Raw genomic sequence first — 144179 nt, forward strand, 5'->3', positions numbered from 1 at the left:
GCAACACTATCTTTAACTGAGCTGATCGGGGGTGGGTGGGGAGTAAACCTGACTAATGCACTCAATAAACTACATTTTGAAACAAAATTTTCCAATTTTGGTAATCGTGGAAAAAAATATTGGTACCAAAAATACGCCTCCCTTTCTCGTCCGCGCACTACGAAATGTACAACCCAGATAGGTGGCGCCCATCCGCACCTCCACACTCTTACATCGCTTAGCCCTGTACAGACTTCCGGATATGGGGCGACGGTGCAGCCGCCTTCCCGCGCCTAGCCCACACGCTGCGCAGCGTTGGCGGGAGGAGGGGTTGGGCCGCAATAGAACGCCGCAAACTGCTCAGCCTGGAACCGTTATTTCACTACGCGAGCGGGGAGATGGGGAACGGCGAAGCCGATCAGGGACCTAAGCTCTCTCTCTACCGTCTCCACCTACAACGCTCACTTGGGCGCCTTTTGGCCCGCCAACGGGTACAGTTTTCAGCGCATGCGCAGCATCTTGCCGCAGTAGTATCTTCGTGACGGTAAATGTGAGGGCGACTGAGGTGAAACAAAAGGGGGTGGGAGAAGGGGCTGGGAATGATTAAAAAAGAAAGGCAGGGGCGGTAAAGGCTGTGTTCTTGCACTCCGTGGAAGGTGCAGCAGGGGTGGTGGTGGTATGAAGGGCAAAAAATGGGGAATCCCTCAGGAAACGACAACCGAGCGCCAGCCAACCTTTGCCCTTTTTAAATTAGTTGAACTTCCTATTAGTCCTGTGTCTACCTAGCCGGTGGCTCTGAAATGTAGGTGGACCCGCTGTATGAACTTTTGTAGGGGCTACATACACGTGGATTCAGAATTGGAGGTTGGTGTTTAAGGGGAAAGGGGACATTTCCCGAAATCATGATCATCCTCCTCCAGTGACAATGCCGTATTTCATTTATTTATTTTACTAACAAGAATAGTTATAACCCCCAACTCATAAACATATGACATCATCAAAACAACATAAAGTACAGAACAAATGACCAAAACTGAATCAAATTAACTCTCTAAACACACACACTCCCTCTTACATACAAATACACCCACACTTTGCCTAGACGCTCACCTCAAGAGTGAGAGACTTAACAGCACAATTATATTTATGTGCTTACTCAGACGTAAGCTGTGGCCCATGTAATGGTGCTCATAGGTTGATGCTGGGAAGGGTGTGCCTTTAGCACAGTGATTCTCAAACGGTGCGCTAAGAGGTGGCTAGGTGTGCCTCAAATATTCTGAAAGTATATTTTAAAAATGAGAAGAAACCCATTTGTATAGGGTAAGTAATAGTTTTCTATAGTTTATTTTTATTCATAGTTTAAAATATATTAATATATTTTTAATTTTGTACACAAAGTGCACCAGAAAATTTTTATATGCTTTACAGTGCGCCACGGAACAAAAAGGTTTGAGAATCACTGCTTTAGCAGATGATCTCTGGCTAGAGGGTTGCACTGGCCTTTTGTTGCAGCATTTTAGTAGCTGCAACGGTCTATTTAGTGAAAACATTTATATACCACCTTTCCTCAACAGAGTTCACAAGGTGGCTAACAAAACACAAATGAACAACTTAAGCCACATTATTATCTTACCAATGTGAGGTATATCAGTGAGGAAGCTGTGGCACTCTGCTGTGGAAAGCAACAATAAATAAGAGTCTTCTGACATCTTAAAGCTCACGAATATCTAGCGGTGTAAGCTTCTTCCCAGATGCATAAAGTGCTCTTCTCAGTGGACAGATTTATATATCCTGAATATTATATATATATATATATATATATACATAGAACGAGAAGAAATACATTTATGTATTTATTTTTTGTTGGCAAAGCCTTAATATAGATCTGGAGGGAATTTTATTGGGCACGGGGAGTACAAAATTTGCTGCAGTGAGGACAAGGAAGAGGACATTCTCTCAGACACAGACATGTCTGTGTTCAGGCATATCTAAGAAGAACATTGCTGGATTAGACTATCCAGCCTGGCACCCTGTTTTCAACAGTAGGCATGCAGCCAGATAGTTCTGGGAAGCCCGCAAACAGGGCATGAAGGTTATAGCCATTCCCTGCTGGTTGCCCCCATTGCCAGCCACTGGCATTTGGAGGAATGAAGCCTTTCAGATCAAAAAGCTGGAGTGTCTATTTCAAAGGAAACATAATCATGTTTCCCAGTTATTGGGGAATCATTGTCCCAAATAATTTCCTTCACTGTGGGAGATAAGGAAGAGTCCTATTGCACTTAGGTCCTACTTTCATGCTCCTTTGAGAGGAAGGGCAGGATAGAAATTCAATTAATAATAAATAGTAATATGCATCTGGTTGTTCACTGGGAGAACAGAATGCTGGACTAGATGGGCCATTGGCCTGATCTAGCAGGCTCTTCTTAGGTTCTTATTTTCTTGTAGTTTGAATTTTCATAAGCAAGAGCACAAGGCTAATAGCCAACCTGGTACCCTCCATATGTTGTGGAATCCAGCTTCCATACATCCCAGTCAGCATTACCAAAGATTAAGGATGAAGGGAGAAGGGAGCCCAGTAACATGTGGGAGGCCACCACATTGGCCATGCCTGGATCAGATGCATTAAGGTGTTGGATGTGTATCTAGTATGTGTGAGAGGTGGAATTTGTATTACAAGGCAAGTTTTAAAGAAAAAAGGTACATATCTGAAATAATCATACATACAAGTATGTATCACCGTATAAAATGAAGCTCACCCACCTTTAATGTCCATGTCATGCATCTGATAAAGTTGGTTGTAGGTCAGGAATGGGAACCTGCAGCCCTCCCAAAGTTGTTTGACTTAGCTCCCATCATCCCTGACTGCTGGCCATGCTCGCTGGGACTGATGGGAGTTGGAGTCAAACAATGTCTGGATAGTCATGGTTTCCCCATTTCTGTTCTAGGAAAGTTTTAAAGAAAAAGGTACATATCTGAAATAATCATACATACAAGTATGTATCACCGTATAAAATGAAGCTCACCCACCTTTAATGTCCATGTCATGCATCTGATAAAGTTGGTTGCAGGTCAGGAATGGGAACCTGCAGCCCTCCCAATGTTGTTTGACTTAGCTCCCATCATCCCTGACTGCTGGCCATGCTCGCTGGGACTGATGGGAATTGGAGTCAAACAATGTCTGGATAGTCATGGTTTCCCCATTTCTGTTCTAGGAAACCTGACACTACAACAAATTTGCTGCTCACAATGCATCACTTTTTAAAATTACAAAATTTAAAAACAAAATAAAACATTGAAAGAGCAGCTATCAATAAATTCAGCAGAAAATGAGCATCAGGTCAGGAGCCATAGCAAAGGCATACAGAAAGGCAAGCAGTGATGGGACCATGTGGACACCCCTCAGGGCAGAGTGTTCCATATCCTCGGAACCACCTTCCACCACCCCTCACCCCTCAGAGTAAGGGGATGCAATGCATGGCCTCTGACATTGACCGCAGCATTTGAATGGGTACTTATTGCGTATGTCAGGGTTCCCAAACTGTGGCCCACAGACCACCAGCAGTACATGAGTTTCATTCAGGTGGTCTGCAATGTTTCTGGATTTGTGGTTGAAGATGGGAGACATCACGTCCATTGCATTAAATATTCGTATCGATTTTAATTGCATTTTTATTGCTGCGTTTGAATTCAAATTGCCATATAATAAAATAGAATATATAAGAAATGCAAAAGAAATAGAAACAATCAAAAATCATACAGCATCTAGCACAGTGCATTAGAATTGCTACAACAGGCAGAAAAAATCATTAAGTGGTCCCCTAAGGCCCCCTGTAGTTTTCAAGTGGTCTGTGGGGAAAAAAGATTGGGAAGCACGGTCATAAGTGAAACAAATGAAGCCCATACAAACTTAGGGTTGCCATATTCCAGTTCCACAAATCCGGGCAGGCTAATTTGCATGTTATGCAAATTATTTGCATATTATGCACATTATTTGCATATTATGCACATTATTTGCATATTAATATTTGAATTGTCCAGTTGTTTTGCTTTTGTGCCTAGGAATTACCACCAAAAACTGGGGAAAGATATGAAAAAGCAACATTTTCAGCCTTAAATGCCTAGACTCTAGTTTCCAACACTATGGAATATTTATTGATTGATTAAGAGGATTTATATCCTTCCCTTCTGTTAAAAACAGAGCTCAGCACAGCGTACAAATATAATAAAAACAATAAAAATACACAATCAATATAAAAACATAATAAAAACACAAAATAGCAACAAACATAAAGTAAGCCAGGGCAGCAGTACAGTTAACCATTACATATACAATATATTTCAGAGATGTGGTGGGTGGAGAAAAACAAGAAGCCAAAATGTTAGGAAAAGGAGTCTTTCACACCACATGCTCAGTTCTAAATACTGTTGCAGCAAGTTTTACAAGTTCCTCCAGTATTCCACTGGTGCAGGCACTCAGACATTCAAAGTATCTGTATGTTTCTTAGGTTTTATAAAAGTAGAGCTTTGCTTAACTCAAAATTTCTTCTCCCTTTGATCAACCACATCTACACAGGATCCACCTCCATACTCAAAATGAAACTGGGCCTGGAAGTGTGCAACAACTGCACACATACCTTGCTAATTAGATTACCAATGCCAGGATGTCTGTCTTATTGACTACTCTCCTGCTCCCCCCCCCCCCGGGCATCATGAAAGACCTAGTCCTCGGCTCAGAAAGAAAATAAATATCTGGTTCTCTTCAAAGTACTCATAAGCCTCTTGTTTTAATTAAAATAATAATTATAAATTCTTGCTCTTATCACTAATGGGAGTTAATTATCTTGCATATGCTGCTGTTGCTTCTATGGCTGTAACGGAGTGAGGTTAAAGATAAGTGAAATCAAATAGGAAAAACAACAACACAAAAGGCAGTAACACTTTCCTAAATGTAATACCATACCAACCACAACAAGATTCCTATGAGTAAGGCAAAAAACTCAGCATCCCACAACCAGTTAGGATTCATAACCAAAAACCCAAACTGAAAAAATCCTAGCAGCCAGTCAGCCAAGGTCACAGAAATTCCCATGCAGCACAACCTGACCTGGAGACTGCAGTTAATGCAGAATGCTGCAGCACAATTGCTAACATGAGTGAAATCCTATCAGCACATTATACCTCTGCTCTGAAATCTGCATTGGTTGCTGATTTGCTACCAGGCCAAGTTCAAGCTGTGCTTTCCATGTTATGGGTGCCACATAGTACTTGTTCTGCTCTTGTAAAAAATCAGTCCTGTAAAGTGGCAGCACCTACACTTTGGAACTCTTTGCCTATTGACATTAGGCAGATGCCTCTTTTTAGCACCTGCTAAAATCAATTTTCTTGAGGCAAGCCTCTCCAGGCATGTGGAAGCTATTGTGTTTTTAAATCTGTTTTTAACTCGTTGGTTTTATTATTTTGAATGTTTTTAAGTGTCTGTCCTTAACGCTTTTGCCAATAATTTTATTGTTTTAATTCTTTCTGTAAACCGCTTTGAGATTTTTTACAATAAAGCGGTATATAAATGTTGTAAATAAAAATAAATAAATGTTGGAGTCACTGTGGCCCTTGAGTCTCTTCCCACTTTTAGGAACCAAGGAATCTGCCTTATACTGATTCAGGCCATTTCGTACCATGATTTCTTAAATGCAATACCATACCAACCACAACAAGATTCCTATGAGTAAGGCAGAAAACTAAGCATCTCACAACCAGTCAGGATTCCTAACCAAAAACCAAAAATATGATAAATGAAGAAATATTTATATAAGCATGACTATCAAATATATTTATTATTTACACAAACTGTAAAGATATTTATAGTGTAATCCTAGGTTTATTTATTCAGAAGCAAATCCCAGTGTATTCAGTGGAGCTTACTCAAACAGGGACAGAAATGCAACCTCAAGTGATAAGCAACTTCATTCACACAACCCAAAATTCCGAATCATGCCACTTTACGCTGTTTTGCAACTGTTTATACTTGTTTTTATTGTTATTGGATTTTAAATGGCTTTATTTCTTGTTGTGAGCTGCCTTGGTTTCCAACCCTACCTCTCAGGGTTGTTGGAAAGACTCCATACACGCATGCGCACACACTGCAGATGTATAAATACATACAACTCATATAATAGTTTATTGTCAAACCAGTTGGTCATTGCAGAAAAATCAGTATTAGTTTTAAAAAAATCAGTATTAGTTTTAAAAAAATCAGTATTGGTTTCCTACAGAAGGAAAACTGTAATACCTAAGTAAGCCCTGCCTACTTGCTTTAAAATAGGACTGGAGGAGGGGGGGGACAGAAAGAGTTAGAACACAAACACAATTCTTTTTTACATTCACTCCAAAGTCCCATTGATTTCCAGCACATAATCATGTCTACTCAATGGGATTTACTCTGGGCATATGGGATTGGCATTGCTTGTACAAAAGCAAGTATTGGGAAGGTTTTCAAAACACTGCCCAGGATCTGACTCCTGCACACAAGAGGAAAAAATCTGAAATGTATATACTTACCCAATTTATGAGATTTTCAGATAAATGGGGGGGAAACTACCATTTTCTGGCATTGCAATGTTTCCTAGACACTGCCTCAAACTGAAACACAACCCTGGCTTCACTGATTGGCTGCAATCCTGAATGGGCGGGGTTAAAGCTATGAAGTGCTATACAGTAATGTTTAAAGAAAGATTTAACAGTCGGGGCGGCTGACGTTTTTATGTATATCTCGAGAACTGGATCACCTAGAAACTTAATTTTTAAAAAAATTAAAGCTGAGAATCTGGGTCACCTAAGGGGCTAAACGGGCGCCGGGTGGCATGCAAAGAATCCAGGTGAAACCCGGCTAACCGGGCAATATGGCAACCCTATACAAACTAGAATGTGGGGCATCCATTATGTTTAATAGAGTGTTCGTGTTCTGGATAGAAATGATATTTCATAAATGTAAATAGCAGAGTGTTCTAGCTCACACAAACACATGCAAAAATCTACATCCACATATGATTTGCATATTTATATCCTAATCTGTCCTGTGGCAGAGTTTTTCAAAACAAAAACGGGCTGTAGAAATTTCCAAAGGGCTCTCGCAATCAAATGAATGTAAAGTGTTTGAGGAAACAAAAGAAGGCAACTCGTAATAATGATAAAAAGAGGAAGAAAAATGTGCAGCAACAGTGAAAAAATAAATTTCCTTTATGTTTAGGTTGATTTATTTGGACCATTGTTTTTTCCTTGTGTTAATGGTTCTTCATTACATGTATATTTAATAAAGTTCAAAAAATATAATGCTCCCCTCCACCCCATTCTATGCTTTTTAGGAACTGGAGAATCAATGAATAGTATCATAATACCTTTAAATAAACTGGTAGTCTGACCACATCTGGAATTCTTTGTACCATTCTGGTTGCTCCATCTCAAAACACACATCAACAGAGGTAGAAACACAATCATTCGTTTGGAATAATATTTGTTCCTCTCATGAACAGTCTGTGTATGATTCCCCCCCCCTTAAGTTGTTGAATTGAAATCATAAGATTTTATAGCCAGTGGCACATATAGACATGATTTTTCTTTCATTTTGCTGTGCGATAAAGTCACATTTTAGTGACTTTAGTTTGGCACGTGATGACAATATAGGCCAGGTTTAGCCTTCAGGCTCATATAATAGACGAGCAGGCTGCCCATTTCACCTTCCCCAAGTAGATAACATTACATCATGAGGCAGAAAAACAGATCAAAACACCGTATTTTATAAGAAATGAAAGGATAGATACAAGAAAGATATGGATTGTGGCTAACGTGTGCACCACTTCCCAAATCAACAGTGGGAGCAGACTGGATGCAGAGTGTACACAGACAGAGTAAAACAGAGATGCGGGAATGCCTCATTGGGGATCTGATGGGAACTACAGAACAATACTTAAGGTGTTTGTAAATTAAACAAATATTACAGATATTAATATTACAAATATCACAGAAACACCTTAAGCCCCCAATGATTTCTCTAACCAAATTTAGGAAGTCAAAAATTGGTGGAGAAGAAAGTATAGTAGAATACTGAATTAGAAAACTTTGATGTTTTGCCATGTCTATATTTCCTTTAGATTGCCTTAGTAAATATAGGATTGCTGGTGGTGGTAGAATTTGGTTCACATTATACTTTTGTTACTTGTTGCTACAGATCTCTTGTTTATTAAGAGCCTACAGTGACTTTTCCCAATCTTTCTTTTTAAAAAAATACAATTTCTTTTTTTAAAAATACAAATAGCAGCTTCCTCACCAAAATGAAACAGTTTGAGAAACACTTAAACATATATGACTCAGAAAGTTTAGGTTTCCTACGGAAGAAGAAAGCCATTGATACAGACACCCTGTTCCTTGAAGGAAGCACAATGAGCTTTCACCACATCAACTACCACACGAAAATGAAGACTGGCTACTTTGGCTTTCGAAAACATGTTCAAAAACAAATTTTGTTAGATGTCAGGTAAGTCTAATTGCTATTGTTTGCTGATTTGGGGTGCAAACCTGCTTGTTCCATGTGCAGACAGCAGGGTGTAGAATGGCTTCATTGTAGGGCAGGGATAGAAACCTATGGCCTGCAAGTCAAACTCCCCATTTAGCCCACCAGGCCATTTTGGTGAAGCCACACCCACGCCCTCACCTGACATCATACATGATGTCAGGTGTGGGGCAGGTAAGGGTGGGGCTTCAAAGGAACAATCAGGAGCTTAAAGTGGACTCCTGAGTGTTCCTTTGCTGGAGCAAGGCGCACTCCGAACCGCCCAGATGGATGGATGGAAGGAGCATGCGCCTTGCTCAATGAGAGAAGTGGTTTCTATTCAATGGAAACAGCTTTTCCCTCCCACATAGTAGGTGGAAAGGAATTGCGTGAAGAGGCTTGCAAAGTCCTTTGTGACCCTCCCAACTCTTCTCTTTTGCACCTCCAACTTCGGGGTGCAAAGAAGAAAGGGGAAGGTTCGCAAAAGGCTTTGTGATCTCCCCATGCTTCTTTGTAGCTCTGACATTGGAGGTGTAAGGGAGAAGCATGGGAAGGATGGCAGAGCCCACCCGTACTACCCCTTTCAACCTCCGATGTCACAGGTTGAAAGGATCTGTGCGGGGTTGGATTTACAAATCTTCCAGCACTCCCTCTTTCAACGTCTGATGGGATTTTGACAGGTGGGCAGGGCAACCCTTCTGTCAATCATGTGTTGCCCCACCCACCTGTCAAAGCTGGCCCATAGGGTGGGGCCATATAAAGATTCACCACTCATGCTGGAGGGCAAGGTGCTATAGCTCAGTGGTGGAACGTGTGCTTTGCTGCAGAAGTCCAAGGTCCAATACCTGGCATCTCCAGGTAGGGCTGGGAAATATTCCCTGTCTGAAATCCTGAAGAGCTACTTCTCGTTAGTGTAGACTGGGGGTTGCCAACACTGCCTACAAAGGTGCCCCCAGCAGGTAGCCCAGAATGTGCTAGAGGCACCAGTTACAAAATGGCCACCATGGAGGTTTGGCATAACAGCATGGCTGCCACAAGGGCAAAGCACAACAGAGAGTAGTCATGGTAAAGCCTTTCCCATAATTGTATTTCTATACTAGGAAAGGCTTGCCCTGTTGAATTTCTGCCAGCCATACAACCGTTAAAGGCACAAGAATCCTGTTTTCCCCCAATGCCAACCCTAAACCAAAGCCTAGGCTGCCATCCTGCACCCACTTACCTGTAAGTAAGCCCCATTAAACACAAATAGACTGACTTCTGAGTTGACATGTATACCATTGTATACTGTAAATTTACAGTGAATTCTTGATGAGTGCCTGGTCTTTAGCTCCTGCAAAACAAAAGACACACGTAAGCCTCTTTGTAAAGTTTTCACACTTGCCTTTTGGGGGGAAGAGGATTCTTTTAACATTCACCCACACTTATTCTGTAGTACCATTTGCAGAAAATAACCTCTAGGTACTACTTGATCTCAGACGAAAGATGCATCCTGATTGCTAGGGAAAAAGGAATGGGAACCTATGGAGATTCCAAGGACGGGGGGAAAAGGCAGAAGTAGAAAACATGCACTAAAACCTCCTCCAGCAGGAGCCCATCCATTTGCAAGAGGGACGCTTTGGATGTAACCCATACAGAGAAACTAAATCCAACCTAAGATGAATATTTTCAGTGTATAACCCCTTAACTTACAGAAAAGGGGTGGTTAATCATGTTGCTTGACTACAACTCCCATCATCCCTAAATACTGTTTTTAACTACATGTAGTTTTATTTGTAAGCCGCCCTGAGTTCCAGTTTGGAAAAAGGGCGGGGTAAAAATAAAGTTTCAATTCAATTCAATATTGGCTGTGCTGGATGAGGTTGATGAGGTTTTTGCAGTCCGACAACATCTGGAAGGCCACGGACTCCCCAACCCTATTGAAGGAAAAAGAAATAAAATGTCAAGTTATTAGAATGGATATACAGATTAAACCACTGACACACTGATTTTATTTTACAGTGGTATCATGAAACCTGGTCTCAATGCAATTTTAGGACCCACGGGTTCTGGCAAATCTTCGTAAGTGTTAACATATTGGAAATGGCTAGTTTTGTTGTCATTATTAAAGTTCACATTGTTACAAGTTTTTCACGTTCATAATCTGTAAGTGACGTCTTACAATGAAAGTGTGTGCATATATTTAATATGAACAAAACCTGTAAACTGCAAGACACATTTTCAAAATAGCTTCAATCAGAACAAAAAATGTGCAAGATAAAAATGTTCAGCATGGTGTGCAGAAAGTAGACAGAGAAAAGTGTTTCTCAGGCTTAATGCCAGCAGGCAGCCTGAGGACCCCTGGGATGGTGGAGCTCTCCCTTCGCAATTGCATTGGGGCATGGGGCGTTATTTGTGGCACACGTCAGCCCCTTTCCCCAGGCTTCAAATCACGCCCCGCAACCTGACTTGAATAGCTTTAAAAGGCGATTAGGCAAAGTCAAGATAAAGCTGTGCTAGTCTACTAGTCATGATGACTGTGTACTACCTCCAGTATTGGGGGCGGTATGCCCTTGGATGCCAGTTGCTAGGGAGAGTGCTGTTGTGCTCATGTCCTGCTTGTGGGCTTCCAACAGGCATCTGGTTGGCCACCACGAGACCAGGATGCAAGACTAAATGTTCCTTTGGTCTGATCCAGCAGGTTTTTTATCGATATACTGTTCAGATGTTGGCATAAATAACTTTTCTTGAGTCAGTTTGATTTTTCTTATAGGCTGTTGGACATTTTAGCTACAAGGAAAAATCCTAAAGGCCTGTCAGGAGACATTTTGATCAATGGTTTTCCTTTGCCTCCAAATTTTAAATGTATTTCCGGATATGTAGTACAGGTAAATAAAGTCTGTAGCTGCTGTGTATAGGCAAATGATTTTTATGGCATTCATTCATTGGCGAGCACTCGTGGCCGAGTAAGATTGTCTTCCAGGGTAAGGTCTTTAACAGTGGGCCATGTGTTAACTGGCTTACCAATATAGTACATGTGTGACAGCTATTACAGTATTCAGACAAAGGATTTTTATGATACAACATGTGTTAATTGGCTAACCAATACAGGATGCTTGTGCTATCAATGATTGGTTTTTGTACACTGAAATAAAATGGACTGCCTTCAAGTCTATTCCGACTTATGGCAACCCTATGAATAGGGTTTTCATGGTAAGCGGTATTCAGAGGGGGTTTACCGTTGCCTTCCTCTGAGGCTGAGGGGCAGTGACTGGCCCAAGGTCACCCAGTGAGCTTTAAGGCTGTGTGGGGATTCAAACCCTGGTCTCCCAGGTCATAGTCCAACACCTTAACCACTACACCACGCTGGCTCTCACTGTTAATTATGTAACTGTCACTTTTCCACATTTCATTTCCTACTGACCTGCCTGCTTATTCCCACCACCACCATGATGTGTATATATACCTGCAACTCAGTATAATACACTATGAAGCTTATGCCATAAAACATTTGTTAGTCTTTAAGGTGCCACAAAATTATTTGTAGTTACGGGCTGTATACCACCAGAGTGTTAATGTGCACATGGGTTGCACAGATCCAATTTTTACATGTGTGCTTTTGTCCACACATGAGCTCTTTCAATTAAACTCTCTATTGGTATTTGCTGTCTACACTAGTAGGTGGGACATATTTGCACTGTGTGTTGTTGGTTCCTCCTCTCAATTAATACTTCCCCACCCTCTATGAGTTCCAGAAACCTGAGGTCCATTGTGGGCATGCATACGGGACTTTGTTTACCTGTATGCATGAACATTTTTTTAAAAAAAATTGAGATACAAGTTTTCCAACATACCAGACTTGCACAAAACAGTGGGTTAACAAAAATACCTATGCCCACTAATAGTTCACCAAGGAGCATCTCCCCAATGAAATTAAGGGGTATGGTAATAAATCCCAGCAAAACATCACCACACACACCAAAGCACCCACACAGTGCATTTCAGTACATCCACATGTTGGACTTCTTTTCTTACTGCATTATCCGCAGATGGGAAAAATCCAAATTAAATGGGGGAAACTGCAGGCTGCCACTTGGATGAGAACAATGTCATGTGGATGATGCAAAAAGTATGCACGCAGATAATACATCAAATCCATTTATACTGCTGTGTATATATAACTGTGTATATAGTTAGTAACTCTTATTTTCTCCCATTAGTCACCAAGGCAGTCCTGTACCCAGCCTTCCTTATTAGGTGGGGCAGCCACATTCCTAGGTGGGGTGGCTCATAGCACCAACCGTTCCTCCCCCTTCCATTAATTGGTGGAGAAGATGCGAGGGCCAGGCCAGGGAAAGGGAAAGGCAGTGACCTCCTGCCTCACTCCTCCTCCATGCAGAGTGTGTGTTAATTTACATAATGGGCTATGTAAAGGTCAAGTTAACAGAAAATTTAGTATGGACACCAAGAATTAAATGTCTGGCATATTTTTTGTTTCATAAGAAGAAAGGATGTTAAGGATACAGTGAACAAGGGGATACCAAAAGGTGTTACCTCCTCCATGAGGGTCCCTCCTTCTAGTCTTGTTAGATTTCCCTTCCTGTTGGACAATCAAGGTTAAACATTTTAACTGTTTGCAATATAGAGGACTAATTAAGTGATTGGAAACTAATAGTGGAAAGCAATTGCATTTTTTTAATTGGTTGCTGGATTGATTTTTCTGTCAAGAAATCCTGAAAAGGCCTCATGCTGAGCTGCACACATTGGGAAAATCAGAAATTAGGCCTGAGTTATAGCCTACGTGGACAGCCAGCTAAATGTAGTGTGCACAGCAGTGTTTCTATTCTTCTAGGGCTGTTTTCTTCCTTTTCCATCAAACACTCAACCATTTTTTTTAAAAAAATAGCCGTTATGGTTGTGAGTATAGTGATTGCATTAAAAGTGCAAAAATGTAACTTTTTCAGATCACTGTAAGATATCTTTTTATTTCACCCTTTAGCAATAAGCACCCAATCCTGCTCTACTCATCATAACTGCAGAATAAACAAACTTTTACTTCTTACTGCAGGCAAGCCAACATGCTTCTTTATTACTGGCTGGGTAGAGAACACAACTGAAACTGACAAGTAGAGCAAAGAAAAGTGTAATGGATGGCGTTTAACTGTAGCTCATAATACAAAGTTCTAACTCTTTAAGGGTCATGTCACTACACAGGCTGTTTTTTTCAGGATCACTTAAGTAATTATAGAGTGACTGTAATCATGAAAATATCTACCCTCTGTCAGGGAAAGTCTTGAGTGAGCAGACTTTTGGGGGCTCTTGCAAATGCGGCTTTTTTTGGTGCACTTTTTGCCTTGTTCACTGAATTTTTCAGAGGGTCCTATTCTTAAATTGCTCCTCTACTGAAAACAAGCTGTCATGGTTTAAATGGAAGCTGTCATTATCTGTCATGTCACAAATAAAAACAAAATTTTCCCAAAAAAATCTGAGGGGAGGGGAAGCACAGCTGGGTGGTGGTGCACCCAGAATTAATTATAGGGCTGCACCAAGGTGATTCACATGTTGCTGTTGTTCACCAACCCCCAACCACACACATGCCACATGCATACACAAATTTCTCTCTCTCTCTCTCTCTCTCTCACACACACACACACACACACACACACACAAACACTCTCACACACACTCTCTCACTCTCTCTCTCTCTCTCTCTCTCTCTCTCACACACACACACACACACACACACACACAGAGCGCCCAGGCTCTCCTAAACACACAGGGACTCTCCTCCCCCGCCCTCTCACACACAGCACTCCCCTCTCCCAGGCACTCACAGGCCTTTTACCTGCTCAGACGGCCACTGTCACTGTCCTGCTTTGGCCACTTACCAGTCTTCTGCCCCCCCCCCAGCCTGGAGCAAAGCTGCTTCCCGCTTAAGCTGCTTACTGACCTCTCACTGAGGCTGCTGTTGCCACCACCGTCGTGTGAGCCACTTACCAGGCTCCCCCCTGCCTTGAGCCCAGCATTGCTTGGCCTTGCTTTCTTCACTACTTCCTCCCCTGCTGCCAGGCTTGAGCCCAGCGTGGTTCCAGTTCACCTGCCTTGCCGATGATGCTGCCACCACAGTGGTGAGCAACTGAAGCATTCATGCTGCAGTTTGCTTGCTTCACCTTCCCCCCTCGCCTGCCCACTCCACTTGCTGTGAATGCTTCAGCAGCTGCCGCACATGCCTGCACTGAAATGTTCATGGCGAGTGTGATCCGTACAGATATATATATATTTATATAGATATATATCTCCTGCTTGTCTTACATTCTGGAATACATGGGGATTCTTAGGACAGTCTCCCATCTAGGCACTGACCAGTTCCACAGCTGCTTAGCTTCAAGCAAGCTGCTGCATCGTGTGCCTTCAGATCATGTCCTTGGATTTTCACAATACATACTGATGTCAAAGCTGATAACTTGGATTAGAGCATAGTTTGGTGTTCCTTCTTTGGGAATGAACTTTTACTGTTTCATCCAACATGTTATTTTGATTCTTAGTCTACTTGTGATCACCTTTAATGACTGAGCAGAATTCCCCTTTCAACTTCCAGAGGGATAGTCTGTTGTAGCAAAACGACAACTAAAGTGAGAGTTTTGTGGCACATTAACTAACAAGCATGTTATGGCATAAGATTTTGTGGACTAGAGCCCAGTTCATCAAATGTCTGAAATACTATCCTAAGTTGGCAGATATATGTACTGTTATGTGCTCCCCAATCTCTGAGCAGTAAGAGATCCCAGGGGCCTCAGCACATACCTTGGATTTGGTCTCGTAGGAAGGTACGTCACTGGAGTCTTGTAATATATGGCTTATTTATATTATACAGGATGAGCATAAGATAGAAGGTTCATAGCATTAACGTTCCCAAAGATCTTGCTCTCCCATTAGGTTTGGGTGGGAGGGAACCAAAGCCATAGCTTTAGATTCAGCACAGAGACCCAAAGGCCTCTTTCCAGCTCCAGTCCCAAACCAGACTGGCCCCCGGTCTATTGTTCTCTTATACACACTGATGACATCACTTCCAGTTAGGAGAGGGGGAAGACCTGGCCCCTTTAGCTCACCTTCTGGAAGCATCTCCAGCTATTTAGTGTCCATAGCAACACACTTGTACTCAGCCAGCTCTTTAGTTATGCAAAGAGATACTGGCCAGGCTGGAGCAATTTACTTAACAAAGCAATTGATTTGACCTCTTATAGCTGTTTCTCTATCGTAGGATCCAATCTTAGTTTTTTTCAGCCAGCTACAAAGCTAATTTTTTCTCTTGAACAGACTATTTTTTTTATTTTGTACCTGAACATATGGGGTGGGCCATAGCTATTAGCCGGCAGTCATTAATGCTCATTAAATAATATTCTAGCCAGCAAAAGCCATCTAGCAGGCAACTTCAGCTAGCTCTGGTTACAACTGACCATCAGTGCCTTTTAGCAAGGAATCAAGCTATAAACTAAAAACACTAACCTCTTCAGTTGACACAACACAATGGCATTTCTACTGCAATGTCAATGCATACTAACAGTCAGCAATGATATAACCTGGTATAATGTTCAAATGAAAACTTTTTTTTAATTAATAAGGATGATGTAGTGATGGGAACCCTGACAGTCAGAGAAAATTTAGAGTTCTCAGCAGCCCTTCGGCTACCTTTGTCTATGAGCATAAAGGAAAAGGATGAGAGAGTTAATACAGTCATCAAGGAATTGGACTTGTCTAAAGTTGCAGACTCCAAGGTATGTATGTAGTGGCATTTAATATTACCAAACATCAGTTTTTCATATCAGAACTGGTTCTATAAATACTAGAAGTTAAACAGATTAAGCAATCTCTTACCGGCCTCTTTGGGGGGGGGATTCCAGGTGCCTGTGGTTTGCCATCCCTTCCTGTTTCAGGCCCCTTCTTATGATATGCTGGTGGCGTGGGAGCTGTAGCATCACATCTCCCTTCTGTGTCACTGGAGTAAAATGAAAAGACCTGGGCCTGGGGAGAGGTTGCCCAGTTTCTGGGAACAGCAATATTGCCACGGTCTGGAGCAGCAGCACGGGCTTCTCGCAGCTGGTCCAGGGCTTCTTGCATTACCCTGTTAGGATGGGAAGAATCCAGACTGTACGTCAGGCCCAATGGCTAAATCCAGCCCCTCAGCCCTCTCTATCTGGTTTCTGGGACTCTCCTAAGCCATGCCCCCTCTCCTGGCCACACCCTCTTCCCAGGCCACACCTCTCACTGGCCCTGCTGCATGCCCTCCTCCAGTGCTTTTGCCTGGCTGGAATGTGTCCTTGAACTGTGATAATGCCTCTTTGCTTGCCTAGATGAAGGACAGAGAAATAAGTGTGTGTAGAAAATGTTGGACTTGGAAGGTAGCCTACTGTACAAAGGTAAAAGTCACATCTGTTGCACTGCCCACTTTTTCCTCTGACCCCGCCCACTTTTTGCCTTAGTCACCACCAGTTCAGACCCCATATAGTGTATTTGTGGTTAGGGGTTTTTTGTGCCAATGTGCATCACTTTATACTTGCTTACATTGAATTGCATTTGACATTTTATTGTCCATTCAACCATTTTTTTTACCATCAGCATACCTGGCCACCTTACTGCTAACCGCCTAACTCCACATCATTTATGAACTAGTTAAAAAGCATTGGTCCCAGTACATGTCCTTAGGAGAACCCCTTCTACTCAGAGCTTGGAAAAAATACTTTTTTGAACTACAGCTCCCATCAGCCCAATCCAGTGGCCATGCTGGCTGGGGCTGATGGGAGCTGTAGTTCAAAAAAGTAACTTTTCAAAGCTCTGCTTCTATTGTGAGAACTGTTCATGTATTCCTGCTCTCTACTTCCTGTTCTTTGACCAGTTACTGACATATCCTCTTAATCCATGACTGCTAAGCTTAGTTAAGAGTATGGATGGGGGAAGAAATCTGATTTTGTTCTTGTTGAAATGGAAACCTACATAATTTGCCCTTTCTGAAACAATATATGAACCAAAACACAGCCATCTTTTGAAATTTGTATTTCTCCAAATTTTGCAATTTATTTATTTTATTATTATTTCAATTTATATACCACCCTTAGCAGAATAGCTCTCAGGGCGGTGAACAAACAAGATAAAATACAATATATCATAGTAAAAAATCACAAAAACATGTACAAACAAACAACAGAAAGCACAACAAAAACGAAATACAACACAAATTAAGAAGGATACATGTTAAAAGTAGAAAGATTAAGAAAATTAAAAGATTAAAATGCCTGGGAGCATAAAAAGGTCTTTACCTGGCGCCGGAAAGATAGAAGTGTAGGCGCCAGGCGTACATCTTCGGGGAGGCTGTTCCACAAATCAGGGGCCACCACAGAAAAGGCCCTAGATCTAGTAACCATCCTCCGGGCTTCCCGATGAGCTGGTACCCGGAGGAGGGCCTTAGATTCTGAACGAAGTGAACGGGTAGGTTCATAGTGAGAGAGGCGTTCCACAAGGTATTGAGGTCCCACACCGTGTAAGGCTTTATAGGTCAAAACCAGCACCTTGAATCTCGCCCGGAAGCAAATAGGGAGCCAGTGCAGACGCGCCAGAATAGGTGTTATATGTGAAGACCGACTGGTCCTCGTCAATAGTCTGGCAGCCGCGTTCTGCACCAGCTGAAGCTTCCGAACTGTCTTCAAGGGCAGCCCTACGTAGAGCGCATTACAGTAATCCAATCTTGAAGTTACCAGAGCATGAACAACGGAGGCGAGGTCGTCCCTGTCCAGATAGGGGCGTAGTTGGGCTACCAGACGAAGATGGTAAAATGCATTCCGTGCCACCGAGGCCACTTGGGCCTCGAGAGACAAGGAAGAATCGAAAAGAACCCCCAAACTACGTACCTGTTCTTTCAGGGGGAGTGTAACCCCATCCAGAACAGGGTGAACATCCACCATCTGAGCAGGGAAGGCGTTCACCAGCAGTGTCTCGGTCTTGTCTGGATTGAGTCTCAGTTTATTAGCTCTCATCCAGTCCATTATCGCGGTCAGGCAATGGTTCAGCACATCAACAGACTCACCTGAAGAAGATGAAAAGGAGAAATAGAGCTGCGTGTCATCAGCATATTGATGGCAACGCACTCCAAAACTCCTGATGACTGCACCCAGCGGCTGCATGTAGATGTTGAAAAGCATGGGGGACAAGACCGACCCCTGAGGGACTCCACAATGGAGAGTCCAGGGTGTCGAGTGATGTTCCCCAAGCACTACCTTCTGGTGATGGTCTGCGAAGTAGGAGCGGAACCACTGCCAAGCAGTGCCCCCGACACCCAACTCTGCGAGTCTCCCCAGAAGGATACCATGGTCGATGGTATCAAACGCCGCTGAGAGATCAAGGAGAATCAACAGAGTCACACTCCCCCTGTCCCTCTCCCGACAAAGGTCATCATACAGGGCGACCAAGGCTGTTTCGGTGCCAAAACCGGGCCTAAAACCAGATTGAAACGGATCTAGATAATCGGTTTCGTCCAAGAGCGCCTGGAGCTGGCAGGCAACCACCTGTTCCAAAACCTTGCCCAAAAAAGGGACATTCGCCACCGGTCTATAGTTGTTCAAGTTATCTGGGTCCAAGGAGGGTTTCTTTAAAAGAGGTCTCACTACTGCCTCCTTGAGGCTACCAGGGACTACTCCCTCCCTCAAGGAGGCATTAACCACTTCCTTGGCCCAACCGGTGGTCCCAGCCCTGCTAGCTTTCACTAGCCAAGATGGGCAAGGATCCAGAACAGACGTGGTTGCCCGAACCATTCCAAGCACCTTGTCCACTTCCTCGAGCTGCACCAACTGAAACTCATCCAATAATGAAGGACAAGGCCGTGCTCCGGACACTTCAATGGATTCATCTGTCGCAACATTGGAGTCAAGATCCCTGCGGATACATGCGATCTTATCTTGAAAGTGTCCAGCAATTTCGTTGCAGTGGGCTTCCAATGTTTCCGTAGTATCGTGGGGGCCAGAGTGTAAGAGCCCACGCACGACTTTAAAAAGCTCCGCTGGGCGGCATAGGGATGATCTAATAGAGGCAGCAAAATAAAGCTTCTTTGCTGTCCTTACCGCTTTTGTATACAACTTATTGGTGGCACTTACCAAGGCATGATTGTATCCACTGGGAGTTTTCCTCCATCTGCACTCCAGCCTCCTCCTCTCATGTTTCATCGCTCTCAGCTCCGGGGTATACCACGGAGCTGTATGAGCTCTACAGCGGAGGGGGCGCGCGGGAGCGATCGTGTCAATAGCCCGGGTCATTTCCGTATTCCACAGTGCGACCAGGGCCTCGACAGGAGCACCAGTCCTATCAGCCGGAAAATCTCCCAGAGCCCTCTGAAAACCTGCGGGATCCATCCGGCTCCAGGAGCGGATCAACTTAATAGATCCTCCACCTTTGCAGAGGGAAAGAGCCGCTGTGAGTCTAAATCTCAACAAGCGGTGATCTGTCCATGACAATGGGGTAGATGAAAAACACCCCACCGCCAGATCACCATCTCCATGTCCAGTGGCGAAGATCAAATCGAGAGTATGTCCTGACACATGTGTTGGGCCAGTAGAAAATTGAGACAGCCCCATTGTTGTCATGGAGGCAATGAAGTCCTGAGCTGCGCCAGATAAGACAGCCTCGGCATGGACGTTGAAATCCCCCAGTACCAAAAGTCTAGGGGATCTCAAGAGCACCTCCGAGACTATCTCTGTCAGCTCAGCTAAGGAAGCTGTTGGGCAGCAAGGTGGACGGTACACCAACGGTATTCCTAGTCTGTCTCCCTGGCCCAATACAAGGTGGAGACATTCCAGACCAGTCGCCATCTGGACAGGGTGCTTGGTGAGAGGGAAAGAACTCCTAAAACTGCCGGATGGTCTTCTACTTCTTCCAGCTTCTGCCAGATTTAGTTTAAGATGTAACGGGCGCCTGTAGATGGTATCTCTCCTCATAGTTGTTCTTGTAATCTATAGGTGTCCGTCACTCGCAGGGCCCAGATCTGCAACAGTCAATGAGCATCCGCCAAAGCAGGAAAGTGCAGATACCCCACAGAGTGTCACAGATGCAACTCAGCTAAACACTAGCCGCCACAACACCACAACGTTATTCAATATCAGCTCTCCTGTTGGGCTATATTCAATCAGCATCCTCCTCCACTCAAGACTGCTGAAACATAGATAACAAAGCATGGCCTACAGAGGCCTCTCACAAACATTCATCAGCAGTATTCACCCAACAGGGTGGAACCAGCTCAACAGTCAAAGTAGATGATAAACTTAAAATATATTTTTGTCTTTTTCTTCTTAGTTCCACAGTGATTTAGTTATAGTGTGGGTTAACTCCTATGATGTTCCTTTCTGAGTTGTTTTCAGTTGCTCTCAATAGCAACCCCGGCTCTGAGCTGCTCTAAGCTGCTGTAGACGACCAACAGACCAGTGCAGCTCTCCAGCCAAGTAATGTGTACGAAAGCATACACTGGGGCAGTGTGGCATAGAAATTCATATATTAGTCAAAATATACAAAAATGCATTATATTAGGGGAAACTGCTTTGCAAAAATAGGTATGCAGAAAAAATACATGCAAAAATGTGTATATTAAGAGAAATGTATTTTTGTTATTTTAACTGGATGGCAGAAATGGTGAGGCTGCTCTTATTTTACTTTATTGTGTTATGATGATGATTGTTAAGTGCTGGATATTTTTAAGGGTTCTGGATTTTTGTAATATATATTGTGTTCTGGTATTGTTCTTTGGTTGTTGCTGAGCTTGTCTCCCACTTCATGAGGATACGGTCTTAAAAAGTGGGATATAAATTTATTAAATGAATAAATTCTGTTCACATACCACCACAGGTTCTATTTTAATTTTTTTAAAACATAGAGATGCTTTAAATGGTATCTTGTAATTAACATATCTAGTTTGGCCTTGAGATGTCTTCACTGTGTGAACTGAGAGTGTGAAAGCCTTATGTGCTTTTGCTGCAGATCTTGAATCCAGAAATAGCGTGAAGGATGCACAGGAAGATACATGGCCCAAAAGAGAATGATGGGAAATAAGGGGGGTGAGGTTGAGAAATGTAGCACAGAGGGACAGATGGGAAGGGACTAATAGCTGGGCATGCAGATACGTCTGTGATGGTGCAGAAACAACATCATGATGTGGAGGGGGAAAAGGAATAGGATGAGGCGTGGTGAGACCTGTGAGCTGAGTAAAAAGGAACAGTGAGGGTAACAGACTGGGACAGTGTGCACCATATATTTAAAACACATTTAAAGCATGTGTCGTTTCCCATCCCCCCTTGTGGGAACAGAGCTACAATTCCCAGCACCCTTAACAAACTACAATTCCCAATATTATTTGGGGGTGGAGTAGGGAATGTGGTTTGAATGTATGGTGTATATGCAACTTGGGACACAGAGAGATCTCTGATGGTGTAGGGAGAGAGAGACAGACTGACAGAGACAGAGAACTATTATTATTTTAAAAAATTCTTATCTGCTCTTCATTGCCAGAGCAATCACAGAGCAGATTACATGAAAATCAAATGCATAATACCAGAGATGGCTGGTCTGTAAGAGGGGAAGTGACCCATTAACAGCACCCAGTCCCCCCTCCATAACCCCAATTTGATCAGGGGTGAAGAGAGGGGGAAAAGGAGGGTGATAGAGATGGTGTTCCAGAGAGACCTGTGGCTTGGGAAATGGAAGTGCAGTAAGAGGGGCAACTGAAAGATGGGGGTGCTGGCTCAAAGGTGGATAGAGATAAAAGTGAGCTTCAGACATCTCCCCTGTGTGCTATGTTTTTATAGTTTCAAAGAATTTTGCTCCTCGCTTTGAAACTTCCTTTCCTGTACTAGGTTGGCACCTATTTTATCCGTGGAGTTTCTGGGGGAGAGCGAAAAAGGACCTGCATTGGACTAGAGCTCATTACGCACCCCACAGTATTATTCTTAGATGAACCAACAACTGGATTGGATGCCAGCACAGCCAATGCCGTCCTGCTGCTCTTAAAAAAGTAAATTGCACCTGACCCTTGGAGGCTCCACATTTTGTATAAAGATTGATTGACGAAGGAAAAAAGAAAAAGAAGAGTACTACACCATGACCAGAATATTCACAGACTAATGTTTTCTGGCTTCATTTGTGTTTGAACAAGGGAGTTGTTTTTAAAGATAGCATTCCTTATTCGGTTCTCCATCTTGGCTTTTACATGTACTTTCTTGTGCAATAAGCACAGTCCATCCACTCCCACCCCATTTCTGGTGCAGGGCCCAAGTGTCTTCCCTCAAGGTAGCACCTCTATTATGGAGGTGTTGTGTGCATGTGTGTGTGTGTTTTTATAGCCTTCAAAATAAAATATTTGAGCCTCAGGCCTGGTACCTATCTTTTCAAAAATTGAACACTCACCCTGACTTCCCTTAGTAGCGTTCTGAGAGCACAGGATTTTTTTATTATTATTTAAGACTTTTAAGGCAGCAATCCTGTACTCTAAGGGTGGCTAACCCCAATTTCAAGGGCCTGTTGTGGCTCTCCAAGCAATTTTTCTACCTCTCCTCAAGACCTCCTCAATTTTGGCAACAGCAGCAATGAAAAAGAAAAGTAGAGGCAGTGCTGGACAATAACTCCCTCCTCGGTTAATCTGCACGTGTCCTGTGTGTGCGCTAGGGATGTCGGAGAACTCAGGCGAAAACAGAAATGGGAGGGGAAATTGCCAATATTCATTTACTTGTCTCATGTCTGGAACTGAAATCCATCCAGCAAATATGATTGGTATCTGTTGGTGGTCTTGTTCTGAGTCAACAAATGACACATAATTGATTATGGCCCCACCCACTTGCATTGTGTTTCCTTTGCATTGAAGGAATGGGGTGGAATAATGTAATGACAACATAATTTACATAAGGAATTAAGTTATAGTTTCATCACAGTGGACAGCAAGACAAATAATGTCATTTTTGGCGGAAGATAAATCGCAAGAACGGAAACAGTGCTGCATACGACAAATATAGGACAGAATGGAAAACGATACCTCCTCACCTCCCTAGGGTGTGCATACAACTCTCTCTCTCTGTGTGTGTGTATGCGTTTGAAGTAAATTCTCATCCAAATAAAGAAAAATAATTTCCCATAAAATAAAATCTAGGATTTTTTAATCTGAATAAGAATAAAATAAGGTTTTCAAGGTCAGAGGTGAAAATAAGCAGGAACTTATCAACATAAGTGTTGGTGGTGGGAGCACCATCATAAGCTAGGAGCATTAATAGCAATCCTAGGCATGTCTGCACAGAAGTAAGTCATATTGAGTTCAATTGGACTTACTCCCAGGTAAGTGCACACATGACTACAGTCTTAAAGGGTCTCAAAGAATAGGGAAAAAATAATCTTGTGCTCTCAGAATGCTGTCAAAGGAGGCAGGGTGGGTGTTTAATTTTAAAAAAGAAAAAAGATAGGGCTGAGGTCCATGTGGAAGTCTGGCTCGCTACTTTGGAAAGAAGCCCTGTTTTTTAATTCTAAGTGTGCAGATAGGGACAGGCTGCAATTTCTCAGTAATGAGGGAAATCCACTCTGAGTTACTTATCCTGGGAAAGCAGAAGCCATGTGTGGGTCAGAAAGGTGCAAAGCCAGTGAGCTGCCCAGGACAGGAGAGGAGAGGTAGAAAAGAGGCTGGAGGGTTTGGCCAAATGAAGTTCCCTGAAAACAAGAGTGATTGGTGACCAGTTTTCAAGAGGCCCTATACACAGCCTGAGAAACAGAGGACTGTTCTGTATGCTTCCTGAGCCTGATTGACTGCTCCTCTGAGACTCCACATCCTTGCTGAGGAGTGCAGAGCCTTAAAGGGGCAGCCCTCAGCCTGGAGCCAAGCATGCCTGTTGTCTCTCCATGAACTCATGTTCAACATGCTGACTGTCAGATGAGAATGCTAGCCCCTTGGCATCAGGCTGGGAGGGGGTGGGGTTTGCCCTCTTTGGGGGTCCTCCAGGCTCAGGGCTATTGGGCTTGAAATCTGGGGGCATCTTGGGAGCTTGTGTTTGGTGGTGGGGCTCAGATCTATTGCCTCCTGAAGTCGGCATGATTGACTGCTGACCTCTTGCGTCTGTGTCCAGATCACTGCTGGACTTTGGTGTATGACAGTAATCTTCTTTATTGTGTGATATTATTTCATATCTGTTTCTTTAAAGAAGGGACATAGCCAAAGGTGAGAGACAGCAATGCTAAATGGATATGGCATAATGAAGAGGGGTGGAGTTATAAGACCATCAGTGCTGGCAAGAATTTTGCTTACAGTGCTGCTTAAGACAAGAGTCTACTGTTATTATTTAAAGTTATATTAATGCACATTATTGATGGTTTGGAGCTAGGGTTGCCAAGCTCAGGGCCTGAGACTGATCCTGTATCTTTAGGAGAAGAGAAAGTGAGCCAAGTGCAGGTGTTCTTGCATCACTGTAAGGGGAAAAACCACAAGGTGGAATTCTCCCTTCCCCCTGCACAACTTTTAAAGATACAGAAGACTTCTTGGTTACCAGGCCCGGCCTCCAAGAGGTCTTCTGTATCTTTAAAAGTTGTGCAGGGGGAAGAGAGAATTCCACCTTGTGGTTTTTCCCATTACTGTGTTGCAAGAACACCTGCACTTGGCTCACTTTCTCTTCTCCTAAAGATACAGGATCAGTTTCAGGCCCTGAACCTGGCAACCCTATTTGGAGCACTAAAAACAACAGGTGATTTCAGCAGCTAATAGTTGTTCATGTGTTGTATTCAGGATGTCAGAACAAGGAAGAACAATAATTTTCTCAATCCATCAGCCCCGGTACTCTATTTACAAGCTGTTTGACAGCCTGACGCTACTTGCAGCTGGAAGACTTCTGTATCATGGCCCATGTGAAAATGCTCTTCCGTACTTCAAGACTCTTGGTGAGTTTTCATGTGATACATTAACTTTAGACACAGCAGTAAGCATTTTCTGGAACACTTCAGTACATTGTTAAAAAAAATGACATTTTGAGCAATGTTTTGTTATTCAAAAATAACTTATAGAAACACTTGATTTGTATTAAGATCCAAAAATACATGACATATGCTGCATGATTTCCGTCTGCAAACCTATGGGACTCTTGTCATTCTTAGTGGCTTGTATCAAAAGAGCCAGTTTAGACATGTTGCCAGTATCTGAGCAGGGCATTTAGCCATTTCCTTGGCATTTGCCTACAACATATTGGACCCTTTCCAAATTCCAGAATCTCCCTGTATGTGTTAATCTGAACTTGTAAGTTTCTAGTTCAGATGAGAGCTGTAATTTAGGCTTTCTAAGAGTGCTTGCAAACACAGCAAGAGAAGTCACACTGTTGTGGAACTTAATGAGGCACACAATCTTCCTTGCAGAATCAGTCTCAGGAGAAAATGCTAGTTTTCAGCAGAACCTGACTCTGTACATTGCTGATTGGCTGGACCTTCTAACATCACCATGAACCCACTTTCCACCCCTTATGCCAGGAATAGTTTTCCAGTTAAAAAAATCCCTGAATTTATGCCTGCATATGTTTTAAAAATAAGGTACCTTACAGTCATTTATTGCAGGGGTCCTAGTTTGGGGAGGGAACATGGGGGCATTTCTGGAAATCTAAGAAAGTGTTGTAGGCACCATAAAGTACCCATTTCACCAGGGCCGGTTCTAAAGGGCTGCCAGGTTGGGCACTGGCCCGAGGGCCCCAGAGCTACAGGAGCTCCTGAGGGCCCCCTGGGGGCCCCTCTGCTCCCCTTCTGCAATCCGCACCCCCCATGCCCCCCACTTACCTGTCAGCCGGCTTTTTAGCATTGCCCTTAATGAAGATGGCGACCGCAGCTTCCCTAAGGTACTGAAGCCACTGCCGCCATCTTAGTTGATGGCAGAGATGTGCACGCGTAGCATGCACGTGTGCCATCAACAAAGATGGCGGCAGAGGCTTCATTCCCCTTAGGGAAACCGCAGCCGCCATCTTCATTAAGGGCAATAGTAAAGACTAGACAGGTAGGGGGGCCATGGGGGGCGCGCAGGGGGGCATGCGTGCGCATGCACACGTGCGCGCACCCACACACACACCGGGGGCAGGGCAAGCTGATGCCCAAGGGCCCCCGCTGTTGGCATTAGGCCGTACTGCCTAAGGATATTTTCATCAGGTCTGGAAAGTTACAAGCATGTGTTTTGAGAAGCAGTCTTATCTGCCATGTCTGGCCTGAGAGAGCAGACTTGAAGGTCAGACAGGTTGTCATGGTAACGGAAGATAACAGCTGGGAAAGTTGTAACAGAGTCTATGTGAGTTGTTGCTCTTCTGAATTATGCCTCTGAGCTGAGAGGCTGTCTTTTGTGTTCATCTATGGAGAGAGATGTACCAGAAGGGGGGTGACTGAAGAATCTCTACATGTATTTACTCTTAAGCCTCTGGCCTTAATGTCTTAATAAAGACTCTTAACATGCTCTGAAGACGTTTTCTTGCTCAACTTAACTCCAACGTAATGTATGCTGTTTCACACAACAACACACAAGCCAAACACCCGCATGCCTGGAGCCGGCCCTGCATTTCACAAAAGAAAAACGGACAATGCTCATAACCAGTGGTGGCTGGAGCCCTCTAAAAGTGGGTGGGCTGCTATGAGGTCACAGGGACGTGACCAATTAGGTCATGGGGGTGTGGCCAAGGTCTGGTTTTCTTCCCATCCTCTTGCATTGAAAGATTCTGTGCATGCTTAAAACATTACAGTTTTACAAATAGAACCTAAAGAAACTGATAAGTGCCTTACTTTGGCTTAGCAGGGGTCCACAAAAGACAATAAAATTATTGATAAAACAAATTGAGCATTTATATGTGTATAAATACAATGGTTAGAGCATTGGACTAGGATCCGGAAGATCCCCACTCAGCCATGAACAACACTAGAAACTCTTTTAAACAATTCTCTCCTTCTGCCTGCCTACACACACACACACACACACACACAAACACAGTGGCCACTTGTTTCTTTCAAGCTACATCTTGTTAGATGCAATACATCAGCCCCTCCCCACACACAGAGCGATCCATTTGGGTCCTGCTTTTTCCTCCTCCTTCTCCTCTTCTCCCTCCCCCTCCAATAGTTAGCAAGGGCCTACCCCCTCCACTACCATCCTCCTCCTCTCCAACAGTCAGCAAAAGGCCCATCAGGGCCAACTCCTACTCTCCCCACCGCTGTCATCTTCTTCCTCCCCCTCTCCCCCAACAGTCAGCAAAAGGCCCATCAGGACAAAAGCATACCCCCCACCCCACTCTGCAGTTTTTTACCTTGCTCCCTATCTAACAACATCCCCCGCCCACCTACTCTGCACAATCAAATACTGAACTTAACTCGCACAGAAATTTTGCTGCTGCTTTCAAAGTCTGGGTATAGAGAAAGAAGTGTGCTTCCTACTGCTTTAGCCTGCTGGTTGCAAAGCAAGAGAATTGCAACACAAACTCAGAGAGGAACCAATGCAGATTGCAAATCCATGCATCACATTGGCTCAGATTGCTATGCATTGGGAAGGCTCTTCATAGTCCTGCCCTAGTGCTATAGAACTTCCAGTGCATTTCTGAGGGACTCCTCCTGATTGATTAGAGCTTATTCTATGGGAAATAAAATCAGAATGGAGGTAGTGAGGGAACCCCTGCCCTCCTTAAGCCACTCCTACTAGAATTTTACTCCTGGAGACGGGTGGGACCATAGCAATGATTGTGATTGGCTGTGGTAACCAGAGAAGATTGGCCAGAACAGAAGATGGACACAAACAAGTCTCTAAATGTGAGGTATTGTATGGAATATGAATGTAAGGAACAGAGAAGGGACTGGGCTATAGGTTTGGTGGTTTGGGATGGTTAGAGTGAGCAGTTCCCCGCCTGTCCTTACTGAGGGCCTCCACTGCTCATAACCCTTCCTCCGAAACAGATACCTCCAGCCAGCCAGCCAACCGACCAACTTCTTTTTTAAATTAGGAGGGGTAGGAGGCCTTGGCAGATGCCAAGGGGTGTCTGAAGGTGCCACAGTGTCTACAGGTACCATGTTGGGGACCCCAGATTTAATAAGAGAAACTTTCAAGGCACTCGCTTTTTTTTTTAAAGTCAGATTGAACGCATGGGTGTGGAGAAAGATTTGCAAAGAAGAAGAAGAAGAAATTGGTACTGCATGGAAAGTATGTGTGTTGTTTGGTGAGAGGAGGCAAAGGAAGCTGACCTCACCTCACAGCAAAATAAAGCACATGGGCTCCTCTTTGCAGGCTGTGCTTTCTAATGACAGTGACAAGATTCTGTGCCAGTGGTTCCCAAACGTTTGTTCCCCACAGACCCTTTAAAAATTGCTGAGGGTCTTGGCAAACACTTTTTCTGCCTGTTGAAGCAATAGTAATACATTGTGGTAGAAGCTGTGTGATTTTTGTTCTCTTTATTGCTTCTTTTATTTCTTAAATTGGATTGTATTATACTATATTACAATTTGAATTCCATAGAATTCCCATTGTAAGTATTCTTCACAGGCATAACATGGACCACCTGAATAAAGCTTGCAGACAAGTGGTGGTCCATGGACCACAGTTTGGGAACCTCTGTTCTATGATACCTGTAGATGTGTTTTCTTTAAGGTTGCCTCAGTTGCAGGCTGTGTAAAAATAAACAGTCTTTTCTTCACAGGTTATGTGTGCGAACCATATAACAACCCCGCTGATTTTTTTTTGGACGTCATTAATGGAGATTCAACTGCTGTCGGAATGAGTAAACTTACCGTTCTTACGGGTATGGATGCTGAAAGTCTTCCGGCTAGAGTTACCTTGTTGCATCTGTCCCAAAACAAATCTGTATGTGTGTTTTTTAAAAAGTACTTACCCATTTGGCTCTAAAGTGGGGGTAGGGGTTTCTACTTTCTAGCAGTCCCACCTCGCTGTGCTGGATGAGAAGTGAACTGGCCTGGGGAAAACAGCTTAAAACATCCTAACAGTAGCAGATGGTGTGCTGGAGCAGTCGTCTAACCTCCCAGCAGCTGAATCACTGCTGCTTTCCAGGAAAGAGAGGGAAAGGGAGGGGTGAGGTGGATGGGAGGTCAGTGTGGTGCAAACCGGCAGGAGGTTAGCAGCTGCTGCTTATCTGATGGGAAGTCAGGTGAGTGCCACTGCCCCACCACACCACATCCACCACAGCATCCCAGCACACAGTGCCTGCTCCAGGGGTTTGGGGGGCAAGATACCACCCCTTGGGCCCTTCTTCCTCAGCAAGGTACCAGCTGATGCTATTTCTCTTCCTCATCATTGCTGTCACCTATTTGCTTGCCAGGGAGACAGACAGGGTAAAAGCAACCAGTGGCATCTACTGCTCCTCTGTTTCACTATCACTGTTGTCTGGGACAGAGTAAAAGGCAGTTTGTTGCTATGGGGAAAATGAGGAGCAGGTCCAGGAGGCTGTTATCAATGGGCACCTGATGAAGTGTGGACCCACAGCAGATGGGCCATGAATACTGACCCTTTGATGCCGGCCCTGCCAGCACAGCAAGGTGCAGTAGGAGAATGGCTCAGATTTTGCTCCCTTCCCCTACACATTCAGTTTGATATCAAGATTAGACTATCCTTACTGCTTCAGAGCCAAACAGGCAAACACATGTTTGTTGGTTTGTTTTTATTATTTATTAGATTTCTTACTCATCCTTGGAACATAAGGTTCCAAGGTGGGTTACATCATTATAAAAATACGAGATTAAAATATTTATTTATTTATTTATTAAATTTATATCCTACTCTTTCTCCAAGTAAGAGCCCAGGGCGGCAAGTTAAATACAATTTACAATCAGAAGAATAGGGTGGGCCCTAAAATATCTATCTCAGTCATCAAAGGCCAGGATAAAGAGGTATGTTTTTAGCGTACAATGAAATATATGTAATGAAGGGGCCAGACACACCTCTGTGGGTAGGGAATTCACAGCTTAGGGGCTGCCACAGAAAATGCCGTCTTCTGGGCCACAACCCGCCATTCCTACCCCAAACGTCCAAGGGTGGTGTTAACTGATCTTAAGGGTCTGCAGGAAAGGAGGCAGTCTTTCAGATATTTGGGACTTGAGTCTTTTCATAGCATGTACACACTTGGTTTGGTTCTCAGCTTACATAACAATCAGAACAAGTAGCAATGCGTGTTTGTCTTGAGGCAGACGCAATTCTAACTTGGATGAAGGAGTAATCTATATATGCAGCAGAATCTAAAGGGAATGACGTGGTAAAGTCATGAGGTCATAGAATGGACTCTACCACTTCAGCCTGCTGCTGAGGGGGGCACATTTTTAATGCTCCCCTACACAAGCAACTCTCTCCAAGTAGAAATCTAGTGTATTGGGAAGAAAGGTTCTAGCCTCACATTCTTTCTGATATATATGAAACATGGAATGTGTAGTTCCATTCTGAGCAGAGAGACACTATGCAGTCATTTCTCTGACTGTGTATTTTGGGCTTTGTTTGAACCAAACATTTGTTCCATGAAACTTGGAAGCATGTCAAACATCTTATTAAATTCAGGAAGTTTGCATCCTGCTCAGTTTAACATTTCCTCCATGCATTGTTGATTGTTTCTCTGGAGTTGACAGAAGATACTCCTTACCCCAACCACCACCATGCCAGCGATAGTAGCTTTGTAACTGCATAGAATCTATACAAATCTATACTGCAGAATCCAGCTTTTCCCAGCATTTGGGTCCCCAGATATTGTTGGATTACAATTCCCATCATTCCTGACCATTGGCCATTCTGGGTGGGGCTGACAGGAACTGTAGCCTGACAACATCTGGGGACCCAAAGGTTGGGAAAGGCTGCTACATGCAAGGGGTGGGTAGGTTCACTGTGGTGGTGGTGTTACTGCTGGTAGTGAAGTTTATTCCCTCTGTTTCTCTTACTGCAGCCATTTCCCTGGAGTCCTAGGCAAGGCAAAGTTACTAGCCCAGCTTCAAGCAGCTTCTGGTCTAATCAATTACAATCTTAAGAGAACCTTAGAGAGCAGTCCTAGCTTCCCAGATCTGTTGGCTGGAGTGATTTAAGTTGGGGCAGAGGTGCCTTTCAACCTGTGTAGAAGAGCTCCACTAGCAAGAGAGAGGGACACAGTTATGTCCATAGAAAGATCTCTGGACACTGGGCAGATCTACCACCAGCAGTGTTTTGTGGGTAGTTGACCATGAAATGGAGCATTTCAGGGACAGCTCAGAGGTGGCTTTGGATCCACTAGAATCAAGGGCCCTTCATTCCCCTGAAAGGCCCAGCCCCAGGATCAAACCCCTCAGGTACACCAGCCTGGAGCTGTTATATTGGGGGGGGGAATAAAAACAATAAAGACCCACTAGGAGAAAAAGAAAAGCCCCCCCCCAAGCTGGCATGAACCACTAGAGTTCTGGAAGGGGTGGATCGTACACTTTACTCCACCTCCCCATCTAGGTCGGATTGCTCTGACTATGCTTTAAAATAAAAAATGGTGATGTGAATAATCAAAAATGATCCCATGTTTTCCTCTGGTCATGGGAGCTGGGGTGGGAGAGCATGCCACTTGCCTTTGGCATTGTCCAAGAACTGTCTGTGACAAGACATCATCCAAATCTACCCCTGTTGCCTCTTGAAAACAGTCCCAGATACGCTTCTGCTGGCTTCTTTCAGGTTTTTCCGGAGTGCTACATTGAAGCATAGTGAAAACGTGCAAAGTTCACCAATTCCTCTTGCAATCTCTGCAAAGATACCAATTTGAATATTACCTAAGTCAGTTCAGAGTACACAAACTATGAGCTAATTTGTGTCTATTGCTTACTTGCAACGTAATAATCTCAATTTTCATTGTCATCCAAAGAAACAGTTGATGAGACTGGCAAAGAGTATGAGTCCATTGCAGCAGGATTAGCTGAACGCTTTTCCAGATATGGAAACTACAAAGCACTGAGAGCAGAGCTTGATGCAATGTCTTCAGATGATACAAAAAAGGCAACAATTTATAAAGAAATTCCATACTCCACTCCCTTTTTTCATCAGCTCAAATGGGCGTCCAAACGCACGTTCAAAAATTTGATAGGCAATCCACAAAATTCCACAGCTCAGGTAACCCAAATTAACCTTTGGGAGAAAAAATCAAAGTTGTTAAGAAGCTATGCAGCCTACTTCTGTTTCAAAATGAACTGCATTTAAATACAAAGATCTATGGAAATAGTAATGTTTGATATACTGTGGGACAAACAGTATTGCTGTGTACACATTACCAGCTTAAAATGCAGCTAGGTTGTTCTTTTTCTCAATTCGGATCAAAGCTGGTTGGAGGAAAAATGCATCAAAACACGGTAGTTCATAAGAAACAACAGGATAGATACAGGATAGATATGGAATGTGGCTAATATTGGGTAGAAACACACTCGCTGTTCTGCCAGTTCCAGTGCGTTGCCACGTCTCACTTCTGAAAATGGTGGCACACAACACTAGTCAAACCCTGTCTCTTTTTACTATAAAACCTGGTGGGAGCAGCTTGAGTGTATTAAATCAGCTTCAAAGAGATATCGCAGCTGATTGGCAGATCAATCTGTTCCCCTTCCAGGTGTGGCTAATGGAAACACTTTGATCTGGCAACTAGTGTGCCTGTAGGCCTTGTCTGTACAGTGCTTCTCAAACCAGTGCTGGGAGTGCACTGGGTGCACAGTAAATGGGAGTGTGTACGCAGCGTCTGTCCTTTTCTTCCTTTGGGAACTGTATTTGGGGCATGTCTACGCTAGAAATGTAAGCCTGGTTAAATTTTATGTTTAGGGTGTATAAAATAACAATAAAAATCATTTATAAAAATCATTTTAAAAAAAAGGAAATGTAAGCCTGTTTCAAACACGTTACTCTCACACCAGTCTCAGTCAAGGACCCTGGGAATTCTAGGGAGATTCTTAACTGTTACAAAATTGTTCTCAGCACTCAGTAACTACAATTTCTGAAGACTGTTTAAGGGAAACTCTAGTATTAGTTTCAAACTGGAATAAGTGTGTAGTGTAGGCACCCCTGTAAAGTGGAGAGGAGGGCTGTATAATTAACCCAAGCTACAGGTTTAGTTAACTACTTGTTCTTCAGTTAGTGTGCTGGGAGCCACTGCTGAGTTGCGGTTTGAGCTAAGGTGAATCACAACAGCAGCACCATGTAAATATATGGTAGTCAAATTTAAAAAGTGGGTCCCCTAATGCATGTTTGAACTAAAGGTAGGTCCTGGAAAGACTGAAGATCACAGAGACTAACGAAAGAGTTGAGACTCAAAAGCCCTCCTTGAGCATTACAATCCAGTGTTCAGAAAACATGTGAGGATGGGTGCACTACTTCCGCCCCCTTTATGGTCACTTCTGGTGCCCTCAGCTCACAGAGGGAGACTGTGTGAAGGGGTGAACCTCCTGTATGCTTGTAGATTCCTTGTGACTTTTGGATCCTCAGGAATACCTGTTTCATACAGTCACTCTCCACAAGATGAATGTGAAAGAAATGATGGTGCCTCGGGGGGGGCAGAGCTAAAATTCTGGGCCCTGCTGCCCTCCTCAAATATTTTCTGATCACTGGATAATAATGCCTGACGAGGGCTGTAGAGTGCAGCAGACACTCACACAAACAATGATGTCTTGCTGTTCAAGCAGACATTCTGTCTGAAAGGTTTTTGGTGTTTTACTCTCAGACAGTGCATCTATTCCTTTTTCTGTGACCCCTGCTTCCAGTGAGCCATCTTCAAGAATTGTGCAGCAGTTTTAAAAAAAAACCATAGTGATTGTTAATAATCTATTCAGAGTCCATGAAGTTAAAAGCTTTGTGTGTGTATGTTGACATTATGGGGATCTCTACTAATTGCTTTGTAAAAGCTTGACCCTGTGATGAGAATTACAATTTTAAGAGCTTATAATCTTCCAGGGTTAATGGGCCTGACTTTTTTCTCACAATCATTTCTATCTCCATAACCTCATTAGGGATAGATTTTGAATACATTCTTAAAATGACTCCACATTTCAATAAGGCTTTTTTGTAATCTTCTTAAATTGGTCTTGATTTCCAACTTCAGCTGGCTGAGCTGTAGAATTATCCCTGACATCTGGTCCTTTTAGCAAGGTCTTAATACTTTGGTACCATGTATCAAGTACACTTTTAGGGTTCAGGCAATCCCTCCTTCTTAAACACGACTGAACAGGCTGTTACCATTATCTTGGCTGAGATTTTCATCACTTCCACTTAAGAAAGCATAGCATAGTTTTTAATCAGTTTGATCATCATCATCCAATCTTGTATGTGTGTGTATGTTATCTATGTCTATATCTATAATTGTTGTTATATGCCTTCAAGTCAGTTACGACTTATGGCAACCCTATGAATCTTTTTTTTATATATTCATAGGGTTTTCATGGTAAGAGATATTCAGAGGTGGTTTACCATTGCCTTCCCCTAAGCCTACGGCAACTGGTATTCATTCCTGTGTATAAATGTGTTGAATAATACCTGGTTTGTTCTGAAATCTGGCAAAATTATTTTATTATTATTCATTTCATTTATTTTATTTATTTATTTATTTTGTTGCATTTATATACCGCCCATAGCAAGTAGCTCTCAGGGCGGTAAACAGCATAGGATAACATACATACATCGTAATAATAAAATCACAAAACATATATGACATAAAGAAAAAACAAAGATACAATTAAACAAAATATATATATATAAAAAATAAATAAAAAGATTAGTATACAAGATTAAAAAGCTAAAAAGATTAGAATGATTAAAACGATTAAAACGCCTGGGAGCATAAGAAGGTCTTTACCTGGCACCGAAAAGATAATAGTGTAGGCGCCAGGTGTACCTCTTCGGGGAGGCTATTCCACAACTCGGGGGCTGCCACAGAAAAGGCCCTAGATCTAGTAACCACCCTCCAGGCTTCACAATGAATTGGTACCCGGAGGAGGACCTTAGATGACGAATGAAGTGAGCGGGTAGGTTCATAGTGGGAGAGGCATTCCACCAGGTATTGCGGTCCCACGCCATGTGTTAGACTCCTAATGCTAAGTGGTCTGTGGGCAACTTACAACACATTTTAAAAACATACACAAATTTAAAACAAGAATTGTAGATAAAAACACACAATCATTAAAATATAAAACTCTTCAATACAGTAAAAGCCAACACAGATAGACAAAATAGCCAATAAACACTTAGAAACCCACCAAATAACAAGAATAATTGGGACAGCACACATTAAGGGACAAAGGCTTGAGTGAAGAGGAAGGCCTTTGCCTGGCAACTAAAGATGGCTAGTGATGGTGCCAGGCGCATCTCCCTGGGGAGAGAATTCCACAGTTGGAGGGCCACCACTGAAAAGGCCCATTTTTGTGTTGCCACCCTCCAAGCCTACCTTGTAGGGGGTGTAAGAAACGTGGTTTTCCTGAAGGGAAAAAACCCTTATGAGAGACCCCAAAAAGGTCCCCTGTGGAAGACCCACGACAAAGACAATTGTGAAGCAGTTTCAAAGCTTTATTTTGTTCTTGCAAGAGCGGGTGTCTACCAGAAGGTAGGCACACCCAACCTGACATCGGTACAAACTTTTATCCCCTAGCCCGACGCTATGGTTCCCTCCCCTGCCTCCTCATTGGACAGAGTACTACAGGGTTCACAACCTATCCGAGACGCCTAATCATGTCACATGAAACTCCTCCCCTGTTTACATCTCCCATTCCTCAAGTTTAGGCTACCCCATACTCTTATTTATTATTCTCCATATAAGGTATATTGCTCCCCTCCCCTCCTCATTAACTAAGCATAAAAACTCCCTTTACATCAAGCAAAGCAATGAAGGACTAAAAACATCAGCTGAATTAGTCAAGTGTAAATCCCCTTTCTATTTTGAAGTGGAACTTGACCACAAACTGTCTGTTCTGGCTGCTTTTATTTGAACTTCAGACAGATGTCCTATTCTAAGAAAAAGCCCCTTTTTTCTACTTATGTTAACTCTAGTCTCTTTAGAATATGTATTACAAGCAGTCTATCAATTTATTAACCACTTATTCTTAACAATAAAATCACATATTTTATTTATCCTTAGAATATTCTGAAAAAGCAACACAATATATACACTTCTCACAGGGGCACCCAAAGAAAGGCATCTGATGATGAACACAAGTTCTGGATTGGTTCATAAGGGGAGACGTGGTCCTTGAGGTATTGAGGTCCTGAGCCACAGAAGGCTTTAAAACTAAACATTTTCCTGTTGTAATTTACCTTGCAAACATTTAGTTGAATGTTTTCAAACTCAAGTTCAACAGTTCAAAAGTAGGTTTTATTTTAAGATTTTAAAGTGATTGTTTTATGAAGGACAAAAAGGTTGTAGAAGGTCATGTCCTCACTATACATTTAAAGCATTAGAACACTTTAAACAGTCATGGCTTCCTCAAAAGAATCTTGGGAACAGTAGTTTGTTAAGGGTGCTGAGAGTTGTGTGGAGACCTCTCTTCCCCTCACACAGCTACAGTTCCCAGAGTGGTTTAAAAACCAGGGAACAATATGAATTGTAGCTCTGTGTGGGGAATAGGGGTTTCCTAACAACTCTCAGCATCCTTAATAAACTACTATTCCCAGGATTCTTTGGGGGAAGGCTTGACTGTTTAAAGTGGTATGATACTGCTTTAAATGTATAGTGCAGATGGGGCCAAAGTGATTTTATTTTATGCCAGGAGTGAGGAACCCTTTTTTCCTGGTTAGGGCCATATTTCCTCAAGGGAAAGCTGTCAGGGGCTACATGCTAGTGGTGAGTACAGCCCAAGACAAAAGTAGGTGGATAACCTCTTTCTCCTCTCTCTCTTTCTGCCACCCTCTCTTTTCTCCCTGCTTATCACCAGCATGGAACTAGGCCTAGGACCACTTTCAGATTCCAGGATGACCACCCTGTTTTAGAGGGTTCTATACGTTAGTGAAGGACCAAACACCATTTCTACAAGTTACCTGGAGTGGTGTGGTTGCTGCTGCTTCTGTGGCTTCTCCTGTGCCTATCTGTGTTTTCGGACTATGCCAGGGCAGTGGCCATATGAGAATATGTTCTCTTTTCTAGGAAACCTGAGATCAGGAACAGAGTATAGATAATGTTGGAGCTCTCTGACTGGAACTCACAACAACAGAATTTTCTTCTTCAAAAAGCAGCCACAAAGAGGGCAGGAGGGGAGGTGGTAATTTGGATCAATGCTGTGACCAGGATGAGGTGTAGTGGTGTTCCGTTCTTTCTCTTGTGGATTACAGAGGTCTCCAAGCAGGTAGTGTAGCTCTCCCTACAGCTCAGAGACAGGAAACACTTCAGCAAATACTTTTGCCCCTCCCCTCTTGTTGAGGCTCAGTTCGTTTCCCATCTTAGCTTGGAGTACATCCTATTTGGTGATCTCTCTCATCTCTTTATCCTCGCTGAGTTCTTTATCTGTCTCTCTTTCCTGCCCCTCATACTTACCTGTTTGTCTTTCATTAAAAAAAAAAAAGAGCCACCTTCAACTTCTTTTGCGAATTAGTGATGGAGAAAAGTAAGGGGCAATTATCAAAGAAAAGGTATTTTAAGAAACTCGGCTAGTGCAGACTTCCGGGAAGGGTGACTTAGCCTGTGCCTGCTCTTGAGACGGGCTCCTGCCTCAAAAGAAGCTTATTCAGATATATCAGTCAGATTTTTTCTTTTTTTGACTGATTAAACTTCTCCCGGGTAGGGAGAAACGAAGAGATTAACCTCAAAGCCTATTTTTGTTGGGACGACCAGATCTCATTAATTTATGGGACGAGGTCCAGCCGACGAAGGTGGGACGGATTTTTAACAACAAGCTCTATCTGGAAAAGCGAACGTTCATCTTATCTTCTAAGAGAGAACGCACTAACAGGCAAGCACCCTTCTTTCTATATTTTTCTTTTACTTGACTTAAATTGTTGCTGTTTAAAAGAGATTTGCCAGATTGATCGGTTTTTGACATCTCACTGGGGAGCCATAACTTCTCTCTGCTACTCATTAATTAATAGCTTATCTCTGTTTTTGTTGCAAAAAGCTGTCCTGGATTTGCATCCTAAAGATATACACAGAAGAGGGATTTCTATTCCAGATTTTTATTTTGAAGAATATTATATTGTCTGAGACTACTCTCTTTTTGGTCTATTTTATTTTGACGAATCTGTTTTCTGACGACCGCCATTAATTGTTTCGATCCTGGGAACTGCATTTTGTTTACTTAAACATGGAGAGATAAGGCTGTCTGCTCTGTTTATACTGTGATGTCACCAAGTTTGGAGTATTAACCCAATTGTTGCTGAAATAAGAAGTGGTTTTCCTATATTTTTCTTTTAAAATGGCAATTAAGAAAGTGGCTGAGAAGCTGGAAATAACTATGTTTCAGAAAATAATGGATGAGATTGAGATAACGAAACAAAACCTGCGACAGGGTTGTAAGGAGCTGAAAATTGAATTGAGTAAAATGAAGCAGGAGATTAAAGATATAGGGGTCCCTGTGAGAGAGGTGACCCTGGAAGGGGTCCCTGTGAGAGAGGAGACCCCGGAGATTGGAACAAACGTGGAACAGGAAAAAGATTTGGAGTCTATGGACTTTAGAAACAAAATTTATTGTTTGGAGACACAGGAGATTAAAGACATAGGGGTCCTTGTGAGAGAGGAGACCCTGGAGACTGGAACAGGGGTCCCTGTGAGAGAGGAGACCCTGGAGACTGGAACAGGGGTCCCTGTGAGAGAGGAGATCCCGGAGATTGGAACAAACGTGGAACAGGAACAAGATTTGGAGTCTATGGACTTTAGAAATAAAATCTATTGTTTGGAACTCAATGTTATCTCTGAAGAAATTAATGAAGATTCTAGAGATAAAGTTATCAATGGCATGGATAATATTCTGGACTGGAATGATGTGATGGAGCCCAATATAGAGAAAATCTATGGAATTAACTGCAGCCATGTGACAATGGAAAAACTTTCAAGAGATGACCCAGTGTATTTTGAAAAAAAGAACAGAGATATGATTTTACAGCAGTATTTCAGCAACCTATTCAGAATGGATGGCAAGAAAATATTTGGGATAGAGGTAATTCCCATCAGACTCTTACTATATGACTATGGCTTTGACAGCAAGATTATTATGGAATACTGATAATGGAAGATTGGATACTGAAATTACTGGACTTAACAAGACTACTGAAGATGGAAGATGGAAAATGGAACTAATAGGGATAATAGAACAATGGCTACTGAAATTACTGAACCTAACAGATTCTGATGTGATGGATTAATTGAAATGTTTATTTTGACTATGGTTATGACAACAAGATTATCATAATTAGTAATGAGATGGATTAATCGATATGCTTATCTGGAAAAAAAAAATTGATAGATATATTTCTTAAAGAATTGAAACCTCTCTTTGACTTTTTGTGGAAAGAATAAAGTAATGTTTATGAGATTTGATGATTAAGTAAGATAACTACTGGAGGAAAGTGATTTTATAATATGACTTAAGAGACAGGATTGTTATATATTATAGACTTATAACTGATTTGATCTTTGACAAATGGGAAGTCAATATTTTACTCTTTATTTTTTATTTTTGTTTTTTTTTTCTTTTTTTTCTTTTTGTTTAACTATTTTTGATTTTGTTTTTTGTCTTTGAATGTTTTATGATTTTGTCTTGTATGTTTTATGAAAACCTGAATAAAAATTATTGAAAAAAAAAAAAAGAAACTCGGCTAGTGCTCAGTAGTAGCCACGGCCAGTGCCCAGCCACAACAGCTTCCCACCGTTTTTGGCGCAGATTATCCTGTTGAGGGAACTTCATCCAGATCTTGTTTCCTCAGTCAGTCCAAGCTCACAAGGAATTACCAGGGCTCTGATGTTTCTCCAGTCAATGAGTCCACAGAGGTGGCCCAAATACCAGCGTGTATGAGGGAAGCAGTAGCGCCGGCCATGGAAAGGAGTGGAGCAGCAGCGCCCGCCATTTTTGATCACAGCAGACAGCGCCCACCATTTTGGAACACAGCAGAGTGGCAATGTCCGCCATTTTGGGTCACAGCAGAGCAACAGTGCCTGCAGTGTTGGATCATAGAGGAGTGGTGGCACCCGCCATTTTGGAGCACAGCAGAGTGGTAGCGCCTGCTAATTTGCACATTATTGCCCTAACAGCTGCACAGCAGGCACGGTCCCCAGACCCTCCATAGCTACTACTAAGTATGGATAGGGAGTGAGAGCCACTGTCCTCATATGAGGAAGTATTGGTATTGGTGCCTAGTCAGTCAAGTCATATTACAGAGCAGCAGTATGTTAGCAGGTCAGGAGAGTTGCAACAGACTGCCTTCCCCTACCTCATCCCTAGCACAGCAACAACCACTTCAGGTCCTGCTGTCCAACCTTTTTTTGCCTGACGTGCTCCAACAGCTTAAATATGCTATGATTGGTGATCTTGCAGCTGAACTGGCAAAGGAATCAAAATGAATCCTACCTCCTTATCAGAGTGATACTGAAACTGTTCCCCCTCAGTTAAAGAGACACCCAGGGTGCAGCATCAAGAATTATTGTCATAGCCCACTCCTTTCAGAACTGCTAGAGGGAAAGCTCTACTATAGGGGCTAGACAGCAGTTGCATGCCGCGTATGAGACACAACCTGATGCTGAAGGTGAGGATGTGACAGAGGAAGGAGAATGGAGTTATGGTTCAGGACTAGATGAGTTGATTTCAACAAGACAATTCATAGACATATATTATTCTCCTTTATTTTGCAAGGCAGCTGCTCTGAATTTATCTCCAACACAACACAGCAGCAGCAGCAGCAGCTGGAACCAGTTTCCAAAAGTGCCCTAGTAGTGCCTGTTTAAAAAATGCCAAGTAGGTGTATACCATTGCCAGCTCCATTAAAGGCAATAATGAAGTCAACATGGGATTCACCACTTCAGTGTAAGAAGGGAATTAACTATGCAAATAAGTTCTGTGTTTTAGATGCTGATATCATGGAGCAGCTTTGGACTCCTGCAGTGGATGGTCCTGTTTCTGCTCTGCTTTCCCATGCTCTTCTGCCCCAAGATGGAGATGTGCAGCTGAAAGATTCCAATGAACACAGGTCACATGTAGCCCTCAAACGCTCTCATGATGCTAATGCCCTGTCAATACATGCCTCTGTATCAGCCTCTGTCTTTGCTAGAGCAGGGTGGAAGATCCATTGGACAATACCAATCAGGATCCTGCTAGAGTTAGGAAGACTGTACTAAAAGTTTCCAGATCCCTAACCTTCATAGTGGATGCTAGTAAGGACTCCACCCAGTTTTCCTGCAGGGCCATGGCAGCAGCAGTAGTCACCTGTAGCTTACTCATTGGGATGTGGATGCTTCCTCATGTTCTAATCTGGCTTCTTTTCCCTTCTCTGGGTAAAAGTCATTTGGTGATGTGTCACTAAAAGATGTCCTGGTGGAGACTAAGTACAAAAAGAAGATGATGCTATCTCAGAAACGGGATGATAGATGTTTCTACAGGTGTCCTTCCTCATCCTATCAGTCCTTTCATGGGTCCATATCTGCAGGACGAGGCCATGACTTCAGAAGCGGCCGCCCCTCGTGGAATGCACTGAGATTCCAGCAGAAACCTCAAGTTTCTTATTCCTGGAATTCATCTAATCAAGCATGCCAGGGACATCAGCTCCAATGGTTCTGACTCAATTCTGTTGCCACTGGTGGGGGGAAGACTAAGCAAGTTTTTCCATCGATCGCTAGCCACCACTCAAGACAAATGGGTTCTAAAGGTAGTCAAGGATGGGTACAAGATAGAAATGAAGGAGTACCCACCTGCCAGGTTTCTTCCTTCTCCTGTTTCCAAATCCATCATGAAACAACAAGTGGTCTCAAATAACATTCATCATTTATTAGGCATTTCTGCAACTGAGGAGGTTCCTTCAGAAGGGTTTTTCTCAGGGCTCTACTCAGTCTTCTTCTTGGTGGGGAAGAAGGACAGAATCTAGTGCGTGATACTCTATCTCAAATTCCTGAACCAGTTTGTCACTTGCTGGAGATTCAGGATGGAAACCCTCTCGTCCATACAGGAGGCCCTTCAGCCCCAGGATTTTCTAACATCAATGGACTTGAAGGAAGCTTATCTCCATATCCCAATATTTCCATCATACTGCAGGCTACTGCGTTTTTACTACAATGGATACCATTAGCAGTACAAAGCCCTACCATTCGGTCTGACCTCCACGCCAAGAGTTTTTACCAAGGTCATGTTGACATTAGTGGCCAGTCTATGTCTTCGAGGACTGCACATCTATCCTTATCTGGATGGCCTCCTGATTCAGTCCAAGTCTTTCCATCAGGCTCAGGAGGATGTCCAGATAATGTTATCTCACTTGAAAGACCACGGTTTCCTGGTGAACAACCAAAAGAGTCATCTCATCCCATCTCGGCAACTTCAGCACTTGGGAGCACAGTTGGACACACTGCGAGAATCCATCTCCCTTTCTCCAGAGAGGATTCGGAAAATCAAAGCCATGGTTATTCCTCTATGTCATGTACACTCAGCAGATGTCATGGTGCTCGCGAAGCTCTTAGGCATGATGGCATCAGCGATAGGGATTACCCCCTGGGCTCATTTACACTCGTCCTCTTCAATGGCTGCTCCTCTGTTTACAGGATGACATCGCACACTGCACACACTGGTTTGTACTTCTTTCGCAGCAGGTCAAGGAGTCTCTTTGATGGTGGGTGTCAATAGCTCACCTACAAAAAGGCCTCCCTCTGCAGGATCTGCCCCGTTCAGTCATCACCGACGCAAGACTCAGGGGATGGGGAGCACATTGTCAAGGGCAGTATGTGCAGGGTGTGTGGTTGCCATTAGAGGCGCGCAGAAGTATCAACTGGCTAGAACTACAAGCAGCTCATCTGGCCCTCTGCCACTTCTTTCACATTCTCACTTTTCTAGATGTACTGATTCATACCAACAACACGAGCTCATTTGATCAAGCAAGGGGGTACTTGGTCTTTGGCCCTTTACACCAAAGCAGTGGCAATGCTGTCACGGGCAGAGCAACACATGGCTTCAGTCTCAGCAGAGTATACTCAAGGACACATGAACGTTACAGCGGACTGGTTGAGCCGCCAGCAACTGTTCCCAGGGAAATGGGCTCTCCACAAGGAAGTGTTCCAATCTCTCCAGGTGAGGTTTGGCAAGTTCAAGACAGACCTATTCGCATCAGAGAGAAACCATCAGACACGACTTTTTTGTGTGCCCTTCCTGAATCACAGAGCTGAACAAGTGGATGCTATCTTGGTTCCATGGCTGGAGGGGCTACTTTATGCGTTTCCTCCAACTCCGATATTATCCAGGGTGCTCAAAAAGATCCGGTCAGAGAAAGCTAGTGCTACTAGCCCCCTATTGGCCAAGATGCCCCTGGTTTTCAGATATCATCCAACTTTTGCAGTCACCACTGTATCATCTTCCACCTCACCCAGATCTATTCCACCAGGGTCCTCTCTTCCATCCAGACCCACAGTGGCTTCAACTGACTGCTTGGAAATTGAGCACAAGCGACTACAAGAGTCAGGGATTCCATCAGCAGTAGTGGGTGCTATCTTAGCGGCAAGGTGCCTTTCAACTATCCTTTGTTATCAGGGTACGTGGAAGGCATTCCCAAGTCACCGACTGTGGCCAAAGTGCTATTATTTCTGCAAGAAGGGCTACAGATAGGTTTGCATCCTAATACACTGAAGAGGCAAGCCAGCCTTATCTTCTATTTTACAAGTAGCAGGTTCTGAGTCTCTTGGTTCCCATTCAGTACTAAAGACATTTCTCTGGGGAGCCACTAGTCCAACACCATTTTCCAACCTGGAATCTTCATGCTGTGCTTTTGGCCTTACAGAAACCTCCCTTTGAGCCATTGGGAGCAGTACCCTTAAGGATTCTTTCCTTCAAAGTATTTTTTCTAGTGACTATTACAATAGCACATAGAGTGTCTGAGCTACAGGCTCTGTCTGTCGAAAAGCACCTATGTATTTTTCACAAAGACAGAGTGGTGCTCCACACTAACCCAGCGTTTGTCCCCAAAGTAAACATGGTCTTCCACAGGCAACAGAAAATAATTCTATCTTCTTTCTGTCCTAACCCTTCTCACCCCAAAGAGAAAGTATGGTGTTCATTAGACTTCAGACGTGCACTGAAGATGTATATTAATAGAACCAAACCATTTAGGCGATCTGAATCTCTATTCATGTCATTCTATCCTGCCACTATGGGCAAAAAAGTAACAAGTTCAACTCTAGCTTGTTGGATCAGAGCTTGTATCTCTATAGCATATGAAGCCCTATACCTGCCATCACCACTGTGCCGTACAGTGCACTCTACCAGATCTGCTGCAACATCAGCGGTTTTCTCAACAAACACTCTGATAATAGATATTTTTAGGGCAGCGAAATGGTCCACTCCCAGTACACAACACTGTAAAATTGATTTATATGCCTCAGCAGAGGCAGCATTTGGACGCAGAGTTCTGCAACACATTTTATGACCACCTTAGGTCTGCAGTTTTAGTACAATAAGGCCCCACTTCTTGAGGCCCGCTTTTTGGAGTTCTGCTAATACAGTGCCAGCAGGGTGATCAGCTGGAGGGGGGGCTGGAGCTCCCCGCCCTCCAGCTGATTGTGCCAGAGGAGGGGAAGATCAGCTGTAGCGTGCTACAGCTGATATTCTCTTCTGGCGTGATCAGACTCCCCTGCTCGAGCTGATCGCGCCAGAGAAGGGAAAGTTCAGCTGTAGCATCTTCTCCTCGGGAGCGGTCAGACTTCTGCACACCAGCTGATTGCGCTGGTGGAGGGGAAGATCTGATCTTCTCCTCCTCTGGTACGATCAGCAGGTTAGGTTCCAGACCCCTGCGCTACAGCTGATCCGCTTTTCGGCAGTTTTTGCTTTCTGGCGGGGGTCTGGAACCTAACCTGCCGTATGAGTGGGGCCTTACTGTACATTCCGCTTGGAGACGTCTGTCATCCATGAGAGAAGAAACAGTTGTTCTTACTGTAAACTGTAGTTTTAATGGATAACGAGAGGTCTCCAGGCCCACCCTCAGAGTATGTCTGTGTTTCTGCAAATTTTGGTGGCTGGGACCAAGTCAGTGAGTACCATGGTTCTTTCCTGCTATAGCTTTGTTTGTTGATGGTCAGTTGACTTTGTTCCTAACACATTTTGTTGTATGGTTCAATGTTTTTATGCATGTAGTGTGTGTGGGTCTTCACTTTCTGTTGAGGCTGGTCTCTGTGGCTTTCCAAGAAATGAGCTGAGCTTCAACAAAAGGGGAGGGGAGACGTATTTGCTGAAGTGTTTCCTGTCTCTGAGCTGTAGGGGGAGCTGCACTACCCGCTTGGAGATCTCATCTTTGAAGTAATACCGTTTGCGGTAAGAACAACTGTTCCTTCTCCCACCACTTTGACCCTAGTCCAAATTTTTCTGCTACAAAGCTGTTATTAGCACAGAGACCAAATCATATGGGTATGACAATTGTGTATGTGCATGTTTTCCCCTCCATGACAAACAGCAACTTCAGGTGGGAATGGTTTATTTGGAAACCTGGCACAGGGACAGAGGCATAGATCTCCCCATCCAGTGCCCCTGATCCATATTCTCTCTCTCCCCTTCAAATAAAAGCAGCCATGGGGCTGATTTTTGAAAAAGAAAATTACCTTGGAAGTTCCAGTCACAGAATTCCAGTGTACCATCTTCAGGGCTGGGGAGCCTTTGGCCCTCTAGATGTTGCTGAACTACAACTCCCATTAGTCCCAGTAAATATGGTCAATGGTGAGGGATGATGGGAGTTGTAGTTAAGTAACATCTGGAGGGCCAAAGGTTCCCCACCCCTGAATGCACATGTTTAACTGGACCAGAATTTAGAGTTTATTTCAAAAGTAGGCTGAAAGAACTGCCTTGTCAACTAGGTAATGGCAAATGGACTCCTAGTATTTTTTTTAAGCCTGGTCAATCCATTCTGAGTGCCAGTTGCAGGGGCTGATGGTTGCACATCCTTCTTCCTCCTGCTCCCTGTAATATTCATTTTTTTTCCACCAAAAAGGCTCTTGGGAGCAGGCATAACCAATATGCTGAGGAAGGTGAGAGAAACCCAGCAGAACCTACACCTTGATGATGTGGCCTCCTGCAAAACTCCATCTGCTGGCTTCCTCAGGTGTCAACTGCTACCCCCTGCAAGGCCTGGGTGCCAGCTGAAGCCAGTTGGGGCTAACAAGGGAGAAGACAACTGCCAGAGGGTGGGGAAGAGAGCTCCCCTTCATAAGAGCCACCTCTAGCCAAGGCTGGTTGGCATATTTAATTAACACCTCCCTAAGGGAAGGTTCTATGCCAACATTGTTGAAGGAGGCTGTGATAAGACCTTTGTTTAAAAAAGCCTTCATTAGACCCTGCGGATCTTAACTTCCTCCCAGTCTCTAATCTCCCGTCTCTGGGCAAGGTGACTGAGAGGGTAACGGCTGCTCAGCTCCAAGTTTTCCTGGATGAATCGGACCCTTTTCAATCAGGCTTCATGCCTGGTCATGGGACAGAGACTGCCTTGGTCGCCCTGCTTGATGACCTATGCCGGGCATCAGACAGAGGGAATGCATCCCTGTTGTTGCTGCTGGACCTCTCGGCGGCCTTCGATACGATCGACCATGGTATCCTTCTGGGCCGTCTAGCTGGGATGGGATTGGGAGGCACTGTTTTACAGTGGTTCCAGTCCTACCTGACGGACAGGACCCAGAAAGTGGTGCTGGGAGACTACTGCTTGACCCCCTGGCCGTTGGCCTGTGGGGTACCGCAAGGTTCCATTTTGTCTCCCATGCTCTTTAACATTTATATGAAACTGCTGGGAGAGGTCATCAGGAGATTTGGAGTACAATGTCATCAATATGCTGATGACATTCAGGTCTATACCACCTGATTGCAGGGAGGGAGTGCTCATCCTAAACCAGTGCCTGGAGGCTGTGAAGGGCTGGATGTGGGCGAACAAACTGAAAATCCAGATAAGATGGTCAAGGGAAAAACTGCACCAGGGACGGGGTTGCAACCTGTTCTGGATGGGGTTGCACTCCCCTTGAAGGAGCAGGTCCACAGTTTGGGGGTCCTCCTGGATCCTGCCCTGCTGCTTGAATATCAGGTGGCTGCGGTAGCCAGGAGTGCTTTTGGCCAACTCAAACTGGTCTACCAGCTGTGTCCGTTCCTGGAGGCAGTTGACTTGGCCACAGTGATACATGCATTGGTGACATTGAGGCTTGATTACTGTAACACACTCTATGTAGGGCTGCCTTTGAAAACAGTTCAGAAATGCAGTTGGTTCAAAATGCAGCAGCCAGAATGTTAACTGGAGCACGGTGCAGGGAGCATATCACCCCTGTGCTTTATCAGCTCCACTGGCTCCCAATTTGTTTCCGGGCCCAATTCAAAGTGCTGATTCTGACCTTGAAAGCTCTAAACAGCCTTGGACCAATATACCTGAGGGACCACTTACGGCCATATGTACCTGCCTGGGATTTAAGATCATCTGCCTCTTGTCTCCTCTGCGTGCCTGGAATAAAAGTGGTTAGACTGACAGGCACATGTGAGAGAGCTTTTTCAGCTGTGGCCCCCAAGCTTTGGAATACCCTACCCGAAGAAGTCAGCTCTGCTCCCTCCCTGTTGGTTTTCCGGAGACTTCTGAAAACAATCTTGTTCCGGAGAGCTTTTGGGAGGGACTGAAAGTAGAGCCTGATACTGACTTTATGCCTTCTACGTTAAATTTTACCTTTGTAAGTCCCTTTAGTACCACTCCCTATATATATATGTATATGTGTATGTGTGTGTATATATATATTGTATTTTATATATTTTAATTCTATTTTATGTATTTTAATTTATTTTAATGTTTTTGTGATTTTGCTGTTTACAATTTTATTATGTACGTGTTTGATTGAATTATTGTAAGCCGCCCTGAGTGCCCTATTATAGGGTAGAAGGGCGGGATAGAAATATTTTAAAATAAATAAAAATAAATAAATATGCTACATCAAACTATACATTCTTTTCTCCCTGGAGAACAGCCCATCAAATGGGAAACAGTGCCACCTAGCATCAGCAGGCAGGAATCATATGTTTTTTGAGGAAGTAGCAACCCTCGTGACACCCCAGACCATTCCTGCCTCCGCCTCCTGCATCTGGGCAGATCGTTTTCTTCTTTCGCTCTTGTAGCTTTGTTTTTTCTAAACTTTCTAATCCATCTGTTTAATTTGAACCCAATATCCTCTTCTCCTGTGTTATCTTTCCTCGGAGTCATTTTTCTTTGTTATATGAGGTAAAAAAAACCCACCTTTCTTATCCTAAGCTTTTGGGGGCTTTGCTCTGAGCTCTGTTTTTGCTCTGAGTTCTCCATTTTCTTTTGTTACCCCCAAGTTGCCTACCTTACTCAGTGGAGTGGCAACACAACGCCTTCTTTTCCAATTGCTATGCTTGTTCTTCTGATCAGCAGTGCGGCAGATGCCATTTTGTTCTTGTAGCCATTTTTCGTGCCTTCTGCATTTTTCCTGCTTAAAGCGCTCCCCCCCCCTTTTCCAATACAGTAGGGCCCTGCTTTTCGGCACTTCGCTAATGCGGTGGTTTTCAATTATATCCATGTTCGCTATGTTTGGCTCTTGTTCTGCTTTTTCGGTGTTTTTGCGGCATGATGCCTGACACTCTTCTCAGACTCAGCTGCAGAGCTTGGAAAAGTTACTTTTTAAAACTACCGTTGGGCTGATGGGAATTACAGTTCAAAAAAGTAACGTTTCCAAGCTCTGACGACACGCTCAGCAGCTGAGTTTGAGAAGGGCGTCAGGCATCATTTTATTGTTGGTGATTCAGTCTGATTCAGCATTTGTGCACTCTGCGTCTCTCTGTATTCTGGCAATTTCCCAAACTTTCAAAAGTTAAGGTTATTATATTATATTGGGGGGAGGGCAAGCGAGCGAGCCGGCAGAGGGTGACCCAGAGGGCGCGGACTGGCCGGTGAGCGGGCGGGCAGCTCCCTGCCTGCAATCCGCAGTAGGGAGCCTGCCACCATAACGAGAACGAGCGAACGGGGGGGCAGTGGGAGGGGGCGATACTATGTTCCACTTTTTGGCACTTTTCATTTTTCAGTGGGGGTCTGGTCTGTAACCTGCCGTATGAGTGGGGTCCTACTGTAATTGTTTCTTTTCTATGTAGTTTGTTTGCCTCACTGTCTGTGAGGTCCTAATTTTCAACCTGATTTCCAACGTTTACTTTGATGTAAAAAAAAGAAGCAATTTTTTCCTCTCATCACAAGGTTCCAGCCTGTCCCTCCTATGTTCACAACTTTCAAACTTGTCCCTCCTGTGTTCTTTTTCTAAAAAAACCAAAAAACATTTCTTCTTTTTCAATTGTTCCTGATCTGCTGCAGCACAAGTTAACTTTGGGACCGAATTAGTGTCTACCCTAGCGTTGCCAGGTTCAGGGCCTGAGACTGATCTTGTATCTTTAGGAGAAGAGAAAGTCTGCCAAGTGCAGGTGTCCTTGGAACCCTGTAATGAGAAAAACCACAAGGTGGAATTCTCCCTTCCCCCTGCCCAACTTTTAAAGATCAGAAGACCTCTTGGAGGCCGGGCCTGGTAACCAAGAGGTCTTCTGTATCTTTAAAAGTTGTGCAGGTGGAAGGAAGAATTCCACCTTGTGCAAGAACACCTGCACTTGGCTGACTTTCTCTTCTCCTAAAGATACAGGATCAGTCTCAGGCCCTGAACCTGGCAACCGTCTACTCGATATCAACTTAGTGGCCATTTGAAATACGCTTCCTCCATGCCCCCCACCAGTGTGTGTGAGTTTAGCAGCCAGTATTGTAAGCTTCCTCCACGCCCCCCACCATGCGTGTGAGTTGAGCTGTGCTGTCATGGCAGCTGTATCTTTTGCTGCTGATGCCCAGGACCAGAATAGTGGCACAGTCATACCAGATGATGCCAATAACATAACCTTTCTGGATTCAGTGTCTTCCGCCTCTGTGGCACACACCTCTAAGGTGTCTGCTTCTATTTCCACACTACAGCACAAAAGGCACTTAAAAAGAGAAAACATGGCAAAGCTGCCTCTCGTACTTACACTACTGAGAGTGCACAGCATAAGGCACATGACAAACCTCATCAGGCACAACCGCAGTCCACTGTTACCAAGGCCACTAAAAGAGCTCTGTACATTGGCACACCAGAGCATCCAGCTGTGGAACTGTCTGCATGTGGCAGCCATTCAGTTGCTGACTGAGAGTGTGTTGAACATCTCCTGCCTCAGTCATCTTCCAGAGACCTTCACCCACCTCCACTTCCAACTGGTCCTCAAATTTTGCATTTGACTCCTGAGGCCTGCCCAATTCAAAGATGCTCCTTTGGGGGCCTTTTCAAATGAATTGTGGCAGTGGCCTCTTCAAGGTCCACTTCTGCCTTTTTTTATTGGAAGCACTAGAACAGCAGGTTCAATATTTCTAAGAGATCTGATTCCCCTTCTTCTTAGGCCTGAACAGCAGCAAGCCGTTTCCAGGAGCAACAGTAGAATAATGTGGCTCCTCTAGGAGGCCTCAGTGTGGTGAAGGCATATGGATTGCCTCATGGGCTTCAGTTCAAAAGCTCCAGTTGTCCCAAGAACTGAACAGCAACAGGCCATTTCCAGAGGCAAAATATAATATCCTGGTAGCTCCTCCAGAGGACCTCATTGTAGCAAGGGCATATAAATTGTCTCATGAGCCTCAGCTCAAAGCTCCAGTTCTCCCTAGGCCTGAACAGCAGCAGGACATTTACTGGTGGCTCCTCTTGTAGTGAAGGTATATGAATTGTAGCCTCACTGTAGTGAAGGTATATGAATTGCCTCATGCGCTTCAGCTCAAAGCTCCAGTCTGTTCCTCTGAACAGTTGTAGCCCTTCATAACTGTCCGGGTAAATTTTTGCAGCCCATCATCACTAAGTGTAGTGAAGGTATTTGAATTGCTTCATAAGCTTCAGTCCAAAGCTCCAGTTTGTCCTCTGAACAGTTGCAGCTCTTCATAACTGTGTAAATTGTTTGCAGCCCTTGTATAAATTTTTGGATTTATTCAGTGACTTCCTTACGGAGAAGGTTCTTACTGTCATCCCGGTGGGAAAACGTAAATAAGCAAGATAAGTAAATTAAGCTGAATACAGGTTTGTCAGTTTCATGAGGTTTATCTATTTCTAGGGCATCAATGCAAAGCTCCAGTTTGCTTATTTGAACAGTTGCAGCCCTTCATAACTGTCTGAGTAAATAATTGGATTCATCCAGGAACTTCCTGGGAACCTTGGAAGATAGGGGTTTCCTGGTTGTCCTCCTGGGTAAACATAACTTAGCAAGCTATTGTAAATTAAACTGATTGCTTGGTTAAGTCTTGCCCTTCACCAGCAGGTTTCTGGGCGACTTAAGACAATTTAAAATTCCATTTAGCCTTTGGGAAGGCTTACTTTGCTGTTTTTCAATTTGTATAACTAGGTTCAAGGTTACTCACAGTGGCATATATGTTCTGCGGTGCCGTTCGCCTTTAAGGTGGTGGTTGTTCAGTCAACTCCTGATCTTCATCTGCAGGTCCCTGGGCAACTTACAACTGTTTTAAATTCCATATTAAATTTATCAAAATAGTTTAGCCTTTGGTAAGGCTTACTTCACCGTTCGATCTGTGTAACTTGTCTCAAGGTTACACACATTGGCATATTGGTATGGATATTCGGCTTTCCTACTTGCAGTTCAGCTTTTCAGTGGTTAAAGGAGAAATAAATAAATAACTTTGATTTTATTTTTATTTTGAGAGATAGTCCTCTGGATTGGTTACTGCACAGGTTCTTAGTCAGAATATGTCCCTGGGTATTTACTTCCTGTGGCTGACTCTCCATCAGCCCCATATATCCAGGAGAGGCTTGGAAGAAGGACATGAGTGCAGCAGCGTGCCCCTGCAGTTTCGGGTGGCTAAGGTTTTTCGAAGCATTTTGTCCCATTTATGCAGTCAGAGCATGTTCATTGCATCTGGTGACCACTGCTGGTCTTGCCTTTGATATATTTGCCTTTTCTTCTTGGACCCAGCCAAGCTGCTGGCTCCCTCCCTGTGTAACTGCAGGGTAGTTGTAGGACAATAGTAAGGCTACCCAATCTGTTGGCTCCCTCCCTGTGTAACTGCAGGGTAGTTGTAGGACAACAGTAAGGCTACCCAATCTGTTGGCTATCTCTCTGTGTAACTACAGGGTAGCCTTCAGACAATGGTAAAGGTTATGAAGCAACTCCCTAGACTCATGGATCCCATGGAGGTGCAATGTTCTTCTTCTTTTTCTTCTGCCAGGAACTCCGTAAGGAATTATGATTGGTTTTCTGAGGGCAATAGTCTGAGATCTCTTCATTTCGGAATTCATCAAGTTTTTAAAATTGCAACTGGTTTCTTCTTCAAATACGTTTTTGAATTTATATGATGTAGTGCTTGTCAGACAGCATGACCAGTCGACCATGTTTGCTGGAAACATTAAGTTGGAGTCTACTGCACCATTACATTTCCTGTGCATCTAACCATGCTATTTTCCTCTTTGGCATCTTAGTCAGGCTTGAGTAGACACCCCAGGGGCCAATGAACCATCTAGACCTGGTCTGGCAATTCACTGGTGCTTCTGAGAACCCTGCTGTTTTTTATGGGATGCAATGGCCACCATCTTGGGGTGTGTGGTCCCATCTTAACATGCCTGACACACCTCTGCAACCTACTTACCATCTGGTTGCAGTGTTCTCCAAGTCAGTTAAGCTGCTCAGAGCAATCATTTCGCTGGGCCTCAAGCTATACAGCACAGACATTGGTCTGCTCTTTAATTGGCTCATCCTTCATGGGGGGTACTCTGCTGATGAATCTTCAATCAGTCCTCTAGTCCCCAGGGCCAAGCGTCCCTACGATTCTCACCGGCTTAGCAGGGAACTTAGCAGTGTTCCAGCTTAGCAGACAACAAGTGGGGCTGTAGAGATGCAGACTCTATTATGAGGTCTTCCACCAGTTGCTTGTAAGTGCAGTCCTCCATCTGTGGATCTGTTCGTCTTGATTCACAACACTCACCTTTCCCCACTTCTTCACTAGTTGTCTCAAGATGGAAGCAGAGGTACTTAACACTTTTCTGGCAGTCTACTACTCCTGGTGGGATGGACTGGCTTCCCATCTTGTACTGACCTAGCTGGTCACTGTGTTTAGTTCTCCTGAGTGTGTCCAACATGGATTCAAGGGAGTTGCCAGTGAGGCCAGGTCTTCTGTCCCAGGCAACCTTCTGGAGTCTGGTCTTTTCAGCAATGGCAGTCAGATCGTTGGGGGGTTTCTGGCATTGGGGGGTTTCTGGCCTCCGGGTCTACTTTATGCCTTTTGACCAGTGTCCCTCACTGCAACAGGCAGAGAGGGCAGAGCTGATCCTAGTAGTGCCAATCTGGCCTCGCCATCCGTGGTTTTCAGAACTCCTCCACCTCTCGATGGCTGCTCCATGGAGGCTGCCCCTGTAGCGGGACCTTCTCTCATAGGGTCCAGTCTTTCATCCAGAACCTGTGTTGCTGAAACTGATGGCGTGGCACTTGAGCAGCAGTTCCTGAGACGCTCTGGGCTCTCTTCAGACATAATCGATACCTTCCTTGCAGCACGGCGGCCTTCTACGAGAAGGATATACCAGTCATCCTGGAAAGCCTTCACACTGTGGTGTTCACTTAAGGACCTATGTCCTTCTAAGGGACAGATTCCTCACGTTCTGGAATTTTTGCAAGATGGCCTCCAACTGGGCCTTAAAGTGAATATATTATACAGACACCTCTCAGCCATTTCTTAGGTCTTGTCACTTCGTACCTTGGGAACAGTTGGGTATCATCCACTTGTGGAAGGTTTTCTTTGTAGGACAGCTGCCTCATGTCCACCGGATGTCCATCATTTCCCCATGTGGAATCTCCATAAAGTCCTGCAGGCACTCCAGCTCCCACCATTTGAGCCTTTGAATGCAGTATCTCTGCATATACTCTCGTTGAAGGTTCTTTTCTTGGTGGCAATCACCTCGGAACGGAAAATTTCTGAATTAAATGTCTTTTCTGTGGCCAAACATCTCTGTGTTTTCCACATTGACAGAGTAATTCTTCGTACAGACCCAGCTTTCATCCCTAAGGTGAACTTGGTGTATCATCACCAATAAGAACTAATTCTTCCTACCTTCTGCCCAGCTCCAATCCATCCACAAGAAAAGGTGTGGCACTCACTGGATGTCCAGTGAGCACTAAAGGTTTATGTTCAATGAACAAAAGGTTTTTGACAGACTGAATTGCTCTTTGTGTCATTCCCCCCAAAGTCTATGGGTAAATGTGTACCATCCGCCACCCTAGCTGGCGGGCTTAACGCTTGCATTAGTTTGGCTTATGAGTCTTTGCACCTTCCTGTTCCTTCACATGTTACGGCCCACTCTGCTAGGGCAGCGGCAGTTTCTGATGCTTGTGTCGTCAATGCTCCCTTGTTGGAGATTTGCAGGGCACCTACCTGGCCGTCCCCAAATACTTTTATCTCCACTACAAGATAGATAAATATGCATCAGCAGAAGCCGCCTTCAGCAGGCACATGCTACATCAAGTTACCATTCATACCTGAAGTATATCTGATGGCCTTTTATGTAATTTCCTATTCAGTCTCTGGCAGTTCCCACCCTTCGTCTTCAGATGCTTTGGTACATCCCATCTGATGGGCTGTTCTCCAGGGAGAAGGGGCCGTTGGCCTTACCTGAACATAATTTTTCCTGGAGAACAGACCATCAGGAGCCACCCGTTGGAGGAAGTAACTAATCACAGAATGGGCTGCCCAAAGTTGTGAGTAACATATTGTTTTTAATTTGTTTTTAAATTCATGTTGCTCATGTTAAGGTTATATAAGATGTTTGATAAATGTTTTATTCTCGATATTTTCTGAGGTTTTGCTTCATGGAGTAAATGACTATTTGTTCTGTTTTTTTAGTTGTTTTTTGGTTTGAAGAAGTAGTATTGCTTAATGTATAGGTTTTTTGCCTTGTTTTTGTCTCCAATTTTCTTTCTCCTTTAAGTGTGTATTAAGTTCTCACCATTGGAGTATCCTTTTGGCCATTCGTCAGTGAATGGTCTGGGGTCTCGCAAGGGTTGATATTTCCTAAAAAAACATACAATTCCTGCCTGCTGGTGCTGGGTGGCTCTGTTTCCCATCTGATGGTCTGTTCTCCTGGAGAAATTATGTTCAGGTAAGGCCAATGGCTCCTTCTAACAAAGTAAGGTGTTCATCATAATTCATCTTCATCATGGCAGCAGAGCAGCATAATAGAGGACAGCTAGTATACTTTCTTGAGGTCTGCAGTTTTTCAAACGTTTCCTTCTACCTCTCGCTCCTACCCTGCCCAAGACAGCATGTTTTTAATGTGAAATTTTCTTTTTTGCTTTCTCCACTAGATATGTATTGCCACTTTTATGGGAATAATCTTAGGAGCTGTTTTCGCTGGAGTTAAAAACGATGCCACTGGCATTCAGAATAGGTTAGTAAATGTTAAGCATATCCTTTAAAAAAAGAATGCAATGTAGCATCGTTTTGGGTTAATATTTATGATGTGCAGAAAAGTTTAGGTAAAGCATTATTTTACTAAGAGTAGTATTCAGTGCTAGTCCTACTTGCAGTAACAGATATGGCTGACTTAGGCTCATTAAGGTCATGGGTGTACTGTGAGTAGAACTTAGTTGAATACAACCTTAGATTTTTTATGCAGTGACCTCCAATATACTTGCCTAAGAGATGTCTTTCACCATGGGGCAAAGGAAGGAAATGACAACAATTTTCCCTGCAGGCAGAAATGCATATATTAGGCCAAACTGCATAAACAAATGCATATTTTAGGAGAAATTCACACAAAAATGCAGATAGTTTTTTGTGCAGTTTTTTAAAAAGAGAAATTCGCAAATTGATACAGAAATGGGGCAAACTGAAGTTAAGGTTTTTAAGTAATTGTGGTATGAGCACTTTTAGTCAATAATGTTATTTTATATTTTTCAAGTTATTTTTCATTTTGCATTTTGTATGCTTTTATAATTGTAAGCTGCTTTAAGAGACTGATGAAGTAAGTGATGAATAAATGCAAACAGTGATAAAAATGGGAAAATGACAAACTGAGAGAAACCAAAACTGACAGATTCAGCCATCCCTACTCCCGTCATGTGAAGTTAGGTGGGTGGGGGCTGGAGAGAAGGGACTTCTTTGTTTTGGTGCCCTGTCTCTGGACTGCCCTTTGCAGGGGCATGGCTAGAGCCAACATTGATGAGATTTGGGCACCAGATGAAAGCCTAATTATTTGCCTGGGCTCTTTATCATTCAGGTTAAACTGTCTGAAGGTTTTATTTTCTTTATTCCACTGAATTTTATGGGCTGTTTTTAACCACTCCCCCCTGCTGCTTTTTATTTCATCGTTATCTTGCTTTCATTTATTCAGTTGTCAGCTGCCCTAGAAATGTCAAGAAATATTTCAAATAAATGAACAGATGTTGGGGGTTACTCTATAAATGCAATTGAAAGGCATGTGTAGTGCTATCCACAACTCTGCAGCGCATGCTGAAGCTCTTGTGAATGTGTGAGCTGTGTGGGTACATTGCATCTCCAGTACACATAAGGAGCCTTAAAATCCTGCTGCTAGGCTGAAGTGATATTTTCACTCATACTCTAGCTGAGGGAACCTGCGGCCTTCAAGATGTTGTTGGACTACACTCTCATCATTCCTGACTTTTGGACATGATGGTTGGGATTCATGGGACTCATGGTCCATCAACAACTGAAAGGCCAAAGGTCCACCACTTCTGACTTACAGGATGAGAGAACTGCTGGATTTTAGGAATAATATACAGCAGCTTCTGCTGGAAGACCAAGCCCTGTTGTCCCCATCCTATCACTTCCTTCCCACCCAACACTCTTGATCAGAGCTTGGAAAAGTTACTTTTTTGAACTACAGCTCCCATCAGTCCAATCCAGTGGCCATGCTGGCTGGGGCTGATGGGAATTGTAGTTCAAAAAAGTAACTTTTCCAAGCTCTGCTCTTGATCTGCCTGGAGCATCATCTCACCTTTTGCTCAACATCTTCCATTATAATAGTGTTATGACATGTGTCCTTGGGACCTTGAGTGTGTGAACCTGCCACCCACATGTCCCATGAAACACACCTCCTTGAGAGGAGGGGGATCTTTTGCTAGGGATAAAACAAGTGCTTTGCCCTGAAATGTACCTAAATGATGCATGTATAACCCAAGAAATGCAGATCCAAACTGGACTAAAGCAAAGCTTTCTTTTATTGAGGGAAAAGAGAAGAATAGCATTACAAAATTACTGGGTGCGTGGCAGCATTAATCATTAATATCCTAACCTGTTCATGACTTTAAAGTAAAGAGATCAAAAGACCCTATTACTATAAGGAGTGACAGCTAGGAGAGATTACCTATCCTAGGCCCAGGAGTGGGCAGTGGCATACAGCTGAAGTGATGTGAAGGAGCTCTGGCCCCAAAGCAGGAAGAAATCTGTTTGCCTCAAGTCTTGTGCCGAGACACAGAATTCCTGCCTGTTTTGTCCCTGCAGTCCCATGTTGGATCTCAACCCTTGCTTTTTAAAGATACTTTTTCTCTTCCGACTCCCCTGAAAAAGGAGGGGTCTGGGTATGAGGTGATTTGGTGTGGGTGTGTGCGCTCATGCATGTTTCTTGCTGACCCTGAGAAACTCAGGCTACTTTCTAATACTTGCTTTGAATAATGGGATAGTTCTGCTAGGCTTGAGGGAAGTCTGCCAAGGAAGAAGATAACATTTATGTCAGTTTCTCTTGGTTATTTTTGTTGCTCACAGGATGGCCTTGTGCTGTCCCTTTCACAGTACCTCAGGAATGCATAGCAAGTAAGGCAACAGGGGGTGTGGAGTGGGAATTATAGTCTAGAATGCACCAGGGCCTTGCACCCCCTTGATTCCATTTGAACCAAAATGGGGTTAGCCGAGCACTTGTAACAATAGAGTTGAACAGAAAAATGTCCCAATGAATTGTGCTCTTTGTTTGCACTGGGCGGTTCACTTGCTTCTGCTAACTTTTATCTTCTTATAATGTGATTCCACCATACTCATGTTTCATTAGTGCTAAAGGTTTATCCTATGGTGTCTCTAATTCTGATATTCTTGGGTTTCCTTGTAGAGTTGGCGCTTTGTTCTTCCTGACGACCAATCAGGTCTTGAATAGTATTACGACTGTTGAACTTTTTATCACAGAAAAAAGGATATTTATGTAGGTAAATCTATGTGTGATGGGAAACCAAGCTACCAAGCTTAGTCTTCTGTTAGTGGGCTTATTCATTTACCTGTCCTTTGGTTGAGTAATTATCTGTCAGCTCTATTTGTTTATTATTTATTTATTAAATTTATATCCCACCCTTCCTCCAAGAAGGAGCCCAGGGCAGCGCTTCAGAGTCCATGCACACAACACTGTATTACTCATCAGCACCCAGTTGTGATAAAAGCTTCCTTGTCATTTGGCAAGAAGATTCAGATGACAAAGCTGTCCTGGCTGAGAGAGAGAGAGCTCAGTCTGAATTAGTTAGCTGAACAGTAGTCTGTCTGTAAGAATTCAGGGTTTAGGAAAAATGAATTCTCTTAGAGCAGGGGTGCAAAACCTCTTTCAGTGTAAGGGCCACATTCCCTTTTGGGCAGCTGTCCAAGGGCCACATGTCAGTGGTGGATGGAGCCAGAGGTAGAAGTGGTCAGAATACCAAATGTAGCTGTTTACCTTTGTACAGTAGGCTAGCGTCTACATCCACTCAGCACATTGCTCTCTAATTTCTATCCAGATAAGCAAGAAGCATTAACAGAGTTCAATGAGGACACATTCCAGCTAGGCAAAATCACTCTGTTGCCAGGCAGGGCTTATGAGGGGTGTGGCCTAGGAAGAGTGGATGTGTCCTGTTCCAGGGGCCAGATTAAGCAGCCCACATTTAGCCTTGGGCCTGAGGTTCTCCATCCCTGCTCTAAATCATCAGTTTGGGCTCCGAAGGAAGAGGTGAACAATAAATGTTGGGTCAGTATTCCATTTTAGTGCATGCTAGCTCACCAGCTGAATGCTAGCTACCTCATGGGCAATTATTTGCCAATAAAATCTATCTCATGCGGACCTGAAAGGTATTTCTTTAGGTCATTTTGTTACTGCTGCTTTTGGGCTCCAGACCCTGATGAGGGAACCTAACTCATGTATTTCCACTTGCCTTTACTGAGCTATGGACAGCTACATGAGAATCTTCCATCCAGGTATGGAAGTGGAAGCTTCTCCAGAGTGAAGAGCCCCCCCCAGCATCTGGAATTTCAGATATACAACTCTGTTTGGGAGAAGAAGGGTGTGTGCATCTGAATTCCCTCCCCTGTCCATTCCAACATGGGACCAATGCTGTTGCCTGTAGTTGAATTAGGGCTGTGCTGGGTGCATAAGGTCCCCAGTACCCACTGCTAGATTTGGGTTTTTATTCCCTTTCTTTGTTGAACGATCCTGGCACCAGATGGACACGATATTGTTTCTGTTGCTGCTGCTACAGTTGAAAGTGATTGTACTGTGCAAATCTTTTGCAAGCAGCTTTGATAGCCTCTCGTCTGGGCTTTAAAGCAGGATACAAGAATTCTAAATAAATAAAATAAGCTTCTGAGGAATCTGGTACTAGTTTGAAAACTACTGCCATTTATAAATCCATTCACTAGTTGTGTAAGTCTTGAATGTATGTGTTTATTTTGTATTGTAGACATGAATATATAAGTGGCTACTATAGAGTGTCTGCATATTTCTTCTCAAAGATAATAGCAGATATGGTGCCCATGAGGACTTTACCAGGCATCATCCTCACCTCTTTAAATTATTTCACAATAGGCAAGTATATCACCAAAGCCACGTATCCTTTTCCTGTAATATGGATATTAGATAGATAGATGTCACTAAGTTAATTGATTTATTCCGTCACTGCTGTTGTAAAGGGCAATTATGCTTCCTTTGCATGCATTCTAGATGTTTCTGAGTTGTCATTTCCCTCTGACCTCACTGCTTACACCTCCCCCGCTCCATGCATACTTACAGCCATACATATCTATATATCTGCAACTGGGGAATATCAAAAGCTTATGAGATAGTAAAATGTGTTAGTCTTTAAGATGCCACAGGAGTATTTGTTGTTTTTGCTGCAGCAGACTAATGCAGATACTCCTCTGGAAATATGGTGATTGTTTTTCTTCTCTTTTGCCCCTTTGCCCAGTCTCTCATTTGATGTGAAGTATATGATAGAATAGTTCTAAATTAGTAGGTCTCTTGGGATAGCCAACCTGGTGCCCTCTAGATGTTATGGATTGCAACTCACATAATGACTCATCCTAACCATTGGCCAGGCTGCCTGGGGATGCTGGGGATTGTATTCCAAAACATCCCTGTAGTAGATAATATAAACACACCCAGTGCTTGAATGGGGAGGGGGAGAGAGAGAGAGAGACTCCTCTCTCCTGTACTTCGGGAGCCCCCTTCATCTACAGTTTTTAGAAAGCTATTTGGGGTGTCCTTTGACTAAACTGGCCAGAGTCAGAGGTTGTGGATTTCATTAAGACCCCACCACCCCCAGATTCGAATGGTCAAAGCTAAAAGGGATAGCAAAAAGTGCCAAAAGGATCTCTCCTTCTAGGGGAATGGACATTCAAATGGTAAATGCAGTTGTTAAGCAAGTGCAAAGTAATGCACATTGGGTAAAAAATCCTAATGTCACATATACACTGATGGGTTCTGAGCTGGCAGTGACGGACTAGGAAAGGGATCTAGGGGTTGTGATGGGGAGCTTGATGAAAACATTGACCAAAAGCATGGCTGCTGTGAAAAAGGCAAATTCTTTGCTAACTTCAGCAACTGATTTGGCCTTTCAAATAACAAGAGCACAGAACACTGCATTCTGTGTTCCATTTACATGTAAGGACAAAAGGCATCATAGTCAATGGTACTCTTTACTTGGAAATAAAATCCAGCTATGATATTAAGGCTGAAAACCTGCATTATGTTTAAAATGTTGCACATCAAAAAGCCTCCTGTGGAAAGATGTTGAGTATGTATGCATATTCATATTTTCAATTTATTTCAGGTTTCAAGCCAACTGTAGCAGCCTTCTTTATCATGATGATTACTGTTATATTAGTTGCCTACACAGCCAGTTCTATGGCTCTGGCAGTAGCAACAGGACAAGATGTCACATCAGTTGCAAATCTCCTCATAAATATTTGCTTTGTTTTTATGATTGTGAGTTCTAGATGATTTTTTCCTCTATTTTTTATTTTAAAAATACATTGTTACATGTAACTATAATATATAAAAAAAGCCAGCTTGTAACATTACATCCACCGTCCCATTACATCAATGGGATAATGCACATGGGTGCAGGCTTGATTTTCAATGGCTGTGAGCACCAGTGATGCCCAATAGTGGTGCTCTGTCTGAGAGTCTTTACTTTTTCCCATAAGAAATGAATGATTGCTGTTCATTCCCATGAGGGGGGAAAGTAAAGCCCTACCCTTAAGATAGATATGACCCACCCTGACACTTTGCATACTTGTGGTATACATTCTGTCCCTCCACACACATGCTATCCCTCATGATTACATTTCATGTTCATTTAGTGTATTGCTTATATCTTGCTTGTCCTTCCTGAGGGAAGCCAAAAGCGGCTAACAGCAAACAGAAACAGAGGAAGGCAATGATAAACCACCACTGAATACCACTTACCATGAAAACCCTATTCATAGGGTCACCATAAGTCGGAATCGACTTGAAGGCAGTCCAGTCCTTCCTGAGGGAAGCCAAAAGCGGCTAACAGCAAACAGAAAGTAACTCAATTAACACAAAATATCAGAGTAATCAGTCAAGCAACCAGTAATGTTTAAATTACATGTCTATTACACTTTTCCTCTAAGGATCTCAAGGTGACATACAGGGCCGGAGCCAAAGGGCAGCCAGGTTGGGCCCTGGCCAAGGGCCCCTGTGGCCCAGAGTGGCCCCTGAAGAGCTCCTCCTTGCAGGGGGGGTAGCACTCCCCTTCTGCGATCCTCGGCAGGGTCAACTCCCAACCCTGCCACAGATTGTACAGACGGAGCTCCCAGCCCCCCCATAGAGTGTGCAGGCCCGTGGTGCCTGCCCTGTCCACCTACCTCTTCTTCCTTTTTGTGAATGCCTTGCGCGCTCTGCGTGCACCTGCCATCAACCAAGATGGCAGCAGAGGCTTCTCTGAAGGGCTAATGCCCCTACCGCCATCTTGATTGCTGGCAGGCATGTGCGTGCATGCAGCGTAGCATGCCATCAACAAAGATGGCAGTGGGAGTATCAGCTCCTTAGAGAAGCCTCTGCCGCCATCTTGGTTGATGGCAGCGGCCTGCTTGCCCAGCACGCAGGGAATTCACAGAAAGAGAGAAGAGGGAGGTGGAGTGGTCCCGCACGGTCTGGGGGGGCTGGGAGTGGGGGTCCCAGGGCAGGCTGGCACCCAGGGGCCCAGTCATGCCTGGTGCCGGCCCTGGTGGCATACATGGTTCCTCCCCCTATTTTTATCCTTACAAAAAGCCTGTGAGGTAGGCAAGGTTGAGAGACTATGGCTCAAGGTCATGACTGAGTGGGATTTATTTATTTTTGTATTTATTTATTAAATTTGTATCCTGCCCTTCTTCCCAAAGCAGCCCACGGTGGCAAACATCAAAATGTGTACCCTGGTCTTCCATGTCCTAACAGAGCACTGGAATCACTACACCACACATAATGCATCCGCACATACTACATAACTGACATTATCCTTGCTTTTAATAAGATGACCTTGTATTCTCTTTGGCATATTACTAATCTGCTATAGAGCAAGGGTTCCCAAATTGTGATCCGTGGACCACCAGTGGTCCGTGAGCTTCATTCACGTGGTTCACGGCAGGACTAGGAAGAGCAGTGGGCACAGCGGCTGCTCCATTGTTCTTAGTACCCAGCAGTCTACATGGAAGGTGAGAGGGGACAGGCCGGAAGTGATGGGGGAAGGAGGCATTTGGAAGGGGTGGAGGGGATTAGCAGCAAAGTTAATGGGAGGCTAGAATCAGGACATTTAATCTTGATCTTAAAAAATCATACAATATCTAGCACAGTGTACTATAATTGCTGCAACAGGCAGAAAAATGGTTAAGTGGTCAGCCAAGACCTGGAGCAATTTTCAAGTGGTCCATGGGGGTAAATGTTTGGGAGCCACTGCTGTAGAGTAAATATACTTGGGTGATCCCACTTCCCTGTGCCCTTCCCCACCTACATGCATTGTTCCATGCTTGGGATTCTCTCTCATTGGCCCTCCAGCAGATGACTGTAAAATTCTTTAAGAGCCCTGAATGAAATTTTCTGTAACAGTTCTACTTTCCCCTGTCTTTTTAAAATTATCTGCAGGTTTTCTCTGGCTTGTTGGTAAATCTAACAACCATTTCACCTTGGTTGCTGTGGCTCAAGTACTTCAGTATCCCTCGCTATGGCCTGAATGTAAGTCTTAAGGTTTTTCCTTTCTTTCTTTAGAAATAGGTCTGAAAGTAGTAAGTTTAGAACTCACCACCAAACATGCCTCTGGCTGCAAGTTCATATAACTGGCCAGTGAATGCTGTCTTCTTTATCAATGTTTATTTTATTTAACAGGATTTATATACTGCTCACTCATAAAAGACTCTGCTGGATGAGGCCAGTGGCCCATCTAGTCCAGCATCCTGTCCTCACAGTGGCCAACCAGATGATCATGGGAAGCCTGCAAGCATGGCCTGAGTGCAAGAGCACTCTCCCCTCCTGAGGTTTCCAGCAACTGGTATTCGGTAGCATACAGCCTCCAGCTATTGAGGCAGAGCATAGACATTATGGCTAGTAGCCATCATCAAAACCTTGAAGCGGTTTATATACAACATAATATGATAGGATCTCTAAACCAGATATGCGTGTGTTTAATAAAAAAAAAGTGCTTGTCTGTTAGCCTTTAAAAGAGGGGTAGGCAGGTTTTAAAAAATAAAATTGAGGGCTAAATTACATATTACATTCGCTTAAGTAGTGGTGCCTTTAAATGCAGTTTTTTAAAAAAACAAATTGTCAGCACAGGGGCCTGATTCAGATTGGGACCCTAGCATGCGGGCTTTAGCAATGATGGCGTTGTTGTACCTTGAGGGAAGTCTCCTCTTGGACAAATATTAGAGTCCCTTGCAGTTTTATCAACCAAGTGTCTGAATGATGGCTCTGTATACCTGGTTTTGTGTGGGGCTGCCTCTGTTCTGTCTCATTTCATACATGACTAGTGCTCCTCTTTTCATATAGTGCTCCTTTTTTCATGATAGAGGCGCAGGCCTGCCCCTTTTCTGATTTACAACATTGCAGAACCTGGACACTGATGACTAACTGTACAAATTGGGCACCCACACAATCTCCCCCCCCTTTTTCTGAGGGGGGAGAGTGATTAATGTGAATTGGACACCCCACATGATCAGGAATGAGCAGAGTGCCTGCCTATTCATGAGGTCTTTGTGTGATGGAGGAAAGAGATGCATCAGGTAATGTGCGAGTCAGGAATCTCTCTTTAATATGATCTTTTAACATTTATACAGTTGGAATTGACATCTGGAGAAAGCATCGTCACTGTTCACAGGTTGCCAGAGATAACTGCACAGTGTCACATGTTCCTGTGACTTAGGGCTTACCCACATGGGAGCATTCCTTCATAGCAAATACACAAGCTTTTACCATTGTAATAGATTTGCAAGATCCACACTTTGTGCTCAATGGTAGCTTCAAGTCCATTGTTTTCTATACACACAAGTAGGCTTTCCTCTGGGAAGGATTTGTGTTGCTGTTTCCTTGTGGCCTCACCCTCTAATTTTACATTTTTGCTCCCTCTGGTTGCTCAGTTACTGGGCATGTGCAAATATTTTTGACCTGAGCAGTATTTCCACTCCCTCCTGCCCCCCCCCGCTTCCTAAAGTTTGGCGGTTGAAAACAAGTGGGGTCATCTGCCCCCCCTTCTCTGCTGCCTCTTGCTTTTTCAGAATTAATTTTTCCCCACTGGAAAAACAAATCAACATAGTATCGATTAAAAAATGAATAGAATACCAATATTGATATTTTCTGAAAATATCTGTACTGTACCAATATTGATATTTTCTGAATATATCAATATTGGTATTTTCCTGAAAATATTGATATTGATATTTTTGAGGCAACTTTTTTTTAAAAAATCCACTTTAGATTTTTTAGGAAACAAAAGGAGTGAAGAAAGTTTTCTCGGGGAGAAAGGAAAGAAGGGAGGGCTGCAGCAAACTGTGAAGTGGGGAGGACTGAGCAGTCAGAAGTTGCTAGATAAACCTCTGGAAACAAAATGGAATTCATGGGAGAGTTAGTGGGCGGAGAAAGGAGAACAGCTGAAAGTGACGCTTCACCAGCCCACTAAAAAGCTTCAAAGCAAACTGTCTGCAAAGAAATGTGGAGCAGAGTGGAGCCGTATTGTTCTAACCTTTTCGTATTAACAGCGGATTGGGTTGGTATGGATTTACAGGGGGAAAACTGCATGATAGCTTCTGTTTGCCAGTAACGTCATGTGAACCATGCAAATTAAAAGGGGATGCAAGTAGCATCAGACACACACTAAACCACTGTGTAGATGAGCCCTAAAAGTAGTTTCTGCCTATATTGTGGAACTATTTTCTTACACCATAATTCCTTTATATTTCCAATTAATCTACAATCATGAGCAGCTTTCAAAATTCTTCAAATTTTCTTCAAATTCCTTCATATTTTCTTCAAAATTCTTCAAATTTTCAAAAATTCAAGATTTTCAGTGCTGACCAAGACATTTTGTTGAGTCCAAATTACATATCTCCTGCTAGGGACAACACTTTTAAAATCTTGTGCACCATTCAGACACCAATTATGCCTTCATCTATCTTCCACTCATTGTGCTGCCTGTCACAGGTTGCTTTATCTAGCTGCCTGACACTGTTGTTTGGAGGGTGGGAATGCTATCAACCTGTCTGCCAAGGAATCCTGCACATCTGCTGTGGAACCTTTGCACATTGCAGAGGACTCTCAGAAGTTCTACAGTGTCCACTTGGTCATACAAGCTGCTGGCCAGGCTTATAGGGCCTCGCTGCTCTTGCATGTAAGCCAACAGTGTGTCCTATAACATATTTTCAGGAGTAAGTGTGGGATATAAATTCAATAAATAATAATAATACCCAATTTTGTGCAATGCAAACTTTAAAGTGGTGGGGAAACTCTCTCATGGCAGCTTGTCTGCAATTTTTTCCACTGAGAATTCTTGGAAAAGCTTCTAAGAAAGTTCAGGACTTCTCAGTTCGAAAAATCATAAAGTAGTCCTTGTTATCTAACACTAACACTCAGTGGTTTATGCTGTGAACTGCAAAGTGGTGCATTAATTGTGTCCTATGTATTGGTCTGCAAAGTGGTGCATTAATTGTGTCCTATGTATTGGTGGTTCACATTACTAGAATCAAATATTTTTTCCAAAGGTCCAGGCCAGTTGTTTTTTTGCATCAGGGCTGTAAATTAAGAGTACCTAGGGCTGTTACACTGTTGGTGGTGGTAGTGGTGATGTTAAAAATGTAACTATAACATACCTGTCAGGCACCAAAGTTGGCTGAGGGAATATCCATGTGCGTATAAAACGTTAAGTCAAACAGGATTTTCTCTTCCAAAGGTGATGGACTTTCACTATGCTTGAATTGGAAGATGAATTATACAACATTTTCCAGTTGTATTCTTAAACCAGGGATCACCAAACCATTGCCCGTGGGCTCCATGGCGCCTGCAAAAGCCTTCCATGGTGCCTCTGACAGGTAGCCTAGAATCTTACTTTAAAAAAAAAAGTAAGTCTCTAGCACTCCTAGAAAGTAAGTTATGTAGCAAAATGTGCAGGTACCCTTCTAAGCAATTTATGTGACATGAGGCAGCCTGGCTGCTCCTGATTGCTAGTGTTATTAGCCAATGAGTGAAGTCAGAGCTATGATCGATAAATGGGTTGTTTGGACACACCAGGACATAGTACTTCCTGGGGTCCTAAAGAGCTGATCTTTCCTCCTCCCTTTTAGTGCACTTTTCTTGCTTGTGTCTTTTTTTTCCTGGACCTTGGAATCTCCATAGTTTGCCTTTCCTTTTCACCTAGCAACCAGGATGCATCTTTCCTGTGCGCAGTTCACCTGAGATCAGATAGTGCCTATAAGTTATTTTCTGCAAATACTACTACATAACAAGTGTGGGTGAATGTTAAAGAATCTCTCTCCCCCCCAAAGGCAAATGTGAAAACTTTACAAAAGAGGCTAAGGCATGTCAGGATTCAATAAGAATTCAGTGTAGAGTTAACAGGGTACAGTGGTATACATGTCTACTCAGAAGTATGTCTCTTTGTGTTTATGGGGCTTGCTTCCAGCTAGGTGAGTACAGGACAGCAGCCTGGGCTTTGCTTTAGGGTTGGCACTGAGGAAGAAGTATTCTTGTGCCTTTAATAGTGGTATGGCAGACAGAAATTCAACAAGTCAAGCCTTTTCTAGTATGGAAACACAATTATGGGGAAAGCTGCACCATGACTGCTTTCTAATTTTGTGTTATTCCATGTTCCCATGGCAGCCATTTTGTGACTAGTTCCCCCAGCACTATCTCAAAATTTGAAATGTACTCTTTTGTCCAAAAAAGTTGGCGACCCGTCTAAAACTCTTGCTCTTGGTATCTGTCTTGTGGCAAAATAAGTACTTGATAGCCACCAAGGCTGCTCAGACATTGGTTTTTCTCTCCCCCCAGCTACATGGCGAGACTGAAAACAATACTTAAGTTAGTGCAGTTCCTCCACTTGCCCTTAATGTGGACAGCCAAACAGAAATCCCAGTTGTGATTGTGGATCTCCTCTAATCCTAGAGACTGATAATAAAATAAAATGTGTTTGTATTGTTTACAAAACTGCAATGTTCATGTCATTTTGCCCTTTCCCATAGGTATGACAAAATTGAAACCTTTTTCTCAGATAATACCTGCAGATATAATCAAGTAATTAAGTTGTTTTCCTTCAAAGGCTTTGCAAATCAATGAATTTATTGGGCTCAAGTTTTGCAAGGAAGACACTAGAGAGGTCAACATAACATGCATCGCCCCTAGTCCATTTAGAATGTAAGTACTTATACTGTAAACTGTTGCACTATGTAGTAAGCTAAAAAGAAAATACCTGAGTTTATTTAACTTATTTAGCTGTTCTTTGTGGCTGATCTCTTGCCCCTTCATTAACATTTTCCTATGTGCGTTGATATAAAGGTAATTACAATGATCACTTGTGACCAGTGATAAAACTGTGTCTTACCTGTGGTTATGACTGTGTGGCTTTTTACAAAAACAAGAACTTAAGAAGAGGCTGCTGGATTAGGCCAATGGCCTATCTAGTCCAGCATCCTGTTCTCACAGTGGCCAACCAGATACCTGTGGAAAGCTTGCAAGTAGGACCTGAGCGCAACAGCACTCTCCCCTCCTGCAGAAACTGGTATTCAGAAGCATATAGCCTCTGACAGTGGAAGCACAACATAGTGACCAGGATCAGCAGCTAAACAGAGGATAAGCATATCCTCCCCACCCGCCCCATTCCATTTCTGGTACTCCTGAATGAGAGTCCGTATTTTGCCCTTTACAGAAAGTGACAAATACCAACAAGGCAATTGCTCTCTTGCACCCCCTCCAACTTCATAAACCTTTTTTAAAAAATGTATTTTATTCTTTGAAGACTGTGCTCCTTTCTCCAGTGGTGGTGTACACATTACTATGCCTTTTTACAAAACACCACCTCCTAGTTGTGTTCTTCCCCCAGTCCACCTCCAATTACAGGAGAGCACAATACTAGCAGTGAGCTGAAATACAGCAACTATAGTGCCAAGAATGAAGTGGGTTTATAAACTGGGTTGCATACAGTTCTGTCCCTCTGCTCACAGAAGGCTCTTCGATCCAGTGGAGGCTTGTGAACTTGTTGCTGCTTCCCTCTGCAGCCACCTCAGTTATGAATGTAAGGAGAGCCCTGCTGGATCAGGCCAATGACCCATCTAGTCCAGCATCATGTTCTTACATTGGCCAACCAGATGCCTTTAGGAAGCCTGCAAGCAGGACCCAAGCACAACAGCACTTTCCCCTGCTGCGGTTTCCAGCAACTGGTAACCAGGTAGAGGGACCCTTTGGAACAGCACGGCAGAGTTGGTGCAAGGAGCTGCAGGAGAAAGGAATTTAGCAGAAATTGCCTCTGTTCCCTTTCCATCCATGGAAATAGCCTTCTGTGAACAGAAAGGGCACAGCTGGATACAACCCATTATCTATAAAAGACCAAAGGTGAAGGGTGATGTGGCCACAGTTATGGTCCTAGCAGTGGAGTGGGGTGAAGAGGAAGGCTAGTCTTATCCTTTGCACTAGTTTTAGGGTAGAGCAGGGAGGGGTGGGGGCAGTGTCTTCCATATATTCCATCTTTAATTGTTATTCATTTGACTTCTAAGGAACAAAGAGCAAAACAAGAAAAAAAAGGTAAAATTGGGGATGGTACATTTCTAGTAAAATGTTGACTAACTTTTAACCTGTGTTTGCTAGATGCACTGGAGAACAATATCTGAAGATTCAAGGCATCAACTTCACTTTTTGGGGCATGCTCAAGAATTACGTGGCACTTACATGCATGACAATCATTTTCCTCACAATTGCATACCTGAAATTGAGATTTCTAAAAAAATATACTTAAGTGAGTAGAGCAAACACCCCTACTCAACACTACCTTGGACTTTTATGGTAGGCATGTAATGTGTGTAAATTATACAGCCGATTGATCCATGATCATTTCTCTCTCTTTTTTAATTGCAGTGTGTTTTCCTCAAAGCTACTATATTCAAGCCAAGGACCAAACTAGACATTACATTGTTCACATCTTTAGCCCTCAATTGGTTATTTTTTTTAAAAAGCCAGCACTAGGGGGAGTTTGAGCCAAACTAGGCCTGTGGCATGGGGCTATAACCTGTTGCCCCACTACAGTCCCAACTGAAATAGGTTTCCCTCATGCCTGCCATTTGCAATGGGAGTAAAATGATCGGTTATGTCAATTGGAACTTTCCTCCGATTAGTGAATACTGAGGGCTCTGACTGGGACCACAGGTATGACAAAGCCCCCTCCTCAATGGTCCTTATCTGGCTTGTGCCCTCCCTCACCAGTGCCAGCTACATATAACAATAAATAAATTGTCTACAATGTCAGGTCTCATTTGCACTTGTCCTTCCAAACAAGGACCACAGCTTGAGGTGGTCAATGTGACTCAGTCATATGATGTGAGACCAGAGGTGGGAGCTCACATGGCGGGATATAGTTTTAATTTGTTATGTAGAAAAACATTTGCTTTAGTTCAAGATCCATGAATTAAGTTGAACTTCAAAAACAGGGTCAAGAAACTATCTGTTCTCACATCCCACAAAAGGCCTGTGGCCCTAAATTGAAGCAAAGCCCATTTCCCTATGTCCAATACTACATACAAACTACTGTAAACCATACAAAATCTTTATTAGATGAGGAGGTGATTACTATTAACCCAATACATCATTGATCACTATGGAAGACTTGTATAATTAATTAACAGCTTTCTAAAACATCTTTGCTATGATGCATTATCTTAAAAACTGGGTGGTAATTCAAAAACATACACCTTTACATTGTGAAAAATAAAAAGGATACAAAAACAGGTATCTTAGCTGTCATACATTAATTGTATGTACATTGTCAATACACATGGACAACCCATGAAATCTTATAGCACTTCAAGATGAAGTTTGTTATTAAGTAACAACATGTTACAAGCAATACATAAACATGATTATGATGCAAACATTTTGGTCTTTATATTGTATTAACATGCTGCAAATGAAAGAGAATGCTTGTGCTGGCTGTCAATACAACTAGGAACACAAGCACATCAAGGCATGTCGCAATGGCAGTTTCCCACTCTGCAGCTTGGCAGCAAGAACATGGAAGGCAAAAAACTTCTCTCCGATACCCTCAGCACCGTGGGAAATTTTATTAGATTTACATCCTGCCCTTCCTCCCAGTAGGAGCCATTATGTTGATCCTTGTCTGCCATGTCGAGCAGAACCAGCGTGGACTGAAGCACCCTATTCAACACATCTAGTCCCTAGGAATAGAACCAACCGAATGTGTCCCTAAAAGTCATACTCTCACACATGTTGGTTTTTTTGGAAAGTAACCGCATAAAATCTTTCAGAAATCTCAAGTATTCTGATTTGCTCCCTTTCAAGTGCTCTTACTACATCACCACCCAACTTTTCCAGTTTTTGCTTCATGTCTAATATGAGCCACAACACAAACCAACCACAATCAGTGCCTAAGAATACAAACTATTCAGGAAAGTCACTGTTCTCTTTGGTAAATCCCCACTAGTGCAATACCTTTATTAGGCCAACCAAAATGTTACAGAATAGTGTGCAAGCTTTCAAGTTCTCCAGAACTCTTAACCAGGCTAGATGGTAAACACCAGGGAGAAGGGAAGAAGAGAGAGAAAAAGTTGGCTGGTGGTAAAGCTGCATCTGGCAATATTACTAACTGGCCAACATGGCTACTGTCCTTTTGTTGTTTTCTTTACTAGACAATTTCATTGTTGGGTGAAGCAGATTGAATGTTCTGCTTGTTAGGGCTTTTTTACTGAAACAACCTTCACAATCTTTGAGAAATATTTGACCAGAATCCCTCTGCTCTTTTGCTTTCTCCTGTGAATACTACACTCTGGAATCTATTTCTTTTGAAACTCTTTAATTTCACAGGATGATACGGCAGTGGCATTTTCATAGCCTTCTTTCGCTACAGGACAGTTTCCATTATCCACCGTGATAGAAGGCAGGACCAGGTATCTCCTCAGAATTCTATTTGGTCCCCAATTGCTCAAGATGTAGGACTCAAGGTTGGTGGGAACATAAAAAAGGCTGATATTAAAACTGCTATGGAGATATTAGTCAAAAAATGTAAGCTGTGTCCGACATTCCCTCCAAAGACCTGAGGGTAGCATACATGAGAATGATCCATTTTATCCTCATAACAATAAGGTGAGGCAGGTCATTGTAGGTTTCACAGCTTAGGCAGGGATCTGAACCCAAGATCTTCCTGGGCCAAGTCTAGCACTCCAGACACTCCATCAAACTGCCTCTTATCAAATATGTATGCACCACCCGTGAGCCCCAGTCAGCATGGCCAATGGTCCTGGAGGGCACAACGGTGGATATTCCTACCTTAAGGTTAAAACTTTTCATGCCTCCTTAACCACAATAAAGGCTGCAGCCTAAATTCCACTGAACTCAATGACACTCATTTTTGAATAAACGGGCACAGGATTGGACTCTCTTACAAAACATTTCAGGAAAAAGAAAACCCTAAGTCCCTCTTATGGTCCCTTTAATTATCAACTAACAAAAGAGGAGAGCACATTACCACTACTATTGCACAGAAAGGAGAGGGTTGACAGTCTGGCATCTACAGAAGCTGCTTCCACACTGGGATTTCATTGGAAATCATACTTCTTAACTTACTTTTTACAGGTCATCTGCATGATGTCATGAGCACAACATCCTCCTCCCATGTTTTCCTCCTGCAGCTTCTGGGCAATTTCCTCAGATGTAGGTGACCCATCATGTAGCTATTCAGTATCTTTGTTTTGGTGGGTTATGGCCTGCATAGATTCCTCCAGCTATTTCCTTCTCTATGGTTATCCCTCCTCTCTAGGAATCAACCTTTATCATTTTAACCTTACCCTTTCCAAGTTACATTGCCCTTATATCAGTTTCTTTCCCCATCCCCAAATTGCAGACATGAGATGCAGGGGCAATTACATTATTAGTGGTAATCCTGGAGGGGGCAGGGTGTAGTTAACTCTTTCATCCTCATGCAATGGTCCTGATGACTCCTCCCCCCCCCAATATTTGGGGTTGGGGAAATGAGCACTGCCCATCTGGCTACAGGAATGCCATTTGGATTCTAGATGTCTGGAAACAGTGTTGCTATGCTGCTTATAGCTTGAAGCAGAACAGCAGTAATTGGGTGCTGTAAAATCACCCACATCTGGAAACACACTGTGTGGAAAAAAACAGAGAGGAGTTGCCCTTGTCTCACCCTTTGAGAGCTACTGCTTGCTTGAATAACCAGAAATTCCTGTGCCCTTCCTCTTTAAAAAAAGAAGGAAAAAAGCATGTTTCTCCCCCAACATTATTCTGGACATTGTGCGATTGACTTTCATTTACCTCTGTAATGAATAATGGATACAGAGGTTACTTTTTTTGGCAAGAGGTTAAGATAAATTAATACAATACCCTTTTCTCTTGAAAACAGAGATGACAACTATTTATCCTTTGATTTCGACGCTTTCTTTAAAAGACTAAGAGTATACAGGATTTCCAGAATCCTGTCCTCTTTAAGAATACATAGATAAGATTCACAATAAAACTGGAAAACTTACATTTTATACTTTTTGTAGCAAACTAAATCTTGATAATTTAGTATTTTTTTCTCTAGAGGACTAACTACATATTTGAAAGAAGGAAGCACAGGGTCCAGGGAAAGAAAGCCTCAATGTATCATATGTGGCATTTACATGCAACCATGTAAAACAATGACTAACCGTTCAATCCCATGCATGTTTACTTGGAAGTAAATTCCATTGTGTTCAGTTGTGCTGACTCTCAGGTAAGCGTGTACAGGATTGCAGCCTTAGTCAGTGAGCTGACGATGAACTTTTACTAGCTTTCTCATTTCTTCTATGAAGCAGAAAAATTTGTGCCATTTCAGTAGACTTGGTAAGTGGGTGGAATGCAGTCCAAAAGCTGTGTCCATCATTTTCAAGGGCTCTTGTGCTAGCAGACAGGTGAGTTTTAATGTCGCATGACAGAAGAATCCAACGTAACAGTTGCACTAGTGGAAATTCATTGCAGAACAAATTGGGCAATCTATTGTGCAATGAAGTTACCAGCAACTTGCTTATACATTCTCTTGCACAACAACATTCTCCTGGTGCAAAATATTTCATTAGTGCAATAAGTATACCAATAAGTGATTTACCTTATTGCTACATTGGACACAACCCCAAGTTTTTGTTTAAAAAATTGCTTCTTGAGTAGGGACATAATAGTCTCCTTATTTTTGTAAAAAAGCAACAGCTAGGCTATTTCTCTTCTTGCTGAATCTACCTCCTCATGTCTCACAGTTTTCTGTCATTTAGCCAAATCACTAATTTCAGGAAATGCTCATAATTTTGTAGGCAAAAGAAAAAAGTGACTAGACATGGACATTGTTCCCACCATTTCCACCTCCTCCCCCATCAATGCCTTCAGTGGACTGCGAGGAAGAAGGGCGGGAACTCCTAGCCCGCAACTGGCCATTGAGCCCCACTGGAGTTCCCAATCTGTGGCTCACTTGGGATGCTGTGTCATCCGATTCCCAGCGTTCCAGTTCTTCTCGTACGAGTCTCTCCATCTGATCCCTGTGGATTTCGTTATCACGGCCCAACCTTTCATCCTAGGTACAAATATCATAGTGTCTCATCATAAGAAGATTGCCAGAAACTTCACTGCAGTGAAGTGTGTATGCATTCTTAAATTAGGAAGAAATCACCTGCATTAAATGATGAAATATTTTTCAGACGGCTACTAGAAGTATTCCGTTGTCTTAAGAAAAGAGAAATAGCATGAAAGCAGCAAATTTGCAAGCTACATTGCACTGATCTTTTGCCTTTTTCCAGCACACACAAGTTTACCTCTGTGACTCCATCAAGGAGCCTCCCCAGCACTTCTTTCCTTTTCAGTTTTGCTCTCTCCATGGCTTCCAGCTTCACAATGACAGCATCAATCTTAGAAACAATGCTCCCTATGGAATGCTCCATGCGATCCACTCGCCGCACCAACCTAGAAACAAACACTATTTAATATGGTTGTTATTTAAACAATGCGTTTTTTATTTTGGCTATAGATTTAATGATGACACAAGTCATGCACTACTTTTTAGGAAAATGCCCCTCCGTCCCAGCCCAGTGGCCTATTATCACGTCAGTCCCTAGTATCTTAGTTAAAACGTAATATAAGGACTGAGAAAAACTCCGAGGAGCTGCAGCCAGCCAAGGTAGGCATTACTGAAAGCAGCTTCCTATGTGAGGAGAGCTACTGTAGCGTCTGAATCAGGAAAGGCCCCAGTTTGAATCTCACATTTGACATGGATCGTTGAGGTGGCCTTGGGAATGTCCCTTCCAAGGAGCCTCCCATCTGCAATAATAAGTCTACCTTACAGGGCTTTCCCAAGGATTTGAAAGAGATGTTCCTGGATAAATAAATTGCAAACAAACACATCTACTACGTATAAGTCACCCACAGCTATCTAGTTTTGGAGGAACACTGCACACAATACTCTGTACTGCATAACTATATGAACCACAGCTTCTTTGCATGTCCCCTGCTTTCTGGGGCACACAAGGGATGCCACTTCAAACCTGGCTGTGAGCTAGTTCTAAGGCTGAACCTAGTATAGGCTTAATTTGTTTCTTTAGATGAAAGCAGAGGAATGGCAGCTTGCAATGCTATTTGGACCCTCAGAAACAGATAATTCCTTCATATCTGGACATTTCAGAAGATGTCTGAGACTAACAACCAATGATTGTAGAAGTGCTTTCACCCCGAACAGCAACAGGAGCAACCCACTGTCTCCAGCCCAGGAAGCTTTCAGAGTAACACTCAGCATGATGGCTAGACAACAGAATCAACAGCCATCTCATCTATTTGTTGCCTGCTCACTTATCTGCACCCCTCTGCAATGTTTTGCAACACACAACACACAACAGGAAGACATCAAGATAAGAGAGGGTTCAGGATACCCAATGTTTAAGTTTCTTCTAGCAGGATGACAGCATACATGTATAGTTGCACTGTTCTCCAGAAATAATACTCCCACATTCTTTTGCTGGCTTAATCACAATACGTCTCATTGTTATTACCCATTTATATTATTTCCCATTCTGTATTCAACTGGAACAGCAGCAATTTTGCTTGAATTATTCTCAGCTAGAATTCTTTCAAAATAATGTGCTGACACTGAAGTTTCCAGAGGCACATACAGAGTAAGCCAAAATGCATAAATCAGAGATGGGAAGAAGGTAGACTGGGATCTACCAATTTCTGATGGACCACCAAATAACTGCTGGTTGCTAAGGCTCTTGCAAAAAACTGCCAGATCACCAAGTCTTGGTATGATTCTGCTATGCACTTCTTAGGTTCTTAACAAAAAAAAAGTGCCTCATCTTGAGTTTGGCTTTGTAGATTTAACCTGCATTAATGAACATGGGGATTCTAGTTTTAAAAATTAGCCCACACAAGACTGAAATCACCCCATCCCCATCTCCACTAAGAGGCAAGTATTAGCAGTTTGGGGTGAATCCCCATGTATGTATGTATGAAACAGAAGCCCTAAAGAGAATCTCCTCCCCCCTCCCAGAACACCATAAGAACTCACTGGCATGGAATGTTGAGTGACTCAGGAAAAAAAACAAAGGGGGGGGGAGAAGGACACAGAATGGAGAGGCTGGGGAAAAAAAGATGACAGAGACACATGGAGCTGAAAAAGGCAAAGAGAGACAATTTATACAGAGAAGCTATTTTAGAATGTCCCCAGGGTCACAAGTGAGAGCTGCCTATACTAATCAATTAACCAATAGAGACACTTCAATGTAGTTCGGACTGGGCATCAGTGGGTCCACTCTAGCCACCCTTCTTATACAGTATAAAACATTAAAAAAAACAAATGCAAATTCCAATTGTCCATAGTGCAGGTTAAAAAATCACTGTCCACATTGCAGATTGGAAGGGATTGTGACACTGAGAGAGTGGATTTTGACAGCCCTGTAGTATAGCTCACACTGGATTCTGTAGGTCAGGTTTACAACAACCCAGCGGTGTTGTTCGGCAGTATTAGATCTCTATTACAGGTCGGAGATTGAGAGGAAGCTAAGAAAATACAATAACCCAGAAATTTTATCCATTGTTTTTATCCTTGTTGCTGACTGGGCTGAGAAAACAGTATATAACCACCCTGCAGAGTGGTTTGCTGTCATACCCCTAACTGCTCATTGGAAGGAGCTGGGCTACAATGCAATGCCATCTGCTGTTAATATTGCAGGTCAGAGGTGGTCTGGATTCCTAGTCAAAAATCCCTCATACCTCTCAAGTTACACCAAAGGCCAGTCCACTTAACCTGCCCCCCCCATCACACCTCCTCCCAGGACAAATCAAGCACTCGGTTGCATCCAGAAGCCTCATGACCCATTGACCTGCATGCATGTAGGCTGCATATTTATATGTTGAAAACAAAACAAAATGCACATGAAGGAAGATCCAAGTGACAGCAACCTTCTCAGTCTCAGGTTCAGGTCTCACACACGCACCAGGGATGCATGCAACATTTTGTTGCATGGCCCTGCTTGTAAATGATGGAGAAGAGCCACAGCTCAGTATCTGCTGCGTATGCAGAAGGCCCCAGGTCCAATCCCTGGCTTCTTCAGGTAGGGCTGGGAGAGACCACCGTTTGAATCCCTAGAGTCTGCTGTCAGTCAGCACAGACAAAGCTGAGCTAGATGAACCCATGGCCTGACTCAGTATAAGGCAGCTTCCTCTGTTGCTCTGACATATATCAGAAGCAATATCCAGAACTGTGTTAGATGTTAGACATATCTAAGGAAGAAAGCCACAACACTAACACTTGAAACTCTTCATACGAAACTCCACTGGAGCTGCTGCCTCTCCTCCTGGAGCTGTGCCCACTGTCGTCATCGTCGTCCTCTTCAGAATCATCTAGGCTTCGTGGGAAGCTACGGCCACTCAATGGACGGCTCAGAGAACTTCGGTCTAGCTCTAAGTCCTCCTTGGTGAAAATAACAAAGGCTGTAAGGCTCTTAATTGCACGCACAGCATCAGAAATACATAAAGCTCTCTTTCCTCCCAACCTCGTTACAATCAGGGACCATGTTTGCAGTAAACGGAAATCAAAAACTCTGATTGAGTGATTATTTGAAGCAACTTCTGTAGCATTCTTCCATTTACTTTGTATCTTGCCATTTTTATCTGTATTCTGCAACTAACCAATCGAGGCCTCTCCTCTCCAAACATAGTAACACTGTTCCACTGCCTTGCACAGGCTTTGAATCTGCCCAAGCAATGAGCAGGCAGAATTCAGATAAAGCTGCCTCCCTAAAAACGAAAGTAGTAGCTCACATCTAATACCGTCCCTCCCCCATCCAACTTCCAATAGCAAATACAGATAAAAATAGTACTTACTCATTTCAAGAGGTCATTCAGTAGCATTTAAACTCCAACTCACCCTCTCTTTCTCCAAATCATCTCTCATTTGCTGGTGCTCCAACTCAGTCAATTCCTGATCCCCATCTTGGTCATACTTGGTAAAGATGGCTTCAATCTCAGCATCAGTGTGTCCCTTTCTAGAAATAAAATTAACATACCTCTGGATTTTAATCAAGGTGCTTTAAATGCTTCAACAAAAGGTTGCCAAAGGATACAGGGTAGGAGATGTTAAATATTATATATGAACACACACAAATCAGTGAATACAATTACATTATTGCTCTTTGCATCTGTGATGTGATTTACTATCCGTAATATGACCAAAATTGCCACTCCAAGAAAAAATATGCATTGAAAAAAAGAACAATCAAAATTTACTAATCTCACAACAAAAGACTGGTGAAATTAATGACTCGTTGATGCACTATGTAGAAAGCAAGCTCAGGATGTTCCAAAGTCTGCTCACGAACCCTGTTCTTGAACCAAGAGCCTGTTGGTGGAAAGTACATTTTTTAAAGTACATAGGCATGGAGAGGAGTATTATGAAACTTACCCTTTCAGGTCTTGTCGCAGTTCGTCAAAGTTTAATTTACCTCCGCTTTGTCGTAGACTCTCTGAAATGTCATCAACTGGTGTTTTTTTCAACTTTAATTTCACCATGGCTTTAGTGTAACCCTGAAACAAGACGTGCATTTGGTACATAATCAAGGCCAGAAAACTTAGAAGCATATGCTAGAATGGTGTGTGATTTCATGGATGCTTTCCTCTCACTTTCTCCTACTGCCACATCAGCTGACCGCCTGAGGTACATTTGTGTGGTAGAATGCTTTTCAGTGACCTGAGACCTGCACATTGCTGCCATCTCAACTGCTACTAAATATATCAATGACAGCCTTTTTCAGGCTGTTTACTCGCATGAAGACGATGATTTTCCAGGGTTCTAAAATGCAGGGGCAGCCTCCCCACTTCAGAAACCTGCCCCCCAACCCATGGAGGACTGTAAAAGAGAAAGCAATGCAGTGGAGGGGGCAGAGATTGTCAGTGCATCCCAGAGGTGGAAGCCCATGGCCTTCTAGATGATGGGCAACTTCCATCATCCCAGACCATTGGCTCTATCGGTTGGGGCGGATGGAAGCTGGGAGTCCAACAACAGGAGGGCCACAAGTTCCTCATCCCAGACATGCCTGGGGAGCTGGATTCAGGTCCGTTCTTAAAAACCCAGTTGAAGCTGCATGTTTTTGTATGATTAATAAAAGGATAAAACGTAACTAATTTTCATAATATGGATCAGGAATTAGTAAACTAAATTTGCTAACCATTCTGAAAGGACTCTGTGTTCCTTGCTTGTGACATTAGGCGGAGGTGGCACAAATATCTGTAACAGGTTTTTACCTTTCTTATAAGATCTGACAGTTCCATTTCAGACTTCTGCTGTGCCATATCCGATTTGACTTCTGAGTACGTATCATTGATGATGGCCAAAAACATGTTCTGTTTAAGACAAGCAGTTTCAATTGTAGCTTTAAAAAAGCAAAGCCTTTGGCTTCAGTAAGATATAATACAAAGAGGTGTGCCAAGATTCAGTTATGGAACTCTGAAGGAAAAAGACCACCCCCACCCCCAAGGATTGTCCAAGCCAGATGCAGGGGAGCCTGGAATACAGAGAGTAATTTGTACCATTTGTGCTAGCTGCTCTTTATCTGGTCCTCTCAAAAAGAGTAAAGATACCTCACAAGGATGTAGCAAATAAAACAGAGTCATAGGGTCAAAATGGCAGCCACACAGAGTTAATGCAAAAGAAAAAAACACAGGGCAGGCTTTGTGGTCACCCTCCCCCTTTCAGCTTCACCCACTACAGCAAGAGCAGCAGAAATAAAGTTCAACCTGCCTGGGCAGTTGTAACAAGCAGCTGAATTCAAGGTGCTGGTTTTGGTATACAAAGCCCTATATAGCTTGGGACCAGCATACCTGAAATACCATCTTACCCCTTATATACCCAGTAGATCACTGTGCTCTGCAGGTGAGGCCTCCTGCATATATCTTATCAGGAGGTCTGTTCCACACAACATAGGAAGTGGACCTTTAGTGTAGTGGCACCTACCCTTTGGAATTCCCTCTCTGTTATCTTTTTGGTGCTACTGAAGACCTTCCTCTTTCAACAAGCCTTTTAAGTAGAGACCCTATCCCAGTCTGCATCTGTGCTGGAATTGCTTTTTAATGTGTTTTCAAAGCTTTTTCTTTTTTTAAAAAGATGTTTTTAAAGTTGTTTTCTTCTAATATGCTTGTAAGGATGTTTTGTTTTAATGTGTTTTAAAGTTTGTTTTTATGATGGTTTAGAGTTCTTTTAGTGCTTTTGTTTGTGTCCTGGGCTCCTACTCGGAGGATTGATGGGATATAAGTCTAAATAATAATAATAATAATAATAATAATAATAATAATTTGCTTGCTTGCTTGTTTGTTTGTTTATTGCATTTGTATACCACCCCATAGCCAAAGCTCTCTGGGCAGTTTACAACAATTAAAAACATTAAAAACAAATATACACATTTAAAAACACATTTTAAAAAAGCAATTCAAAAACACATGCTAAAATGACTGGGAGAAGAGGAAAGTCTTGACCTGGCGCTGAAAAAATAACAGTGTTGGCGCCAGGCGCACCTCGTCACACACATCATCCCATAATTTGGGGGCCACCACTGAGAAGGCCCTCTCCCTTGCTGCCATCCTCCCAGCTTCCCTCCGAGTAGGCACCCGGAGCTGAGTGTAGTGTACGGGTGGGTTCGTGTCAGGAGAGGTGTTCCATCAGGTATTGTGGTCCTAAGCCGTGTAAGGTTTATAGGTTAAAACCAGCACCTTGAATCGAGCTCGGAAACATACAGGCAGTCTATGCAAGCGGGCCAGAATCGGTTTTATATGTTTGAACTGTCTGGTTCCTGTTACCAATCTGGCTGCTGCATTTTGCACAAGCTGCAGTTTCCAAACCGTCTTCAAAGGCAGCCCCAAGTACAGCGCATTGCAGGAATCTAACTTGGAGGTTACCAGAGCATGGCAAATGAAGCCAAGTTATCTATGTCCAGATAGGGGTGTAGCTGGGCCACCAACTGGAGTTGGTAGAAGGCACTCTGTGCCACCAAGGCTACCTGAGCCTCAAGTGACAGAGATGGTTCTAGGAGAACCTCCAAGCTACGAACCTGCTCCTTCAGGGGGAGTGCAACCCCATCCAGGACAGGTTGGACATCCACCATCCAGTCGTTAGAACCACCCACTAGCAGAATCTCAGTCTTGTTTGGATTATAATAATGCATATTCACAACTCATTTGTGTTTAAAACTGTTTAAAAATGTTTCTGAACTGATTTCAGTTGTGGGTTTGCTTGGAGAGTTTGGAAAGAATGAATGCCTCTTGACCCACCTCACTTGAAAAATACGAGGACATATACAATAGCAAGAGGTTGTCATCGCTGTAAAGTGGACGACAATGCAACAATGAAAAGCAGAGTGGACCTGCTCACACATTCCAGAAACTGATTAAGCTCATAACTGATTGGGGCTGGAGACTAGTGCCTGTACTGCCCCAGGGCCTATGCACAGACTTTCATATTGTCCTGCCAGTTAGCGAGCTGAACTCAGAAACTGCATACTGTAAGCCCCTCAAGTATTGTTTGTACTCAGCCACAGGAAAGAATAAATCAAAATTTAAAAAAATCAGTTTCATAAGTTAATGACAATCAAATAAAAATGTCTATGAATAAAATGTTTACATACCAAAAGAATGAAGAACATAAAGAACACAAATGTAGTGAAATAAACTGGTCCCAAAACTCTGTTAGCTTCTTCAATCTCTGTAAAATCAAAATCTCCCAACAGGATGCAGAACTGAGTAAAACTTTGGAGAAAACAAGGCAGTTTTAACCAAGAGCTGAGTTGGTGTCACAGAACTGAAATTTTATTTGCATTATTTCCCCCCCAACACACATGGCTCTGCACTTCATATTTTATCCAAGCACTATGTGGATTTAGAGTTTCTGATAAACTGATATGATTCTGAAGCCACTGAGGATGACTGTATTCATGCTGTGTCATGTCACTGCTGAATGGGGAGACCGCAGCTCATCACCTCTTGGAATTCTTCTGAAAAGTGAGATGAATCGAGATGGTGAAGCTGAGATCTTACCACTTGGCTGAATCCACCTTATTTGATCCCTTTCTAGTGCCACATAATCTAATGGTTTGCCAGGTGACAATTTCTTAAAACTGCAAGTTCCATATCACAATCCAAGAAAAGTACCACATACTCACTTATACTAGTTCCTCCCTATAGTAATCATTAAACTGCTGCACAAACAGGAAAATACATGTGAAAAGCAGCAAGTTGGACAAAAACAAAATAAGACCCTGCTGGATCAAGCCAATGGCCCATCTAGTCCACCATCCTGTTCTCACAGTGGCAAGCCTATGGGAAGCTCACAAGCAGGGTGTGAGCACAAGAGCCCTTTGCCCTCCTGTGGTTGCCAGCAACTGGCATTCAGAAGCATACTGCCTCCAATCGTGGAGGGAGAGCATGGTCATGGCTAGTATAGCCATTGATAGCATTATCCTCCATGAATTTGTCTAATCCTCTTTTAAAGCCATCTATGTTGGTGGCCATCACTGCTTCTTGTGGGAATGATTTCTACAATTTAATTTTGCACTGTGTGGAGAAGTACTTTGGTTTTGCCTGTCCTGAATCTTCCAACATTCAGATTCATTGGATGTCCATGAGTCCTAGTTTTATGAGAGTTAGAAAAAAAAATTCTATCTATATTGTCCATGTCATGCATAATTTTATACACTTCTATTGTGTTGCCTGCTTAAAACCTTTTGTTCAGGCAAGCCTATCTGGATATATCAATGATGTGCAGGACATGGAATTATGGGCTCAAGTTGCAGGAAGCCAGATTTTGACTGGACATCAGGAAAAACTTCCTAACTGTTAGAGCCATATGACAATAGAACCAATTACCTAGAGAGGTAGTGGGCTCTCCGACACTGGAGACATTCAAGAGGCAGTTGGACAGCCATCTGTCGGGAATGCTTTGATTTGGATTCCTGCATTGTGCAGGGGGTTGGACTCGATGGCCTTATAGGCCCCTTCCAACTCTACTATTCTATGATTATCTGTTTTTATTGATAATTTTAATGTTTTTTGTAAATCGCTTAGAGGTCTTTATATTCAAGTGGTACATATATTTTGATGAATAAATAAAAAATAAAATGTCATACTTTACTCGCCTTTTCTCTATACTAAAAAGCCCCCCAATGCTGCAACCTTTCTCATTCCCTTGATCATTTTTGTTGCCCTTTTCTGAGCCTTTTCCAGCTCTACAATATCTTTTCTGAGGATGGAGAGAAGCAGATAGCTGCTTCACATGTTACATGGCAGGAGGTCATAGCCAATCCTAAATTCCTGGCCTATGGATATGTATGATGCATGTGGCTGAAAACCTATGTTTGTTGTATTCACACACATTTTTTTTTGGTAAGGTAAAATTTGCTTCCCCACATGCGCCTAAAGTTCACTCAGGGATGTTTCACACCAGTATTTCCTACAAGGCTACACTATCTTGTTTGTATGTTCCCGATATCTGTCTATATGGTAAAACACATGTGAATGTAAAATTGTACATGTGAAGTGGCCCTTACCGGCACATGCAATAACATGTGGGTGCCACAACGTAAGATGAGAAACCTCTGTACAACTAGCTATTTTTCGAAGTAACATCTTTTCAATCCAAATCTTTTCCTTGTACATTTGCACAAACCCCTTTCCTGGATTCAACCATGCTGTGTCACCTCCCTTCCTGAGGCTTATCTTGCTGCTACCTTTCTATGGTACCTGTGCTCAAGCTCTAGGTAAGCTGTTCTTTTCTTATCCTTCTGAAGGAGCCTGAGAGGTTCATCATGCAACTGTCTGGCAACTTTAAACCAGCTTCATCCTGCCAAAGACTTGTAAGGAACTCTGATTTATCTTTCCCTTAATCTACCCTGTGGAACTCTCTCCCAAATGATCTCCGCCATGCCCCTTCTATGATGAGCTTCCGCCGGGCCTTGAAGACCTGGCTCTTCAGGCAGGCTTTTGGGGTGGGTTAGGTTTTTACTGTTATGGTTTTAAATTTTAACATTTTAATGTATTGTTTTTTATCTTGTACGTCGCCCAGAGTGGCTGGACAACCAGCCAGATGGGCGACTAATAAATTTAATAAATAATAATAATAATAATATGGGGTTAATGCTTCACACAGATGAGTGTCCAGGTGAAAAACAAGGAGACAGCACTTTTTCTTAAAATCTTAAAGACCTGGTAAATGTCGACTTCCCAGGAGGATCCCTCCGCCTGTGCAGCCTCTGAGACAGCTCCCGTCTTGGATGAAACTTTTTCAGTTTTAAATCCAGTCAGAAGGGTCTTTTTTGACTGGGGATAATTTCTTCCGGATAAGGAAGAAACGTGAGATTTCCCACATAGCTTTGTTGTGATTGTCGGAGACTGGAATTCGTCAGAATTGTCTGTGAAAGAAGGTCTTCCAGCAGCTCGGACGGAGCGAGGATTTCTAGCTAGCTCAGCTGAAAAAGTGACCCGTTTTTTTTTCTTTAAAGAAAACGGTTTAACAGGCAAGTATTCTGCTGTCTACGCTTATTACTTTCTTATCTACACAGCTAAAGAGATTTGTCAAAGAATCAGCAATTAAGAAAACCTGGGTGAGCCAAAACTTTCCTTCTCTTTTACTCACGGAACTAAGGGGGAAGAAAATAAAAATAGCCTATTTTTTTTTATTGCAAAAAGCTGACATGGAAAATAGCATTATAAAGATTACAACGGATGAGGGTTTTCTTTTTGACTTATAAGACTTTGGTGTAATATATGTCTGGGACTATTTTTTCTGATCTACTTTTTTTTTTGACGAATCTGCTCATTTTTTCTGCTACTAGCTTTTTGGACGCTGTGAACTAAAGCTGTTTTTGCACTTCTGGGCATATAAGAGATAAGGGCTGTCTAGTGTGACGCCAGTTGGTTTGAAAGATTAACTCCTTTGTAACTGGATAAAGAAATAAACTGCTCTTTGCTTGGGACATTGAAAATTGAAGGAGTTTTGTTTCTTTGGCTTTAAGAATGACAATTAAGAAGATCATGGATGTACAAGGGACTTTATCTTCAGACATGTTTCAGAAAATAATGAATGGGATTAACTCAATAAAACAAGAACTGAGAAATAATAGTCAAGCGTGGAGAATTGAATTTGACGAAATGAGACAGGAGCTGAAAGAAATTCAGGATTCTATGAGAAAGGAGAATAAAGATGGATCTGGAAAACCAAAAAAGGATGAAAGAGAAATTAAAGGCAAGGTTCAAACTATGGAGATTGGATTAAATATGGATATGGAAAAAGATTTGGATTTCCTGGCTGTGATGGATTCTGGAGACAAATATTACGGTTTGGAACTCAGCGCTGTCACTGAAGGAATTGAAGAGATTGGAGATAAAAGATATTATCGGTTCAAAAAAATTCCTGGACTGGAAAGATTTGATGGAACTTGAAATGGAGAAAGCTAACAGAATTAATCCCTGTTTTGTGTCAATGGAAAAATCTTCAAGAGATGTGCTAGTGTATCATATAAAAAAGAGGAACAGAGATGCGGCTTTGCAACAATACTTCAGTGATACGTTCGGAACTGATGGCAAGAAAATATCTGTGAAAAAGGAAATTCCTATCAGACTCTTATTATATGACTATGACAGCAAGATTATTGGGCGCGTAAAGATGGAAGATGGAACCAATACGGATAATGGAAGAAGAGCGATTTGAAATTACTGGACTTAGTAGACTTGATGAGTTGGATTAATTGACATGTTTATCTAGAAAAAAAATTGATGGACATATATCTCAAGGACTGGAAACTTCTCTTTGACTTTTTGTGGAAGAATAAAATGATATGATGTTAATGAGATTTGTACCCAATTAAGATAACCGCTGGAGGAAGGTGATTTTATAATCTATAAATTACAGGCTTGTTATATATTATAGACTTATAGCTGAACTACGACAAATCGGAAGTCAATTTTTTAATATATTTTTTCTTTTTATTGTATTAGTTATGGATTTGTGTTTTTTCTTTTTGTATTGTTTTGGTTTTGAAAATTTGAATAAAAATTAATTGAAAAAAAAAAAAGACCTGGTAAATGTCACATCAGTCGCCTTGGAATTAAGTACATGTTCTCAAGTCTTCAATCCAAATTTTACCTTGATGCAACTCCAGCTCTTCAACTAGATTGCTTGCTAAATTTTGTAATGTTAATTCACAGTTAGTTTTGAATCACACCAACTTTTGCATTAGAGAAATGTATCCTAGAATTTTGGAACATCCACAAGCAGACAGAATTTCATTAAAATGGATAGAATTTTAGCTATGAATTTGATGCAAGCTTCTGTGTTTGATAAATACATTTGCTAAATTACCAGCAACCTTTTAAAAGATTTTATTGCTGTACTTACACACTGTCCTGGAAGGTGCTGAAATCATCCACCTGTGTACCAAACACAAGGTAAGCTAGCTGAGCATAGGCTATGAATATGATGAAAAACATAATGGCAAACCCAAGAACATCTTTGGCACATCGTGACATCGTAGTAGATAACTGGCTCATTGTTCGGTTGAAGCTGATAAATTTAAAGAGCTGTTAAAGAAGAGAAAATATTTGAGCTGGGTAGTTCAGTGGGAGTAGAAAACAGTAACTGGAAAAATTATGCTGCTGATTACTGTAAAGTGCAAATAGCTCTTCCATAAGCTTGGGCATTAAAGAATCCAGCAAGTAAGACAATGCCAAGCCATGATTTGTACTAACCATAGTCAAAACTCCAAGCCATTATTTGTATGGTCTGTGTGATTTCCCTATTCTTCTGTCTTCCCCAAGATTCTCCAAACAGCAGGACAGAGAAACTTCACAAACCACTGGTTGTTGGTTCAAAGACCATGCCAACCCACAGTTTGCTGAAAATTTAAACCATGGATTCAGATCCTGGTTTGGTGGTGCTCACAAGCCATAGTTGATAAGATCATCTTGGTTCAAAAATCGTGAAAAATGATGGCTTGCCATTATGATTCAACACTCTCAGATAGTGGTATACAGACAGAGTAAAAGTAAGCTCAAAGGAAATCACTACTTGGTATCAAAAGGCACCAAGCATGATACCAATAGCAGCAAAACAGTCTTGTAAGAAATCACTGTCTTGCTTGGAAACATTTTTATGAGCAAAATTATAGTTCTGGTATGCAAACCAAAGTATCATTGTTATTCACTGTACTGGAAATGAGATTTAAGATAAAGCAAGTTTTTCATATATTTTAATTATTCTTTCATGGCAAAGAAAACAGATAGTCTTGCCAACAGAGTTTTCTGTTTCTTTTTAGGAACAACTCTTCCTGATCAACAATAGCTCTTAAAATAAGAGGAGTTTCAAAAGCAGCTGTGGATACGGTAAAAGAGAATGATGCCATGCCAAAAAAAAAGCAAAAGACCCTGGCTGCATTATGAATTATGTAATTCTGCTCTTGTGTGGATTTTAGCCTTGGTCTGGAATGTCCTCTTTCTTGCCAGGAGCCTTAGGGCGAGGCATGGGACACATTTAAAGGAATAAAAACTGTGTACAAACTTGGGACGTACATTGCTTTATCAAAGTGACAAATACAAACTGCCTTAAAAAGTTAAAATACCTTCATCCAGACGAAAAACATGGTGACAGCTGCAATATTGTTGAACTGTGTTTGCCAGTATGCTAAAGGCTCAAAATTTGGGAAGCAGTTTTGATTTTCCAGCAACTCCTTCAGTAATCTATCCACAGTAGATGTTCGATATATGTTAATTCCTATAGCTGCCAATGATAGCTAAGTGGAGAAAAACAGTACATAAATAATACAGAACATGCATCTTAATAGATACATAAGGATGCTGTGCTTCTTAACTTTCTTTTAGTTCCAAGCACTTAGGGCATCTTTACTTGTGATTGCCAAAGAAAAGACAGACAAGGGTCCCAGTGACTACCAGGCCACAACTGTTATTTAAGTGTCTGCTGGCAATTAATAATTCTCAGAACCAAAGAAAAAAGGGAGGGTATGAAGCCCCTCTATCTCGGTTCTTCTCTGCCTAAGAAACTGCCCAGTGATTGCCCTTTGGGGGAGCTGCTCATGCTTAAGCCTGTTGCTTATAGTAAAGCCCTGCACTTAGCATGCAGTAGGTCTAAGAGCATGCCACATTTCCCACAGTTGTTCAAAATCTGCTAGGAGTGGTCCCAGCCCCACTCACTGTGCCACTGCTTACAGATGAGAAGACCCTGTCAGGTGCCTAACATCACTGTGTATGAGCCCTAGCCCCTGCCCCACTGTACCTGCTTTGCAAAGTTGTGATAAATAAATGCATCTGCATCAAGAACGCTTTATCTCCAACCTAAAGGTGATACTCCAAGGAAAACATGCCCATCTTTGGCTAATCTGGATGGCATGGAAAAATTCCTTCCTGGCCCTCCACAGAGTGATCAGGTCTAACCTGGATTATCCCTGAGAAAGAAGGGTTGATGGGATGGCCTGCCTAGCCCAAATCACATGTGGCACATGTGCGTCCCCACAGTTCTTGTCCAGGAATCCCGGACCTGGAAATCCCATGTCTTGCAAGACTGTGTGCCCCATCCCATACTTCTATGTGATAACTGGAAGCTCCCAAGAACTAAGAGCTTGCTTCAGAGGCTGCAGTGCCTGGGAAGCTTTCTTTCCCAGAAGCAGCAGAGGCAGTGACAAAAGTGATATGATGAAGGGGCAGGCAAGCAAGCTGCCTCCTCATGCACAGGGAACTTACTAGAGAAATTCCCCTTCACATATGTCCACAAGCACTTCTCGAATGACAGCAATGTGCCTCTATTGAAAGGTTCAGAGTCATTTGATCTCACTTACCACAATAATGAGAACATCAAGACAATTCCAAAGACTCTTGAAATAAAATAGTCTGTGAATGTGAATTTCCAGGATTTCTTCTACCACATAATAAAGAATAAAGAGGCAAAAAACAATTTCACAGGCAGCCAGAAAGAAGTCAAAAGTGGAAAGGTAGTGGATCAATTTCACTGGCTGGAATTGCCAAGATGTAAGAAGGCCTCCTGTTGGTGGGAACTCCACCAATAACCTGCATTTTAAAAATAAATGCATACATAATTCATCTTGTTATTGGTATATATTTGTTATTTTATTGCTCAGTTGTTTTCATCAAAGAGAGGCACACCTGAAAGTTTTTTTTTTTTACTGAATGGTGGATCACTAACTTTGTAATAAATAAATGTTTGAAACATGAGACTTGGAAATAAACTACAAAGCAATACGTAAATACAAATATTTATTTGTATTATGAGTTTATTAGTTATTTATTTAAATTATTTATAACCCACTCTTCACTGTTTACATAATCCCAGAGCAAGAAAGAACATTAAAACAGAAATGAAAACATTATTTCATTTAAATAATGAGGTTGTTGCAAATGCACCAGTGGAACCAATCTGGTGCTCCTGCCAGTGTGTTTGCACCATGCTGCCCCTCCCCTGCCCCTCTCACTCCAGGTGCTAGGAGGTCAGGTAAATGCCTCTGCCCCACTACATTGCCTGGTACTGCATATATAGTTTGGCTCTCAGTTCCACTGAATTTAGTAGCACTTACTTCGGAATAAATATGCACAGGATTGGGCTTCATATATTCTACATGTACACAGTGAACATAGTATTGTTTCTACAAACTTTAAAAGTCCATGTTCCATATCAAAAAGTTCCAGACCTACCTGACAATGCAGAAGAGATTGATGTTTGCGTTGTACACTGAAAAATCAATAAATGTTGCCCTTGTGCCCCTATCAAGCCACAAGTTGTTCTTGAGGCCAGCAATCAATGTAGATGTCTCCTCTCTGCTTCTGGACAGATCCTGGTAATAGCCAGCTCCACCGTATGTTGCAATTAGCCCCCAATGGCTGCTTCCATTCAGATCTTTTTCACTGGTGTAAGTCCAACTGAAATGCAACAGGAAGAGACACACTGAAGCTATTGTTTTCATACAGGACAACAACAGCATGCAGGGAAGCCTAATTCCTGTTAGAGTTAATAGTTCTGAAATAAGTTTAGGAAATTCTCTCTCAGCCTTTTCACTCTGCTTCAAAACTAAAATGTGGTGGCAGACATGGAAACACTTGAACTATTCAAAGAACAGGATTTTCTTCAAACTTATACAGGCTGATTTTATGTCAGCAGTAATAAATTGGCAGTTTAGGGAATGTCAGATAAAACAGTGTTTTCACAGAGACTAGACTACACATTGGGTGAAATCCAACAGAGTCCCTCAACTGGAGGAACAAACACCATTGGTGGGACAGATTTCCCCTCCACCCTCTTGGGTGCCCCCAAAAACCTGCCCAGAGGGTTGATGGGCCCTGCAGTGCCATTTGCTACATTTGGCTATATTTATGTGAGAGAAATACATACGCAGTTCCATTGAGGGGTCCAAATGGTGCAGTGTCCTCATTACCCACAGAGTAAACGTCGTAACAGTCTTTAATTTCATCTTTTAAATCTTCGGGGATTGAACACGTGCCGTTTCTCACTTTTAGCTGACGGATACGAGGCACTCCCAAAAGCAAGTTCTCATGGTAGATAAAACTCCTGTTCTCTGCCACCGTTTTGTTGTTGTACCACATCTCCCAGTATAGTCCATCTAGCAAAGGACCCTCAGAGAACTGAAACAGAAGGAAATTTTGGGAAAATTAACTGCTGCTAAGATTCTGCAGGTGTTTTAAGCGGACAATTTTACTTCTGAAGAATGTTAGCAGGGGAACCTCCAACCCACAGGCCTAAATAAGCCTGGCAGGGATCCTAACCATGAGGCCATTTTCTCCAAACCACAACCACCTGCCCCACACCTGACATCATATGTGATGTCAACTGTGGAGCAGGTACAGAGGTGGCTGCAACAGACCCATAGCCAGTGGGGCTGGGGGGGCTGCCCCCCTAAAATTTTTCTCCCCCCTACTTTTTTTTACAAAAAAATTAAGTTTATTATAGTTTTTTTCTCCCCCCCTACATTTTTTGTGCCCCCACCCAAACCTTTAGGCTGGCTATTGGCCTGGGCTGCAAAGAAACAACCAGGAGACTTAAAATGTGGTCCTGACTGTTCCTTGGCAAGTGGGGCTTATATTTAGTGCCTTTAAATTCTGATGCCAAATGAAAGGCCCACTGGGATTTGTTCCACATGAGAGTTCCCAATCCTGAGTGGAACCAAGCCTTGCCAACAGCGGCGTCTGCAGCCAGTGCAGACGGCAGTGGATACACACTTATGGCAGGGATCCTCTTTTGCAGCTTGGCTCTAGTTCAAATCATGCTGCAAAGGGAGAATGGAAAGAATTGGGAGTGCACTGTTGATTTCTTCTTTGAAGTTGAGGAACCTCACATCACAGTGGCATCAAGTGGCCAGATTCTGTTCCTTACCTCTTTTTAGACATACAATTACTGTTTTTTTCTGCTCATTATGTTTTGTTTATTGATAAATTTATTTAATCTGTATACCGCTTTTCAAGAAAAAATCTTGCCAAAGTGGTTTCCAAGCTCCATATCAAACACAATAAAATAAAACTTAAGACCATAAAATACCCCAAAAAGTTCAAAACAATATTTTAAAGCATTAATAAAAGCCAAGAGAACCAACATTAATCCACGATAATATAAAATTACCAAAATGACACAAGTTTGAGTGACTTGCTAATACAGCAAGATTAAATAATAGCAAAGAGTTCTGAATATCAGAGTATTAATAGCATCTAAATATGGGAGCAATCCAACCTGAGTTTACGCCAGGCTGGGTGGACCCCCGGCTGAGCTGGCATGCTCCCAGTACTGCCAGGCTCTGCCGACAGAAGCCCCTCATCTCGGCTCAGCTGTAGCACAGCCAGGACCCTGCCGGTGCCACCGAGGGCAGCCAGCCTGGCAGATGGAGAGTTAGCAGAAGCCCTGAAAATGGGGCATCCCGGGGGAAGAGATGCAGGGGAGACTTACGCAGCATCCAAGTCCCCCTCGGAACGCTCCTGCAGGTCCTGATTCACGTGGGAATTCCACTGGCAAAAAGGTTGGTGGAGGAAAACAACTGAACTGTGGGTTAATGGGGACTGTTTACTCCCTGATTGTGCTATTCGTGGGAGCCAACTCTTCCCTTCTGGCTCCGGAATGCAGCTCTCAACAGAGCCTGCGTTCAGACGGGCCAACAGGTCCTGACTGGGAAGTGGATACTGTGGAGCTTTCTACCAGCTCCTCCTCTACCTGTCCCCCCCCCCAGCTTCCCATCATTTGGATTGCTCTGTATATGTCCCCCAAGTATTGATTTTCACAGTGCAATAACTGTATATCAACTATCATGGATGAACACAGGTAACACCATTTCTACAATAATAGCATAATCCTCTGTGTATTGCTGTCCATACGGCAGAAAACTACTCATGCTGATGGAAAGAACTGTTTCCAAGCTATTGAAAGAGAAGCTTTTGTATATTGGGGAAGAGTTAGAATTATTCCCTACTGGGTCATCAATGAACTACAAAAGTACGATTAAAAAGGTGAGCTAGTAGTAGTTCCTAAACTGGCTTCTTCGAATGACTGGATTAAAGTCTACAATAAGTCCTGCCAAACCATACATACCTTTCAAGATTCTGACAGACTAAGATGATCTTAAATAATTTTTTATAATACACCCATGTGCATATTACTCAAATATATTATTCAATTTGGTCAAAGACCAAATTCCAATCAGTACCTTCCAGAAGTCTTCCATTGTAGACAAAGTTTTGAAGTTGGTCTTCTCCATTTTTGATATTGGCGTGTCTAGAAAGAGCTGCGACATCACCCTTGTGTAGTAATACATATTCGAACTCACCATTCCATAAGACACTGAGTTGGAAGGAAAAAAACATGTCAAAAAGGCTTTAAAAAAACACAGGTGTCCAACAATATTTTTTCTAGTAGTGTTACAATACAGTAGATAACTAAACTTTTCATTCTAATCCCTCATGGAACAATTTACAATTGACCTAGCAGATTCCAGAGAGGTTCTGGGTCTGATCCTATATTGATTCAGAAAGAGGGGTGACACCCCCTCCCCAAAATTCTTGCATTTGAACCTGCCCAACATCTTGCTCCATCCCAATGAATATGTTATGGCATAAATCTCCTGCACAAGAAATATCATCAGACACTTCATTGCCTTACTGGCCACATTACAGAGATGCTCAAGACAGAGGTTCCCAAGCTGTGGTCCATGAGCTTCATTCATGTGGTCTGCAGAATGTCTGTGGATTTATGGCTGAAGATGGGAGATGACACATCCATCCCATTAATTATTCAAATTGATTTTTAATTGTATTTGAATTTCTTCTCTTATTTCTTATCTTGTACTTTATTGTGTTACAATTTGAATTCTATGGAACAGAACAAAATACAGTGCATAAGAAATAAATGAAGCAAAAAAAATACAATTAAAATAATACATCATCTAGCACAGCACACTGCAATCACTGTAAGAGGCAGAAAAGAAATTAAGTGGCCCACCAAGACCCTCAGTGATTTTCAAGTGGTCCATGGAGAAAAATGTTTGGGCGCCATGAGCCTAAGGCATTGTGTACGTCAACAGTAGCTTTCATCCTTTTTAGACCCACCTTTGAACTCAACCCTCAACATGGAATCTAGTTTTGACTATTTTTCCGTGTAAGTCCATCTTTGTCCTTCTCTTTCTAGTACTCTCTCCTCTTTCTCCTGTCCTTAAAAAAATTTAAACAAAAGAGAGAAAATGGTGGTGGTGGTGCTTACATAACCCATCTTGTGATAACCAAGTTTTGAATACCCAACTATTGGCTGAAGATTGATGTGGGAATACATATTTGTTTACCCCAAATATATGAAACCCAAGCAAAACAACAAATTGCTCTAATAATTCAAATAAAATGGTGCATAGATTTCCAAGGTATTGCTTAGATATATCTTTTGAAAAAGTGACTGAGAAAGCAATTTTGCATGACAAGATTTCAATGAAGTTGCTTTAGTTGGCAAAACGTTTAATACAAGTTCATGTTGAGTTAATCAGCTGTCCAAGCTGTTAATACTGATAGCTTCTAAAAGCAATAAACTTCACAGAAAGACTGCACTGTAGAACAACAGAGTTCACTCACGGTATTTTATGTTTCCCTAGGAAGCAATGCTACTGGCATGAGCATAAATGACTTTGCACTAGATGTGCTCCAAAAGGGAAGAGGCTAATAACCTGCCAAAACCATCTTCTACCTTCTACCCATAAACTCTGTTTTGTTGATTTCCACTAGTGAAGAGAGGGCAACAACCGTAAAGTTGTATTAATGAAGATAGGGATTATGGTATATTGTTCTTGGCTCTCAAAATGACTCTATTACTTTTTTAAAAAAGAACTAAAACTTATCACAAGCAAGGAGCTGAACACAATATGGGACTTACATTTTGTTAGTGGCAGTGCCGCTTTTGAAAAACTGTAATATCACCTGCAATTGATTTTTGATAGCCTTAAATTATGCTTTATTTTTCCATAAAAGAAAGATGCATTCATGAGGTTACCAAAGGTGCCATTTCTTTTCCAGGACTGTAAACAATGTAGAGCCACATTGAATCACAGAAACTGTAACCGTTACATTTGAATAACTGATTTTTCTGAACAGTGCCAACTTATGAATAAAACCGTATTTTATTACTTGAAAGAAGAAGGCTTTTAAAAAGCTCCCACTAGAGCTATAGTGATTTACCTGTTAAGTTTCATAGCATTTATTGCTAGCTATGTCATTGAAGTACCAGCAAAAGAGTATACTTACAGAAAGATAGGACCAGGAGAAAAATCAAGTATGTGATTAGTTCTCGTAAAACACTTTTCAGGTATCTCTCTCTGGTTGTGGTTTCTTCCATTAGTGTAGTACCCCACAGACCTTGAAAAAGAAATATTAATAGGGAGTCATAAGAAAAATGAAACACTACTATATTCAACTGTGCCTGTATAATCTGGCCAAAGTGTGCATTTGATTTTAATTTGATTTAGAAGCCCTGACATCCATTTTCCCTTGCACAATCACCAGATCTACCATATATTGATTTAACATTCACTTACAAATGCTAACTGATGGCTAAAAACAAAGCTTATAAATAAAAAGAGATTTCCACCCACCAATTATCAAGTTTTCAAAACGGTATTCCCGAGAACCTTGTCATGATGGTGGACAAGGCTCCCTGAAAGGCAGCTTTTTCTTCACTACAACATTCTTAGGCAATGCTCAGAATGAGTTCTAGGCTGCATTCTTGGTACACATGGGATGCTGGTGAAACCTAGGCAGTAATGCACACGGACTGAGAGTACAGTTTGCCCTAGACAAGTCTTTCCTAACTACTGGATCCCTGGATGTTGTTGGACTACCATCATGTAGCCAGCATGGGCAATGGTCAAGAATGATGGGAACTGTAGTGCAGAACATCTGGGGACCCAAAGGTTGGGAAAGGCTGCCCTAAACCATACACCAGAATCCTCTGAAATACACAGAGCTTGACTGGAAGATGTTCACATGGAAACAGTCCCTGTAGGTGGAAAGTTTGGAAAACACAGTTCTATGTATTTAATTACATTTGAATTCAATGGAATTATTCATAGTAGCAATCTCATATTTGCCATATGAGGAACTAACAGCTTGGTTCTCAGAGAAAATGGGCTAACAGGAATACAAACTAGGACAATTTTAACATTTTAGGTTCAAATCCCCACTCGGTCACAAAGCTCACTGGGTGACCTTGGGCCAGTCACGGTATTTCAGCCTAACCCTACTCTTCACAGCATTGTTGTGAGGATAAAATGGGGAGAACTATGCACACCCGCTTGACCCTTTATAAATAAACAACCACATAATGGAAGCAGCATTTAATGTCATAATAACATTCATAAATTAAATTACCAGTAGAGGCTAAAGCATAGATTAACCAAACACCCATACAAAAACAAAGGCAAGAACTTTTTCAGCTCTGTCTCCTCTCCTGAAAACTGGCTAAATCGGGAGGGTCAGAAGTACATAACTGTCAGCACAGAGGCCTATAAAATACGGCATTACATTACCATTTGTGCGCAAATGTTAAGTTGGCTTACTAGCAAGCCATTATTTTTGGTCATTGCAAACCCTTGACCCCCCCCTAAAATCCTCTTGCAGGAAAAGGTAACCAACAGCTGGAATATCTTCTAAGCAGTCTAAAAGATTGCAGTTGGTCCCTCCCCCCACCTTTAAAGCTTATTTTTCATTAGCTGAAAACTCTGGAGAGGGTAACTGTATGCTGTGGGGCATCCTGCTCACCAAAGGACAGGGACATTTGCCAATGGTAAGTTGGTAGATGGATTTGTGAAGGTTTGGACATTACATACAACTGTTTGTGTGTAATGTATGCAAGACACAATCACCCTCTTAAGTATCTGAATTGATGCCTCAGGCTCCTATCCAACTACTGCTGTTTGTTAGACCTTCTTTATTTTGCATTCATGTAAAATGTTGAGCCATTTTAAACCACACAGATGTTGAGACCAATATAGTAGCAATAATGGAAGATTAATACCCCAGGCCATAAAAGTGATCCATGAAGTAAGAATTTCACACAACGTGCTACCAGAAATCTAGTAGTATAATAGCAAATTCAGAAATGCATGACCTCTTCATAATAGTCACATCATGCCCCTTCACAGCCACACCCCACTTTCCACTTTGCCTCATCTCCCTTGCTCTCCATGTCCACGCTCCACTATGACAGATGTCCCTAGGAGCTAATCAGCATGAAAGAGGAGGCTGTGTTAGCTGCTGAGAAGAGTCTTCTCAGTGACTGACTCACCTCCTTTCACTCTGATTGACTCCAATCAGCACAAAAGGACAAGGACTCTTCTTAGTGGCTAACACACTCCCCTTTCATACTGAATGGCTCATTGATAGGGACCCTGCTCTCAAGAACATAATGAGTCTACAACACACACACATACACACCCAACTCAGACGACTACACCCCTGCAGAAATCTCTTAGTTCACCAAGTCAGTTAGTATACCAATGCCTGTCACAGAAACAAAAGACTGGTTCACATAGGAGCTAAACTTTAGATTGAAGATGCAGCTTTATCCATCGCGATAGATTTGGAAGGTTCACACAACCTTCCAATCCACTGTTTTGCACTACCTTCCAATCTGCTGTTTTCCATTCACATATGGAAGGGTTTAGTATCGCTGTTTCCTTGTGGCCCTGCCCCCAAATTTACATGTTTACTCCCTCTGGAGTATTGCTAATGGAGAAAGAGAGGGTTTTTTTGTTGAATTGTTTCTTGTCAATTGCACCTGAAGCCAGGAGAGGGTGGGGAGTGCAATTGACATGAAAAACTTTTTTCTGTCAGTTTCATTTCCTCCTGACATATCTATAGCAACCCTTTTTTTATTAAGTAGGTATGAAATGCAATTTTTAGTGGAAGAGTGTGTGTGTGTATACGTACACCTTCTGTCACATCGCTCAAATAGTGCACAGGATTATTTTCTAATTATCTTGGGACAGTCGCTCCATGTGACACCAGAACTTGCCTTTCTCTTTCGCCGTGTAAGACCAATGATTATTCCCCTACTCCTCCTGTTCTACCCGCTCTCTCCCCTCCTTTCCCCTCGTCCTTGCCCGGAAAGCAAAGTCTTAACTGTGGGTCCCACCTTGAAGTTTCCCTTTTCTCTTTCAGTTATTGCTGATCTCCGGGAAAAGAATGGGTGATGGGGGGTGAGAGAGATCGAGAGAGATCAGCATAGGTTATGCATGTGTACACGCTTGTGTACAGCTGCCGAAGTTGTTAGTTGCTGTGCACACTGGGCTGCCCTGTTTCTATTGCACCAGGGCATTGCCGCCACTGTCACACACTTCGCAGCCCAACATTCTCTTCCTTCCTGCAGATTGGCAGCGCTGTGCAGGAAATCACGGAGGTAGTTCAGCTTCACGTTTGCAAAGCTTGAGGGAGTTTGGGTGGAAAGAGTTCAAACCATGCCAAAGTTTAAAAAAAGAAAGCAGGAGTGAAGGAAGGCAGTTTACTGGGCAAGAAAGGGGTGAAAGAAAGGAGGGCTGCAGCAGTTCAGGAGCAGTCAGTTGGAAGTTGTTTGTTGAGCCACTGGAAATGAAATGGAATTCATGGAGAGTTTAGTGGGTAGAGAAAGGGGAGTATCTGAAAACATCGGAGCGAAGTGCCTACATGGGATGAGTGCAGCAAAGCGGAGACGTTTTTTTCTTCACTTTTCGCATTTTCAGCTGATAGATTTAATTCGGCTTTAAAGGGAAAAGCAGCGACATACCTTCCCTTTGCCTGCAATGTCATGTAAACTCTGCGAATTAAACGGGCATGCAAGTAGCACCAATCTCACATTAAATCACCATGTGAACCAGCCCAACGTGATAGTAAATACTATATATTCTAGTCATCAAGTGGCCTTTCAGTATGTCGCTTTAAGAAAGACTAACTAGCATATTACCTAGTCACACAAGTTAACAGAAAATTCAACGGAGGGTTGTTGTTTTTCATAAAAATTATGCAAAGTGGTAGGGTTCACCATGTAGGTAGTAAAAAAGCCTAATCTACTATAATTAAGTCTGCAACCAAGCCCTTTTTACCTGTTTACCCATGCCTCCACTTCCTTTCCCTTTTTGTTGCTCAGTGTCAATTTTAGATTGTAAATTCCTTTGGGCAGGGACATTTCCTCTTTGATTCTGTAAAGCACCAAGCACACGGGTATATAAATAACACATAAATTAAATATGAAAAGGGGGTGAGTGGAATATGGAATAAACTGCTTCTGAAAGCTCACATCACAATAAACCAGTAAGTCTCTACTATGTTACAATGCGATTTGTCTTTTTTTGCTGCTAAGGGCTAACACAGCTTCCCTTCTGGAATTTGCAGCTAGATGGTTATCCTGAACTGGAACAAATGAGCAGATACTGGTTGACTAGGCAACAGAAAGCTTGCAATGTACTCTGTCAGAGTTGGAGTTTGCAAAACTTGGCAGAGATTTTTTTTTAAAAAAAACAACTATATTGCTCTTCCACTGTTTTTTTTAAAAAACAGCTCCCTGTCATAAAACTCTTAATAACATGCATTTACATGTTTTGAACTGGATGCACACCCCTCTTATATTTGTGAGGATTTGGAAATCAAGGAACATAGGCAGTTGTAGTTCTGTGTGTAAGTCCTAAGTAAAGTCTATATTTTTTGAGGAGGCTCCCAAAGAACAGCTTCACTGTTAACATTGAATTTTTGCTTACGGACTTTAACAGTTTAAATGTTGTCTTTAATGTAGCCTGGTCTTCAAGTGTGTTTAGCATATAAGTGGGGAATCTTTGTCATTCCAAATCCATGTGCTTTTGTAGACAAATATACTGTCTGGTTGCATAAAATGGTAAAAAACGTTCTGCCCCACCTTAGATGTGAACCAATTACTGCCTTATGTGGTAGCTCCCATCATGACTAGCTTGGTTCAAAGGGTTAAACTATTTGTTATGTGGACAATTCATAACTGGATCTCCTGATTAATTATTTACTTCAGAGCAGTCAGGGGCAGGGGGCTCAGAGGAAAGGTTCTGGAAAAGGGAGCTGCCCTTTCCCTCAAAGCTACTGGTCCCCTAAAATCCAATTCCCTTCTGCTATGAACTTGTGTGTAACTGCAAAAGATAACTACTGTAACACATTAAGACTACAGACTTATGTACACTTGCTTGTTATTAAGCCCCCCATGTTGCAGCTGGGCAGGAGGAAATGGCACCTTCTCCCACAGAAGTTTTCTGACTTCAAGAAGATTTTCCCCCCAAGTAAGAGATCAGATGCACACATAGGGGTCAAAAGCAGGAATGACAGATACAGTCCTGTCTGCTCCTCTAAACATTCACTAGTTGTGTGAACAAGGCTCTTCTGAGCATAGCATCAGGAGGAAACCCAGGCTTGTTGCCAAATAATATGAGAACTATTAAAAGGTTCACACACACACATGTTCATCAGTTGATGTCTACAAAAAAACATACATACAGAGGTGATCCAGTGCACATTAATGTGAAGACTTATGCAGAGTAAAAATAAGTGGACAGTTCTCCCAAAAGAATGTAGAAAGTGGAGACCCCCAAAGATTGGTATTGGGACTTGTTCATTAATGATCAAGAATTATGGGTGAGCAGTGAGGTACCCAATGTGCTATTCAATGTAAGCAAGTGTAAAGTGATGCACACTGGGGCAAAATTCCTAATTTCACATACAGGGTCTGAACTGTAGGTGTCTGACCAAGAACGATACTTTGGGGTCATAGGAGATAGCTTAATTAAGAATTCGCAGAGCTTGGAAAAGTTACTTTTTTGAACTACAGCTCCCATCAGCCCCAGCCAGCATGGCCATCTGACAAAGCTGAAAATTGGAAAGATTCAGGACAGGCAAAAGAAAGTACTTCTTCACAGAGTGCACAGTTAAAACTATGGAATTCCATCCACAAGAGGTAATAATGGCCACCAACTTTGATGGATTTAAAAGCGGATTAGAAAAATTCATGGAGCATAATGCTATCAGTGGCTACTAGCCCTGAAGATGTTATTGTACTCCACTGTCAGAGGGCACTTGTGAATACCAGCTGCTAGCAATCCCAAGCAGGGAGTTTGCGCTCATGCCCTGCTTGTGGGCATCTTATGGGCAAACTTGTTGGCTACTGTGAGAACAAGATGGTAGACTAGATGGGCCTTTGACCTGATCCTGCAAGGCACTCCTCATGTTCTTAAGGGTGCCAGTCTGAAATAAAATATTTAAAACCCCAAATTAATGAGACGAGAGACCTGAAGCTAAGGGGAATACGATCCTTAGCATCATGTTGATCTCTAGCTAAAGGAGCAGGGGGGAAATATGGAAATTTTTGCTAACCCCAAGTTGATTGAAGGCAGATGAGCGGGTAAATAAATAAATAAATCTGACGGGTAAAGCGGGACGCGATGATCAAAAGGAGGAGCGGAATGAGAGTTGCTGGGAGTGACGACGACGGAGCCTACTGCGAAGGGCCCTGCGAAGGACTCACCTCGCAGGCTATGCGCCAGCCCCTTGGCCCAGGCGAGGCGGCGAGGCGGGGGCTCAGCGGTCTCCTCGTCCGCCTCGTGAGGGAAATGCGAGGCCACAACGTCTCCCCCTCCTCCGCCCGCGGAAGAGGGACAGTCCCCTTCCCCTCCGTCCTCCTCTTCTGCCTTCTCTCCCTGCCGCCTGCGCCGCCGCTGCCTCCCGCTCTCGGCGCCTCCGCTTCGGGCGCTGGGCCCTCCGGTGGTAGGCGGAGCGGCCCCGCCGCGGCCCCACTCTATGTCCATTTGTAGCACCGGCCCCGCCGCCACCGCAGTTCCCGCCGCCGCTGTCGCCCTGGCCGCTTGTTCCTCCTCAGGCTCAAAGCCTGGATTGTCCCGGCTCCAGGCCTGTCTCGAGCAAGAGGAAAGAGGCGGCGACGGCGAGCAAGAAGAGCCGTCGCCGGTACTGCTGCTCCCCAAGGGGTCCCGCAGCCGCCCCAACTCTAGCTGCTCGAGGCCGCCTGGGGGGCAAAGTCCTGGCCGGCCGCCCAGCGCACCCGCCATTGCCCCCCCTTTATTAGCGCTGCCACCTCAGAAGTTTCCCCTCAGGCCAGGCGAGTAACGGGGCGGGAAACGAGCGTCGTCGCTTTTTTTCTTCCCCTCCACCCATCCATCCCCGCCCACAGAGCCTCAGCAGCCAGGCCGGCGTACCCGACAGAGAGCGGAGCTGTCTTGGCCTGGCTGCGGGTTCCTCCTCCTAGCTGCGAGGTGGGGTGGGAGAAAGCTTCATTGCTCCCCCCACCTCTTTGAGCCCCTTTTGAGGTTAGAGTTTCACAGCTGAGGCTCCTCACATTGCCCGATCCTAGGCAGGTATACTCAGGAGGATTAACCGCATTCATTCGGAGGGACTAACTTCCATGTAGTGGTGCGGTTTGTTGTTGTTATGTGCCTTCAAGTCGACTACGACTTATGGCGACCCTATTAATCAGTGACCTCCAAGAGCATCTGTCATGTCATGAGCCACCCTATTCAGATCTTGTAAATTCAGGTCTGTGGCTTCCTTTATGCAATCAATCCATCTCTTGTTTGGCCTTCCTCTTTTTCTACTCCCTGCTGTTTTCCCCAGCATTATTATCTTTTCTAGTGAATCCTGTCTTCTCATTATGTGTCCAACGTCAGTTTCATCATTTTAGCTTCTAGTGGCAGTTCTGGTTTAATTTGTTCTAACACCCAATTATTTGTCTTTTTCATGGTCCATGGTATGCAGAAAGCTCTCCTCCAACACCACATTTCAAATGAGTTGATTTTTCTCTTACACGCTTTTTTCACTGTCCAACTTTCACATCCATATACAGATATCAGAAATACCATGGTCTGAATGATCCTGACTTTAGTGTTCAATACATCTTTGCATTTGAGGACTTTTTCTAGTTCTCTCATAGCGGCCCTCCCCAGTCCTAGCCTTCTTCTGATTTCTTGACTATTGTCTCCAGTTTGGTTAATGACTGTGCGGAGGTATTGATAATCCTTGACAAGTTTAATGTCCTCATTGTCAACTTTAAAGTTACATAAATCTTCTGTTGTCATTACTTTAGTCTTTTTGATGTTCACTGTAGTCCTGCTTTTGTGCTTTCCTCTTTAACTTTCATCAGCATTCGTTTCTAATCATTACTGGTTTCTGCTAGCAGTGTGGTATCGTCTGCTATGAGGTAGTTTAAGTGGGTGGATAATTCCTAGTTCTCTCCCCCCATGCCCACACAAGCTACCTCAGGAATTATCTTTAGCTTGCAGGGTAACAACAGCTTTACTACAGAGAAAACGTGCTCCTCTAACTACCCATCATTCTTTCTCACTCATGCTGTTGCTTAAGACACACTCGCCACACTAAGCTGTGTTGCCAGGTGTGATTCCCAGGAATAGATGTCATAAAATTAGACTACTGAGCAGCCCTGAAGTCTCGTATGATTATGTACAAGAATGCAAAAGGTACAGAACTGGTGTCAAGCACTGATGTGGTGAAGCACCAGCTGGAGCCCACAACTCAGTGGAGGGCCCATCGCAGACTCAATATGCCGAGCCAACCCTTCATTTTCTGACTGGAGAAGTGTCTGGTGGTGGTAGAAAAAATAATACTCAGGAATCGCACTCTGCTGCTTCCTTTTCCAGGCACCCCTTCCATCAGGAAATGGGAGACTGGCACACATGTACCTGCTCCTTTCCCTCCATGATGACAATTGGGAGAGAGGAAGGGAGCTACAATGAGTGGGTTAAAACGGCAGATGGTAAATTCCATTTTAGAAGAGGCATACCCAGTGGTGCCACCAGGGTAGGTCATTTGAGAGATGATTGCTAGCCTTCTAGTTTTATTTTAATAGACCAAAATGGCTGCTGCATTTTTTGTGTATATGGGAGAATAAATAACACTGCTTTCCTAATTTATGTAATACTTTATTTCCAGTGTTAAAATCATTAAACTGCAGTATTGTAAAATAGTGGAATTTAGTTTGTGAATAACAAAGAGGCCTCTGAATCATTCTTGTTACTCTTTCATAATTAAAATGACAATGGAATAGATTTGGGAACTGTGCATGGAAAAACTTACATTGCTTTAATGGAAAGGAGAACTAATATTATAGGCTTCAATTTGCTTGTATAATAAAGCCTGCTATTTTTGAATCTTTACTAACTGAAATCAAACTAATTATTGTATACACTTGAAAACAAATATTGATATGAAACCATGTTGCCCATCTCCCTAGCTCAGAAAAAGAAATTAATTGATTTTTGTCCAAATTTTAACCTTCACCTTCCGTTCTTTGAAAAAAAGAATTTCATTGTCAATGCTAGGCAGTTTGAAGAAGCTCTGCTAATATGAGTAATTTCAGGGCACAGGCTTTCTCTTAGATTTCCACACTTCAGTCTTCATCTTCTTCATAAGCCTCCAGGAAACCATCTGGTGATTTACTTTCATCAGGAATCTGTAAAAATTTTAAAAAGGAATATGAAGCAGATCCTCTGAGAGCATATATTAGTAGATAGCCATTGAAATGGGAGTTACTTTATTTAGTTAAAAGTATTTTTGTCATTTTTTCAACCAGAAAGGCTCCTAGAATGGCTTATATAAACAGAAACAAGATTATCCTTGCCCGCTCAGTCAAATAAATTCAGGTGTGTTTAAATGTGCTTATGTGGAAATTATCATTAAGATTTTGGCCTATACTGACTTGTAGATATGGATATAAAATATACAGTTGTCAGATGATGACCAGCAGATTACCCACCAGGGGCAAGTGCTTTCATGATTTTTTTACTATCAGTATGTAATGGCACTTTACAGAGTACTAGAGGACAGGTTCCTGGCTCAAGGAGCTTACACTTCTGCACAGGAGAAAGAAGAAAGGGAAGGGAGGGTTAACAGAGAAGCAATATGTGGTTGTTTCATATGCTTAGGATTAGTTACAGGCTCAGTTAAAGCTGGGCATGGGAATTCTAAGGGGTTGTGCCAAAGGCTGAACAGAAATGGTGGGTTTTGATGAGTGATTTGAAGGAAGTAAGAAGTGGCGGAGAGAACATCACACAGGGGTGGTAGAAGACAGCTCCAAGGATGAGTGGCAGTGAAGGAGAAAAGGTGGAGTCTTTTGAGAGAGCAGGAGACCTTTGGATGGTGGAGGGTAGTGGAGGTGATAGAGCGAAGACCATGGACAGCAACGTATCAGGATTTAAGTGCAGAAAGATAAGGGGGAGCAAGGCCGTGGAGGTCTATGAAGTTAAACACAAGGAGCTTTTGCCCATTCTAGGAGCAGTGAGTCAAGAATTGAGTGCAGAGATTCCAAAATGGAGGGAGAGTGGAGGAAGAGTTTCTCCCTATGGAAACACTGAAGAAACATGTAGACAGGAAGAGGACTATCTGACATCAGAATTCACTGCTTCACTCCCTTTATTTATTTATTATGCCCTTCCAGTAGGAGCCCAGGGCGGTAAACAAAAACACTAAAAACACTATAAAACATCATAAAACAAACATTAAAATACATTAAAACTTCTTTAAAACATTAAAACAAAACATCTTTAAAAACATCTTTTTAAAAAAGCCTTTAAAACATCTTAAAAAGCAATTCCAACACATGCAAACTGGGATAAGGTGCCCCCCAGTTCCTTTGTGTCTGCCTGAGTGATCTGCAATTCAGTGGAGAGAACCGTTGATGGAGAAATGACCTTATGACCTATGGATGGAGAACTCTGCTGCCCTCCAGATGTTGCTGAGAACGACAACTCCCATCAGCCCTGGCCATTGGCCATGCTGACTGGGGGGCGCCAATGAGAGTCCCACAACAACTGAAAGGCCGCAGGTTCCCCCATCCTTGCTTAGACGCTCCCTCTCCAATACGTGTGCGTAGTCATTTGTGCACGCGTGTAACACCACCACTCGTTCAGCTCTGAGTGAGGTAAGAAACATGGATGATGTGCAAGCGCAAGGTGTTCCCCTCAAAGTGTAAACACAAGGACAGGGAGCCGGTGGCCCTCCAAACGCTGTTGGGCTGCCAACTCCCATCAGCCCCTGTCAGCATGGCCAATGGCCGGGGCTGATGGGAATTCTAGGCCAGCAACACCTGAAGGGCCACAGGTGCCCCACACCTGGTGTAACATAACAGAATTATTGTATCTTTTAATTGCTGTAAACCGCCCAGAGAGCTTCAGCTATGGGGCGGTATATAAATGTAATAAATAAATAAATAAATAAAATAAAGAGGAAGGTCTTCAGTAGGCACCGAAACTAATGCACTAGGTGTCCATGGTTCAGTTGGAAGTGGCCAGGAGACTTGCTAAACTAGTATATATTAATCTCCCAGAGTGAGGGTAGGCTTTATTTTGCTGTCAAGATTGGCTTCACCTCTTTCTCACAATTTCCCCATCAGTGACCATCAGCCATTCTCAAAAGCCAGAAGTACAGTAGAATCTGTCCTCCCCATAAAAGGTTGCAGTATCAGATGCCAACAGTTGTGTAATTTCTCTATGCCTATGTCTTGGAATAACAACCTGTCTTTCATTCTATTAGCAATGTTCAGGGATGAGTGCCAAGCCTTGTGTAACCAGAATGGCACCACACACTTGAGGGAGGTGTTGGCATGCTTGGGGTAACCCCAAGATTTGCAGAGAGAAAAAACCTTAAGGGGGCAAGCCTTACAATTGTAGAGAAACCATAATGTTGTGAGGTAACATTTTAATGGTTTAAACAGTGTTTAAAATATAGGCATTCTTCTGTAAGAAGAAGAAAAACCTTGTCTTTTAACCCTGGCTACAGCATGATGTAAGGTATGAAGTATACAAGGTCTGCTAACAGCAGGCCAAGTGACTGGTAAACTGTCACAATTGTTCCCTTTTAAGATAATGATGGTATACATGCTGGTTTTAAGTTTTTACATAAGAGCAGTAGCATTAAGAAGTGGTCAATTTATGGTAGGTCATTTGGTGGACATTCCATTCAAATCTATTGGTCTGTAATTACAGGCCAATGAGTGTTTGTGATTCCATCAGAAACAAATTGATTGGCTAGAGCAGTGGTTCTTAAACTTTTTTGGTTCGCGGCGCACTGTAAAACATAAAAAATTTCTGGCGCATTTCATGTACAAAATTAAAAATATATTAATATATTTTAAACTATGAATAAAATAACTATACAAATGGGTTTCTCCTCATTTTTAAAATATACTTTCATAATATTCGCGGGACACCTAGTCACCTCTTGCGGCGCACCAGTGTGCTGCGGTGCACTGTTTGAGAATCACTGGACTACAGGATCCTGGCTGAGGATGTATAAGACCAGATTCACCTTTGTCGGGAGGTCAGTCGGGTAGTCTTTAATAGATGGTGTTCAATGAGAGACTCCAGAAGAGGCTTTCAAGGCTAAAGGAAGCATGGATGAGTGTACCAGCACCAGCAGAGGCTGACAGTTGAAGAAACCCACCGGGCAGCTGAAATCACTTGAGGTGAGAGCTAAAAAGGTCTGCAAGAGAGGACTAGGAGACTGCAGCAGTATCCTGCCAGAAAGCTAAGGCCAGAATGACAGTGGCTGAAAGTGGACCAGAGTGAAGACTTCACATGAAAATCTTGGAAAAGCTGGAAAGGTACTTGAGCAAAGTAAACCCTGACTAGAGGGAAGACTTCAAGTAAAACCCTTGTGATAAGCTTGTGAGTTAACTGAAGGTGAAGTTAGGAAAGGTATAGAAAAGTATTGTGTAGGAAAAGGAACTAGAGCAAGTACCTGACTATAGGAAGAGCAACACCATTAAAGTTTACGTAATATTTACAACAACAGTGATAACGATATCTTGTGTATCTAATAAGAAACCAAGCTTCATTTTACAATTTACCTGCAAGGAAACATATTAGTACTAAGCTTTAATTAATTATACTATCTTTACTTCTAATTGTGAAGCTCTGGTTTGCTTTGCCCTATGCCTATACTCAGTTTCTGTATTTGTAAAATGATAAGAGGTAAATAAGAGTGACATAAATGGCAGCAGTGGAGATAGGGGGAGAAAAGGATACATAAAGCTGGTAGTTACATTAGTTCAAGGTTTAAAGTGGTGGTAACTGGTGGGATAATAAAGCACTATGGCCACAGGTCTTGAAAAAATGGAGGCTAGTTGGAGGGATATAGAGGTTTAGAGTAACAGATCTCCACAACATGGTGGTGGGATGCAATGCTTTTGACCCACCAAGGCCTCCTCCCCTCCCCCTCCCAAAAAACAGCCCAACAAGGATTGAGCTTGTTCAGTAATCATGGAATGCTGAGCTTCTGTTGGTGAACAACAGGAAAATTTTGATATTGGTGGTGGAATATAGTACCCTGCAAGTTGTTTGGCTGGCTGGAGGAATATTCTTCCCTGCAACATTTTTGGCCGGTCCCATTTTGTATATCTTACCCTGTACATACACAGCATGGATGGATGCTATTTTATTGGATTTCCTGTGGCATTGGAGAGTTTAAGGTGTGTGAGGGTGGATGGGGAATTAAAGAACAATGCATGTAGCTTTGCTAATAAATAGCAGTCTTACTACTTTGACCCCACAGGTCAAAGGAGCTTGAAATGGGCGAGGAGTGAGGTAAACAAAAGCCAGTGCATTGATATTTCCTTAGCTGTTCAAGCTGCTGTGATGACACACAAGGCTAGTGATAAGAAATGAACACCTCTCCTGAAGCCATTGATTGAACTGTTGTAGTGTAAGTTCATGAATATGTTTCCTGCTAAGAAAGAGTCTGAAGACAGAAAAGATGTGACCCACCAGTTGAATGCTAATGGGCTGTAATCTACTTCAGTAGGGTAGTTGTGATCACTAAAGTGCACTCCTTGGGGAAAGAGTAAGTTAATATTCTATTCCCTAGAATTTCTAAATTTGTCTTATTTAATATGGTAGCTATCACTGAGCTGCACATTTTATGAGAATGTGTATGTGGTTTAAACAGTCACAACACTGAGAATACTTTCTGTATCTGTAGGTGATAATACTTTATCTGAAAAAGCTAAAAGCAGCAGAGGGCTACAATTTAGCTATATTGACTATGAACATTCTTACAACCAATGCCCCAAAGATGCTTCTAGTGACTGACTAAAGCATAGCTACATTTTTAGAGTATTGCATTCTTGCATGCTATCATTTTTACCTGTTGCTCAGCAACTTGATTACTTTCTTCTTCTAAAAAGGATACCTGAAACAAAACAAACCCCCAGAATATTAGTGTTATGTTGCTTGGGTTCTGCTGAATCATGACTTATATTATAGTTTTGTTTTTATGTTGTTGGCTTTAAATTGTATTTTTGTTGTAAACCACTTCTTCAAAAAGCTGTATATAAATATTTATGTAATAAACATCTGTTGGGGTCAGTTCACAACCCCTCAGATTATTATGGGGTAGGGGGACTCATGAACTGGGAGCTACTGCACATTTGTATGTAAAGCAGCATGGCCAAGTATCATGTAAAAGGGCCTTTAATTTTCTAAGTTATGGGATCAGTACACACACAAACGCATACACCATTATTTCATGGATTCACGGAGTTGTAAGGTACCTCAAAGGTCACCTAATCCTACTTAAGGATGGGTGAATCTGCAAATTTCAATTTCTCTCAGTTTCTCACTTTTCCAAACTTAAGTTCAGTTCTCTACATTTGCATGTTGGTTTGCAATTTTATAATTTATAAAGGTCCTCATGAAAATTCATTAGAATTTAATATGATTTTTTCCTAATATACATATTTTGCAAAAACAATTTTCTATAATGTAATGCATTTTTGTATATTATTTTCACTAATATATGCATTTATATGCACACTTTACCTTTTATATGAATTTTTATACATATTATGTGGCTGGAGAACTGCATTGCAAATTCATAGTGCAAATGTCAAAGGATGTCCTACGACCTGGGAGACCAGGGTTCAAATCCCCACACAGCCATGAAGTTCACTGGGTGACCTTGGGCCAGTCACTGCCTCTCAGCCTCAGAGGAAGGCAATGGTAAACCACCTCTGCATACCACTTACCATGAAAACCCTATTCATAGGGTCGCCATAAGTCAGAATCGACTTGAAGGCAGACCATTTCCATTTTTTTCATAGTTCTGGAAAGTGCAAATTAGGTAGGTTTGCCTTTAAATGTGAACTGAAACAAATGTCTCTCCCATTCCAAGTCCTGTTCCTTGCCATTGCAGAAGAATTGCTGCTACAGCATCCCTGACGAATTGATAAATTGTCTACTTAAAAACCTCTAGAAGAGCGAGAGGTCATAAGCTTCCAAGGCAGTCTGCTACACTGTCAAAGAAGCTCATACTGTTAGGACCCTCTTCCTGATGTTTAGTCAAAATACCTTTTCTTGTAATTTGAACCTGTTGGTTCAAGTCCTACTCACTGGAGCAGCAGAAAATATATTTGCTCCCATCATCCATGTGATAGCCCTTCAAAAATTGGTGCCATCTATCAATTTTTTTCTCTAGTTTCTTTTGTCCACATTTATTTATTAATTCTTTATGCTCAATATGTATACCAGGTCATGAAACAAATATTCAAGGAAGCCAAAGACTCTCAGCCATCTTATCACTCACTTTGCTTGTACTGTACCAAAATTAGGAACCCCAAGAATCTCTAACCTTTTACAACCAATGCCCCATTGTACTACAGTGAAGCAAAACGTTGATAGAGCCATTCAGACAGTTCTGCCTGACTTTTCATTGCTAAAACTACTGCTTCTCCTACAAGACAGATTTCTACAACAGAGCATTGATCCAATATTGGGAGTGTGGTGGTGGGCTAATTATTGTGGCCTTTTGGATGTCATGGGGCAGTAGAGATGCTGACTCATATTGCTGGGCAGGCTTCATGTTCTGTTTTTAAGGGAACCATGGTTAACGTTAACCCTGGTTAGCATTAGTGCATATGAAACTCAAAAACACCAGCAAAGATGAGGAAGGGACATTTTCTCTAGAGGGGAAGAAAGAAAAGGAGTGCATGTTCAGAAGGCTGGCTCCCAGTTTGTAAACTATGGTCTGCAGTGTTTTGTATCTGCTCAATACCCAAAGACTCACTATTCTGCAAAAGCATATTGACAACTGATCCTATGAGTTGTTCATGAGCTATTAATAGGATCACACATTCACTCTATAAGAAGGCTTACTTCTGGTTCATTCATCTCATCACCTTCATCAAAAAACTGATCACCCTGAAAAAGCAAATGAATAATGTCAAAAGTGATGTCTATAAGAAAACCACTTGAAGCACAGTGAAAAGTTCAATGGATACATTGGTTTAGTTAGAAAAACTGAAATCTACTGAATGCTACAATTGTTCATGGGTGTCAACCCTGATATTAAAGACAGAAATCTTTGAATTTTAAAAATTACATTTGTCGTGTGTGAGAGACGTACCTTTGCTGATGAAAGCCTAATTAAAGTTCTGAATGAAAAATATGTTCAGATGAAGTTTATTGATTGCTGTAGTTAATTCAGTCGACTTCATCATAGCCCATTGTGTAAATTCAGTGTGATAAGTTGTTAGATAAGAACTTAAATACTATGAGAGATGCAAATAAAGGGCCATCTAATCCAGGATCCTAGTGGCCAGCCAAAGGCTTTCAGAAAACCTCCAAGTAGGTCATGTAGACAACATCTCTTTGCAGTTCTCTCTCTCGCTCTTTCCCACCCCGGTAGTAACTGGTACATTAGCTATTATGGCTAATAACCAAGGCTGTGCTGGTTGGGGATGATGGGAGTTTTAGTGTAAAACAGTGATCCCCAAACTTTTCCCCCAGGACCACTTCAAAATTGCTTAGGGTCTTGGCAGACCATTTAATGATTTTTCTGCCTGTTGTTGCAATTGTGATGTGCTGTGCTAGAGGCTGTATGATTTTTAATTGAATTTTCATTGGTTCTTTCTTATCTTGTATTTTATTGTATTACAATGTGCATTCCATAGAATTCAATACAAATATAAGAAATAAAAGAAGCTACAAAAGTACAATGAAAATTCAATATGAATATTTGATGCAGACACGCCATGGACCACCTGAATGAAGCTCACGGACCACAGATGGTCCACAGATCTGGTCTAAAACTTCTGAAGGGGAGCAGGTTGGGGAAGGGTACACAAAACATTGAAAAGGAACCAGTGTGACTAGATTACTTGACACTTATGTCATAGATCATGTTAATTTTTTAAAAAAGGTTTGTACTGTAGAAATTCATTATAATGAACATAGAATGTCAGAGAGACTTGTTTTCTTGACATATTCAGTTCTGCCTGAAGTGCCTAAAAGAAACCCATTAAGGGCTGTATCTCAGTGGTAGAGCATCTGCTTTCCATGCTGACGGTCCCTGGTTAAATCAGTAGCATCTCCAGGTTGGACTTGGAATGTCCCCTCTTGGAAATCCTGAAGAGCTGGCGCCAGTCAGTGTAGACAACACTGAACTAGATGGACCAATGATATGACTCGATATAAGGCAGCTTCCTATGTTCCTAAGCAATGCAACCATAACATCTAAACCCATAAACCTCTTTCCCAGGCAAGTGACTCCCAGGGCCACTTAACAAAGTAGCTGTTTTAGGAGGCAACTTAGGGTTTTTGCTGTGCATTTAAAATGAAAAGTGTGAATGAGGAAAAATGGTTTTGTAAATGCATGAATCATGGTAGTATAGGGCTGAGGGCCAGGCTATGTGCAGTTCCCTGGCAAATTACAAAACCTGCATTTATCATTGCATAATGTGTCAGGCGGCCCATATGATTGGGCTATTAGCTATTCTAAACTCTGAATAAGAAAAGGGGAACTTGTGGCTCTCCAGATGTTGTTGAACTCCCAACTCCCATCAGCCCTAGCCAACATGGTCGATGGTCAGGGAAGATGGGAATTATAGTCTAGGTACATCTGGAGGCATGATGGGGATTGTAGTCTAGGTATATCTAGAATCATTCTTTCAACTCATGAACTTTTTTACTTCAAAAAGTATAATGAAAAAACAGCACTGGAATCAACATAAATATTAATACCGAAAGTGGTATCTTATCTAAAACCAATCAAAGCATCATGAAAGCTGCCAATAATTAACTAAGAAAAGGGATAGTTCCAAGTTTATTAAATGCTGACATTTTACCTCTTGGTTATAATTTTTCATGTCCGAAGAAAGGGAGTTCTGAAAATCAAGAGTGTGGAAAGCCATATTTCTGCTAATGAAAGCATAATTTCATGATGAAATTATTATGTGAAAAGGGCCCCTAATTTTAACTGATTGCTGTTTCCTACACTACTGCTTGGATGGGAGGAGATGGCAGATGTGTCTACAGTTATATATGTGTGTGATGTAGTAATAAGGATGTAGTCATCCAGGGTCTTGAGGGGGTCCTAGATCTCTTACTTTTTGGGGGAACCAGGTCCCACCAGAATCCCTATGTTTCCAGAGAACTATGAGCCAATCACCACGAAAAAGGAGTTTGTTAGCCACTGAGAAGAGTCTTCTAAATTGCTTCCTTGTCCTTGGAGCCAATCAGAGTGAAAGGAGTTCCTATTAGTTCCTACTTCAAAAAACCCAGTTGTAGAGAGTGAGAATTCTGTAAATTCAGAAAAGGCAGTGAATCCTGATGACAGCTTCCCATCTACATAATCAAGTAGAAGGTGGTTTGGCATTAGGTCTGAGTATTTTTACCTTTTGTTGGTTGGTGTCATGGCTCACATCTGAAGGAGGGTTCTGAAAACAAAAATTAATGTTTGAAAAATCATAAGCTATCATTTCTGGACAATTGTGTCTTTCTCAATATAATTCAGCAGTGAGGAAACTTTATATATGTTATTACTAGCATATAGATCCTGCTGGATCCGACCAAGAACCTGTCCAATCCAGAGTCCTATAGTGGACGTTAGATGCTTCCAGGAAGCCAAAAATTGGGCTGGGGGACAATAGACCACCCTGATGTTTACTCCTTAGCAAATGGTATAACATAGAGCGGTCATTGCTAACACTCCAATAATTTGTCTAATCGTATTTTAAAATCTTCTAAGTTGTTGTTGGGAAACCTTTGGCCCTCCAAAAGACCTTTTCTCCATCCCACCGGTTAAAACAGCCAGACTGGTGAGGACTAGGGAGAGGGCTTTTTCAATTGTGGCCCCCACCCTGTGGAACTCCCTCCCAAATGATCTCCGCCATGCCCCTTCTATGATGAGTTTCTGCTGAGCCTTGAAGACCTGGCTCTTCAGGCAGGCTTTTGGGGTGGGCTAGGTTTTACTATTATTGCTTCAGATTTTGAATGTTTACTGTATTTGTACGTTTTATTTTGTACGTCGCCCAGAGTGGCTGGACAACCAGCCAGATGAGTGACTAATAAATTTAATAATAAATAATAACAATAAATAACTCCTATCATTCATGACTATTGGCCATACTGGCTGTGGCTGATGAGAGCTGGGTGTCCCACAACATCTGGAAGGCCACAGATTCATCATCCCTGCTCTAAGCCAGTGACTATCCTGATATAGCTAATTTCCTAGGTTAGTTTTGTGCTCTTGTGAAGAACTTTGTTTTGACAGTCCTGAATCAACTGCCTGCATTTTCACTTCTAGTGTTAGGAGAGGGAATTTCCCCCCCTTATTTTAGTGGAGGGTGCGGGGTTCACATACCGGCATATGCACTGCCCGAGTGCTCTTGGAAGTAGCCTGACTCTCAGAATCCTTCAACCATAGAAAAAGAACGAATATCAGCAATACTCAAAATGAAACTGTCATGCCCTAATATTTTGTCCACAACACAATACTGTATCTTAGTAAAAAAAACCAGCTTTTCGTGGGAACAAAAGCAATTTGGTGGATGAAATGTCTATTTTATTATGGGCCACTTCCAATAAATATGTACATCCCTTAGATCCCTTATCAGCTGGTTAATTTCAGAGGTTGGGATGGTCCATACAAAATAGAGAATAATGATTTGGTGCTTTGTGACTTACAGAGCCATCCAGCTCAGGGGAAGCTGGCAGAAGGGGAGCCAGCAAAAAGGATCTATGGCATCAAATTGCTGTTTGGAAGCATCCAGGCCAGCTGAACACCGGCTCAGCTAGGAGCTGCGCAAAGGGACCAGCAAGAAAGAGCTTGCCCTCTCAAATACCCTTACCAGGGAGTAAGCGCTCTCCATTGACTTCCATTGAATTCTATTTTCTTAGACCGACATTTCCCCCCGGCATAACGTTTGTGTGAATTGGGACCTGCAGGAGCGCTCCAAATATGAATAGGATGTGGCCTTAGGCCCCCTTCAGCCCATCCTCTGCCATGCCCCTGAATGACCATTTTTGGGGCCTTTTGCTGGCTCCCCTTCCATCAGCCTGCGCTTCCCTCGTGGACCTCCATCTGAGCCGGCTAGGTCCTGGCTCTCCCACAGCTGAGCCGGGTTGAGGGGTTTCTGCTGGCACAGCCCGGCTGAGTCAGGACCCAGCTGGCTCTACCAAGGGTCCACCATATCCAACTCCTCTCAGCCCGGCATAACTAGCAGTCGAATTGTGCCCTTAGGTATATAAGAAAGCATCGTTTTCCATTCCACCCTGTATTTGCCACATGCAGCACTTTTCCATTCCACTGCAGTTTGTCTTCTGCCCAAAACTACGTTATTTGTCTTGATGTATACTGTGACAAAATTATGTAAATTACCTACGTTACCTAAGTTACATTGAACTTATGTTATTCTACCCCCTTCATTTCAATGCAATGGAAATGGAATGCAAATGGAGGGGGGACATAATCAATTAGGTATCATTTGCAGACTCAAAACAAGAACTGCAGCAAATACTGATCATATTGACTGGACAGATTTCTGTTCTGGACATGGGGCGAATAAGCAAACATCGGCAATTTCCACTCCTGTTTCTGTTTTTGGCTGAATTCTCTGACATCTGTATTTGTGACCAAGCCTGTCTCTCCCATTCACTCCTTCACTCGTGTATTTAATAGTTTCCCTTAGTTCATCATTTACAGACACTGAGCAAAGTATAAGTTGCAATAACTATAGCTGGCCATCTTTGGTCAAATTATGATGTGCCAAGAACCTGGAGCTAGAGAGAGTATCGGCATGCATGTGAATGGGGAGGGAGAGTGAGGAGGAAGCATGCAGACTCAAGGCTCATCCATGAAGCACCAACCCATGGTTTGGCATTAGGTCTGAATGAACTGCCTCTTTATGATTTGAAGCTGACTAAGTAAATGGACTCCATCAAAACATTAATATTGAAAGGACATCTATAATTGAGCCAGCTAAAGCATTTTGAAAAATTGTAGTTAGAATACTTTAGTGGAAAGTCTTGGTTGCAGTGAAATAGCATCCTTTTTTTTTTTTTGTTATCTTTTTTTCATTGGTGTCACTTACAGCTGGAGAAGGATTGTCCTGAAAACAAATATCAAACACTAGTATGTGAAAAATCGTATGACCTTCCCATATCATATGACATTGACTTTCCTGTATTAGATAAGTGGGGAGGAAGCTTTACATACCTGTTCTGGTTTTGGTGCTGCTGATGCTTGTGCTTCTTGATCCTTCTGGTGATCAGGAATAATCTCAGCGTTCTTCAAACACAGAAAAAGTACCAATGTGAGTGTTTCACTTTACACTGCCTAGTTGTATCATGCCTGTGAGATGGGAGCCATCCCTGATATTAGAGGTCTTCATATTGTTAATAATCATAACTGCACCCTGTGGATTCTTTGGTGCACGTTTTTGTCCCAGTTTTTCATCAGTGAAAAGGAAGCATTACATACCAGCGTGAAGTTCAGTGTTTTCAGTGGGAAGTTTGACTTCCAAAATTCTTACAAGACAGAATCTTTACAAGATAGAATCAATACCAGTGTTAAAAAAATATATGAAAATTTTGGCAGCATGGAAGACAAATAACAGAAGGAGGTACAATGGTTTAGGAAGTTATTAATTGTATGATATAATTCTTTTTAGATGGCTTAATGCTATCACTGGAAAGAAACGCCCCATTGATTATGTAGTACCATGTGATTTATTCCATTCTATAACGAACTGTTCCTCAGGATACAGAACTGCTGTCCAAACAGAACAGGAACTGTTGCACTGGTACCAAGAAACAAGAAATGCCTTTCCTTACTTCACAGAGGGCTGTTTTACTCAGGCTCAGCATGTAGAATCGACACAGGCAAGCAAATCTCATATAGGATAGCATGTGAATTTTGCCTGTATGCGCAATCCATCCTCTGCAAAACAGAGGTGGATGGATAAACAGCTTAAAGGTTTATTTACAACCATTTATAGGTTTTATTTATAATTAAGCAGTATATAAGTAAAATAGTTTTGTTAAGTAAAATAGAAAAATATGTAGGGGACATTTATGTTTGTGCTGAGATCACACATAGCGCTCTGGAAATATGGTGGGTCCATGTGGGCCTCAGTGCCTCACTCATACCCCTCACTGCATGGTGTCTACAAGCCATGGAGTTCTTATGGCCTGATTCTGTAAATGCATGGATTATCTAACAATGAATTTGAGGACGTGTGTGTGTAGATATATAAAGTTTCCCAGAGAAATAGGATAGAACTGAACAGCTTTTCTTGTTGTGCCAAAGATAGGACTTTCCTTTAGTTGCAGTATACACCACAGTTATAGACGACAGTTGTTGATGTATTATGACATCTAAGAGATTGAGATAAAGATCAGGAACTCCCTGGTTCGATTCTTGCCCATGCCAAGAACTCCCTATGACTATGGCCTTAGGAAAGTTGCTCTCTCTGAGCTTCAGTCTCCCACATCTGCTATATGAGGGAAGGGGATGGGAAAATTTGTCAATTTCAATTTTTCTCAGTTTCTCATTTTTCTATTTTTAAGTTCAGTTCTCCACATTTCCACTTCTGTTTGTGATTTTTTAAAAAAATGTCTTTATGAAAATCAGCAGCATTTAATGTGAATTTCTTCTAGTATTCACATTTCTGTACGCAATTTTGCCTTATATACACATTTTGCAAAGCTGTATTACTTTACATAATGCCTTTTTGTATGCTATTTTCACAACATACTCATTTTTATGCACACATTACCTTACAATATGCATTTTTTGTACAAATTACTTAGCAGAAGAACTGCATTGCAAAATTCAGAGGAGTGCAAATTTCAAAGCATGGCTGTGTTTTGTTTTTTGTATTGCTTTGGAAAGTGCAGATTAGATAGGTTTGTCTATAAATGCAAAGTGAATTGAATTCTTCCCCATCCCTATTGGGGAACAATAATACTGGTATGTATAATTGGACCAGTCAAAGCTTTTTGAAAAATTGTGGTTATAAATTCTTTAGTGCAGTGGTTCTTAACCTGGGGTGCGAGGCGGTAACTATACAACCAAAGATTTGAGAAACTGTCATTTATCTTAGCTAAGTTAGGCTAAAACACACATTAAAATAAAATAAAATAAAATAAAATGAACGGTATTTTTTCAAGGGGTGCAAGAGCATATTTTGGAGATCCAAGGGGTGCTGGCAGTGGAAAAAGTTAAGAACCATTGCTTTAGTGGAAAGTCACAACTGTAATAAAATAGTATCCTTTTTTAAACCTTTTTTTCACTGGTGTTATCTCTTGCAGTTGGAGACGGATGGTCCTGAAAACAACCATCAAACACGAACGTGTAAAAAATTATATCTCAATGTAATGTTGTATTTCCCGTATTAGTTCAGTGGGGATGATGTTTTACGTACCATTTCTGGTTTTGGTGCTGCTGACGCTTGAGCATCTTGGGCCTGCTGAGTAGGATTAATCTGAACATCCTTAAAACACAGAAAAACTACCAATGTTAGTGTTCCACTTGGCACTGACTTCATACACTATGTCTGTCAGATGGGAGCTTTCTCTGATATTCGAAGTTCTCATAATGTCAATGATCATAATTGTATTCTGTGGATTCTTTCATGCAGTTCCCCCACCCCTGAGTCTTCCATCATTGAAGGATATGCCTACTTAGTGCCTGAAGTTCTATGTTGTGAATGGAGAGATTGACTTCCCAAATCTTTACAGGACAGATTTCTTATAAGATAGAATAAATTCCAGTGTTCAAAAATGAAACCTTTGGCAGCATGGAACACCAATAACAGAAGAGGTATTGGAGATATTGGAAGTTATTAACTGTATTATAGAAGTCCTTTTAGATGGCTTTATGTCATCACTGGAAAGACAGGTTCCATTGATTATGTTGTTCCCCTTGTATTACTTCATTCTATCAGCAGCATTTCCTTAGATTGCAGAACTGCTGTCCAAATCAGCAGAACAGAAACTGTTGCACACACAGAGTGGGAATATTGGTACCAAGAAATATGAAATGCCTTTCCTTAAGTTACTACGCAGAGGGCTACTTTAGGCATATAGGCTCTATATGGAGTCTCCTCCTGGAGGCAGGAGCAAATTTTACCTAGGCTGCTGGTGTTATCTGAATGCACAATCCATCTGCCACAAAACAAGGATGGATAGATGGATATGCAAGTCATATTCATGTTTGTGCTGAGATCATACAGAGCATTCTACACTTGTGATGGGCACATGTGAGCCCACATGCCACACCTGTATCCCCTACATGCCATAGGGAACTGGGTGAACTGATACTGCGAGTTCTTATGGCCTGAATCTATAAATCGATGGATTATCTAAGGCTTATCTTGGGTTGTTGTTGTTGTGAGTATTCCACTTGACACTTAGTGCAGGCATCATACCTATTAGATAGTTATAAACTGGTTAGTGGAAAGTCCCAACTGTAGTGAAATAGTATCCTTCCCCCCCCTTACTTTTTCTTCATTGGTGTTGTCACTTACATCTTGAGATGGGTGGTCCTGAAAACATATCAAACACTAGTGGATGGAAAACGATATTCCATCACTTCTATATGATGGTGCCTTTCCCATATTAGTTCACTGGGGAGGAAACCTACATACCTGTTCTGTCTTTGGTGCTTCTGCATGAGTCTCTAGGGCCTGGCGATCAGGATGAATCTCACCATCCTTCAAACACAGAAAAAGTACCAATGTGAGTTTTGCATTTGACATTTACTGCATGCATCATGTCTGTAAGATAGGAACTATTCCTGAAATTCAAAGTTTTCCTACTGCCCATGAAAATAGTTGAATTTTGTGGATTCTTTGGTGAAGTCTCCCCAGCCCTAATTTTTCCATCATTGGAGGAGGCATGCTATGCACCAGCCTAAGTGCCTGGAGTACTGTGTTTTCAGTGGGAAGGTTGTCTTCCAAAATCCTTTGAAGATATAATCCTTATATGATAAAATCCATACTGGTATTCAGCAATGAAACCTTGGAACACAAATAACAGGAGGAGATATGGGATATTAGTAATTGTATTCTAGAATTCCCTTTTGATGGCTTAATGTCCTCTCTGGGGAAAAAAGCAGATTCCATTGATGTAATACTACTTGCAGTAGTATAGTGGCAACTTCAGAAGTGCAAGGTCCCTTCATGACAGTCATAGCCACATCCCCTCCCCCTCCCCCTCCCCCATTTTTGCTGCCAGGTTGAAAATGAGATCCTTGTTAATGCTTTCTCCAGCAACAACAGATACCCCTAGGAGCCAATAAGCTTGAAAGGGGAGAGCGTTAGCTACTGGAAAGAGTCTTCTCAGTGGCTGACTCACCTCCTTTCATTCTGATTGGCTCCAATCAGCAGGAAAAGACAAGGAAGCATGTTAGAAGACTCTTCTCAGTGGCCAACATACTGCCCTTTCATGCTGATTGACTTGTAGGATGCTGGAGACATAAGGACCCTGCTCCCAAAAAAGTAAGGGATCTAAGACTCCCTGAAACCCTGAATGACTACACCCTTGATTACTTGTATCAATAACTTTTCCTTAGATTGTGGAATTGCTCCAAGTCGACAGAACAGGAACTGTAGATATATTGATTCCATGAAATAAGAAATGACATTTCTTACTACAAAGGGCTGCTTTACAAAGTCTCAGCTTATAGTTAGGAGCAGAGCTTGGAAAAGTTTTTGAACTACAACTCCCATCAGCCCAATCCAGTGGCCATGCTGGCTGGCGTTGATGGGAGTTGTAGTTCAAAAAAGTAACTTTTTCCAAGCTCTGGTTAGGAGGCAAAAGCAAACCTTACATGGGGATGCCATGGTTTTTTTGCCTGTATCCACAATCCGTCTGCCACAAAACAGGGATGGATGAATATGCAGGACCTAGGTATGAGTGTGCTGAGATCACATACGGTATTCTGGACATGTGGTGGGCACAAGTGAGTCTGAGTGCCACACCCATACCCCACACTGTATGGGGTCTACATGCCACAGAGTTCTTATGACTTCATTCTAAAAATCAGTGGATTACCTGTGACTGAGCATGAGAACATGTGCTTAAACAAGCAAACAAAAAGGTAAAGAGAGGATTGCATAAGAAGTAGGATAGAGCTGAATGAATCTTCCTGATGTGTCAGAAGCAGGATGCTCCTTCAAGAGCATTAGGAATTACAGTGTTAATGTAACATAATTCTAAGAAATTGTTGTTGTAGTTATTATTAATATTATGTTTTGCCTTGCTGTAGTTAAACTGGATCCACTGAATTAGGCTGCTTAGAGTTTATGCTCATTTGCATTGATACAGACAACTGCCCCATGCAAAGTACCACCGCTTCTTTTTCCAAAGGAAGTCAGTGGAAAGGATGTTTTACATACCTCCCCTATTTTCAGGTTCCCCTTAGCATTGCCAAGATTTGGTTCGGGTACCTTGGAAAGAAAGCAGAAAAGAGATGGTGATGCTGGAACTCCTGTTATAAAGCCATCAAGACAATTTTAGCATTCCTGGCTTATTTGTTGCATGCGCAAATGTACTTACTGGCCAAGCCAAGGCTATGCTGAAAAGGCACCAGCACATCACAGCAGTCTTCATTGTGAAAGATTCCCTGAAGAAGATTTATTAATGTTCAGCTGATATCCTACATGTCCAAAAGAAGTAAAACTGCAGTTTGCAAACTCGCTAGAAGTTTTCTATGGGGCAACAAGGTCACCCTCGTTCACTTTCTCTCTATGTGACTACTGCATGCTGCCAATCACTGCCAAACTATCACCAACAGGGGATCAGCTGGATAGACTGAAGCAAGGAGTCAGAGAGTGGCTTTCTGGGAGTTGTACCTTGAAGGCACGAGAAAGTGGCAGCGTTGCCCAACATGGCATATACAGTCACCCCATTATTGCCTCTAGCAAATTGGTTTTGCTGCAGGACGTGGCAGGGTTTGTCGTGCTTTAATAACCTGCAAAACGTGATTGACTCAAAATGATAGTGGGACAAAATAAATGTGAACACCACATGAAGGAGGCCATTCTCGTTTATACCTTCACAGTAACCTTGTTAATCTGCTGCACAGTAAAAGCAACATAGAGTTGAATTCAGATGTACAGGGAAATCCAAATCCAAGATCTGCCAGGATGAGAGAGTTTGGAATAGGCAGATCTTGGGCTGTATGGCTCAGCTGGGGTTATGCCAGCTTAACTCCTTCAATCCAGCTGAGCCAGGGCTCAGCAGGTAGAATTTACATCAACACAATTACGCCGGCGTAACTCCCCCAAAAAGGGGCATTCCAGGGGCATGGCAGGGGCAAGGAGAGACTTATACCTGTTCCAAACTTATTTCAGTTCAGTCACGTGACAATGGCAGACATGATGTGGGCAAAAAGGGTGGTGTAAGTCAAACTCTGTTTTGAAGTCTTGTTTTCCCTCTGCCAGGCTCAGGCCAGCTCAGCCAGCAATAGCCCTGCTCCTGAACCGGTGTAAATTCTGCTGGCTTCCTATACTTAGGATTGCTCTGTTAGTTCTGCATAGAGTAGACCCATGGAAATAAGTGTGGGCTTAACTCAGTCATCTCTAACCTTAAAGGGGAAAAAAAGTAACAACGTCAATTCCATTTTAGGAATTATTAGGCAAGGGAATGAAAATAAAAATGGTCCATCATTATATAAATCCATTATATAAATGCATTCTGTTCTGATTGCCCCCATCTCAAAAAGGACAGCACAGGGCTGGAAAATATACAAAGAAGGGCAACCAAAGGTTGGAGCTCCTTTGCTACAACAAGGGTGGCTCTTTGGAAATTTAGCACATGTCACCTTCCCTCTAGGGTTGTATTGAGCAGTGTCATCTAATTGTCACAAGCAGAAACAACCAGTTTTGCACACCATTCAAATGAATCAACCAAAGTGCTGTGGAAACCTTGCAGCTCCTGATCCCCAGCAAGTCACAACAAGCCCAGTGAGAGTGGTGGTCATGGGAAAACAACCTTATTGTGAATGAAAGCATGAGTGTTGGAGTTTAGACCCTTGTGTACCTGAGGCAGAAACTCAAAATGACACCCACCTGCTTAGGAACAGAGTTCATTAAAAGAGAGGGGGAGAGTAGAGAGGGAGCAGAAAAATGGCATCCCAGTTTAAAATTTGCTGATAGAAATGACTGCTTTAAGTTTTTAAAACCATTGTAAGGTGAGCCCTTTTCACAAATAAGTAAGCATAGCGGCTAAGGGACTGAACTCGGATCCACAAGCATCCTGGTTCAAAATCTCTCCTCTGCCATTAACTCTTCTGGTGCCTTTAAGAAAGCTACTGTCTCACTATAGCTCAATAACAGAGTACCTGCTTGACATGGAGAAGGCATCTCCAGGTAAGGCTGGGAAGGACCTCTGCCCTCTGGACAGCCATGGCCCATCAGTGTAGAAAACACTGAACTAGGGGGACCAGCACAGGGCAGCTTCCTATGGTCCCAACCTCAGCAATTTGAGGGTAGTAATCCTGGTCTTCCTAACAGGATGATTGTAAGGATTTCTCCAAATACTTTTAAGTGTCACACTAAGCATTGCTCACATTACCTGGTTCTGAAGAGTGGTCTCCCCAAAGTTAACTTACTTCTCAGAATGGAACTCAAAACAACTTGGCCGACCTGCCCAAAAGATGCTCAGTCTTTCCCTTTTCTCCTTCTTGTGCGTGATGCCAACAGCCCTCTGGAATTTAAACCCTGCCCCAGAAATCAATCCACCAGTCCCCATCCATGAGGTTGAAAGGGGAAGGCCATGAGTTTCTTATCACCATCTTTCCCACATTTCTGTTACCTTTTCCTTTGTATTTTCCCCTCCTTCCTTTTTGGCAGCTTTCAGAACAGGCACAAGGCACTGGTTGAAGGGTTCCTTATCATGATCAAGCATTTGCATCCCATGTAGCCTGCTTCAGTATCGTGTAGGAGGATTTAAGTCGGTACAAAGTGGTTCATTCAGTACACCATAGGAGATGCTGAGGGGCATGCTGTGTTTTCTGAATTGCAAACAAGAGACGATCAGTTCTCTCTTCTGAGATCAACCGATAATTTCTCTTAGATTTCTCATGGATGACAATATGTTTAGTGTGTGTGTGCATCTGTGTATTAGTGGTTCATTGAAAGGGCAAGGTGATCATTCACTGGTACTTGGTTTCAGTGCAGATAGATCACCTAGTACAGACTGCGGATTCAATGTGGATGATGCAATAAAAGGACTGTGCCATAACAATAACTAGTGTGGTGCAGTGTACTCATAGTGTATTCATTACTTTTTTTTTTAATCCCACACTTCCTCCAGAGTGGTATACTATATGCTTTCCTTGCTTCATTTTAACCCAGACACAACAGCAATGTAAGATAGGTGCAGCTGACAGATGGCAATTGACCTAAAGTAAGCTTGAAAGCATCGTGGCTGAGTGGAAGATTTGAACCTGTGTCTCCCCAATTCTAGTACATTCTACAGCATACCAGCTCGTATAGGCAGCCTTCTCTAGGCACAATGACTGAGCACCAAACTAGATGTGACATTCAAGGCATCCAAGGTGTCTTTGTATTTAACATTTGGAAGGGCCATTTAGCTCAGGGGAAGGGCCTGTATCTAAGTGGTAGAGCACCTACTTGCATACAGAAGGCTCCAGGCTCAATCCCCAACGTCTCCAGGGCTTGGATAGACCAAATCTTAAATCCTGGAGAGTCATTGCCAATAAGTATAGATAACACTGAGCTAAATGGACCAATGGCCTGACTTAGTATAAGGCAGCTTTGTGTGTTCCTAACATGCAGGGTTTTAAAAAATATAGAAATAGTACCAGCTGGTGGGTAGGGGCTGATAATTATCAGGTTTGCAGCAGGCAGGGAGGGGGAATTTAAATAATTCCTTCATTGCTGCATTCCTGAAATTCTCTCTTCTGAAGCTGACATTTGTATGTGTGTGGATCCTCTGTTGATGGTATTTACACACACACACACAGGCATGCTGCTTTTAAGATTGTCTCCCAAGGCAGTTTACAATTGCAATCTGCAAAAAAGTTACAATATATTAGGGATATGTGGCGCTGTTTATGGCAATTTCTCCTAGTCCTTACCAGCATTGTCATAGTTTAGGTTCCTGGCTCTTCCCTCAAGATCTGGATGTTATTGGACTCCAACTCCCATCAGCCCCACACAGCATAGCCAATGGTCAGGGATGATGGGAGTTGTAGTTCAAAAAAAGTAACTTTTCCAAGCTCTGAGCTGCATCTGGCGGCAAGCGCTATGCTGCTGGCTACCCTTGCTCTAGCTGAAGAGGGTAGACAGAGCTTCAGATAAAGCTGAGGGTTATCTCCAATAAATCATTTTTTAAAATTAAAAAATGTGGAGGCGGGGGATAGGAGGAGTTGGGTTAATGTGTATGATTCTGCAGTAAAATACTCCCTGGCCTGTTTTTCAACAAATACAATCTGTACTTTTTAAAGCTAAATTGACAGTGAAGTCAATGAGGGCACAGTTCTGGAAAACCAGTCTCTATATTTAGATACATGTGTGAGAGAGACTTAATATAGATGTGAGAGGTTTTCAAAAAATTCCTTTGCTTGAGTTAAAAATTAAAGTGTAAAGTACCAGGTGTTCTTCTGATCAGCTTGTCACCTGCATCTGACGAGGAAGTGGCAGACAGACCATCCGCTTTCCATGCAGAAAGTCTCAGCTTCAGTCGCTGCCATCTCCAGTTAAAAGGAGCTGGTGATGGGCGCCGCCAGGCAAAATAAACAATACAGGACTGGTTCGGTAAATCATCTGACCTGTGTATAATCTTTGTGTCAAGCCTCAATACATTCCTATCTACCCATCCAGTCCTTAAATTGCCATAAAACTAACATTCTTAAAATCAGGTTCTGGAGGCTTGAAAGGGCCCTTGGAAGACACCCTTCATGTCCCCCTCCCCCAATGAGTCTACTTCCTCACTGCAGCAAGCCCCAGGGGGTGCTCATGTCCTTGGGCCCCTTGCTGGGATGTGGGGCCACAGCAGATACCCAGCCATGCCGATCCTTGATGCCAGCCCTGATTAAAACGTAAGCCTTCATCCAGGGACCCCCACTGAGGTTAACAAGTTTGAAGGCAGCTGCAGAGAGCATGATGTTCAAGGCGATAACCAGCCTTTTCCTCTAGGTGGGTCTGTCGTGAGTGTGGCCTCTCTTTTTAAGAGACATGCTGGGACTTCCATGTTCCCAGGTTTGAAAATAGAACTGGGACGAACTGTTTTGCTCAGACTTTTTTGTGTGTGGTGATTTCAGGGGTTATGAGGTGTGTGTGTGTGAAAACGCTGCTGAATAATGACAGTATTTTTTGGGGGGGAGGAAAGGGTGGATTTTATTTATTTTGGGGGTGGGTGGGAAGCTTGTCCCTATGGCATGATGCAGTAGGGGGCTTTCTCCTTTTTTCCCCTCCCTCTCTTTTTAAGCAGACGAAGCAACACAAAGCGTTTCCATTGCTTGAAGTGGCTGCTGTGGAGCTACAATCAACAGCTCATCGGCACTGGGACCTACACAACGGCCTAAGGGGAACGATGCTGCACAATGACATGTCCCTGTTACCTGGGACACTGGCAATTGCAGCTCTGCTGTCACTTCAAATGGCATCCAGTTAGCTGTGTGAGGGAAGAACTGTGCATGGCAAGAGATGTCCTCCTGGCCTGGATATTGTCCCCTTTTCTGCTCCTGAATCTGATCTGGAAGACAGAAGACTGCTTCTGGTGGGGACCGCCCTTTATCAAGAAGGCACCCAGAACTGCCACTGGCATTGGAGAGTGGCATTGTTGCCCCTCTCAACTGCATTATAAGAACTATAATCGAAGAACTTGAGCTGGCTTTTTCCTCTTCCCTCCTATTCCTTGGCTTTAAAAGAGGATTAGACAAATTCACAGAGGATAAGGCTATCAGTGGCTACTAGTCATGATGGTCATGCTCTGCCTCCATAGTCAGAGACAGTATGGTTTTGAATACCAATTGCTGGGAACTAGGAGGGGAGAGAGCTCTTGCACTCAGGTCCTACTTGCAGGCTTCCCACTGGGGCATCTGATTGGCCATTGTGAGAGCAGGATGCTGGACAAGATGGGCCACTGGCCTGATCCAGCAGGCTGTTTTAGGTTCCTATTTCCTTGCATGCCATGTCTTCTTAGGCTGTGAGCCTCTAGACAAGCAACTGTCTTAATACTGACTTTTGTAAGCCACTCTGACAACCAGCCTTTTTGGCAAAAGGGCGGGGTATGAACACCACAAATAAATAAATAGTGGTTTTTTTTGGGGGGGGGTAAGGAAAAGAAGAAAAGAGAAAAATGGAGATAAGCCTCTGTCACTTTGGGTCATAATGCTAAGACCCTGCTCTCAAAAATAAATAGTGTTTGCCTCACCCTGCCAAATCCCCCCCTTTTGCAGTAAATGGTCCTGTGAAAGTGTGTGTGGGAACTTTAACCAAGCACTAGTTTAAAGCAATGATTTCTTCCTAACCGATTTCCTCATAACCAAATGAGCTGGTCAACAGACTTATGGAAGCATCATGAGTCCATTTCAGCTTTGTTTATGTCAGAAATATATAAACTGAATCAGGGCCAGATTAACCATTAGAATATAGCCTTAGACCCTCATATTTTTTAGAATTTTGATTTCCAAGTTCAGCCAAAAAGTTCACTGAATGACCTTAGGCCAGTCACTCTCTCTTAGCCTTATCACTCTTACAGGGTTGTTGCTGTGAGGGTGAAGGGAAATCTGTGCATGTATCTTGAGTTCCTTGGATGAAAGACATCATTCATGCCTTTGCTGTAGCCGAACCTAGGAAATAATTTGCTTGCTTGAAGAAATGAGTGTAGTAAATCAGCTATATATTTTGGAAAATAGTTCCATTTGGACACCTCTTAAGGTATTGTAGCCAAATCCTGCATGATGGTTCCTAAGATGAAGGAGCAGGTTTTTATCTCTGCTTGGATACAGATGGACATCAGTTTGAATCACGGTGGCAAAATGAATATTTCAAAGTTGCACTGATTTTAACCACTGGTTTAAAAACTGCACTGATTTGGGGGTTTCTTAGAATTCCTGAGCAATGATGGATACAAGACTGCTAGTGGTTTATGTAAAGATTTTATCTTTTATTTCAATAATTTGTGGTGGGGTTTTTTTAGATAATTTGGCAGTGTTGTGATCCCCCCCCCACGTGTAGCACATGCTACTCTCCCTTCTTTATGCCTATCACATTCCTACTCTGGGCCTGAGAACAATTTCCCCCTTGATATTCAGAACCCCTTTCCTTCATAAGAATGAACATTTTACTGAAATCAATTAACTCTCAGGTAGAGATGGGGAGGGGGAGAAATTCAGTTCAATTCACATTTAAAGCCGAATCTATCAAATTCTCATTTTTTGAAACTATATTAGAACAGAAACATAGCCATCCTCCAAAATAGGCATTTATTTGAATTTTGCAATGCAGTTCTCCAACCAAACAATGCTTTTTAAAATGCATAATTAGGGAAAATGTGCATAACAACAAATATATTACTGAAAATAACATACAAACATGCATTATATTAGAAGAAATTGTTTGCAAAAATGTGTACATTATTTATTTTATTTATTAAACTTGTATACCGCCCCATAGCCAAAGCTCTCTGGGCGGTTTACAATAACTAAAAACAAATACAATTTAAAATACACCTTTTAAAAACAATTTAAAACACAATTTAAAAATTTAAAACAATATAGAACACATGCTAAAATGTCTGGGAGAAGAGGAAAGTCTTGACCTGGTGCCGAAAAGATAACAGTGTTGGCGCCAGGCGCACCTCGTCATAAAAATCATTCCATTAGTCAAAACTGCATACAAAAATGTGTTTAGTAGGAGAAATTTGCGCTAAAATACTGTTGAATTTTAATAAGGATAAAAAAAACAAATTCACAATTACTACAGAAATGTGGAGAAATGAATTTAAGATTGGAAAAATCCTTTTTTTACCAGGATAAGTATAAGCAGGAAGAGAAAGTGGCATGGGAGCGGTGGAGTCCCCAGAGGGCGTCTTCTTGACCAAGGCTTTCTGAAACCTGGCAGCGCCACTGCTGAGGCTAAAAGGTAGGCCTCTCCATAGAAATTAAGAAACAGCATGTTTTCTGATTTATACTCGAGTAGAACTTTCTTTGTATCCTGACTATTGGTTCCTCCATTGGTTTCAAGTGCAGCTGTTGTGTCCCACATGCAGGAGCTGGTATGTGTATGTGTGAGGAAGGGAGTTAGTGAGGGGCAGGGCAAGAGATTCCCTACCTAGATGCACAGAAGGGCATTTAAGTGTTCTGTTCTTGCCTGTAGGATTGGGTTGGGGGTTCATTTACAGTGGGTAAATGAAGGGTGAATTTGGGGAAAGGCCATAGCTCAGTGGTAGAGCATCTGACTTGCATGCAGAAGGTCTCTGGTTCAATTCCTTGCATCTCCAGGTAGAACTAGGAGTGTTCCCGTCTGAAATCCTGAACAGCCACTGCCAGGTCAGTCTGAGTCAGTTTGACTCAGTATAAGGCAAACACAGGAAGCCACATTATACTGAGCTAGACCATTGGTCCATCTAGCTCAGCGCTATCTACACCGACTGGCAGTGGCTCTCCAGCGTTTCAGGCAAGGAATTTCTCCCAGCCATAACTGGAGATGTCAGGGATTGAACCTGGGACCTAGGAGGGTCACATGCAGAATTCTTCCTTTAGCAACAGATCTGGAGGAACACTGAAGAGAGACTTAAGCTACATTCAGACATGGGGCTTATTGTGTTATTAAAAATAGTATCACTTCTGTCTCAATTTCTAAAATTCCTTTCACACTGCAGGAGCTATTGCATTAAAGAACCTTGGCTTTTTTGGCTGATATACTGGCATTTTACGCCAGTGTCTTTCACACTGCTACAATGAACAGTTCCTTGCTTTTGTCCCTCGCCTGTTGTACAAATGTGCCCTGTGGTTCCCCCATCATTCACTACTTGAGTTAACATCTGGACACAGGGGGGTATGTGGGAAAAGGAGGACGAGAATGCTTCTACCTGTGCCTACACCGGAATGCTGATACAATTTTCATCCAGCAAAAAAAAAAATTGATGCGTGCCTAAAGGGCAGGAACACATTGCATGCTGGGATGCCTGTCACATGAGTGGCTGCAGCTAGCATAAATCTCCTGCGATCTTCTGGGTTCCCAGGCTTGCAAACAGATTATTTCTGGTATTACATCACGAAAATTAGCACCAAACTTCCACTATATTCTACTAGTTTTCTGGAACTAGCTTTTATGTTGCGTGAAAGGTCAAATACAATGCACAAATTACCAGGTAGGAGATTGTTGGAATAACGGGAAAAAGTGCAGTGTGAAAGCATCCCCACTTATAGCTTCATAGGCTTGTAGGCTACCTAGTCCATTACCCTCCTCGATGCATTAAATCCAGAGCTACAGCACACTCAACAGATGGCTGCCCAGTCTCTGCTTGAAGACCTCCAGGGAGAGACAACCCTCCTCTGTCTCTCTAGGTTGCATTGGTAAACCATTCTTACCATCAAAGCATTTCTCTTAAGAGTAGGCAGGTTTTGTAACCTCATGCAAACTTATGCAAGGCAGGAGACATCTTCTTAGAATTTCAATGGTTTGGGGCTTAAGTACCTGATGAAGCACCACTCCCTATAACAGCCTGCCCTTGCTTCAGATCAGCAGAGAGGGCTCTTGTTCACATTCCACTGATAGGGGAGGCTGATATGGTAGTGATGCAGATTTAGGAATGGGGAAATCTTTCACTTTAGGTTTCTCTCAGTTTCCCATTTTTCCAATTAGTTCCTCACGTTTTTGCATCAGTTTGCAATTTTTTTAAAAAAAGTCCTCATGAAAATTCATCAGCATTGTAGCGTGAATTTCTCCAAATCTACACATTTTTGCATGCAATTTTGTCTAATATAATGCATTTTTGCATGTTATTTGCATGAATGTATGATTTTTAAGTACGCTTTAGTATATGCATTTTTTGTAAATATTTCTTGGCTGGAGAACTGCATTGCACATTTCAAAGAAGTGCAACTTTCAAAAGATAATTGTGTTTCAGTTCACATATTGTTGCATAAAGTGCAAATTAGGTAGGTTAACTTTTAAATATGAACTGAATCAAATTCCCTCTCCCCATCCCCTCATAGGATAGAGCCTTCTCTGTGGCAACACCCCATTTTTATTGACTGCCTTCCCCCTACATGTACATTAGGTGCCAACAATGTTGTCATTTCAGCATCAAGCAAAGGCTGAGGCTTTTTACTGAGGCTTTTTAGGTTTTTCATTTGTTTTAGCCTTCTCTCTTCAGTTGTTTTTAGTAGCCTTTGTCAGCATTTAATTATTTGTTTTCTCTCCTTTTCAATTATTTTAAAAGTAATTAATTTTGTTATACCCCACCCTGATATTGGTATCATTGCAGGGTGAGCTATAAATCTTTTAAGTAAATAAAATAATCAAAGAAATTAATAAAAAAACATTCTACATCTGCCGTAGGGACTACTGAACAAAATGGCATCTCTCTGCCACGGCCCCCAGCACTCATAAGAACATAAGAAGAGCCTGCTGGATCAGGCCAGTGGCCCATCTAGTCCAGCATCCTGTTCTCACAGTGGCCAACCAGGTGCCTGGGGGAAGCCCGCAAGCAGGACCCAAGTGCAAGAACACTCTCCCCTCCTGAGGCTTCCGGCAACTGGTTTTCAGAAGCATGCTGCCTCTGACTAGGGTGGCAGAGCACAGCCATCATGGCTAGTAGCCATTGATAGCCCTGTCCTCCATGAATTTGTCTAATCTTTTAAAACCATCCAAGCTGGTGGCCATTACTGCATCTTGTGGGAGCAAATTCCATAGTTTAACTATGCGCTGAGTAAAGAAGTACTTCCTTTTGTCTGTCCTGAATCTTCCAACATTCAGCTTCTTTGAATGCCCACGAGTTCTAGTATTATGAGAGAGGGAGAAGAACTTTTCTCTATCCACTTTCTCAATGCCATGCATAATTTTATACACTTCTATCATGTCTCCTCTGACCCGCCTTTTCTCTAAACTAAAAAGCCCCAAATGCTGCAACCTTTCCTCGTAAGGGAGTCACTCCATCCCCTTGATCATTCTGGTTGCCCTCTTCTGAACCTTTTCCAACTCTATAATATCCTTTCTGAGATGAGGCGACCAGAACTGTACACAGTATTCCAAATGCGGTCGCACCATAGATTTATACAACGGCATTATGATATCGGCTGTTTTATTTTCAATACCTTTCCTAATTATCGCTAGCATGGAATTTGCCTTTTTCACAGCTGCCGCACACTGGGTCGACATTTTAATCGTGCTGTCCACCACAACCCCGAGGTCTCTCTCCTGGTCGGTCACCGCCAGTTCAGACCCCATGAGCGTATATGTGAAATTAAGATTGTTTGCTCCAATATGCATAATTTTACACTTGTTTATATTGAATTGCATTTGCCATTTTTCCGCCCATTCACTCAGTTTGGAGAGGTCTTTTTGGAGCTCTTCGCAATCCCTTTTTGTTTTAACAACCCTGAACAATTTAGTGTCGTCAGCAAACTTGGCCACTTCACTGCTCACTCCTAATTCTAGGTCATTAATGAACAAGTTGAAAAGTACAGGTCCCAATACCGATCCTTGAGGGACTCCACTTTCTACAGCCCTCCATTGGGAGAACTGTCCGTTTATTCCTACTCTCTGCTTTCTGCTTCTTAACCAATTCCTTATCCACAAGAGGACCTCTCCTCTTATTCCATGACTGCTAAGCTTCCTCAGAAGCCTTTGGTGAGGTACCTTGTCAAACGCTTTTTGAAAGTCTAAGTACACTATGTCCACTGGATCACCTCTATCTATATGCTTGTTGACACTCTCAAAGAATTCTAATAGGTTACTGAGACAGGACTTTCCCTTGCAGAAGCCATGCTGGCTCTGCTTCAGCAAGGCTTGTTCTTCTATGTGCTTAGTTAATCTAGCTTTAATAATACTTTCTACCAGTTTTCCACTCCTTAAGCAAACATTTGTTATTCATCTAATAATTGTAGAAGAAACACCGTTTTAATCCACAAGAGGGTGCACAATGCAGCTAGGACATGTGTAGGGCTTCCCTTAAAGCTGGTCCAGAAATTTCGGCTAATGCAGAATGCAGCAGCAAGGCTGTTGAAGGTTCTACTCGATCAGACCACAACACCTGTGCTGAAAGAGCTGCCCTGGTTGCTGATATGCTATCAGATCAAGGTCTTGCCATTGCCATGTAAAGCCCTGAACAACTTGGGACCAGATTACCTTCAGAAATGCCTTGCCTTGTATACTCCTACCCAGATAATTCAATTATTGGAAGAGACACCCCTAGTAGTATAGTACAAGCAGCTCCTGTCCACTAAGACCAGGGCCTTTAGTGTAGCAGCACCTGCCCTTTGGAATGCACTACAAATGAACATCAGGCAGGCACCTGCAGTGCATTCCAAAGAGCAGGTGCTGCTTAATCTGAGGGGTGATTGAGCTATGTTATTGTATTAATCTGATCTACTGATTTGTATTGTATTTTGTACTTGTTTTATAAATGTAATGTTGTTGATGTTAAGCTGCTCACTAATGTGATTTTTCTTCTTAATGTTGGCGGTAGAGAATTTTTTTGCAAATAATTAAAAGAAATGCACTTGTGGTCTGGTAGGAAAACCACCCTGGTCTCTTAGCATGTAGCTCAGTGGAAGAGCATCTGCTTTGCATGCAGAAGGTCCTAAGTTCAACCCCTGGCATTTCCAAGTAGGACTGGGAGAGGCCCCTGCCTGAAATTGTGGAGAGCTGCCCCCAATCAGACAATAAAAGGACTAATGGTGTGATTCGGTAGAAGGCAATTTCCTATCTTCCTGATAAGAACCAAGTGCCAGATATATTAGGTTTTGTCTTTTTATTTAACTCACAATTGTCAACAAAATATACATTGCAGCATTAAACCCTTTAGAAGTACAGTATCATAAGACGTAACATTCACTCAGAGTAAAGCTAGTTTTTTCCCCTAGCATCTCTCTCTCTCTCCCTCCTTCATGGCAAATCACTGTGAGACAGAGGAAGAAAATATGCAGCAAGAAGGGCTTACAGTTTTCTAATGGACAGGACTGCTCGTACTGTACACTTAAGACTGAAATCCTAACCATGTTTACTGAGAAGTAAGCACTGACTTAAATCAGTGGAGCTTACTTCCCAGTAAACATGGACTGGATCAGGCTGTGCATTTTCCTGGCTAACAAAACTGCTGCCTATAACTGCTGTAATTGCTGGAATCAGACTTGTGATATGTGTAGAGCAACAATTCAAGTAAAAATTGCATTGCCCTTCTCTCTCCTCTTTCTCTCTCTCCTCACTCACTCAACAAAACAGAAATAAAAACACAAAAGCCACCTGTTATGAATTTGGGCTCCAATTTGGGCTGCACTCGTTCAAGCAAAAAATTTGCAGAGTGCTCTCAGAGAAGAACAGAGACTGCCTCTTTATCCATTCACAGCGTGACTTCATTGTCCTCAACACTGTGGTGATCCTCAACACTGTGGTGATCCTCAACACTGGGGTGATCCTCAACACTGGGGTGATCCTCAACACTGGGGTGGTGGTCCTCAGCACTGTGATGATCTTCAGCACTGTGGTGATTCTCAGCGCTTTCAAATGTTTGGTTGCTGACACTGTCAGCATCATGGTCATGGTCTACCTCCCGGATCATGTGGGCCTTCTGGTGCTCTCTGCTCTCGTGGCTTTCCATGGAGATGGAAACCTTGCTATTGTCATGGTCACTGTCATCATGGTGTTCCTCGGCACTCTCCTGATGACTGTCCTTCTCCATGCTTTTATCGTGGGATGCGCTGTGGACCTCATTGCTATCTCTCAGGTCACTTGTGTCATCTGTTTCAACACTTGTGTCCTGACTTTCAAAAGAATGTGCCTTGGAGGAATGGGATTCGTTGCTCTCCACATCTGGGGTGCTGTCAACGTCATCCGAAACATCATGAGAATCAAACTGTAACATTAACAAAAGGAAGACAATAAATGGCCATCCCAGAACCAGAATCTACAGCATTGAATCCTGTATGGGTTGTATTCAACTAATGTTTACTCAGAGTAAACCCACTGAAATTAATGAAGTTAGTCATGTCTATTAATTTCAATGGGTCTAGTCTGAAGAGAACTAACACTGGACACATCCATATGTCTATTTGGAAATAAACCCCACTGAGTTCACTGGGGCTTATTCCCAGGTGTGTGTGTATAGGATTGTAGTCTTAAACTGATTTAACAGTCATAGTCTTTCCCCATGGATGGGCAGAGCAGCCTAATTTCATGCTGTTTCAGGCTATGCACACACCATACATTTAAAGCCCTCCCAAGGAATCCTGGGTACTGTAGTTTGTTAAGGGTGCTGGCAATTATCTCTCTGTTAGGGGTAAACTACTATTCCCAGGATTCTTTGGGGAAAGTCATATGCTTTAAATGCATGGTGTGTACACAACATTAATTTCACCAACACTCAATTATGTTCTGTCCCATTTTGTATGAATTTTTGAAAGAACACACACAAAACCCCCACATTTAAATTGTATGCATTTTGTACACACTTTTTACATAAAATGCACACTTTTATATGTGCTTTTCAGCACATTCATCTGCAAAATATTCATTTTGTGCATACTTTTTAATATAAATACATATTGTATGCACACCTTTTGTGCACTGAAACTGTATCACAAAATCCACTGTGAAAAGCAGACCAAATCAATTTCTCCCCATCGCTGGGCAGGGCACGGCTATGGATGTGTAACATAGCATTCCAAGCAGTTCTGTTCAGTTTGTTACTTCTACTCCAGTTGTTTACAAAGGGTACCCAGGGTGGCTTATAAACGGACTATGTTACAAAATAAAAACAGAGCTAAAATAATAAATAGTTACAATAAATAATTCAAAAAATACAAAACTACCTTCAACAAATAACAGTTCCTAAGTTTCTGATAGTTAAAGTGGTATAGAAGAGGAGAGAAGAGCTTATGTCTGCTAGGGATGGGTGGGTCAGAAAAGTTTCCTAGTGAACCTGTGTTTTATTTATATTCAAACTCTGTCTTGGGGATTCTGAGGGAATTTTTCTCTCTTCTGGAGTTTGAAAACAAACACAAACTGTTCTTGTTAACTAATTTGTAAGCCAGGTATCCCAGAGATTTTGTAGGTCTTTCCAGGACTTTTGCAATGTCTGCCCATCAGTGGGTTTTGTTTTTGTTTTAAAGGCATGGAATTTCCTAAAAGAGCATTGCTGTTTTTCCTTCCAAGCCCTCTTTGCAACATCCCCATTCCTGTTTCTACTGGTATCTTCATAGCAACCACAAGCGATGCTTTTCAAACATGTTAATGTTTTGAAAATCTGGTTCACAGAAGCTGCTGTGAGACAAATGGGCTTTTCAAGTGGAGGGAAGACAGTGAGGGAAGACGAATGGAAGAATGAATTGCTTGGGATTCTAAAAACAGAACAACCACCAGACATGGGAAGCTGCTTTATAGCAAGTCAGATCATTGGTCCATCTAGCTCAGTATTGACTACACTGACCGGCAGCGGCTCTCCAGGGTTTCAGGCAGGGAGTATCTCCCAGCTCTGCCTGGAGATGCTGGGGATTGAACCAGGGATCTTCTGCACACAAGGCAGATGCTCTACCACTGAGGTATGGCCCTTCCCCAGATGTACTAGACCAGTGCTGCCAAGGGAAATTAAATCATGCCAGTCATAGAGTAAGAATTCCTCAGGCAAAAATCCAATGTGTGTGTGTGAACCGTGACCATGGCAGATGGCATTTATAAATAGGTCACTTGTGTCACTCTTTTTTACTTTCCACTTACGATTTTTTTGAACTACTTTTTGAGCATTCTAAGATCTGCCCACGCGTAGGTGTGGCTGGGAAGAGCAAGCAAACAAGTGTATTTTTCCCGTCAACTCTTTTATTTTTATTTATTTAATTTAAAAGTATTTCTAAACTGCTTTATATTTTTTTGTAAAAAAAATCTAACCAGTGTAGTGCCTGCTAAAGACATTCCTCTTTCAACAAGTCTTCTAAAATCTTTAACCGAGTTAGTATCTGTCTTGGATTTCAATTGTTTTTATGGATGTGCTGTTATTATGAACTGTTTTTATGGTTATAATTTTTTTTTTAATTGCTTTTATATCTGCAATCGTTCTAACTGTTTTTATATATGTTATTATATTGTAAGTCATTTTGCGATGCCTCATGGGAAGCAATTAATAAATGAAATTATTATTAATAATAACAATTAAATTGCAGTATTTTAAATGTCACATTTTATTCCACTTCATTCTATTCCATTTAATGTTCCATTTTTAATTTAATTTAAATTTCTCTCTCTACCCCCCTCCCACCCGTTATGTGCAAGGCAATACCCTTTATTGATTGTAACTCCCTGTATTAACCTTTGGTCTATTGACTGCAGTAAAATGCATATATGAATGAATGAATGTAACAAGTGAGTGACATTACCTTGCCAGATCTTTTGTGTGCCTTTTTGGATTTCTCAAAAAGGACCAGGTCAACTTTCGCCTTTATTCCGTAAGGTACGTCTCCTCTGCCGGTAAAGGGGTCAGGAGTAACAGGCAGGGTAAAAGGAGCCTCAGTGGGGAAATATGTGACAGAGTCTTCATGTGACTCGTCTGATTCATCAGAATCATCATGGTCATCATCGTCATCCACATCACTGTGATTGTCGTCATCGCTGCTGGAAGGTACCAAGAGGGTCTGCAAGAGGAAAGAAGCAATCCAGTGCTCAGGTGTAACATTTGAAACATGTTTTTGAGACTGGGTGTGTCCAATGACTGGACCACCCAAACAGGGAAACTCATATTGGGTACAGATGAGAATATCCTGTTATGAGTGCCAAAACTCATGGCCAGAAGTAAAAGGACACAATGCCTCTGAGCGCTTGTGGAGTTCCTTTTGTTCGTTGCTGGGTAACAGATCTGTCCAGGATTTGTTTTCCCTGTCAGGGTTCAGTCTTGGCTCCATAAACTAAATTCAAAGGAAGCTTCTTAATGTCATAGTTTGGTGGGATTTTGTATGCTAGAGGTCAGGAGCTGAAGTCCCCTGGCATCTGCAGTGTTAAGACTTGGCAGCAGCCTTCTTGGGGAGCTGGGATTGGGAAATAGGATCCCCAAACTCTCTTTTCAGGGAACACAAATTACCTGCCGGGAGTAATACTCTGCAGTGCAACGGTCTGTTTTCAAAAAGTATTACCACCATATAAAGATGCTTTCTGTGGGTTTTTTTAAAAAATAGACCTCCTCTATCATTTAGTTAAAGATCCTCCGTGGCGCAGAGGGTAAGCAGCGGTAATGCAGCCAAAGCTCTGCTCACGGCTGGAGTTTGATTCCAACGGAAGGAGGAAGTCGAATCTCCTGTAAAAGGGGTCGAGGTCCACTCAGCCTTCCATGCATCCGTGGTCGGTAAAATGAGTACCCGGCATATGCTGGGGGGTAAAGAAAGGCCGGGGACAGAACTGGCAATCCCACCCCATATATATGGTCTGCCTAGTAAACGTCGCAAGACGTCACCTAAGAGTCAGAAACGACTTGCACTAAAGTGCGGGGACACCTTTACCTTTTTATCATTTAGTTACAAGTAAGTAAAACTAATTTTTATGCTAAATAATGGGGGGGGGAGATAAAACAAAAAGCATCATCTAACTTGTATGCCAGAGAGAAACCTGTTTTACAGCCTATCCCAAACCATTTAGCTGAAAAGTTCCCTCGATCACAATGTAAGGTAAGGACAAAACTCCACATTTCTTTGGAAGTGTATCCCCAAATCTATATTTGCTGAGATAATCTGGGTACAGGAGGCCATCTGGATAGGACAATTGGTGGGTGTTGTTTTAGCTCTTCCTGTGCCCACTGATTTCTCTCCTGCAAACAGAGAACCCAGTCTCTATTTCCTAAAGTGCAGGTCTACCTAAGTGCTCACTCCTGTTGCCCCAGTATTGGGGAATATAGTGATCAGCCAGTGGATGGGAGGGCACATGAATGTAAGAATGAAACAACATTCTATAGCAGGGATGGGGAACCTGTGATCCTCCAGATGTTCTTGGACTATAGCTCCCATCATCCCTGACTATTGGCCATACGGGCTAGGGCTGATAGGAGTTGGAGTCCAACAACATCTGGAGAGCCATAGGAGATCCCTGTTGTAAGGTCTTTATAGCAGCGGTGCTAAGGCAAGTGTTCAGTACTTTGCACAACTCTTGATGAAAACTTACCTGCTGCTCAGTGATCTCATCGCTTTCTTCTGAAGACAGAGAGGTCTGAAAATGAAATAGTAATTTTGTAAAGGCTTGCTTTTTGCCCCACACGTCATGATCACACTGAATTAAAAAAAAAGATGCATCTAAAATTTTAATTTCAGAAAATATCCTTAAAACCAGAAAATGTCAAATGAAATTGACCAGAAGTACATTCAGGACAGACAAAAGGGAGTACTTCTCTGCACACGGCATGATTAACTTATGGAATTTGCTGCTACCCAATGCAGTGATGGCCACTGGCTTAGAGCTTTAAGAGAGGATTAGACAAATGCATGAAGGGTAGGCCTATAAATAGCCATTGTCCATAACAGCTAAATGGAACCTCTGGATTTAAAGGTAGTGTAGCTTTGACTATCAGAGGACAAATGGAGAGGGAGGACTACTGCCTTTAAAGCCTGCCTTGGGGCTTCCCCGAACCATCTGGTTAGCTGCTGTCAGGGCTTCCCAAAACCATCTGGTTGGCTGCTGTTGAGAGCAGGATGCTGGCCTAGATGGTCTGACGCAGCAAGGATTTTCTTACTGCTTCCAGTTCTGGTCAAGGGATTGATAGGAATTTGAGTAGATATTAATTTAGAAAAGGGTATTTTAGGGAATGAGTAACAAGGGTGGGGAAGTAACTCCTAGTTGATTTTTTTTAAAAAAAATCAATAAAATAGATAAAAACACAAAATGAATAGAAAAGTGGCAAAAAATTAAAGGTCAGCATTAGGTCTAGGCAACTAAATAGAGCCTGAGCCCAGCCAAAAGTTAGACTAACTCCCAGTGGGATTTCCAGCTTCATTCTGTCACTCTTTACTTGGAAGTAAGTCTGACTGAGTTCAGTGGAACTTTTTATTGTATTTATGATTACATTTATCCCCTGCCCCAGCGGCATCACTAGCGGGAGTGCGGGGGGGTGCGGACCTCCGGTGCGCACCCTCCCAGGGGCATGGACGAGGTGGCTGGGCTTGCGTGTGCGCACGTGTGCATGCACACTTGAGGCCAGCCACCCCGTCCATGCCCCTGGGAGGGCACGTGCTGGAGGGGCACCCAGCCAGAGAAGGCCTGGGAACGCCGGCGTGCCTCCCTCGCCCCGCCAACACTGCTCCCGGTCTCGCCCACCTGTCCGCCTCCGAGGAGGAGTTGGAGCAGCCTTGCCGGGCAACGGCGCGGGGCGGCTCTGGGTGTCACCCCCCTCATGGTGACACCCAGGTGCAGGCCGCACCCTCCGTACCCTGGTAGTGATGCCCCTGCCCTGCCGTTCCTCCTAACGGAGCCCCAGCTGGCAAACAAACAATAAAACAATAAAGAAAATATTTAAAACATTTTAAAAACAATTCCAATGCCAATACGGACTAGGAAAGATCTCAACTTAAAAAGGCTTGTTGCAAGGGGAAGGTCTTTGTTAGGCACTGAAAAGGCAAGCAGAGATGACAACAGAAACATCTGGTAAGTATGCATGGAATTGCAGGTGGATCAGGAAATGCATCTAATAGAAAAGTGGCAACTTAAGAAAAAGTCTTGTAGAAAATTATTTCTGCTCAAATCTGCTTCGATCAAGAATTTGAACAGATTAATTGAACGGTTGCTTTTTTATATGAATACAAGAGTACTGGCAGCTGAGCCAATCCCATTTTCCCTCACTGACATTTCTGTATACTGTTATAAGACTGGGAGTTGATCTGGATGATGTCTTTGGATCCCCTCCAAGTCTGTAATTCTGTATCTGTAAGGTTGGGATCTGTAGTGGAAGGAACCTGTTGAACTACTTTGTTTGTTAAGTTAATTGTTCTAGCTGGACCTGTAAAGTATTCCATTTACATGTCTAAAGACTTGGTCAAGAACAGATGTTTTGCCATAGGAACAACTGGTTGGTGATGCTCTTTCAGGAGGGGGTAGGTCTTTTCCCCTCACCTGGCTGGAGACCACCACTTCCTAGGGCCAGGGGGTAGCCTTTGTGTTTTTAGTCTACTATGGAGTTGGAAGAAACAGAGGATGGATTGCTCTCTGTGCTGAAACCAGCACTATGGCTTGGGGGACTCCCCTAGAAACCTAATGGGGAAGCAAAATCTGTTGGAGTATTAATGGTGTGAGCCCTTCCATCTTATGCTCAGGCTGTATATATGTGTAAATAAAACCATATATCCTAAAGACACCACAGTCTCCAGTGACCTTCATTCTAAGGAAACCAAACTGTAGGTAAGAGCCGGAACCCTTGGAGTCATTCATTGCTCGGAGTTTAGATTGTGTACAGCAATACTATAGGGTGTATCCAATGTAAGTCATACTCAGAACAGGCCCACTGAAATTAGTGAACATGCCTAACTTTAGGTGCATTAATTTCAGTGTGTCTCCTCTGAGTAGAACCTAGTTGGATATAACCCTATATCATTTCTCTAGAGATAGTTCAATAAAGAGGAAAGGCTTCATACCAGCTGAGAGGACACCTGATATTCTTGGGACTCATGGCTGTTCACATGCTCATTGCTATGCTCCTGGCTGTGCGAATGGTGATGGTGATGGTGATGGCCATGAGCATGATGATGATGATCCTTGGAATCCTTTAACAATACAAGAACCAATGTTGTCATTCAACATGGACATCATCACAGAGCTTGGCTAACACAGAAGAGAGAGATCGGGCCTGGCAATTGGATACCCACAATAGAATTGTGGGAAAGAGCTGGCATTCAGTTCCCATCCTACTGCAGAAGTGAAAAAGGCAAACTTGATGTTAGGGATGAGTAGGAAGGAATGAAAATAAACCAGCAAGTGTCATTTTGCCATCAATACTGGCCACTTTAGGGCCATATGCAGTTCTGGTTACCTCATCTTCAGAGGATGTTAAGATGCAGAAAAGGCAACCAAAGTGGCTAACAGTGCAATCCTAAGCATGTATACTCAGAAGTAAATCTCACTGTGTTCAATGGGGCTTACTTCCCAACCAATAAGCAAGCATAGCACTGCAGCTGAGGGATGGGAAGGTACTCCATTTTAAAGGAGGCCGTTATTTTTGCTGGTCCTGGAAGGGGGCAAATTGTTTCATGAAAAGTGTGTGTGTGTCTCATTTTGGCTTGGCCTTAGATAAAGGGTGTGCAGAAATCAGAATCACAAAACTCATCCTGAATTGTGATATAATAAATACAATAGTAAAAAGTATAGACTGCAAGAAAAATAACTTACATGTTTTCCTTCCGAACTCCTTGAGTTATCATGATGTTTGCCAACCTTTGAAAAGAAATGGGAAGTAGAGAGTCAGTATTGATTCACTGTCGCTGTATTACGTGCTGCTCTTGGTTTATTTGTTGTATTCATATTGGACTTACTGGAAGGGCAAAAGCGACGGTGAAAAGACACATGCACAGCACAGCAATCTTCATTGTGATGGATTTGCAGTTGATAGGATTGCTGGTCAAAAACAAAAGAAACACTTCACTTTTAGGACCAGTTTAAATGTACAGAAATAGTGCATAATATAAGCCTCACAGTATTAGTGAAAATAACATACAGAAATGCCTTGTATTAGGAGAAATTGCTTGCAAATTGTGTGCGTCTGTCAAAACTGCATACAAAACATGTTTATTAGGTGAAATTTGCACAGAAAATGCTGAAGAATTTTCATGAGGATTTGAAAAAAATAGCAAATTGCTGCAGAATGTGGGGAACTGAATTTAAGATTGGAAAAATGAGAAATGGAAAGTACTGAAATTGACACATCCTTCCATCCCTAATCATCAATTAATTTATTCCAGAGTAGCCCTCAAGACAATGTGCGAGATTTAAGGATTACAGACTGTGAAGAGACAAAAACTGATGTATGTTTTTTATTTCTAAAAGCTCTATCTTATTCCAGAAT

The 144179-nt window shown here is 42.5% G+C and overlaps 3 protein-coding genes across 12 annotated transcripts in view; 1 reads left to right on the forward strand and 2 right to left on the reverse strand.

Moving 5' to 3' along the window:
• Positions 1 to 246: 246 nt before the first annotated feature.
• Positions 247 to 71343, forward strand: LOC133363741 (broad substrate specificity ATP-binding cassette transporter ABCG2-like). Of its 7 annotated transcripts, XM_061583064.1 has the most exons (17): positions 247 to 523; positions 8288 to 8506; positions 10520 to 10579; positions 11271 to 11385; positions 16120 to 16272; positions 22381 to 22538; positions 25281 to 25432; positions 29191 to 29292; positions 32362 to 32606; positions 55994 to 56076; positions 58750 to 58839; positions 60335 to 60459; positions 61703 to 61857; positions 64018 to 64107; positions 68675 to 68769; positions 70216 to 70363; positions 70483 to 71343. In XM_061583064.1, exons 2-16 carry the CDS (start codon positions 8304 to 8306, stop codon positions 70361 to 70363), a joined length of 1974 nt encoding a protein of 657 aa, XP_061439048.1. In that variant the 5' UTR covers positions 247 to 523; positions 8288 to 8303; the 3' UTR covers positions 70483 to 71343. The 7 variants fall into 7 exon arrangements, with proteins under 7 accessions (XP_061439048.1, XP_061439046.1, XP_061439047.1 ...); XM_061583062.1 differs by having other exon boundaries at positions 70216 to 71343; XM_061583063.1 differs by having other exon boundaries at positions 8291 to 8506; positions 70216 to 71343.
• Positions 71146 to 102855, reverse strand: PKD2 (polycystin 2, transient receptor potential cation channel). Of its 2 annotated transcripts, none has more exons than XM_061583060.1 (15): positions 102191 to 102855; positions 95929 to 96039; positions 93855 to 93988; positions 91541 to 91791; positions 90847 to 91071; positions 89976 to 90204; positions 88746 to 88916; positions 87527 to 87708; positions 82764 to 82884; positions 80392 to 80490; positions 79553 to 79674; positions 79019 to 79136; positions 78399 to 78559; positions 75417 to 75564; positions 71146 to 75178 (listed from the first exon to the last, which is right to left on the reverse strand). In XM_061583060.1, exons 1-15 carry the CDS (start codon positions 102726 to 102728, stop codon positions 74939 to 74941), a joined length of 2850 nt encoding a protein of 949 aa, XP_061439044.1. In that variant the 5' UTR covers positions 102729 to 102855; the 3' UTR covers positions 71146 to 74938. The 2 variants fall into 2 exon arrangements, with proteins under 2 accessions (XP_061439044.1, XP_061439043.1); XM_061583059.1 differs by having other exon boundaries at positions 71147 to 75178; positions 78399 to 78562; positions 102191 to 102854.
• Positions 102856 to 134903: 32048 nt separating this feature from the next.
• The window catches only part of SPP1 (secreted phosphoprotein 1), an 11024-nt gene continuing 1748 nt past the window's right edge, over positions 134904 to 144179 (reverse strand). For all 3 annotated transcript variants that reach the window (XM_061584733.1, XM_061584735.1, XM_061584734.1), the window contains exons 2-7: positions 143650 to 143731; positions 143507 to 143551; positions 142756 to 142884; positions 140300 to 140344; positions 138532 to 138786; positions 134904 to 136019 (exon numbers count right to left, since the gene is read on the reverse strand). In XM_061584733.1, the coding sequence (XP_061440717.1) occupies positions 135507 to 136019; positions 138532 to 138786; positions 140300 to 140344; positions 142756 to 142884; positions 143507 to 143551; positions 143650 to 143703 (1041 nt within the window). In that variant the 5' untranslated portion in view covers positions 143704 to 143731 and the 3' untranslated portion in view covers positions 134904 to 135506. The remainder of the gene's footprint in view (positions 136020 to 138531; positions 138787 to 140299; positions 140345 to 142755; positions 142885 to 143506; positions 143552 to 143649; positions 143732 to 144179) is intronic.

Source organism: Rhineura floridana, chromosome 9 (genome assembly GCF_030035675.1).
Source record: "Rhineura floridana isolate rRhiFlo1 chromosome 9, rRhiFlo1.hap2, whole genome shotgun sequence".
Classification (NCBI taxonomy): Eukaryota; Metazoa; Chordata; class Lepidosauria; order Squamata; family Rhineuridae; genus Rhineura; species Rhineura floridana.

Excerpts from the sequence above, each read along its gene's own strand:
- LOC133363741 (XM_061583062.1), top strand. The coding sequence starts at position 8,304 with ATGAAACAGTTTGAGAAACACTTAAACATATATGACTCAGAAAGTTTA. Across the intron at positions 56,077-58,749 it reads GCCACTGGCATTCAGAATAG|AGTTGGCGCTTTGTTCTTCC; the intron begins GTTAGTAAATGT and ends GTTTCCTTGTAG. Across the intron at positions 60,460-61,702 it reads TTTAAATTATTTCACAATAG|GTTTCAAGCCAACTGTAGCA; the intron begins GCAAGTATATCA and ends AATTTATTTCAG.
- PKD2 (XM_061583059.1), bottom strand. The coding sequence starts at position 102,728 with ATGGCGGGTGCGCTGGGCGGCCGGCCAGGACTTTGCCCCCCAGGCGGC. Across the intron at positions 79,675-80,391 it reads TGTCAGATCTTATAAGAAAG|GGTTACACTAAAGCCATGGT; the intron begins GTAAAAACCTGT and ends GTCTTGTTTCAG. Across the intron at positions 78,563-79,018 it reads ATGATTTGGAGAAAGAGAGG|GAGGACTTAGAGCTAGACCG; the intron begins GTGAGTTGGAGT and ends ATTTTCACCAAG.